The 133,985-nt window shown below is 37.5% G+C and overlaps 1 protein-coding gene across 5 annotated transcripts; it reads right to left on the reverse strand.

Annotated features, from left to right (window-relative positions):
- Nucleotides 1-55,092: 55,092 nt before the first annotated feature.
- RAB28 (RAB28, member RAS oncogene family) lies at nt 55,093-118,034 on the reverse strand. Of its 5 annotated transcripts, none has more exons than XM_018067366.2 (8): nt 117,795-118,034; nt 110,596-110,692; nt 105,300-105,388; nt 96,373-96,502; nt 65,453-65,556; nt 62,540-62,617; nt 56,657-56,757; nt 55,093-55,771 (listed from the first exon to the last, which is right to left on the reverse strand). In XM_018067366.2, the coding sequence occupies exons 1-7, from the start codon at nt 117,870-117,872 to the stop codon at nt 56,662-56,664; spliced, it is 672 nt and encodes a 223-aa protein (XP_017922855.1). In that variant the 5' UTR covers nt 117,873-118,034; the 3' UTR covers nt 55,093-55,771; nt 56,657-56,661. The 5 variants fall into 5 exon arrangements, 4 of the variants coding, with proteins under 4 accessions (XP_017922855.1, XP_017922864.1, XP_017922885.1 ...); XR_001920025.2 differs by lacking the exon at nt 55,093-55,771 and adding an exon at nt 58,713-58,879 and having other exon boundaries at nt 56,695-56,757; XM_018067396.2 differs by lacking the exon at nt 55,093-55,771 and adding an exon at nt 58,713-58,754 and having other exon boundaries at nt 56,704-56,757.
- Nucleotides 118,035-133,985: the final 15,951 nt, after the last annotated feature.

Genomic DNA, 133,985 nt, shown 5'->3' on the forward strand with positions numbered 1-133,985 from the left:
TTCCTGTAATTTTCGGCAATTATACAAATACAAGTAAATAATTCCATCACTCTCTGTGGCCTCTTTATCCTGTGCCACTATAGCAAAGGCAGCATAAATCAGCCTCTAGAAATTCCTAGAGTTCAGGAGTGGCAGACAGTAAGCACAGGCAGAGCCATGGTGACCTGCTGCATGGGCAAGCTGGGAGGTTGCTGGTGAGAGCTGTCATTTCCTCACACTGCTCTAATTTGTGCCCTGAGGGTTTTTTTCTGTCATGCTCTGTCTCACTGGAAGTGAAGATCCTGAACCCTTAACTGCCGTTACCTGCATTTTAGTTGGAACTAGGAAAAACGTCTTGATCTCACACGTTTTCCCAACTTGGATCCACAAAAGAAACTTTTAAGAACCCTTATGAAGACCAGAGACAGGCTGGAAAACTTTAAGAAATGGACCTTAGTCTCAGTGGGTGTTCTCTTGTGTTGTCTACAACCATGATATACAATTACATAAATAGTAAACTACAGCTTTAAAAACCTCTCATCCATAGGTTTCCTTGTGAGCTAATCAGGTAAAATACAGATCCAGGTTCATGTTCATCCTTCAAATTTTGTTCAGTGGTGTTATTGAATAGGTTTGACATTGCTCCCCCACTCCTTGCCTGAAATTCTGGGTACTCTTGGCAGGTAGATTGGGTTGCTGGGGGAATATTTGCAGTGGAAGACAGAATTTTTTCCTATATATTCCTGTTGAGACCTTCAATAAATTAAATTGGTGGTTTTGAAGTTTTTCTGCCTACTTGCTACCATAAGTCTCTAAATAGAGCCTCTATAGTTTTTTCTGTATAACCCATCTTAGTGTTTATAAGGTGGTAGAAGTTGTGGAACTTACCTGCAGGCTTGCCAAGGTCAGTGTATGAGCATAGCTCTGCTTTATTAGACTTTGGAAACATTCCCATTTGGAGGTTCATTTTCAAATGTATAAATCTCAGTTGGTAAAATACCATGACCTTCTAGCAACTTCTAAGCAAAAACCTACACTCACCTCATACATCAGCATAAATCTAACTCATATCACCTTTTATTCCTCCTCCTTCCACAGCTGGTCCAGCACTCAGTGGGAAACTGCTGAGTTTCACATCTCAGGGGAGCACTTTGCTTTGCAGTGGTTGCCACTGTACCAGAGTGGCAAGAGCCATTTTTATCTCTGCGGGTTTTTGCCAGAAAATAAAAAGATCCTAAAATTACCCTGAGCTCCCAAAATAATTGCTATAGTAAATAATTCTGAGCTATAGAAAGTATGGTAAAGAATTGCTCTGCTTCTTCCCCTTACAACTGCAGGCAGCAAGAGATTCATTTTCTTACATGATTTCTGCAGAGCTGCTACATGGACATTAAAAGAAACTTTAAAAAAAAATAAATCTAAGGCCAGTTTTATTCCAGCAGGTGCAGGGAGAAACAGTTTGCACCTTCATGCATGATCAAGGACTACTGTTCTCTGTGATAGCTCTTCTCTCTACCCAAAGAAAATCACACAGCACTTTCACTTCTCCCCACACTTTAAAACTCCCCTGAACTCCAAGTCATCCCCAAAGAAGCTCCAGAACTACTCATAAATCTTTCTAGGGATGTACAGAACAAGCCTTGTCTACTGGTACCAGCCAGCTTGGCTTAGATGATCCTTATCTGAGCCAATTTCACTAACTCCTTGGATTGTGGCAGTCCCCAGAGGAGGAAAGACTGCAGACATCTGCATACTTACTCAAAAATTCACATCATGCAGAGGTCCATGTTGGTGGGTGTTCCTGTCAGGGGCATGCTCAGCCAATTCATATCAACTGTGACTGAAAATGTGGAAATTCTACCACGTTACCTCTTGGGCTTGGACTTGTTCCTCCTAAATCTAGAGGATGAGGTTAGAGCTTACCTCTAATGACTGATTCTTTTATACAATCCAGTAAAAACAGAAAGCTTGTACCTTTTTTACTTCCAGAAACAAGGAAACAAAAATAGAAGAAAAGAAGAAAAGAAAGGCTCATAAAAATGTTAGCTAAGCAATTTAACTCAAATGTCACATTTACAACCTCTTTATTGCCAGCTATAATGTAACATGCACTTCAGTCCTTGTGACTGAATCTGCTCATGACATACTGTAGGCTACATTCACTCACGGCATTGCTCAGTTGAAAATACATGCTTTTATAATCAATACAACTGTGAAAGAGGGGCAATGGACAAATATATTTATTGAATTTTCAATGTGAAAATCATTTTTATTCTATTTTTCCACTGTTTTCAATGTTGATGCCTGCATGTTCTAAAAAGAAAAAAAAAATGTTGGGGAATAAAAGAGGGAGACAGGAGTAAAAGAAACTTAAAAAAAAAAAGGAGGTAAAAGAGGTAAAGTAAGACAAAGTAAACAAAATTGAAAGTGCAGAAACCTACAAAACATAGGAAACCAAGTATAGGAAAGCAAGAGGGAAAGGGGCAAGCATGGCACGGGAATAGGAACTCTAAGAGTCAGCGTAAAGACTGGTTAGCAAAAAGTGTCTGCAAAGATACTTCAAAATCTTTTGTGGGTGCAGGGACAGTAACACTAAAAGTGGTATTGAGCTGGGAGAAGGCGACTCCATCAGGAAGAGCTTTTGCTTCTCACAGTTGCAAAGTTAGGAGCAGGGACTGCTCTGCCCTCTGCACTGCAGCCTGGAGCCAGCCACCAGCTCTCCCAACCCAGTAACTGCTGGGGACCAGAGGAACCCTGTGCACACAGTCACACACACATGAGCAGAGAGGGAAACCTATAGCCAAGGCTGTTCAAAGCATTCTTTTCTGAAAAGCTTTTATTTTTAAAAAGTGCCAGAAATTCAAGTCCCCTGCACTATTATATTCCTTCTTCCTCCCATGAACGCCAACATGTACTCAGTCAGCCTTGTGCTGAGGAGTGCACTCCTACCATCTTGAAGGAAAAGATTAATTTTAAGCCTCCTAAAATCAAAATACTCTGTTACCCTGTCTGAAACATTACAGTCAACTTCTCAAGAGCAGTTATAAATTTAACAATAGCATACGCTGTTAATTAGTTTACAAAAAGCCATGCACATTCTAGATGTCCAAAAAAGATAGTTTCCTACCCAAAGAATCTAGTTCATGGCATAATGACAGCTCACTGGATAGAAATGAAAGTAAATGGAGAAAGCAAACAGCAAGAGAGGCACCATTAAAACACAAGCAAGACATTATAGATTGGCTAGGAATAAAGTGGGAGACAAAATAGCCATTCTAGCATTGAATCTACACAGCTCTTAAAAGAAAGCTTTTAATTTAAAACCAGTTCAATTCACCATAGTTAAATCTCACTGAACTACAGAATCATACAAATCAGATATTTGTGTGTGTGCTGCCACTTGTGTAATTTACACTCCAGCCCTAAGTGATTACTGGATCAGCCAGCTGACATATGGGAAATATTTTCACAGAGCTGTGACACGGGGAAGTTTGTGGTTTAAAAAAAAAAAAAAAAAAAGCGGGGGGGCGGTGGGGAAAGGTGCTGTTAGTATGGAGCCTGTGCCACTCCAGCTGAGTGAAGCCAAAGTTTCACTTGGAAGTTTTCCCACCAGAACTTCCATCCTCTCAACCGTGTTAGCTAGAAAAGTCTTTTGCATTCATAATGCTTTGCTTTCACAGGAAGAGAGACCTATTGCTGCAGAGCAGCAAATGCATCCCTCTCTAAAAATCTACCTATTCAAAGAGGTATTACCAGTTGAAATATTACTAAATGAAAATAAGAGTTGTCAGGGGAACTCAGATGTTTAGCTCTACTTATGTTTGCAAAGTCGATTTAAGAGGAGAAAACTCAGCCGCTCCCGCTAGTAATGCTGGCGACACATTCGAGTTTCTTTTCCTTTTGAGCTAACAACGCTACGCCACCACACTGCAGTGCCAGGGAGCGCCGCAGAACAGCAGTGCCGCCTAAACAGAGCCTCTAAGCCAGGCTCAGGTTCAAGATCATGGCCATCACCGATCACTAACCACTCCGGGTAATTTTTGCCACAAGCCACCTCAAGTTGCATGTCCTGTCTAAATACACGCTGTGCAATTTAAATCCGCTCTCCTGCTGCTCTCTGGGCATTTTCAGCTGAAGATGTTTGCTGTGCTCAGTGCCTGCCATGCTGCAGTTTGTTGCTGCTGCAGGCTGTTGAACTGATGTCATGGTGCAGTTCATAAGTTGCTGGCTCTCAGTGACAGGAGAAGCAATACACATAAACACATTGTATAAAAGAGCTAGGCTGTAAAGTCCTTTTAAATCCACCTGAATGATAATTGCTCATGTATCGAAGGAAAGCGAGTTCACATTTAGTTTGTCTTTGCTGGTGTTATTGCCCCAAGTGCTGGGTTATGTTGCAGAAGATGCACAATTCTGTACCATGAAATACCAGCTCATTTACATGCTTTGGGCCTGGTCCTGTCTCATTTAGTCAGCTTCCCTCAGCAGGACAGCCACAGAGACAGGGGCTACCAGCCCTTCAGGCTACGTCTCTGCCCAATAGGTTTTTGCCATTACTGAATTAGCTATAAGATATGGCTTCTGCTCGAATAACTAGCTTTTAATAGCGAGAAAACTGCTCCAAATTCTTCCAATGTTCTTCATGCTTTCAAAAAAAAAAAAAAAAGATTTGACACTTCATATATGAGATGAACCAAACCAATTCATGGAAACGTACATCCTATAACCAGGGAAAGTATTTTCTTACCATTGGTGTTAGTAGCTTATGAGAACTGACAAGATCACAGCCCACAGTGGTGTGGCTAAATGCCTGCAGAAAGAAAAAGGCTTTTGTAAGTTTGTTGGAAAGAACCTACTTGCAGCCCTGACTTCTGACTGAAATGGAAGAAATATTCCACTTTCAAATGTGAATCAAAAAAATATTGCTAACATATTTCTCACCATCACCCAAATGATTTGTCTGATAAATATGCTTTTTTGCTAATTCCTCAGACGATGAGAGCTGGGTGGTAGATTTATACAGCTAAGAAAAAATTTTGAGAGGAATCCAAGCATTTTGAGGTATCTGAACTTTTCCAAACTTCCAGACCTTTAGAGCCTCATTCCTCACTACTGAACACACAGTAGATCCTCTAACAGTGTCATTACAGCTTACCATGACTAAAACCACCCAAACCCTACATCTTTAAACTGCTGGCAGTGGAAATCGATAATACCTTGCGATTTTATCCGGGGTAAGAGTTTAAAATGTATGATTTCTGAACATTCAATGATCATTATCAAGAATATTCTTTCTGGATTCAAGAAAAATATGGGGAGAGGGGTGAAGAAAGATAATCTTTGACACTCTTGTCCCCTTAATTTTTAAAAAATAAAAAGACAATCAAGTTTTTTAACTTTCTTCCATTGGTTTCCTATAAGTAATGGAGGAGCCAATGATAAACATGATGGTGTGAGGCAACTCAGTACTAGAAATTATAAAGTACTCAAATTTTTATGTAGGATCCAGAACTTAGGAAAAGTTGTAAATTGCTACTGACAAGAGAGTTTTAAAAACCAAACCAGGACATCTTCTTCCTAGAAACTAAATAATTGAGATAGATATGCAAACAATATACACATGAGAAAGAGAAATAAAAATTAAGGAAATTATCACTACATCTCCAGCCTCACTGAAAGAAATATTATAGTTGTGGAAGAACCAAAAGATACCAAGGTCTTAAAGTAAAAAACATCTACATTTATTCTGAACAAATGCAAACAAATACATTTGTATCACAGACATACTGAATAAAACTTATTAAGTGGTAGCTCCAAGGTCCTGGAGAAGGGCTGACAGCTTGCAGTAACATCTGTAAATCAGCTCTCAACCTTAGGAGTGCTGAGTTGAAGAGTGTGCTCACAAGCATGATCAAGTCAGAGCCCAGGTGATTCCCATCAGCCTACCTTAGGTACCAAGAGAAGCTAAGCTCTGAAAGCACAGACTTCAGTGCAGGCTGTTCAAACCCAGCTGGGGATCAGGATCTTTTCTGTGTTATTTGGACTTCCTGCACTTTGTTTTGTTTGCCATTGGTACCCAACTAGATTGATAAAACGAACAGATTTGGCCAATAGTGCTACAATTGCTTCTCCAGGTTTGGTCAGGTCCAACTATTGGTATGGATTACAGTGTAGGTATGCATAATGCAAGAAGTTCAGTATCAAAAATTAAAAAAAAAAAAAAGAGTAGGGCAACCACAGAGGAGCAAGAGAAGTCCCTTGGCTAAGTGACTAAGGATTGACAATATAGCTGTTTTCTGCAAAATTATTTCATAGCTCTGAAGTCAAACAGCAATGACAGACATACCTCAAAAAAGACATAGTCCATATTCAATAACGCTTACATTTTGCATCCTTAGAAATATCCTGTAGTTTTTACCACAAATATTAATTCCTGCCCTAAACACTCTGTAATTTTGCTATGTGCTTTTAAGCAGCAGCCATGTTTTGACACAGGATCGCTGTATTCCAAGGGTGAGAAAAATCAATGCGCTACTGTTTAAATGGTCTGTAGACTGCTTTGAGAACCAACCAGCAAAAGTGCCCTGCATTTATTTCATTATTTATTGTTATTGTGCAGAGGTGGCTATAAAGTCTGCTGGAATTCATTCCCCATGTGGGGATCGCTGGGCTCTGTGCATGGACAGAGGGCACCTCTGTCCAATTAGGAGCTTTCCAAGGAAATATGGCAGAGGTATCCACTCCAGGGATTGAGTTTTATTTGCTTTGCTTCTTAAACAGAAATATCAACCAGTTTTCCAATGCAGGACCAGACCTGACAATCACTTTGGAAGGCAGGTCTTTTTTTTTTTTATATATATACCCAAAAAGAAGTAAAATGCATGAAATTTTCTCTCTGTCAATATCAGTAATATGTATTAAATAACTACATGAACCATGTGCATTTCATAAAAATAACTAATACTTGGTTTCCTTAATAAATACATATCTTTCAGATAAATCTGGTCATGGATACGTGATGCTCAGAACTCTCAGATCTTCTGGATTTATTCATAAATGATATATTCCTAATCCAGACTGAAAGAGAAACTCTACAACATGCAGAGATTGCACATATCCCATGACTAGCCCAAGTTCTTTGCTGGATTTTAAAGAGTTTTATCTTTAGCACAAACATGCATTGCTATTAAACCATGATCACTCATTTAGTACAGATTTTTAAGCCAGTGCAAGCCTAAACAATAACCCCAAACAAAACTGTAAAATGAGCATATGACTCATCCTTCCACAACTATTAATAAATGCTACTTAGTGGCAAGAAATTTTTTTATGGCTCTGGGAGGAAATTAACAATATTAAAATGAACACATTTATTAGAATTTTTTTTTATTTAAAACAATTGATAGAATTCTCAAATAGGCATAAAGAAATCTGACATCATAATTCAGCTTGCTTGAAAGGAAAATTATTGGTTTTACTCAGCAGATAATCACCAAGCTGCATTGATATGTTTTGTTACTCCATAAAAGTTTGTCAATATTTTGAATCCTTTTTCATCCCACCCCAGAATAAAAATTCAGATCAAGAGAATTTTTAAGAAACTATATACATTAAAATTTTATAATAAAAATTTTTCTGAAAAAGGGATTCATTTGCTTCCAGAAAGGTCAGGAACACATTTCAGCAATTCCATAACTCTTCTTTAAGAAAAATCACATTAGGAGACATAGCTAAACTGTATTTGTCTTACAGACAACTTCTCTTTCCACAAGCTGGAATTTTCTATGCAATGTGTTTCACCAGAAAATGCCTGTCTTCACTATTTTAACTTTAGCATATTTCAGATTATCTAACTATTTCTAATGATCATGCTTAGAAAGAATTAATTATTTTAATCTTTTTTTCTTGAGGTTCTGGTGTAGTTGCTGTGCAAAAAGACTGGTATTTTAGGACCCTATTTTAGATTCCCTCATCATGCCTGAGAGTGTAACACTGTGTAGCATAATTCAAAGTTACAGATTTGCAGCCAATCACTGGAATATAGGGACCAAATAGAGAGTGGCTTCACAACTCTCTCCAGGTGAGCTGTTAATGGGGTGTTTCCCCATTCCAGATCCTAGAGTAAAGCCTGGTGCAAGAGAATAATGACAAATTAGTACAGCAGAAACATCTGCTGAGTAGGTTTGTTATTTCAGGCAAGCTATTTTGCCATTGGCTAGAGCTCCTGAAACACTGAGCGGATCCAGGAACTTCCCAGACCCTTGTTCTCCACAATCCATTCATTAACTGAGAAGAGAGGGTGCAAAGGATTAAAGCTGTCACTAAAAATAGAGTCTCTGGAATGTTGAAAAGACTTAGTACAGTTTAAGCTCTTCCAGTGTGAATGGCAGTACCATGACAAAGACACTGGTCAACCTCTACACAAGTCATGGGAAGCTCTTTCCATGCTTTTGGTTATGATTAGGTTTTGGTGGGGTGTTTGGTGTGGGGTTTTGTGGGGGTTTTGGTTTGTTGGGTTTTTGGTTTTGTTTTTAACTAACAGTAAAATAAATTAACAGTCTCATATACATGGTTCTGGGTTTTATACCCAAGTGTCCACCAATCAGTAGGTATAATAGAAATTTGAATCACTCAGGAACACAATAATGATAATATATTATATCCTGCTTGTTCTCAGTACTTAAGCAATGTTTTTGAAGTGATAGGAATGTACAGAACAGAGCAGGGGCATTCTGACCATGCAGTGTAAAAGATTGGTTGCCTTCCACCCTGGGCATCAGTCGTAGGAACATAAAGAAGTTTAAAACTCCAATATTAAAGACAAGTTAGGAATACCAAAGAGTTAGTAACCAGCCCATGATCTATTGTCTTTTTCTCTGACTCTTTTCTTCTACCTTTTTCCTCTTCTGTCTTCACATGGGCCTTTATATCTTTTAGCTATTTCCCTTCATTAGCACACAGCTGTTTATTAGCTTGCTACAAAGATGTTGCTTACATACAGCAGCAGGATATCAGATACTATAGATAAATATTTTCCTTTTACAATTGTCTTTTGTATAATTTCAGGTAATTCTTGAAGACAGACTTTCATTTGTACTACAGGCTGTCCAAATTAAAGACACTACTTAAAAATATACATGCTAAACACAGTTACTACTATATGTAATAAATACCACTATATACTTCACTATCTGTTTTGAGTAACTTGTTCAAAATCTCAACTTATATCTGTACCAGAAAATTAGCTAGGTTGTCCAAATTAAAGCCCAAGGATTTAGCTAAACTGATCAGCTTTCTTTTACAGTAATAAACAGATGGAAACCCCAGAACTGGATTCCATATGAAACTTTTAAGAGATCAGATCTTTAAATCTTCATTTTTCTATTTGCAAAGTGCAGCTGACAGAGAACATTTCATACAGACATGTTTTTCACAGCCTAGTACTCCAGAGAGTAGTGACAACTCTAGTGACAAACTGCTGTCATCTGACTGTCGTCACCATCCTCTAGTATCTAAATATTAGCAAACTTCCTAGGAATTTGCCAAAAGGTGGGCCACACGTCAGAAGTAAAAAGACTTGAATGAAAGATTCTCTGATTGCCTACTTGCTATGTAGAGATCCTTTTAAAATGCAGGAGTTCTGGAAAGAAGTGCTGGACTCTTGCCTTTGGGCTGAAAAAACCTGTAAATCCTCTGAAAGAAAGGGAGAGGTAGCAAGGGATAAACAGGGGTAGGAAATTTCAAGGTATTTTAAATTATTTCCTGTCCTTTTTTTCCTCAAGAAAGAATCTTATATTCATGGATACAGATTTAAAAATAGCTGAGTGACTTCCTGGCTGAGGGAAACAGAAAGATACAATTCAGGTTTATTGGCTGCCTAGCAAACATTACATTCTGGTTTTCTCTGCACATTCACAAAAGTAATTGCCTGTACATATATAGTCATAGAACAATAGAATCATAGAATCACAGAATATGCTGAACTGAAAGGGACTCATTAGGATCATCAAGTCTAGCTCCTGGCCCTACACAGGACCATCTCCAAGAATCACACCATGTGTCTGAGAGTGTTGTCCAAACGTTTCTTGAATTCTGTCAGGCTTGGTGCTGTGACTGCTTCCCTGGGGAGCCTGGGGAGCCTGTCCCACTGCTCTAGCACCCTTGGGGGGAAAAACTTTTTCCCACTATCCAACCTAAAATTCCCCTGACTCAGCTTCATGCCATTTCCTTGAGTCCTGGCACTGGTCACAAGAGTGAAGAGATTAGTACTTGCCTCTTCATTTCAGTTCAAGATGTGAAAATTATCTTCAAATTCATGACAGGCTTGTTCAGTTATTTGGATGCCCAGTGGTTTTAGAAAGCCTCTGCATATCCTACCAAATCATACAAAACAGTACTCCAAATATTCAGATACTTTGCCACTCACAAGAGCAGAGACTGAATCCACTGATTTCTGTTTCGTTAGTATTCATTTATTGCTGTATGATAGACAACATTTGTAAATAAAACGTAACTTCTCTTGTTTTGTTTTGTTTTTTAATTTCAGAATCCCATTACCAGAGAACTTGGGAAAATGCTGAGTTCAATCCCATGCAACATCATGCAAAGAAATTAATGTATCTTCCAAGGGTGTTGGAAGAACACAACTGTAGAAAACCCAGAAGTGCAGATTATTTGAAACAAGCTGGAAATGACAAACCTACGTGACTTCATGTTATGAATAAATGCCACACTGGCACGTGAAGGTTCTACTGCATGTGGCCATTGCTGATAGTTGATGCATGGTGCATAATCCATGCAAAACCCCAGTGGGAGAGGGGACCAAATTGTTGTCTTCTCTTTTCTGTGCTGCTTAGGCATATTCACTTGGCTGGAAATAATCAAGTAAATTAAACAGATTCTTCATCTCTGCTTCTGCCTTAACTCTTCACTCCCAAAGCTATGCCCAAAGCCAATTATACAGAACCTTATAGGGTAAATATCCCCATTGGTACAAAAACAAACTCCCTACATGTTGTTTATTTTTATGAACTCCTGAGAATCACAAGAAAAGCCATCTTCTCCAAACACACTCATATACAAAAAAATGGTTGTATGAACACATCAGCAAAAAGCTGATACAGAAAAGTAGAATCTAAATCAGTCACAACATTCACAAGGAAACAGATTTGACTAAAATATGACCTAGTCAATGCTTAAGTTCTCAAAGTAGCAATGTAATTCTAATGTAATTCTTACAAGGAACTTTCATAAAAAACAGTTTAAACAGAAGTTCCTTTGGTCACTCACAAATAAATATCCTACTTGAATTCCTAATTCCTCAATTTTAACTCAAAAAAAAGGCAAGGACATGGTTCACTCACTGAATCAATTTTGTAGGCTCTTATTCAAGAAATGTTTTCTGCAATGGACATTAAGGGTTTTGATAGACCTTTCAAGATCTCTGTTTCTCTCTTTTACCTCTGGAGGGAGGCACCTCAAGTAATATCCCACAGGCAGTGAATACCAGAAGTTGGACTGCAAAGATTTCATTTTGCTGTAGTAAGGCTGTGATGCTACACACATTTCCTCGAAGCAGGGCTCACAAGGGAAGCATGTGGGGGGTCCTCCACAGCAAAGGAAAAAAATAGAAAATCTCCAGTTGGAAGGCTCTGTATGGACTCTAGGATCTCACATCCCAGTGAACGTGTCCAAGTGATCAAACAAACTCACAGCTAGAAACAGTAACTCAATCCCCTCTTCCAAACACATTTTAGCAACATATGGAAGCCAGTAGATGGGTTGCAACAGATAAGTGACCACACATAACAGAATGAAACTCATCAAAATAGTGTAACAGACTGAGAACAACAATAACAACAACAACAACAACAACAAAAATGGAGCAAATAAAAGAAACTAACAAAACTAACAGACTGAAAAGCAAGCATACTAGAACAGGCCAGGTAGGTTTGAGTGGAACCCCATTTACCTTATTTATATAAAATTTTGTTTGAAAGAGGATGTCTGATATCAGCAGGTCCATCACCTTTCACATGATCATGGAAAGGGTTTATAGGAAACAAGTAGCATCACTGTCTAGAGCAGGTATCGGAGAGCACAATATCAGAGTAGGAGTAATCTACCTACTTAGTACTCATAGCAGTTAGTACAAGAAAGCAGAGAATCAGGTGCATACCTTTCTGAATCCAAATTATTTTCAAAAGAAATACACCACACAAGAATTTATAGAAGTGAAAGGGTGACTCACTGCTTGCATTTAAGTTTGTTTAGGAAATTATTGTCTTACTTGCAGGGTTATACTTTAAGTAGGTGGTCTCCCATTTTTGAATGAACATTTGCTTCCTTTTTTTAAGGCAGCTACACAGCCTATAAAATATTAAGACTTGTTTCAAAGTCTTGCCATTCTGCGCTGTTTAAATAGTACAGCTCTAGAAACCAACACATTTTGAACACATTACCCACCCACATCACCAGTCATTAAAAGAGCAGCTGTGTCCCAAGGTCTCATGCAGACTGGAGGAGTTTGGAGATCTCAACTTCAGTGTGGGATCTACTGACCCACATTGCTCCTCATCTGGTGCACTTACACAGGAGATAAGGCCACTGTTTCAAACACACCTCATCACCTCCCTTTGCTTCATTCTTTGTGCTTTTCACAGGCTGACCTTTCCAGTCACCTGCACATTTTAGTTTAGAGGTCTTTGTTTGTTTTCTGAATAGCTCATATTTGTGGGTCTCCAGCATGTGCCCTTTGACTCCATCTTCCCAAAGGACAGTCATTTTGGTCATACCTACTTGCTTTTCCTAAACCACAAAACAACACTCTGAACCTTATCATAAGGTGGTTACTTCTGCTGCTAATCTCCAGACACACAGCCCTTTACATCTGTTGCTGTTGTGTTAATTCTCTTTGGTGATGTTTTACTTCCCAATGCTCCTTTTCTGTGAGCATAACCGAGACAGACTTCTTCCAGATTTGGTCAAATCAAAAGGACTTTTTTGCTTCATCCTCTCTTTAAGAATGTTTTCCTGATGGTTTTAACTGTAGGAAGCTGCATAATCAATAAATGTCTGCTTCTGTGATTTTGAGGTAAGAGAGTAACAGTGCTGAGTGCCACCAGAGATACCTTCAGGTATCCCCTGCTCCACAATAAGAGAGATACACCTTTCCAGGGGTACATGAGTCCTTCAAAGCTTCTGTGTGATGCCTACCAGTCCCACAGGCTAGGGAATTCTAACAACATGAGTGCCTATGGCTGGGCACAGAACTGAACTCTATCATTTATATCAGGCTCTCAATATGCCGTTGAAAATAAAATAGCCTGAGGATCCTTCATCCCAAAGAGGGTACAACACAAGAATTTAGACGTTCAAGACAAAGGTGTAACATAATGTCTAAGCATATTTGTACCCTGAAGACTACTAAGCATGTAAACTGGCCAGGAAATAGCAGTAAACACAAGCATTCAGGGACTGGAGACAGCAGGGTCTAAACCAGGGACTAAGGCAGTTCTCGACAAGGAGTGTGAATCTAAAGGAAAGCTAAAGGAAATTTGCAGAGGGGCTAGATGGAGAGATTTTTAATAATTTAGAGGAAAGACAACAATAATCTGTGGTTAAAGAGGAGTTTGCAATAACAGCTTTCAGATTTAGAAATCTCCCTGTAACTTGTGGATACTTAAGATTTGAAAGAATTAACAAAGATGAGGGGTTTACAAGGTTCTGTGTGTTCTGTGTTCTGTGTAAAGACACATACATAGAATGCCTTTCCTTCCTTGCCCTTCAGATTCTTTCTTCTTACAATAGAAAGAAAAAGGGATATATATAACAAGTAGATAGTGGTTACAACTTAAAAGGATGGTTACCAAATTTTACATTGAATAAACTCATAGTAGAACATGAAACTGAACCCAAAAGCCTGGATTCCAGGTCAGTAGTATTCCTAAGCTTAAGCTAGAATAACCCATTTCTCTAATACTGTTTTGTGCATAAACACACATACACGACATGTGTCTAAGACATAGGATTGAAAAATCTAGACTCTGTTCTTAGCTATGCCAAAGCTTTTCCACTTGAAGTTAAACATTACTTCCAGATTGCTTAAATCATCGCGACTACATTGAAATCCTTAATCCTTGTTAGTGACTATGTGTACAGTCTTCAGACATCAAAGCTATATTAAAGCATTCTAAACTACAAAAGAAAAAAAATCCTCATGTTCTGTGTCTTTTTTTTTTTGACCAAATAATATGTAACAAATAATATCTTTGTATTAAATAGTATTCTAGAGAATTTTTAAATTATTAGGTTTAAGACTGTCATCTATCACCCTTGATTTTTCAAACAAGCTGACCATCTTTGGCTCACACTGATTTCAACCAGAGCTGCATTCCCTTAGTTTGGGTGAAAACTTCACACCCGTGTAAAACACAGGAGTAACAGAGAAAATAAAGACAACATTAGACACATAAAGGGACAGAAATGAAACATCTATATATTCCAGTAATCTAAATTTGATCTCCTTTGTATTCAAATTGACATTGAGAGGGAAATCTTGTCATGCTTTTGAAAACAACTCTATTGGTAGCTGTAGAAAAGCTGTCAGAGGTACCTGGCCTTCTGCTGCTGGGTCACTCTTGCGGAAGATTTTTAGCCAGTTCAGCCTCCCACTAATAACAAACAGATGTACTTAATGCTACTGAATGTAAATATTATTCTAACGCACTTTTGCCTAGTTTTCCATGAGGCCTTATTTTTAACCACACATGCCTGTGAATCCCCCTGCCCAAGGGTTCTGCAGGTGGCCTATCTCACAGTGCCATTAGAAAGTTAATTACCTACAAGGGAAGTTTAAACAAGTTGTTCCAAAAGCAGTGGAACTAATAAAGCCTGGTTTCCTAGAGATTTGTGGCTTGCATCATTCCCCTCTCTGTAATGCAACAGTCCAAGCCCCTTTTCCATACTCCTTTGATAAATTCATCTCCCTGCGATGCATGCTGCCCCCCTCCATCCCTCCTGTATCCATCAGCTCCAGGTCAAGCAAGAGGCACTGTGCTTGTTTCTGAACACTGTGCATGCCAGTTGCTTGACCAGAATACGTGTGCTGAAACTTTTCCTTCCATAGGTGTACAAATGTCTTTCCCAGCTCTAGTTTTCTCACAACAAATAGGAACTTCACAATTTTCAGAAAACAGTGGCACTTAAAATCAATTAAAAAGGGCCCAAAATTTCAAAAGTTTCTTTGGAATAAAAATTATCTAATCATACTCAGTAAATGATTTTATTAGATATGTTCCTTTAGAAAGTTAGTCTAAACTGTTCCTTCCTCTCATATCATCTATTTTCTCATTGGTTAAAAGGACATTTTCTCTCTCATTCTTCTAACTACTATTAAATCTTTGAGGCCATTCCAATCACTGTCTTCTTCATCTCAAAGGTAATAAGGACTAGAGAAAGATAACTGCACACCTTCCAAAATTTATTGAGTACCATATACCACTAAAATTAAAATGAGAATTTTAATTTTTTTACTGCCACAGGGAATGAGATCACAATCTGAAACACTCCTCTTACTTGAACTCTTCAAGGACCAGAGTGTTTTATTTCCTTTTGATAAGCCTGTCCCACAGCTCTCACAGCATCTTTTCTTCACTAAGCAATGGTCTAAAAGTGTAATTTTCTTGGACTTTCTACTCAGTCCTCCTTATGACTGTTTGTGAATGCCATGGATCTGTAATCTATACAGCACAGGTTTCCTAGCCCCTTACTCACAGAGAGATTAGACTTTTACAAGAGAGACCTTTCTTAACAGCAATAATAATAAATGTACCTCCTAAAATAACATCTGTGAATCTGGCCCAACTCACCCAAAGATATTTTTCTATCACCCAGTAACTGTAATATGCATGCATATTACTATCCCTGAGCTCTCTGGGCCAGTTTTGATTAATCTTTCCCCAGGACACAGAACCTTCCAAGCCATGAATCACTTTGCTTGATTTCGTCTGCACTTTTCCATGTCAGCAGTTTTCCTGCCCCACCGCATGATGACAAGAGCAGCACGCAGAGTTTGTTGACTGCCAAGTGTTACACTGTCACACAAGTAGAAAAGGCAGTGGAAACAGATCTGCTTTGTTCAGGGACATGCAGTGATTTTGTAGGCATCTCCCTGCTCTCTAGCTTCATCCATAGAAATACCAAACCTCTCTTCCCAAAACAATCCCCAAGATTTCCCACAGAGTATGTGAACATTTGAGGTAAAATTGCTTTACCACAGGGTGGTATGACACAGCATACAAAAGCTCAAGGGATGGCAACACACTTGCAAGCCCCTTCTGTAGGCTGATTCCACCTGAAGAACCTGACCTATAACAGCAGAAATTCCCCATGACACACTCGACCTCCCCAGCACACTTACATCACCCTCTTCAATCAGCACAGAGCTCTTCAAGTCCTTTCCAATGTCCATCGGCTCCATATCAGCTTTGGCCTTTGAATCTCTCCCTCAGTTGCCCCTATTTTGATGTGTTGCTGACTCCGCAGCAAAGCTACACCCTTCTTTTGATGGAGAATATGTTAAATACTTTTTCATGACAATAGTCATTAAATATCTATCATGAGTCAAGACTTCGGTCAGGACTTTGTTTATTCTGCATGAGAGTTCCAATGGAACTTGTTCCAACTGTGTGCATTCATCTTACAGCTGATGAGAGACATAGGGAGAATTTTGTTTTGACCTTCCCAAAATAAACACTTTCACGAAAAGAGATACAAAATAAATAGTAAAAAGACTGTAAAATATTAAGAGGAAACTTGGAATGTCTGAGAAGATTACAGTGTCTTCCCATTTAATGAGATTAGTTTCTTTTCAAAATCCTCTTTAAACTATAAATTATCAAATAAACATCTATTTCAGTAATTACTTAGAAATTTAAAAACAGAAGGATGAAATTCCTAAGAGAATTATCAAAGGAAGATGCAGTTCAGGTTCTAATTCATTTTAAAATCAGCTGAAATGTCCAGTAGGGTATTGTATGGAAACACAGCAGCAGCAGCAAAGGAATCAAACCCACTGCTCAAGGTTTGGAAGGAGAGGTCCTGAAGTGAGCTGCAAGACCCAGCCAGGGGAAGGTTTAATCTCCATGTCACAATGTCCTCCTCTTCTCTTGTGCTCAGGCAGTTCATCTGGTTCTGCCTCCTGTGGTTTGTGATCCAGCAAGGAAAAGGAGTGAAGATGTTTTTCCTCACAGTTTTTCCCTTTCCCTTCCCACTTCTCCAAGGAACAGAGAGGCGGAGGAGAGGAGGAGGTGGGAAGAGAAATGAACGCCTAGTTGTTCTCTGCAAAGGCAGGGATGAAGAAATAAACAACTCACATTACTCACAGGAGGGGGTGAAAGGAAAGTGGAGCCGGTCTGCAGGAGCTGGATTTTCCTGGCTCCAGCAAACCCCTACTGGGGTAATATATTGAACCACCTCACACCCTTCACTCCTTTATCTGAAACAAACTGTCCACTTGCAAGCAGAGTTTTGCCTTCCCTCGTAGACCTGTCCCTAGCTGCTTCTTACAGGTAAAGGAACAGAGGAACCAAGAAGTCCAAGGCACAGAGTCAGCAGAGAAGGAAAATAGCCACAGGAGTCACAAAGACCTGGAAACTCCAGTACTGTCCAGGAAAGAGATGGGAATAACCTACACTGTTTGCAGAGAGGTGTACTTTCCTTTTGAACCGTCACAGAGCTACTCATGTGGGTAATACACAGCAGGCTGGTATGCTGTACAGGGACTAAGAAAGTAAAAACAACATTTCTGTTTACTACATCAGATCTGAAACTTGAATGTCAGAGTGGCAAGCTGCAAATGCATAGTGGAGACTCATTTAGCTTCTGCAGACAGAAATTGAATATGTTTAATCCAAAATACCTTGCCAATTCTGAGAGGAAACTAATAGGGGCAAAATACACACCTTCTTGAAGGATTATATTTTAAATATACAATTTCATACACACCGAATATTCAGAACTCTACATTTTTGCTTTGGGTTAGATAGTTCCCATGCTAGAGCTCTGCTCTTTAAAAAAAAAAAAATAAAAAAAAAAGTTAAAACTTCCAATGTATTTTATCTTCTTCTGCACTCAGTACAACTTAAAATTACCTTTTCAACTCTCCCATGTTATCAGAAATACTGTATATCACTATCTATTTCCTTATGCTCTCATTAACCAACAAAATTAGATCACAACCAATCTCAGAATTTTACATAACCCCTGAAAATTATGGAACATACTGTGAGTAGTGGAAACTTCTGGGAAACATTACTCTAATATGCAACCACCAGATGACTGCACAACAGATTTATAACTGTATTAGGAGAGTAAATTAAAATCTGAATATAACCATTGCAATGAATGATGATATTTGAGTTGTCTCAGAAGAGACAGATTCCTCTTCCACTGAAGATACATCACAGAGGAAGGATTTATGGAATTCACTTTTCATTCAACCCCAGTTTGTCTTAAAACAATCCAGAGAAAGTAATACACAAACTCCAGGTCAGACCCAAAAAGACTGCAGCCCAATGGTAAGCAGTGGAAATGCAAACCAAACAGAGGACGTCGGTACTGGCATGAGTGTTGTGAGCAGCCTGCTTAGGCAGAGCACTGCCTGACCCACCTGCCCACAGGTCACCTTGGCCTCATGAGTACCACCAGCCTCCTACACATAACCTCATTAGAGACTGCCAAATTAGGAATCCCACATCCAGCTCTCAGACAGGGACCAAAAGACAGCCTGACAGGCAAATGGAAAAAATCATTTCTCAGTCACCTTCTGCAAACCCATTCTTTGGCACCTTTATTCATTGCATGTGTGGCTTTTGGCACCTACCTTGAATTGGAAAATTTCTCTTCCAAAGAGCAGATCCCAGAAGTCAGGCACAGGAATACAGTGTCACCTTTTCACCTTTGCTTATCAGTAGATAGATGGCTTTGGTGTCCAGCTCCATTTTTCTCAGTCACAAAAAGGCATCAGGAACCTCGGGATTCACTGGTCTGCAATAAAGTTAGATCTAAACACCACTGAGCCTTTGGAAAACCTGTGTTAAGTTCCTTATTTCTGAGTTGACTTTTATAAATTGTTTCCTTCAAACCATTCTGGAGACAGGCACATGTCAGAGAACCAAGCTGAACAAATTTGCATCAGCTGTGTGTCTCTCCCTCTGCAGAGGCATTATAAAGTAAACCCTTATTCTGTTAGAGATACACAGATTTAAAATCTCCTCTCCTGCATGATCCATTACCACTGCTAGTCTTGTTACAGCATTGTCAGATATCCCAATATTGACCAAGGCTCTTTGTTTAACATTAGGGTCTCACGCAGGAGCTTCCCACTTATTGGTCAAAATTTACAAGACAGTGCTTTGACCCAACTCAGTCTAATATAATCCACTGCCTAGCAAATGTTCAGACTTTATTACTGGGCCCCAGTCTTTCATCAAAATATTGGTGTGCTTCAGCTAACCAGAGTCCATGCTAAGATCATCAACATTGTACTTTCCAGAAAGAAAATTTCTTGGGAGTCGTTTTGCAGACTAGGGCCAGGATGAGGCAACTTGCAGTAGTAAAAAAGGAAAGCTTAAATGTAGCTCCACTGGAGCTGGCCAGTGACTGAAAACCTGAACATTCACAGACAAAATCCTGGCCCTGTTAAAGGCAATGAGCAAATTCTCACTGATTTCAGCAAGACCTGGATTTCTCCCAGATGCACTCAGAAAAATGGTCAAAAAAATCACCCTAAAGACAGCCAAGCATTCACATTCCTGCTCCTGTAATGAAACAAAATTCTCACAAGCCCCAGAGAATGAAAACCACCCCCATACCTAATGTAATTGCTTTTATCTTCAAAAGCACAGCAACTAGTCCAGAAAATGGATCAAGAGGCTTGTTAAATGTTAAACAAGTCACACACTTCTGTCTCTCCCCTATGTTTCCTCCTGTTTATTTTAAAAGGGAGTTTTATAATCCAAGAAACTAATTCCCATCCTGCAATGTTTCAAGTGAGTGAGTTATGGGCATTACTAGGCCGATAAAATACTTACAGGATTTCAGAATTAGTTTTACCTTTTCTAAAATCATCAATTCTTAAAATAAAGTAAGAGGAATATCCGGTGGAAATGTGTTTTATCAAAAGGAGAAAGAGTGCACCTATATTTAGTCCCATTCAATACAGTCAGTTTCAAAGGAGTACTGTAAGTAAAACTCTTAGACAACACTATATAAACACATTATTTAAGCTACATTCTGGATCTGATTAATTATAACAGGAGATCAAATGTTAACAACTTAAGAATCTTCACTCACATCTACACATATGGAGTACTTTAAAAAGTACTATAATTTCAGAGTAATAAATAAGAGCTCTCACCTAAATTATACGAACATTACCTTTTGATTGCTTTAAAGGTGAATGCGCAATACAGAGTTTTTATTGCAGACTCATTTGATAGAAGTTGCCCATATATGGCTGCTGAGAGAACCAGAGGAAAATTATGTCCTTTGTAAGAACATTTAATTCACATTCCTGTTCTGTTTTTTGTACAGCAGTTATGCTTATGACAGGTATGCATTCCTGCAGTACTTACAATGTGTTTTTATATGAAAAAGACATTCATATTCATTCTTAGCTCAGAACATGTCTTGCGTTGCTGTGACTGTTACAGTAATCCTCAGTTTCTGAAGAGCACAACCCAGGCCAACTTTCTCAGTATTTAAAGTCCAAATTCAATTTGTATCCTTACCATTTTGCCTCCAGTTATTTTCTCAAACACTGGAAAACTTCCACTGAGCTCTACTTCTTACAAAAATATATTGAATGTTTATTGCCTGATAACAATTACAGCAATTTTCAGTATAATCAGAACTGCCACATCCTGTAGTCACCAATTTAAGAGAAAGGGAAAAACCATCTCCAGTCCAAACCATAACAGAGATAGTCCAAGCTCATTCCAGATGAGAGAGAGCAGAAATACAAGCATGTGATCCCAAGCTACCAATACAGATTTTTTATATGCCACATATCACCTTATAAAATTCAGTAATGGAAGTGAATCCTTCATTTGAGGTTTCAGCTATTTTCCTTTTTCTTTCTCTTTTTCAGAAGAAAGTGTACTGGGCCAGAGTTTCATTTGGAATTAATAGTTAAAGTGATCAACCTTAAGATGGAAGACTTACAAGGAAAGAAAGCCCAGTATTTTGGAAGTATTATAGCTGTAAACCATGGCTGAAATCTACTTCCTTGAATTTTCATGGTGCACAATCAGACTCTTGGGAGAAACACCTTTTGCTTAACACTTATGAGTCTGGCATCAACCAGTAACCTACCCCTTTTTCAAGGGTTCAGCAGAACCTAGACCCTGAATTAGGGTAACTTCAGACTATGAAACATGGAAAGAGCAGATGAACAGACACACGGCATTGCTTTTGCTCTTGCTTCAGTGTCACATTTGAATCAGAAGTAGGCAGGATTTGTACCAAGTGTCACCATGGCATTCGGTTGACTCCAAAGATATGTTATCTTTGTTATGACACAGTATCCACCCTCCATTTACAAATAGACACCAGAAACCAAACTACAGTCGTATGTATTCTGGTGGCTGCAATGTTCCAGAATTCAAAATGTCCACTTACCAATAATACCTGTCACATTTTTATCCCGTTCACCACAGGTAATTTGAAGAAATTTTTTTGTTTACTTTTCTTCTTCAGAAAGCAGCAAATATGTACAAAGTCAGGAGCTCTCATGAAGATAGAATTGTCATTTCCAGAACTGATAAAGGAAGAACCTAGATATTTGATTGGTGTCAGAGTTCAAAAGAGCAGTGACTTGCCTTAACCAACTGCTATATCCTGAAATGAACCTCAAGACATCACCTCTGTGTTACGCTTCCCTCCGTCTCCTCTAACCTCCCCAAAACCATCTCATTGCACAGTGATATCACCAGACAACTACCACATCTGAAACATGACCTGTCATTTCAGCACCTTCATTATCTTTTTCGTTTCCTGAAATTTCCATTTCTCACCAATTCCCCTTGTGCCCATGGTCATGCACCATGTTTTCTTTAGACATTAACCTCATGTTTCCTCATAAACACAGTTCTGAGAAACCTTCAGAAAGGAAGACAGAAGATATGGTAAAACCCAGTGGGGGCTTTGTATGCTTTGTTTTAATGGTAGGGAAAACAACTTGCTGTAGGTCTGATGAGACACTGTATTATTTGTTGGCCTTGACCAGCTATGAGCATAGAAATACTTCTGTATAATACCACTTTCTTTCTTAAATACCTAGCTTATGCTAGGTATTTAAAATGTAAATCACATGGTTAAGACGGTTTGTGTTGAAAACAGATACAAAATGCTGCAATTATGATGGCAGTATTGACTACTTGGAAAACTATCCATAAATTATTCTACATTAATTTTAATATTTTTCAATACTGTGTCATAATGACTTACCACTTCAAAATATCAAGTGAATACTCCTGTGGATAACCACTCTGCATGATCTCCACAAGAAAAAAGCAGGCAGTAAACCTTCTAAAATGTTAGGTAATGTTTCTAAAAACATCTTAGTTTTTAAGGACCTTAAAAATGTATCTTTTGAAATTGAACTTAAGCAATTATTAAAAATGTTATAAGGAAAATATGAAGTAAAGTGTTGGAGTCTTACACTTGAACTAGCTAGTATAAGCCCTGTGTAATATGTTCACTTTTCTAAACTTAGCTCAGGATTAACAAGCAACACTAGTCAGAGCAAGGGTGAAATATGGAAACTGTCTTATTGGGAGATGAATGCATGGTACGAGCTTACAGAAACAGGTCTGGACTTTTTGCTTATGTAAGGGGTCAACCAGACAAAAGCTGTAGCTCTAGGTTAAAGGTACATTTTTACAAAACAGGTGCCACCTTCCTCCTTTTCACCTGGTACCAGAGCATTTCAAACACAGAGGGGTTTCGTCTGCTGTTGGTTTTCACTGCTATGCACTGAAGTGATTTGAAGAAGGATGGGGCCTTAATTCTTTAACCTGATGCAGAAACCTCTGGAAAAGAACCAGCCCTCCAGTTGACTGCATATATGATTCATAGCTAACAACAGTCCCCTGGTTTATTCTCCCTTCCCAATACTGCTCAGAAAGAGAGCATATTCCCTTTCAGCTAAGCCCCAAAAGAATTATGATCTCTTTGGCCTCCTTGAAACTAGGACAGAGCAAGGAGTCTTTTGGCTTTGAGAGTTTGTGAGTCCTGTCACAGAGATGATGAATCAGCTCAGAAGGCATAAGCAGTGGTGCTCCCTCTGCTGTGTTGTGTGTCCAGGACCGTGTGCCTGGCCCTGAGACACTCAAGCACATGACTGGCCCATGGTCCAGGACAGCCTTGGAGTGCTGGGCTCGCAGACTGGAAATTGTTCTGCAAGCTGCTGCACAGCCTCACCCCAGAAGGACATGAGAAGAGTAGGATCCCAGCCATGGTCAGCAGACACAGGCTCAGCCTTGTTCATTTCAGCTGCAGCACATCATTGCAAATCTCATGCACTGTGTGCAGGTGGCCAAGTGCTTCTGAAGGCAGAACCTGCCAGAACCAGAAGGTAGTGCCCTGTCTGTAACTGGAAATGATGTCCCATGTGTCACAACTCAGCAACACTGAGTACAAGGAATTGGATGATGTGCGGTGACGAGTCTCCACCCTGGAGCACTTGCTGCTTCCAGTGTCCATGAAGTGTTTGAACAATGTTCTTAGACACGTGGTTTAAGTTTTAGGTTACTCTGTGTGAAGACAGGATTTGGACCCGATGATCCTAAGGGGTCCCTTCCAACTCAGGATGTTATTAACCCAAGGAGCTGGGACTGGGTGGCTTCGTAGTAATGGAACAGATCTCAATCAGTGCTCTAGTCCAGTAAATGACCTTCATATCCCATAAACAATCCATTCATGACAGAGAGGACTGACACAGACTCTGCAAAGTCTGCAATCTTTAAAGGCTGCTGAAGGGAACAAACTGCTGAGAATTAGAATCTGCCGGGACAATCGCGTCTCAATATAAATATTTTGCTGTTATACATGTACTGTCACTAACTTCTATATGAATGAAAGTTTCACAAATGAAGGCTCTGCCTCCTTCAAAAAATAAAAATAAACAACTATTGGGTGAGCCAGCATAAAACTCACATGGTAAGCAACAGAGTTCAATGTGCTAAAAAACATTAATCATGCTGAGGTCAACCAGTGCTTTTACATATTCCTCCCCAAACTCTGTCTTGTGGGTGATCTGTCTCCTAACAGGTTTTGTATTGCTGAGTTGTAAAGCATTCCTGATGAATTGGTTTTGGCACTCAATCCAAAGCCTTGAAAGCCCAAATCCTTGAAAATAAAAAGCAGAGCCTTCTTTTAACATCAGTGTTGGACACAACACTGGAACACAGTCTGCATTGTGTGCATAACAGGAGAGGAGCCTATGGCCTGTGCATTGGTTTGTCTGTGATAGAGAGTCACAAGGCTGTCAGCAGCGTTACAAAGTAGAGCCATTAGAGAAATGAGAGAACATTTGAAGGGAAGGCTATTAATATTAAATTTATTCCTCCTTCACTCTACCACAGTAACTGAGGGAGTTGTTACTACCATTCTAATATCCACCATCAGACAGTGACCCAGTATATCCTTCCTGCTGCCCTGTTACTCTCCCTACTTTTCCTCAACCTCCCTTTCATTAGTTCCCTCACACTTCTGACAGAAATGTGCCTTACTCTCCTACACTCTTTGAAGAAGAAATGCACAAAACCCACTCTGGCTTGCATCCTTTTATCCTGCCTTTTCAACAGTTGCCATGAACAGTCATACTGAATTCTTCCCCACTGACTTCATTCTTTACTCAGTCCAGTCTGAATTCCTCCTTGAAATTACATCCTTCCAGATACAGTGAGGCACATCTCCTACCTGAATCCAGATGTTCTTGTTCCACCTTCACTGTCCCTTAACTTTCATCACTTTTCATGCTTCTCTTTACATCCAGCCTTCCTCTGCTTTTTTGTGTTTTGATTAGGCATTCAACACATCTCCTTCCTTTTCTCCTTCAGCTTCCATACCTGTTTTTATCTGTCATTTTTATCTCCACACTCTCTCTTGAGTCCACAGCCCCGTAACAGAGTTGCCTTTGGTTGCCCAAAAACATTTGCTGAATGGCCTTTCTCTGTGTGGGGAACCATAAATTTAGTATAATGTTCTCTCTATCAAGTTTCTACATCCTCTACCTGTTTGCATGAGTAACTTTCACTGTGGCCAGGTTATGCATGTAATAATGTATGTGTCTAAAGTATTCCTCTTGCTTTCTTCTTACATCCTCAAAACAGTATTTGGTTTTTGATTCAACAAGAGTTGTCTTCAAATGTCCATCACTTCATGTCTTTGCTGTATCCACTAATTTTCTGTCTCTTGTCAAATAGCCTTTGGTCAACACTTAATTTCTCTCCTAGAGCTGGTGCAGTCTTCACCATGGGAACATGTCAGTTATATTGAAATTCTGCTTTCTGTCAATCAGAACTGCAAGAGTTTTTTGTAGAAAATAAATATATGCAGGAAAATACTCTGTTTTCCAGCTAGAAATAAACATGTTTCAGAGAGATTGGTCAGAAAAAAAAAAACTATTTAGTATAAAATTACATCTCTTTCAGAAGACAGAAGAATGTAACTAATTGTAATCCACACAAATTTCTTGAGTAGAATAATTTTATCAGCTGTGTGTGAAAGAGGCAAATTCATTACATTCAAAACATTATAACATTCTGTCATTCTGTAAAAAAGCAATGCTCCTAGACTGCACAGGACACAGAACCATTCATATTTATTTTCCTCATATCACATAAAATTATTTTCTGAGAAGCATTATGGTATTTTTAGGCAAGAAGTAAAACAGCAGTACCCAATTCACTGTCATATGGCACTGTTTCATGATATGCCATACAGTTATACCTCATCTACACATATTCTGTCATAATTTATTTTGTCTTTCATTAGACCACATAGAATTTCCTAAATTACCCATATTCAATAACATAAAAGGACAACTCTTCTATTCTCAGACAAACGAAACTTCTTTTCAATTAATAACCCCTTTCAGGTGTAAAAATTATAGTACTATTGTGCCTCATGGCTGGGGGTTTATGCAGGTTTAACTATGCAGACTAATTTTTCATAAAGCCTGCAACTGGAATTGAAAGATCATTTCTCTTTTTGTTTTCACTACGGTCAATAGGAATCTATTCCTGGATTTCAGCAGAAGCTGGATCAGACACCTATGTTCTGTGATACTCAGCTTCATTCATCACTGTTATCTTTTATTTATTCTTCACCACTTGACTAGGGTTGTGATTAAAACACAACTAAACTAAACAACTCAAAGAAAGTTAAGAAACATTAAAAATCATGGCTGTTTTAATTGAGATAGTATGTGCAAGTAACTGTGTATAACATAAGAAAAACATAGTCTGCATAAGAATTAACAAATTCTAATGAAGAAATCTAATAAAAATCTAATAAAATTCTGCAAAGTCTTCACTCCAGCAGGATTTTGTTTAAATACAACACACAAACATTTTAAAAAACAGTTATGGATTGTTCACTGTAATTACAATTTCACCTATGATGATGAAAAAGCATATTAAAATAGGGCTGTGAGGATCATCTCCTTCATTCATATAACTACATTCACTTAGTTATTCCACTTTTTATTTGGCTATTTTTCCATGCCATATCTTGTCCGGTTTTGCCATTAAATGCTCAGAAATGGAATTTTCTATTCCATGTTTATAAATAACCTAACACAACAGGACCTCAATCCTAGCTATGCAATTCAGAAATAATTCGACTCCTAATTATAGTGGCTTCATCATTATTTATGGCTGGCCACAAGAACAGCCCCAGTTAACTCCAGTTAAACAGGTCTGTAAACAACATTGCTGTCAGCCCCTTGTTTTAGTGATAGAAACTGGAATAAACGAATGCTTTAAGCATCATAATTTTCTCTCCCATGTACATGAGAACATGTTTTTATATAGCCTCTCCTGTCAATAAACTGAATGTACCATTTAATCCTTCATGGAAACCAGTGATCGATGTTCCACCTCAAAATTGCTAAAAGCACTATGTTAGCCTCTAACCTCAGCTGCCCCAGTATCTGCTGGGGGTAAGTGGATGTAGCAAAAAATTTCTTGGACCTTCGAGCTTGCCAATGGTCTGATTTAGAGCAGCCCACGCCACATCTGGCTAGCTGTGACCCCAAAGGGCTGCCTGCCAGCTGGGATTTGCCAGAACATCGTGTGCTTTGGACATTCCCCTGTTCCCACAGTAACGTTCTTGTCAGGGGCTGCAGGGAATGTGCAAAGCAATGAGAATACCCAGCTGAGGAGACGCAGCAATTTTCCAGACATCTACAGAGCAGAATAAAGAAGCTCAGACTGACACACTCCAAAGCTGTTAGCAAAAGCAAACCCTCTTATTCCTCGACTGAGAGATCACACTACACTACACCAGCCCTGGCTTTGAAGGAGAGAAGGGGAAATGTTGCCTATGAAGGCACTTCTGTTTTAATTTATAAGATATCTAAGATAAGCAGCACTAAGTTGCAACTGTATTCAGACAGAAGGCACTAAAGTAAATCCAGATAACAAGGCTTTGTACTTTCAGGGCACCATTCTGTCTTGAAGCAGTACTATCTGTCTTGTGGACAATTTTACACGTCCATCATGTTTATAAAATCAACATATGTAAATAAATATCTTGTGTTAACGAAACATTTTTGCACTTCACCTATCTTTGGAAGGTAAAATACATACTTGGGACAGGCTGGAACCAATACCCCATCAGCATGTCAAATTATGTGTTTCTCAAAAATAACTTTTTCTGAATGAGACTTAAAAGTGAGGCTCTAACTGCCAAGAGCAGTTGGAAAATCCCAACCCATTTCAAATGAGGACCTAATCAACTACCTCAGATCATCATCATCTACTCGTTCACTTCCTGTCCCAATCCACTACTCATGATCACCCAGCAGCTTCGGGTAGTTATTGAATTCCTCTCCCATCGATCATGGCACTCCAGTGCTGGGCTTCTGAAGCTGTGAATAGTTTTGCAAATCCCTGATGAAATGCATAAAGCACTTTGGGGGAAAGTTGATAAATGAAAGCTCCATAGAACTTTTTTGTTTAGCACAAGAGCTTAATGGAGCACGATCGTGGTGGGTGGTGTGCACCTTCGATGGGGGGCGAGAGGCAAGCCAGAAAACAATCTCACTCAGAAAAAGGAGGAGACAGAGACAGTACACATGAAGCCATGGACTTTGCAAGAGATGATTTCTTAAAGAAGCATATTCCAATATGCAACATGTATTTGCTAATGCTTTGAAATTGCATCTGCTTTTTATAAGAGTATTATGTAGGAAAAGCCTATTTGCCTGAGTATGTGGTTACACATTTTCTACTGACTTCACAAATTGTTCAAATTTCAGTATTTGTTGGCTTTATTATAGACCAGTGTTATTACTGGCAGTTACTATAAGGAATTAAAAAAACATTTTTTATTGTTACTACAGTGTGGCATTAAGGATCAGAAACTCATCTGAAATAAGCGAAAGCTGAAAGGGTAGGAGTCAATTTACATTGTATTACATTTTAAAATCTTACTAAATTAAATTATATTTACCCAACAGGTCAAGGAACCAACAGATCCCCTAGATGTATAACGTCTTCTAAGGTCTCATCAATTAGAGCTCTCTGTTTCAAACCAAATACTGCCTGATTATTCTGTTCAGTTGAAGAGGCTCCCTTGGACTGGTCTTTGTACTTCAGCTTACTTCCTACCCAAGGCACTTTCTGGACTCATACAGAGTTGATTTTTCCCCCATACTTCAATATTTTCTACTGGTTTTGATCTCATACTAACAAAAAACAAATTTTCCACCACAATCACCCATAAACTTAAAGAAGTAAGGAGGGACCCACAGCATGATGGGCCATGCATACTTATGCTGAAGCACTGGCATAGGTCAAATCAACAATAACCAGCCCTATTCGTGACAAGTTGCCCACTGTTGGGTGAGATGTTTCAGTGGCATATTTCTGCCAGTGTGACACACTCTGACAGGCAGAGGAACCAATTGCTTACCTAAGTCTGCATGGTACCAAGCAGCAGGCAGTCCTGTGACAGGAATGCAGGCTTTTTTGTAGCATCAGAGGGGGAACACATGGCTTCAGGTTTTCAAGGGAAAGAGGCTTGGAAAGACCATCCAGGTCATCAGATCCAGCCCTAACTCTCACAAGCATCAATTCAGGCAATTGTTTTTTACATAATTTGCCTCAAATAATCTGTGGGTTTTTTTATTTCCACTGGTTTAGTTTCTCCTATCCATTTCATTAGAAGACTGTTTAAGAAATTCACTGGTCTGAGCAGTGCAGACCTGCTCATTTCCCACCTGATTGCATTTTTATGACCAATCTATACCTGTCTGTTGTTCATGTCACTGCAGCTTTCAGCTTTTGCTTTCTCTTTCAGTGACTAACCCAAATAAAAGCAGATTTTTTTTTCTAAATGAAGCCTCTGCTAAGTCCTTAAACCTCTCACGTACTGTAGCTACTTCAGTGCATCACCATCATGACCAAAGGCAGGCACTGACTTTTAGGAGGGCAATCTTCCAGCCTGACCTTGTGCCGGGAATCCCCACTGAGCCCAAAGGTTGCCTGTTTTAACACATATGAGTGACTGAACTTGAAACAAACTGAAGCTGACGGTACCAACACCCTCACAAAGATCAACTCATCCACAGACAGACTGACACGCAGCATTTTGAGGAAACTAGAAAATCAGAAAATCTCCAATTCCAAGTGAGATGTGTTAAATCTCTGTTCATTGCTTATGGTTTTACTCTGTTTCATCAGTAGACTGAAAAACAAAAATTGGTTTATGAAATCTAAAATTATAGACCCAGTTAAATGTTTTCATTCACAATACTAAACTAGAATTGTACAAGCAAACCTGTGCCTATATTCATCCTGGTAAACTGAGAACACAGAATGCACCTATATGAATTAACAACCAGGAGCATTTCAGGCTGAAAAGAATAAACACATATGTGGATATTAGGTGAGCTGGTGATTTTGAAGACAGTACACAAACATCAATAATTTTCCTGTTGATTTTGAAGACAGTACACAAACATCAATAATTTTTCTGTCTTTTAAACTGAAATTCTCAAAGAGCATGAGAATTGTTCATAATCCAAACGCACTGAGAACATACAGAGGCTCCCTAACTTCTCAGTGAGATTCCACATGCAATAGCTGAAGTATTTCACTTCATAAGGTGGCATTGAGTGCTAATGCCAGCAGGAGCCACCATGCACCCCCAAGGGCAAAACTCATCTTGTCATGTCTGCTCTCAGGTCAAGACATTCAGAACAATCAGGTTTGAGGTCAAACATGGTGGGACAAAAGGACAGAAATCAAAGCAAAGAAGACCATCAAAATGAAGTTTTCATCTCTGTTTATGGCAGCACTACATGCAGCCTATTGGAAAGCTTAAGTCCAGTTTGCTAAGTATTACTGGGGGAGACAAAAAGGCAGTCAGAGAAGTGCATGGCTTTGCACAGCATCACTAACCCGGGTGAACTTCCAGCACCTACTGGTTTCACTGGATTTGACACAGCATCTCTAATACTGTTACCTACAGTATTGCCAAACTCTCAATAAATTGCCACAGCATCAGCTCTGTTCTTGGATAAGGACACAAGATACCATTGAGCCCAGCTCTTCATAAATCCTCCCCAAGAGGGAGAAAAGATGATCGGTCACCCATTGGTAACACACTGCAGTTGTACAAATGACAGGTTATTTTGACACCTACTGGCCAGATCCACATACAGCATTGTTAAATTGTTAAATTCCCAAATTCCCAAGAGTAGGCAGATGTTTAAGACAGACCCAGTAAAGTTTAAACTATTTTTCTCTCCTTTTAGGGTTTGGGGGGTTTTTTTCCTGCTGGAAGTCAAGGTATGATTGGAAACTGGAAAGGCAGGACTGGCTGCCGAAAACCACAGGCTACTCTGTATCATAAGTATACTTTAAAATAATTTGAGGGGATAGGGACAGGGAGAGGAGAGAGAAAGAAGAACATAGGGACTGGGAAGCAGAATGCTGCTTGGAGAATGTAACATTTACATTTGTAAGCACTGGTGTGGTTAATGGCTCTAAAATAGCTCTTAGGCATTGATGCATGAAATCCATTGCCAGGTCCAGGTGTTGAAAAAAGACTTGACTGATAAGAAAAGGCTGGACAGAACTGAGAGCACTACCAATGATATAAACAACTGTCATTTGAGGAAAAAAGGATTAATCACCACTGGAAGCTAATCAGAACACCATTGCCCTAAATACCGTTACAGGATTATAGTATCAGGATCCATACAGAGAGAGGGTGCTGTTATATTACAAGTCAGTTAAAATATATCAAGAAAGTAAAATCTAGGCATTCAGGATGAAAAGATTAATGACCTTTATATGATTTTGACACTGGGAGTCAAAAAGCATGCTTACTGTCAGCTCTCCTGACAGACTGACGCAGGTACAGAATCAGTAGGTGCAGACACAAAGTGATGATTCTGCCCAATTAGTTTGATCTACAAAATGGGGAAATTACTAAGGTCCAGAAATTATAATTTTTTTGGACAGAGGAACTGAGTGCATTTGTTTAAGCATTAATCCCTGGATTTTCCAATCTTCTTTACAAAAGCTTCCACGCTCCACATTTCCCTGGTTGTGCACCTGAACAGAAAAGGTATTCCGTAGTGGAAAGCAAAGCAAAGTTCAGACACATGCTCAGCTTTAAGCAGAACAAATCTTCCAGTTTTCTGTTGTTCTCAGACAGTCCCTTGGATTTGGTTACACTGTATCTTAAGCACAAGTTATAACATTTTTTGCAAGTAAGGAATACCAGCAACATGTTGCAAGAAAACAAGCAGAGCATACTTGCAAACTATTTTTTTTACCAAGGAAATTTAGCCATTAGCACTAGAGTTGCCATATATCACATTATGCAGCAAGGAGAGGTGAGAAATAGGCAAAAGAGATAGACTCTAAAGGAAATGTTGAAAGCCAGTACTATCCCACCTTAGCCAGACTTGGACATGCAGCAGCTGTTCAGTTGGAACACTGAAGAAATAAATTTATGATAAGAGGTGGAAAAGTTTCCCCAAGCTGAAAAGTTTCCCCAAGCTGAAAAGTTTGTGAAAAATCTTCCTCGTGAACACTAGTAGTAAGAGGGATCAAAGTCTCCAAAATTTTTCTTTCTTGCCTCTTTTATTATGTTAGGGGTAATTTATTTTTTTAACTGTGCTGTTAAATGGAAACCTGTCCTTCATGAATAAGGAAACTGTTTTGGATGCAGCACAGTGACTGCCCATATAGCACAGAGAGCACAGATGTTTTCACAGGAATTTCTGCCCTGTAAGAAGTGATATTAAAATTCATTTGCATGTAAAGTTAGTGTCAGTCTCTACTACCCAACAAAACAAGGAGAAAAATTCTTGAGTTCATGCCCTCCAGCAAATTCAGCTAAAGAACTAGAGGGAGCATCCACTGCATCTCATTGTAGCAGTGCAGAATCAAGGTTCTTGAAACTTTATACCATCAAATAACGAAGCTGAAAGTCCCTAGTAGCCATTGAGCCTGAGGTCAGGTATTCCACAGCTGCACTCCAAACACACAAAAAAAACTTTTATCTTAAGCCTCCCATGATACTTCAGATGCCTTAAGCAAAATTCTCCTCTTTCACATGCACACTGGGTTTCATCTCTGCTGCTATTTGCTCTCCTCCTGTGGGCAGAGTTGGTGGGATTCCCACTTGAGCAGAGTAGGCAGAATAGCACAGCCAAGGTCTTCTCTTGATTCCTCAGGGAAAGAAGTTGTAGTTTAACCAGGCTGCCCAGGAAGATCAGAATGGATATTATCACTGAAACATTCAGATCCCTCCAGCATGAAAAATGGATTTATCCCACTCCAGTTGTATACATGGAAGAACAGGAGGATTGTGAACAAATCTCGTGGCTTCATTCCACCACCTCACCAAGATTTTATCAGGTTATTTTATCATTAACCAACAAACACACAAACCACATTCCCCCTGGATAAGGAAAGATACTATGCTGTATTTTAACACATACCTGAGTATAATAACTCGGGTATGTATTAAGAGCAGCACCCAAAAGCACTTAATAATGCATAAGGCTTTAGGAAAGGCCTTTGCTTCCAGTGATGAAGGCTACATGCAGGTACTGAAGAGAATAAGCACAGGAATGGCAAGGCTAGTGTAACACCAGCATTAGTGTTGTGTGCTACTTGCTCTACAGATGTCATTTGTATGAGTAGAAAGAAGCCATGTGCCAAGAGAGGGGAGAGAACAGGGAGGCAGTAGTTGGCCAAACTAAGGCAATTTTGCAGCTGTATGGGTTATGGATATATAGGGGTAAAACAAAGTAAACTCCAAAGCTCATTTTTCCTTCCACTAACTATTTGGCCTCTGAACTCTGATCATCTGCATTCCCTACAGCTATAGTTCTCCTGGCTTATTTGAGGATTTAATTTCAAATTATACATGTGCAAAACCAGACCGAAATCCCATTTTGCCACTGGTTTGATTACTACTGTCTGAACTATAATTCTAAAATACAGTGACTGTAATGTAGTTATGTTTCTTGTTTGCTCTTTGTAGTATAATACGATACAGAAGCCAGGAAACCACTGTATCAAGCACCGTGCAAACACATCCCTGTACAATTCTTCCTTCATGAGTTTACAATTTAAATACACAAGGGGTGAACTATGTTAACACTACTGCTACTTCCTTTTTTTTTCCCTAGGCTCTGAGAGACCTAAACATCAAGTTGATTGTATATATTATAAATATTTTCTAAATATTATTTACCCAAGAGGCAGGATAGCAGCTTTGAAAGTATAAGTACAATGTAGAGTCACTTAAAACACACAAAACTTTCCCATGCCTCTCCCTTGCAATCCATTTAACACAAACACTACTGTTCTCTCCTAACACCTTTATGTTAAGCATTTCCAACAAAAAAATAGAGCTTGCCTTTACCCTCAAGGCACCTCTTAACAATCATCTCATTCCTTTGCCCAGACAGCAGTATCTTCTTGTTGCCCCATTTCTGACTGTGGTTTTTTTCCACACTATCATAAATTTAACATAACTTCCAACTAGACAGGGCAGAATCCCCTTAAATGTATTTCTGTTGCAAGCTAATTTCTCCTTGCTACATATAATTGCTAGCAGGTTTCTGTACTATGCTAAATTGCTTTTTTTGTCTTAGATAATACCCAAAGATGGCAGGTCCTGTAGGGCCTATAACTCTGAAGGGCTGTCCAATGGACAGTTTGACACATGCTGTAAAAGAGAAACAAAGCTGGAGTTTATGATAAATATGATGCCATGTTCACTTCTGAATTAATTCCATCTTCTTCTGCCGAAAAATTAAACTTGAAAATTAATCCTTCCAGTGGGTTTCCCAATGCATATTCTCTTTCCATCTTTAAGTACTAAACTCAATGAGCAAGGGTCTGTTTCCATTTTGTATCTCACAAAGGACTGAGTAGTTCTGTAATTTGTGAAGAATATGTGAAACTGAACAAGGGAATGTACCACCTGAACTTTCCATTGCAGACAACTGAGTAAATTCATACCCAGACATTAAATAATAATTTCCAGAACAGACTAGAATAGTTTCTGCTTTGTGATCCACTAACAGTGATTTAACTTTTTCTTTCAGGAATCATATTTAGACAGAAGATTTAACTAATTGATTGAAGTTGCATAAATTTATGATCTGGATGGAAATTCTAACTTGTTTTAGAAATGTATCTTTTCTTCCCCTATTAGAGAAGCTACTACAGTCACAAATTATTTGGAAGTCATTATAATAAAAGAATACCTCAGAATCATCTTTCTGTCACATGTGCATTGCTCAGGAAAACCTCCCACATTTTAAGCAGTGGCAGGTTTACCCTTATTGCCATCAGTGGTTTCATCTTGATATATTGAATTTTAAATAATTTGTTCCGGTGATTAAAAAGATCAAGAAATTTACTTAATGGACATTTAATTGCCGAGGAGGCTACCTACCATTTTAAAGCTATTCATCATGTGTTAAGTAGTTTATTACACGTAACTAGCCCATTCAAAATTCAAGGAGCTTTGATTTCACTAATATTAATATTTGTCCTAAGTTACTACTAATGATGGATACCAGTTTGAAATGATCTCTTTTCCTTTATGTATGACCTGCAACCACCCAAGCTGTGAGCCCACTACAGATGCACCAAAGAATCCATCTTCTAGTTACAGTCATGTCTAGTTCTTCCTCTTTGCTCTATAACTTATCAAAACAGCTGTAGGAGTTTGGAGGGAAATGAGTAGTTTCATTTTATTGTGTATTCAAATAGTTGACTACTCAGCCAAAATAAACTTTGGCCTTCTATTAGCTTAAAGGCAGTATTTGCACATGTAAAACAAAACATACAACAATACATACCACGATGAGTGCCAGATGTTCATGAGAGAAAACACACAGCTGTTGGGCTTAGATCACCTGAACTCATTTAAAAGCCAAAGACACCAGTCACCTTTGTTGAGCTGTCAGATTAACAGAGGGACTGCAAAGACTGGAAGCAAGGATGGGTCGTCTCAGTTACACTGAAGAATGGCAATTTATGCCTCCTCAACCAGCTGTCATGTAAAATTCCTTATGATAGACAGGACTAGAAATAACTAATTTGTCTTAAATCTACTGTTATGCACATCAAAATAATCTAGTTATAGTTACTATTAGAAATTGAATGTTTCTCAAGTTTACTGCAAAACCCAATTGACAACAATTCTTCTGTTCTTCTATCCAGAAACATCTAGAGAGAAGTTATTCAGCAAGACTAAATATCATCATGCCCTGAGTTATAAACAAATGGATTGCCAACCCCTGAACTCTATAGAATAATAAAATAATAGCTAGGAATTATAGTATCCTGCATACACAATCACAAGACAAATATTGGGTGATGCATAACTCTGATATGGAGCTCCAACAAAGATTAATTTTGCTTAAAAGATGAAAATAGATTACAACAAACAATTAAACTATTAAAGTTGGAATTACCCTATTGCTGAAAGAAACTCTAGCAAAACTAGTCTCCAAAAGAGCACTTCCCTTAAAATGATATAGCTACAGGATTTTAAGTAATTTTCATGAAAACCAGTTGTAAGACTAAAGACATTATTCCATTCCCAGTGCTGAATCACAGAAAAAGTAATAAATATTTTCCTCAGTTTTCTGAGCATTCAAACAGCAGGATCATGTATTCTTCTAGAAGGATTCAGGAGTTACAGTGTTTAGATCAGTTATCTAAAATTCTGCTAGTGTACACAGTCAGAAACATAAACATACTATTTTTAAATCACAATATCCAACTGAATGATCTATTTTTAAGTCCATTTTTGTTGAGCTTTTATGCTATGTATGTATCCTGCAGAAGACACCTAACAGTCTGTTGTGTTTACACACATTGGTTTCAGTTATTTTTCTGAAATTCAGCTGAGGCCAATTCCACAAGCATGTTTACCTGTTCACATCAAAATTCCTATGCTAATTTCCAGTAAAATTTGGAGATTAAATACTTCTAGATTCTTAGAAATCACTAGGTTCTTCCTTGCTTCTCACATCTGCTCAGGACAATAGTTATGTTCTCACTTTCCAGAGACCTCTAACAGAAACATACAGTTTTTGAATTAGCCAACCTGTGTTCATGGTGAATCTAGAATTTTACAGCTAAAAATCTTAAAGGCATTATTTCCAATATAATTTTATGGGGAAAAAAATCAGCTAAGTAGATTGAGAGTATACAATGAACAGCTTTACATTTTCTGTGTCCAATATAAATTTTCTGTGTTTGGTATGGCTGTAAAAACACCACCAACAGTATAAATGAACACGGTCACAATGTGCAGGCAAGTACTTCATTACTGTAAGCAGTCTCATTCCAGCTACTGGAACTATTCACATCCATGTATTAAGAAGTCAGGACAATTATCATTGTTGATTTTATTCTCTCATCTTCTCACTACTCAACACAACTTCCTTTTCCTCTTTTTTTGTTACAATAATATATAAAATAAAACTCCTTTTGGTAAGATATTCTTGCCCATAGTAAGTCAATATAAAAATGTACTTCTGATTAACACAAAGAAACAAAGTCCAAACACAAGCAATCCTTACAATAAGTTCTTTGTTCTCAGACTCCACATGCACATCCATGCTGAATTTCCCAAGGATAACTCTGTAAATGGCAAAATTATACACCTCAATTTTTAGATTTTGTGAATCTTACTTAAAAGGACTTGCTCTGTTCTCACTTGGAACCAATATGCTTTAATATTTGTCTGATAAGCAAATTATGTCATGGCATAAAATTAAGGATGTATTAAACATCTGCTGAGAAGTTTAAATCAGCCTTTATGGAGATACTTTATGCAAAGAGCCTATAAGGCCCATCTGCTTTCCATAGGATATGAGAGCCCGTGAGATTCCTATAGTTTCATATTCTGCTATTAGTTAAGGACTTTATTGCTTCCTAAATAAATACAGCAATTCAATCCATAAACTCACCACTGTGTAACATATTTGGTACGACAGGTCTGACATTACCCATCTGAACATGTGATTACCAAAAACAGGTGAACAATTTTTTCAAAGCACTGTATTTCTACCTGCACTGAAAGAAACACTCAGAAGAGAAATGAAACCATCGTAATGAAACGTAACAAATATCTTAAATATTTTTGTTGCTGTAAAATCTGTGTGGTTTCATGGAAATACCCCCTTTTTATTAAGGCTAATAAATTCAGTGCTTCCTAAAGTTGTTGCCTCAACTGAAGATTTTAATTGCTATAATAGCACAAAACATTTATTCACACATCTGGTTAGAATTCCTTTTTCTTGACAAATTTAATCAGTGTAATTATCTATTTGACAGACACATAGACAAGGAGAAACCTCAACAAGATGTAATTTACATGCTTCTTTCTAGAAATTTATATAATCTAACAGATGGATCAAACTTTATGCAAGTATTTGACCAAAGGCTATAAATCAACAGTGACATGTTTTCTTTCAGGGAGTAGCTTGAGAAATTAATATTGTTTCACGAAGTTAGACAAAGGAATTGTAAATCTTACAATAGTACCCTTCCTCAAAACTATCTACTACATAGAAAATATTAATGATACAGCATTCTTAACCATGGCAAAGAAAGGACAGGTTTATTATATGTTATTCTTGTTAAATAATTTTCTTTTATTAATTTAAAGAACTTCATAGCTTTGCACTGCTGCAAATTAATTCACATTAACACTGATGAGCAAACAGTGAAATTCCCCAAAAGGCAGACCTCACAGTTACCATCTAATCTCACAGCACACTGTTAAAGCAGAGGCACTGCTCTGATTTCATATTTTCCATTACCACTCTAAAAAATGCAAAAAATTGTGATATGAAAACAAAATCTGACCCAGGGATGTGGTGATATTTTAGGAAAGGCTCCAAGAGATGATTTGTGCTGTACAGGAGAGAGGACTATGTCACTGCTGACCCTCCCTCTCACAGATGGCACCACAGTACTGCCTGCCCATGGAGGCAGCACCCCGGCCAGGGCGTCTCTAGCGCTCCACGGTCTCTGGAACATTGGTACCATGGTACTGGGGCTCGGCACACCTGCAGTCGGCTGAGAACAGCTCTGGGTGTACAGGCTGAAAGCCTCTCAGTTTAGATCAGCCTGGACCTCCCAGGCTGCCCTCAGAAGGAAAAGTAAACTCACTGCTTCACCCCCCACTAATCAAAACACACAGCAGCTGAAGTGCAGTGGTCTGCAGCAGGTCATCGTGTTACCACCGTCTTACTCGCAGCATCGACGAACGCCCACGTGGCCAAGACAAAGTGACACTCAGAGCTGCAGCACCCACAGGAGCTCCCTGCCATCCTCCTCCAGAGGTGTGAGACACCAGACAAAGGGCAAGTCTCACCAAGGAAGGGGGTCTCTTTCCAGCTGAGTGCCTCCAAACCTTACAGAAGTTATCAGGGCTGCTGCTGCCTTGTGCACAGTTGTTGCTGATCAGCTGAGTGACAGTATCTTCCTACAGACCATCTTAAGCAACTTCAGGCAAAAAGGTGAATAAAACTTGCACCTCTCCCCTATCATAGAATCAGCCCCGTTATGAGCATGAGCACCACATCTAAGTGGGATGCCTAATCCATTACTATTTAGGTAACCTTTAAAATGAAGCCTTGTTTACTAGCAGAGTATGCTACCACACTGCTGTCACAGTATGCCTTAGGATTAGTAACCTCTGAGTGACAAGTAATACTTTTTATTCTGCTAAGCACAAGTAATAACCCACAGGAAGAAAGTTTGCCTGGTATAAGAACATAGTCTCTCGGTTGCGACCTTCAGCATTCTGCACTCTGAGAAGCAATACGAGCTTTGACAGCAGTTATGGAGCCGGCAACATGCAGTGCAATCCAGGCAGTGCAGTGGAGAATTGGGTGGGAGTAAGAATTTAATTTAAATCTTGCACTTGTTAAATACATCTTTCCATCTGTCTCTGAGTCAGCAGCATCCCCCTCAAGGGTGACACAAAGCTCAAGAGGAAACGAAACTGCTCCAAAACATTTTCAATCTTAACCTATCAAGCCAAAATTTAAAGCCATCTGAAGTTCACTCTGCTCTAAAAGAGAGGGTGGGGGTATTCCTTTCTGAACCATGAGTGTACTTCAAAGGTACGCTCTTTTCACTTCAATGTGAAAAGCAGACCTAGTGCTTTAAAGCTACAAAGCCCTAATGCCCTTGATGTCTCAAAGATTATTTCAAATCAAATAAAAATTAATACCAGATGGGGAGGGGCAAGAAGGCCAGAGAAAGTGAAAAAAATTATTAACTTTCTGTTTTATCTGCAGTTATTTTTGGCATTCCATATTGGTACTTTAATTTCTTTACCCTTCAGTCTGCTATGACTAACTAATTCCGAGTTTAACTGGTAGTGACTATTGGCAATTTTGCTCACTTGTCAGATAATCACAGCAGTTAATTTTTCCAGACTTTTTTTATTTTAATAGTGCTAGACAAATACATAAAAGTTTATTTGCAAATACTATTCCCTTGTTGATTATGTCTTTTGCTTTTTCATTCCACTGGTCTTTGCAACCTATTTGTTTAATTACACCCTGGATCCTGCTGGAGCTTATGTCCAGAACTTACTGATCACATGGAGCCAGCCAGTGGGACTATGCATGGATTGGAAGCTATCTCACGCAAACCATGGATACATTCAGGGAAAAAAAGGCTCTTACTTCACAGTATAGAAATAGCTATTACAAATTCAACTTGGAAACAGAGAATAAGATAGCACATTTTTCAGTCTTATGCTTTCCATAAGGAAACAAAAAGAATAATGTGCAAAACCAACAAATGATCCTGTGGCATGAAAAACTTGCAGCAACCACCATAAGAAAGAAACCCACAGACTAAAATTAATTTACATGGATTACTGATGGAACTTTAAGAACATGAACTCATTCCCAACACAACCTGTTTGTGGTAACTTGGAATAATCTTGAGGGATATATTTTAAGAAGATGAAAAGGTCCCTTTTTACAATGTTGCTAGTTCAATCTAACTGAAAACCCAACAAAAATATAAGATAATTTGCTTTAAAGTCTACTAAACTTCTCTTGGCAGCCTTGGCTCCACCATAGCTTATTTATTTATGTATGTATATTACATTCAACATATATATTATATTCTATTATATTTATTATATAATATTCAGAAAAGCTATACGGAAAAACATTAAGGTTCCAAAGCCAAACACAGAAAAGTTAGCAAAGGAAACAGAGCTGAAGTTGCCTGTTCCACCATAGTGCCCTCTGCTCATGCCTATACATTTTGACACCATCTCCCCTCACACAACCACTTACTCTTTTCCCTAAAGAAACTGTCATCCAGATATTGCATATTTTCCCCCTCCATCACCCAGAAACGCAGTGCATTCTGTTATTTACTGCCTGAAAGCCTTGCTGTAAGGGCAAGATTCATTTCCTCAGTGGTGAATGTGGTGTTGCACATCCCCATAGTAACTGTGCTTCAACCACGCACGTATTTTCACAGCACTCCTGCCTCCCTCCTCCGCCTCTCCGCTTGGTCCCAGTCCCTTTGGCAGGCTGTTGCCTTCCACAGTTTCACTCCCCAGTCACCCAGTTCCTCATGCAATCTCAGTCTCAGCCACACCTAGAGAATGAGGTTTCCATCCAAGTCCTAACTCCAGCAAAAAAAAATTAGAAAAGGTGGCGTTTAACCCCAGCTCCCTTGAATTCCTTCTGATGAAGCTCCTCTCCAACTCCCGCAGACCCATTCAAGAGGAGAAAACCAACCCCAACAGCCAAAATTTAGTAAAATTTTTATAAACAGTGTGCAGGGAACAGGAAGGAATAATATAACGGGAGGGGGTTAAACTTGCACACAATGTTACAACTTTTTGTCTCTACAGTAACTGGAAAAAATGTTCTTGGAAACTTTCTCCCATTAACACACATTTTGGTGGTCAAATCAGCACCACTGATATGGTTCCTCACTCCTGCACATTGAGGAACAACCTGCGTTGATGAGCTGGTCACTCACAAACACAAATCCAGATTCTCATTATTAAGGCTGTGTTCCTCTGCATCCTTGCCTGTAGGTTCTCCTGGACATGACAAACATACCTGCATTACTGATCTGGACAACCCAGACAAACCAGCTGTGGATACACACCTCAGATCAAATATGTCTCTTCTGCAGTATTCCAAGTCTGAACTTTGTGGTTTTGGAGGTCTTTTCCAACCTCAATGATTCTGTGATTCCATGATCTCTGATCACCAGAGAGGTTTCCTAAGAGGAAACCAGAGAGCTGCATGGGGAATACTACACTAGTTTAAACTTTGCTGTCCTAAAACCCAGCGCTCTGTTCTCTGTTGGCCTCTGAACAAATGCCTCTCAAACACTGAGTCAGAGGATGATCCTGGCACTGTCTCTGCATCTCAGAGTTCACGGTCTGAGTGCAGATGCTCAGGGCCAAGACTGGCAGCCTTCTATCCAAGTGTTCCAAGCTGGAGGCATCTGCAATCTATCGGTCACCGCTGTCCCTCTGCAACTCCCCCAAGGACACCAGTGCAGCTGAGCTCCTTGTGAGCGCTCACACAGTCAACAGCAAAATATTTTCATTAATGTAAACTGAAAAATGCCATGGCAGCATACAGGTACTGGCCTTCCACTGTGCAGTATCAGCTCTGACAGCAAACCTGTGTTAGAGGTGTGAACAAAACTCACTTTTTATTTATCAAATAATTTATACAAGAATTGCCACTGCAATGCCATCTTCTAGAGATCTCGCAGCAACCAGGAGCATTCAGACTCCACAGAAAGCCTCCCCACCTCCAAATATCATAGAACAGGGCAGATAAATCTTTCCTCTTTGCAACTTTAAGACCGAGTACAATATCTCAAGAAAAAAAAATTATCAGCATCCTGACCAAAAAAAAACAAAACAAAACAAAACAAAAAAATAGATCAGGATTTATTTCAGCTTTATCAAATCCTAGTAAATTTTTGGAACATTTATTCAGCTGGTCTGGATAAAAAGCAAAATCTTAAATATTTTGAAGTATCATCAGATGTAAGACTCTCTCATAAATTACAAATTGAAAGGTCAGTGACTCTGTGAGTGTAAATGGGAACCAATTAGTAATCAAAGGCAGGACTCCAACTATTATGAAATCCATCTTCTGAATCTATTAAGTAGGAGATTAAGTACCATGTAGCTCCATGGATAAACTCTTATTCCTTTATGCATCTATTATTTATTAAAATTTAACAAATGTTTGAAGGCCACAACAACTTAGTGTAGAAACAACTTTGAATAAAGGAGCCTCTGCTTTTTGGCCATAATTACATGCATTGCTCCTGGTTTTAACATTTCTAAAACAGGCACTCTGCATGTGAGGGACATAAACCCTCCTTAGCATGGTGCCAGCCATCTCCTTGGGTTGTGATGTGTTGATCTGAAGGAATAGAAACCTTGTAATCTCACCAAACAACAAGCACAGATTTCCCGAGGTGTTACTGCATGTCTGTAATAGAACCAGAGAGAGAAGTCCAGACCTCCTGGCCCTGATCCAAGGGCTCCATCCATGGAAGCTGGCTCTCTTTTTAAATGCCTGATGAACAGCATTTAACCAGAATTCCCTTCTGATAGGGATCTGGCTTAACATCACCATTTAGCACTGAAGTGGGAATTTTTCAGTCAATAACACAGAAGTTCCTGTACAGTTAACACATCCACTGATCCTAGTAGTGATGCCTCAGGCAATGTCATCAAACATGAAAGTCACGTGCCCAGCTCTTGCCTCCTACTCAGAAGGTGTTGCAATGTCACCATGCAATTTCTTTGTGCAGCACACATATTGTAGGTATTAGTATTCACATTACACATGAATGTACCATTCTGAATAGTAGGAATTTAAAGACAGACTCCCTCTGGTCTCTCTGGGAATCCATGAGGTCTTGTTTGACCTCCACCTTGAGAGCTGGAAACAGAAAGGCTACTCAGCCTTTACCATCTGGATGAGTACTTTTTAGGAGCAAAATCAGTGTCACCAAGCATCATAGATCACAGAAGAGTGGGCTGTTGCCTTTGTCAAAATCCAACCTACAGAGCATCTCATTTCCACCTCTAAAGGTCCACCTGAACCTCTCTTTACCCTTATCTTTCTGCATACACATTTGGCTCCTGAATCCTACTTACAATGTCAGCTTATTGCAACGAGGCCATCATTTGTTTCTGCATTTGAACAGCATCAGGATTTGGCAATTCCAGAACACAGGGTTTAGCACTTCTTGATAAAGATAACAGATACTCTCCCATTTCCCCTAGCAAACAAACAAAAACCTCCAAACCACAAAAGGGAGAGGAATGCCTAGATTTGATTGATTTGACCAAATGCATATGATTTACATGGCATCATCACTTGTATGGCATAAGCATTTACATACATGACATACTCACACTGCAAATATAAATAACCAGGCTATGCCTAGGGATTCTATTTTCCATACAAGGGGGCGACCTCAGCTTCTGTGCATGTGGGCACAGTGACATTAGCAGCAGCCATATGCTAAACACACAATTTTCCCACACAGTTGTTCTTGATCCAGGAACAAAACTACACAACAAAGCTTCTAACCAGTATGGAGTCATCTATGCCATTAAGTTACACTCCCTTCCTCAAGTCACTTATTCACCTTCAGATGGAAGAAGATAAAAGAAAGGTACGATGAAAACAGCAACTGCTCCTTTTGTGAAAAGAAAGTGCCAGAAAACCCAGGGAGGAATGCAAAGTATTTCTTTGGAACAGATTTCAGATAGTCTGAAAGGGCACTCTGCATTTCCTCTCTCTCTTCTCTGCTGTTTCAAGAAACCACTTTAGAGGTACAGAAAAGGGACAGGTCATTTTATGCTTAAGGTAATCATCTTCCTTCATTGAATGTTATATTAAAAAAAAAAAGCCACAAACGATTTTATATAGAAAGAAGTTAAAAAGATCAAATTTCAAAACTTGGGGTAACCCTAGCCCTGCAATCAGATGTATTTGGTGTCTTATTTCAGGCATCACTGAAATATCCCCTATATGGAACACAGTCAGACCTGTCTTTTGGTGCCAGATGTTCTTTGATGAGGCAGCTGATTTCTCAAAATAAAAAAAAAAAGGAGGGGGGGTCATTATTATCTGCTGTGTTTCTGCCCTTAACAGTAACATGCAAGGAAAAAAAAAAAGTGAACAGAATATCTGTGAGCCCATGAAAAGATGTGTTTGCAGACTGATTTTCTGCAGGGGGAACTGATGCCAAGAGGAGGTCAGACAGTGATGAGCAGGATGAGAAAAAAGTCACTTTTCTTTACAAGTTCTGGATGGCCTGAGGATTGCAGGTCATAAAAAGCTACACATTTTCCTACGTCTGCGATTCCATGAGAAGTTGTCTTCACCTAAACACTGACCAGGAGTTCTTCTGTGCTCCAGCTCACTGTCATCTCAGCCATGCTTAAAGAATGTGTGCAAGGTCACATCAATCCTGCCTTCTAATAAAAATTAATTCTCTTGCGCTCCTTTTCCACATTTTCCCAGTCTAGATCATAACATATAAATAACTGTGCTGCCTTAGTGACAGTAAAGTAGAGGGAGGATTTGAACTACTGTAGGCTGATACTACTGGGAGCATTCAAGTGCTTTGGTGAAATGACAATGAGAGCTGGTTTGCACCACTAATCTCCATCCATCTTCCCATCACCCTGCTTCCCACTGCAGCTCTTGTTGCACCATGTAATTAAAAGCAGAAGGTGAGCTCTTATCAGTCATGTCACTTTTGCACCACAGTACTGCAAGCAACAATGTTCCAGTGCTCTGCAGGGCTCCTTGGACCTGCTTAATTTTTTGTATCAATGTAGTGTGTATCGGCATAGCTTAGGCACAGATATATTTAACATTTACCATAATAATTGCAGGCATTTCCAAGTTTTAGCCATGTAATCTAATAGGTACTTCTAGCAGTACCAAAACCTTTGGCTTAAAACAGTAAATAGAGACAGGTGAGGAAAAAACCCAACATCTATCCAAAACTTTGCTAGCACCAACTACCAAGAGATGCATATATGCACAAGTGTATGGAGGCTTTATATATCTATATAAACACATAGGTGTGTAGTGTGAGCAACATAATGTCCTACTAAAGAAGTAGCAATAGAAGAAACAGTTACACTCAAAATTGTTGCTGTTGAGGATGACTGCAGTTGCCAAGTACTCAACAGAAACCACTGTTCTAATGAGTAGAACAGTTAAATAAAAATAAATAAATAAATTTTTTTAAAGTGGTTTTGGTACCTTTTTGGGTTTTATATAATTAATTAGGGAAAGGAACAGACCAGGAAAAAAAAATAATTTTTTTTCTTTAATTCAAAAGAATCCCCAGGTTGACTAACGTAACTAGTTAACTCAGGCAAAGCATTCATCTATCCCCAGGCTTTGCCAGAATAGCTCAGTGATCACCTGCATTAGCCTTCAGCTGTCAGTTGTGCATCTTCTGAGTAGAAATGAACATCTTTTAATGTTACTGGCTTGTACGATGTAAACAGTCAGCTAACCCTGCTGGGATAACTTTTATAAACCTGAGCCTATTTGTTACCTGAAATATACCTCGTCCAGGCCCATCCCAAGTATTTGGCTATAAGAGGGACACTGTCAGCCTGCACACTTGCACAGTGGAAGCATTGACAAGACTCCTAGATAATACAGCTTGATGCCTCCCATGTCTGAACAAGGTACCAGTCAAAACTACCACTCTGCCACAGTACACAAGCACAGGACATTCCCACAAATATCCACAGCTGTCCCACTGGATGGAGTACTGTGGTCACCCTGCAAAGAGTTCCAAAACACAGGCAGCTTAAGTGGTTTATACAAATGCACACAGCTCCTCCAATTCAGAGTCAATTCTGCCAATTTCCATTGAAAATGCCCATCTGCAATATGCAGTTCCAAAAAAACTTAAAAGACGTGGTAATCTGAATTTCTTAGTGAATAGGTATGAATTAGACTAGTAAGGCCCTATAAACACGCAAAAAACAATTCAGCAATTCACTGTTTCTCATTACTCAGCACTTCTACCATGCTAGGGAATTAAGAATAGAGGAACAATCACATCCTCTTTGAATGGATACTGCAGCATCATAAGGAATACTACTCAAAGAGTCAGCTAATGAAGTCAGTGCCTGCAAGAGGATCTGGATTCAAACTTTCTCAAAGCTGAGTCAGAAACGTAGCCATGATGAAAATACCTTTCCTACTGGAGAATAATTCACTTCTTTATAGCAGGAAATTTGTAAGTCTGACAAACCTGCCGTAGTAATAGATCTCTGGCTCTGTAAAATTCCAAAGAGAAATACAGGAAAGTTGCAAAATGCAGTTTCCACATATAAACTGATCTCTGAAAAACACCTTTACCCTCCTTCTTTCTTTCCAGTTAAGTTCCCTGCTGATGATTCAAACCAGGTACAGCAAAGTGCTTTAATTAACTTCATACTCAGAAACAAATAATGATGCTTCTAAGAACTTAGCTTGCTTGTAGCCTTCTGCAACATGACAGGAAAGTTATTTTTCATATGCTGAATGACAAAGAGGATTTTTACCACTAGCAGATCATTGTTTATGATTGGGGAATCTTCATGGATTACAGTTGCCATAAACTACCATGTATCTGTTGGCAGCATAAATGCTTTGCCATAATAGGCAAATCCATAGTTGCAAATATCTGTACCATGGTTTAGCAAATTTGTGCCTCTTATACTGGATTGCAGTTAGGTGCCAGAAAATTTTGAAAGTTGTGAATTTACTTGCTAGACAAATACCTCAAAGCACACTTGGAGTGGTATTTGTACCACTGTTTCCTCCTCATATGAACAGACATTGGAATTAATATTCTTTTACTCTTTGGGGACGAAGTTTGACCCCATCCTTGCTACTCCAGTCTAGGAAAATAGAAAATGCTAAGAATCTGATTCAGAAAACTCAAACTTTTTTTAACAAAAGCCACCAAATGTGCCTTGACAGAGAAATTTGAATAATGGACGTTCATGTGCACAGAGGGTAGTAATGACTTATGAGTAGCCACTTTGAAGTATTTGGATACAAAAGGAGTTAAAGGACTTTATCATATTACAAAATACAGGGCCAACAGACCACTTCTTGTGCTGAAACCATCTAGCATTTCTCTACCTTTCCACATGGCCACTCTACAGATCAATACAGGACTTGATACCAAACACCCTGCATGGACCCTGACACAGTCTTCTTTCATGTGCATGATTTAGGCTGCTATGCACACAAACCCACCTTTATTTTGAAATTGTTGCATTTTACATGAGTGTGTTTTGTCTCTGGAGGGCATGGATTTCCCACTACCCAGTATCAATTCTTCGGAGGTTTTCTCTCATATTTATTTTAGTGAAGATCTAGTAAGAGGGCTAAATCATATGGACTCATATACATCTTTTTGCAGTACATGCAAAGGTAGCAACAATAGAAGACAGCATTAGGTATAATACAACAGCACAAGTGTCATGTAGATAGTAGCTATATAGCAGCTGCAAGAATCGGGACTTGCTCTGCATGTGGAATGGGAACATTCACCTGATATTTTCAGACTTCCACAGCCTGGATAGTGTCCAACCTGAATCAGCATGGTTAGTGACTCTGCACTGCAACAAGCTTCTCAACCAAAGAGGAAAGGACTGCCCACAGCAGGAGGATGCAGAAACATCCAACCTGTTGTCACAACTACAACAACAGTAAGTTTACACTCGTATGAAAAAAATAATAATAGTAATTTTAAAAGTCAGTTAGTGCTCATCCAAAAGGCAATGGAAGACATTCAACTGCTGCTTGCATGTACAAATCAAACTAATTGTATCTCAGTCAATTAACTTACACTTCCCTGATTGCAAAATATGGCTGAACCTTCTCCAAGCCTGCTCAGCTGCACTTCAGCATCACCACTACCTGTCACCCCAGTCTCTGCTGCTGGGGACCTGGCTGGCACCAGGTGCCCTTGACAGCAGCAATTGGGAAGCCATCTTAGCAGCTCAGCTGCTGACCATATGGAGACAGAGTTAAACTCTTAACTTTCAAAGACTGGCCATTTAGTCAGGAAGATTAGCAGAACCACAGGAAAAAAAATAGGGAGCACACTTTCAAGACTCCTGATTATATTCAAGCTTAATCAGCTCAAACACGAGTTGTGTTTAATTTGAGAATGTGTAACCTGTTGAGCACAGGTTTATTTGCATCCTTGAATTTCTGGGTGATAAAACCAGGAAAAAGGTTAAACTGAAAGACTTCCATTTCCTTTCTTACATCAGTGTATGGTTCCTGGGGGATATGATCTGTTTTCTTGTAGTTTATGCTAGGTTGTGAGCTCATTCCCTGTTATAAATGGGTTGTCTGTATAATTGTTACCAATTAGATGCAAATTGCTCCTAAATGGCAGAGACAGCCCATTTATGCCAAACATTGGTTTACACTTTGCTCTCTTTCCAAGACAGTGGGGAGATAAAAGAGCAATTGGATTGATGAGTGGGATGTCAAAATTTCTCTCCAGTTTCCATTATGCAGTTATACATTGCCTCACCATTCTTTGACAAATACTGGAATATATCCAGAAATCACACTTCATTTTTTCCAAGGTGGTGATCAAATACCTCCCCAAATCTGAGCAAGAAGTACCAGCTCTTGTTTATCCTCCATGTCAGATCTGCAATTCAGACACTACAAATGGGAACTTGATATGTTTTCCTGCACTATCAGTCGGAATTCAGTTTGCAATGAGGCTTGCCAAGCACCTCCAGATTCTTCTCTGTTTCTGATTCATTATGGATCTGAGGAGCATTTGTTCCAAAAACAGCAACTTGCCCAATGTCAAGTACATTCTGATCACAAGACTGAACCATATTTCAACTTTTTCCAATTTTCATATCATTCATGCTAGAGAAAGTATCAGAAAAGCAATTGAACATATGAGAAACACCTTTTTTCATTTTTTTCTTTTTAACTTGGGAGTGGCTTTAGTTTATACTCTTCACAATGGGTAAAAAATTTAAGAAACAACACTGAAATTCCTGAAAGAACTTTAGCCTCAAAGGCATTTATTTCAATGCAGCCAGAATTTCTGTGTCAGCAAAGTATGACAGAACGTATTTAGCTTCAAGTGTGTACTTAAATAGCATAGACTTCAAGGGAACTTAAATACACGCTTAATTTTGAGCATATGCTTAAGTGCTTTTGGTGAACAGTATTGAACCACAGCATTCACTTCTTTTTTTAAAGGAGAGAATGCTTTCCAAAGCAACATTTACTTTTCAGGGCACAGTGTGTGTCTTTTAAATCCTCCTTTGATGTTTCTTGGCCTACTTTGTTTTTAAAAGCTCACCAGAAATCAAAAAGGATTAGTAGGTCATGATCCTCCAAGCTACCTGGTATGGATCAGCCCAGGAAAGGACAGAAGCGGAGCTTAGTTAGCAAGGAAAAAATGTTTGCCTGAAGCAGTTTGCAGGACGTTTTCTGAGGCATGAATTAAGTAAAAACAGTTTGGTATTTTATTTTGCATTTATAATCATTATCATTCTAAACAATATTTTAAATAAGAAAAGTGGAAAGCAGGATATGGGATATGTAGCAGATCGGAACAAGCAAATATTATTATTAATGTGTATTAAATTTCTTCAACTATGCCAGCAATATTTCATACCACATAAGCAGTTTTTTCCACTCAAAAGAAAAATTGTCCTAAACCAAAGTCTACTTACCATGTTTTGATTTTTAAATGGAGACTTGAATTAATATTTTTTTAAAAACATAGATTGCTAATATGGCATTAGAGAGTAGAAGTAGAGAAAGTCTTGAAAGCGGTATTAAAAAAAATTCTGGATTCCTACTTCCATCAGAATTCAGTACCCTAAATGTGGTATCCGAGCAAACACAAGCTCTTGACCTCAAATCTATATTCTTCTCCGAGGTTCGTCCACCAGGATAAGGACTGCTGTGTAGTGGTTAAATACAAAACAAACCTGAAAATTGGTACCTTCTGAGATTTGGTTCTGACCAGCTTTTGAAACAAGATTGCTTTCAGTCAATCAGTTATTTCAGCACTTGACATCACCCCCACATAAAACAAGGCAAATGGCCAATTAGCTAACTGGAAGTTTTCCAGTTCAAAATGGTGCCAAAATGAATGAAGATGAAGTGGACTAGGAAAAAAAAAAAGTTTAAATTGGCTGAACAGTCAGCTCTCTATGGGAAGCTGAAAATAGAAATCAGTTCATGGAACTCAGGAGCTTCACTATCTTCTATTTGGGGAAGATCAAACTTCGGCATTTGCAAGTTAAACAGGGATCCCCAAGGCTTCTAGAGAGTACTTTATAAAAAGAGGTTTTATACAGGACCTGTGTATTTTGCAAGTTAAACTTCAGCACATTAAATCCTAATCACATTCTATTCATAGCATGTGAATTCAGAGTATAAATTTGCTTCTTACGGATAATTATCTGGACTGGAGTTTTAATCTCATACGTATGCCATTACCCCTATGCAAACATGGATAAATTTTGGCTTTTTCTTTTCAGCAGCATTCAGCTATTTTGACATTTTAAGTGGTTAGCAGTTGGTTTTAAAAAAAAAGACAGCCTAAGAAATCAGATTATATGTTAAGCAGTAGTGCTTGAACTGAGAAAGAAAATAATACAGCACTATACAATAACCTCTTTGCTGGGGAACTAATGTGCAAATTCCAGAAAGAAAAGTAGTTAATCATGTAGCTTTGTAAATATAATTTCTATAAAAGTCAGTGCTGCTTTAAATACATCTATCAGGTCCCTCATAGAAACTGTTAAGCTACATCAGAAATGAATGCAAGTATTCTAAATAGGAAAAATTCGCCTGCAGAAAATTTCCCATTATTATAACTTTTTCAATTATGTTAAAAAATAGCACTTTAGTCTTCTGTCAATGACAAAATGTAAACAGCACAGTAAAGTTCTAGTTAGATATACCAACATTTACCTTCTAAACAGTGCTCTCTACTACAACTTTGTAAAAGTGTCACGGACATCATGAAACAAAGATTACAAACCTTTTGTGAAAAAACAACCATATTCCTAACATAAACGTAAAAAGAAAAAATACAATTGTAATTTATCTAAAATTTCCATCATCACCAAAAAGCAAAATAACCAACTTCAAATATTACTATGATATTTTTCATATTTTCCAGGTTATCAGGTTCATTATCAGGTGCACCTGCTGACAAGCAAATTAGCTCTGCATTTTAAAAAAACTGCCTGATGCAAAAGCCCTTTAATTCCAGTGAAACCCAAGCAATGATTTAAAGAAGAGGGTTTTTTTGGATGCCTAATTATACAGATAGTACCAACAATTTTCAAATTCCTCAAAAGAGCACCCTTCACATAATGATTCTAGTGACCTCACATGTGTCTAAATCTTAAAAAAAAAAAAAAGTTATTCTGGTTAAAAAGCAGCCTCGTGGGTTTATAATCTGTGTCAACTGTTAAAAGAACACTGTATTCAGAGAGATCATGAGCTCATCACAGGTTCTGGCATTAACAGCAGCTGGTGGTAAGGGAAAATACCTTCACACTGTTGTCTGTGAAAGATATTCAATCAGACTCCACCAAACTTTTGAACCACAAAAGGCAGTAAGTTGCATAAGCCTAATAACACTTCATATCTGTGTTTGAAAAGCACTGGTATTCTAACATACAGCCAGACACAACGTACCTACTGGTATCCACTGCGTCACACCAGACTGACCCAAGCAGCTGAACTTAGCAACAATCTTGAACCGTGGAGCTGTTACTGAGATGATTAGTTACAACAGCTCTGAGCAGGCAGATCATTTCACCAGTGTGGATCTGTGCAAGATCAGAGCCTGAACACGTTTCTTCCCTTCATCTGGCCTCAGCTTCAGGAAAAAACATGCTTCCCTCACCCCATCCCACTCCCCATGTCACTGGATGTTAAGCATATGTCACCTCACTTTTTGGAATGCATTATTTAACTTCATTACTGTTTGCTGAATTGCTTTCAACCAGTTCTCACCTGGGAAAAACTTTTAAGCGCATTAATATGGTACATCATTCAACTCCAACACATGTGAATCCTGTGAATCAGTAGCAGGACGTTACTTATGGAAGGCGACCGGACGCAGAGCAGTGGCTCGCTTGTCTTCCCCTACACACTTCTCTAACTAAATTTGCTTCTATCCCTCCAGTCACCAGAGAGCCCTTGCCTTCCCTGCAGAACAGTGTCTACTACCTCTCTCCATATTGCTTAATCCCCCAGAATTATCTCTGACCTTTCTGCTCAGCCTGGAGGAACTTGGGCCATAGTGCCGGCAAAGGCACTGCTGAATCTTCAACCACAGCTGCTGCAGCACTTCAAAGGCAGCTACCACAGCTAAGGATTTAGGCTGCAGCTGGAATCCGGAGGCTTGACGTGGGGTCCCCAGGGCTGAAGGAAAAGAGCAAAGCTCATTTGTAAGGATTAAAATGTGGACAGGTAATGGATCTCAATGGGGCAGGAAGGGTAGGGAAAAGCAGAGAGAGTGGAAGTCAGTATACAATACAAAAAATCTGAGGAGGTTAAGAGGGGCAGCAAAAGGAGGGACTGGGGGCATGGAAGACCCAAGATTCCTGGTTAGCGTAAATAATATACATGTACGTTAGGGAGGAAGAATGAATGCAGTGTGGAAATGTAAACAAAAATATCTTCAGAGAAGGTAGGCCTTTTACATAGCAGTTGGTGAAAAGATCAATGGGAATAAAACACAAAAGGATGTACAAGTCAAAGGCAGCCAGAAAAACAGGCACTGAGAATAAAAAATCACGATGAGATCGAGACATAAAATCCATCTATAAATGAGCTTGAAGTGGGACATGTGTAACGTCTTTCATACTGCAGGATTACCCCAAATGCAAAGTTTTTTATTATTCAGGGTAATAATGGGCTCAGCATATTAACTCATGAAAAAGCACTGTCTTTTGAAAAGTAAAATTACAGAAGTTCTTAAGGGAAAAGCACTGTTGGGTCTTTAAGACCATGCTACATATTACTTGAGAAGCAGGACTATGAAGCTGACAGACATGGACTAGAGAAAGACAGCTCCAGCCGTCTGCCTGCGCCACGTTGTGCTCAGCTCCTCAGAGAGGGGGCTGTTCTTTTCAAGAGGTGAAGATATGGGTAGCTTTCAGGGCACAAACACAACAGAAAATCTGAAGGTTAAAAAAAACTTTCCACCTGCTTTGGACGCCATAAATTTGTGAAATTTACCAACTACTTTAGAAAAAACTCTTTGAAGAGAAGTTCTCATCTGGTGGTAGTGGAAGAGAATTCACCTTACAGTTGCAGTTAACTATACGGTAAAGCCAGGCAGTGGGACATGAACTCCATGGGACAGGAGCAACAACAGACTGTAAGCCCAGAATAAATAATTTACTGCAAATTCATACCTACCTTAGTGTAGGATAATTTCTCAATATCTTAGCTGCTTTCTCAGAATTCCCACATACGAGTGATAAAATATTACACACTAAGTCATACCATGGAGTTATAAAAACATGTGGCAAGCTAACAGATCACACTTTTTTGCCATCTGCATCTTTTTTTAACATGGTTAAAATAGTTCAACTATTTTATTAAGCCACTAATTGTTTAATTGTTCCAGTTATTAAGCTTGAACAGTTTAATAGGAACATGCACTTGAAGAACCTCGTAATTTTCACTTGTGATATATAAGCTTCCTTCACAGCCTCATTAATTTTCTGAATCTCCAAATGTTTTCTTGTAGTAATAAGAAAGCACGCTCTAGAGTTTAAATAGGAAAAGAATTCTAGTTTGGAATTGAGATAGCTTAATTTTTTTTCAGTCCTTAGCTTTCTGTTCAGATGTGCCAGCAGAGAACTGCATGCCTAAGAGACTGCTAGAAAAGGAACGGAGGAGAAGTGTACAGAGCAGACAGCTTTTTATTTGTCATTTACTCTGAATTAGAAAGAAAAGACTACCAGGAGAAAAGTCATTCTGTTAATTATTTAAAGTGACCAATCCTAATTGATCTATCAACAGTTTCTAATGCATGTTGAATACATCACTCAACATTTACAGACCAAACTGTTGACTGAGATTCATCCATATTCATAAAGACATATGAGCTCATCTATTACTGTAAGAAGTGATGCTGCTGTAGTAATAAAAACACACAAAAACACTAGCATTTTTTAGAGCATCCATAGAGACAACTTCAGACTTCAAAGAACTACTTTTATAATAACAACTTTATTTCAAGCACTGTTTCTCACTGGATACAATTTATACATTTTATGCTAGGTATATATATTAATGGAACACTTTAGAAATTATCCCTAGATAAAATATATTACATGATTAAAATTATTCCAGCAATAGTTTTTCCAAGTTACATTTTGCTGAGTCTTAGTTCAGATCACAGGAGAAAAAAATATTAAAAATGCTTTGGCAAAATACCCTTCCATAGTAATGTCTGTAAAAGCATTTTGAATGCAGGGCTGCTTCATCCATTTTTATTCTGGTATCAGTCAAATAGACAGGAGGAAACATATAAACAGTTATACCGTTATACAGTTTTATTTAAATATAATTTAAAAGAATATAGATCTTAATTTTTCAAAATATGTGTTCTCACATTTTAATTTCAGTCAGTCAAAAAACTGGCTGATGCTTCCTAATGGACAATGGCGCAACCCCTTTCTGAAACCTCTAATTGCGTTGTTGCGCTGGTCACTGTTAAAACAAAATTCTGGGTAATCCCAGAGCCTGTGTCAAGGCAGGAGGACTGCAAAGGTATCAAACCAGAGAAGAACAGCATGGTCATTGAACTGCACACATGGAGCTTCTAGGAGGATTAATGGATCTCGTCACAGGCTCCTGACTGTAGTTGACAATATCTGCCTTCACCACCCTCTGTCACAAAAGAAAACACAGTAACAATCAGAAAATACTATCTTCATGCTGGCAAAGCATTCAACAGATATTTTAATATGAAACATGAAGGGAAAATAACAGATAAAACAGGAGGTTTGTCCTTACCTACAGAAAGTCTTATCATTCTATCAGTTTATCCATACTAAGCAAAAGCAATTGCCTTGGTAGGTTTTCACAACACTACAAATGGAACATGACTTTTTTGCCAAACAGTAAAGACAGTTCTACTTTCATGAAAATTCTTTTGTATGAAAATAATAAAACTATTTGTTTGCAAAGATGGTGCCATTTGTTCTTTAAGAATAACTGCTCAAATTGTAATTGGAAATTGTACCTAAGTTTTTGTTTTCGTCTTTACTCAAAGCACTTCACCAGAAAATATGGATAGAATTCAAAGAATATTTCAAATACAGACCTGTTTCACTAAAACCTTTGACAAGCATACTGGCTAAAGACTAAATTAACATAAAAAGAAGCTCTCCATACCATAAATATGTATTTTCCAATAAAGATACAACAGATACTACCCATACTATTTACAAAGCAATTGATAAGACTAATGGTCTCTCCTACACGAGGAGAAGGAAATGAGAATATTTTCTGTCCATCTCCATCTGAGACAGCTATGCAATACTTTGAATGCACAGCACTGAATACAGTAACACAAAGTATTTCAAGGTTTCTATGAACTATCTGGTTATTAGAAACACTGTGTAATTAATTGTACACAGAGTTCCAAATTAATATACAAGTGCTTACATATATAAAACATAATTTTCCAATAGAACTTACTGTAACACTTGTTCCTTCACATAACAGCAATGCACTTTATAAAAAGAAACCACCCAAGTTTTCCATCAATACCTGAACTACTGCATTGAGCAGATTTTGCTCTGGCAGTTGGAAGTGTTCTGAGGTTGGTTATCTTCTTCAGGATATTTCACTAGTTCTGCCCTGACAACATGCTGTTAACCATGTATCAACATGATGGATAGAGGGCAAGGAGAAGAATGTAAAAAGAAAAGAGAAGGAAAACAATGGAGAGATTAATCAGAAGTTGAAAAGTATGAATTAATAACACAAGAAGACTACGCAAAAGCAAAATGAATGCATTTTCTGGCCTTAGGCTGATATAAGAGCAACATGTCTGGCTGAAAGCGGCTCCAGGGCTGCTCCTCAAGCTTCTCCAAGGAGATGCCCTTTCAAAGCACCGAAGCGAAAGGTCCATGCAATCAACAAAAGCGTATTAAATAGCAAGAGAAGGGACAGAATTAAAAGGCAGGCGATTCAGTGGGAGAAAGATGACAATGGCCTATTCCTCCTTTAAGTCTAAGATAAATACTACATTGTCAGCTTGTAACAAGTGCAGTAGCCTTACACAAGCAACTTTTTAAGTAACGTAACAATAACATTATACCTAAATTTATAATCCAAACCAGGGACATAAATTAAGAACCTCACATCAAAATGCTCCACACTTTGATTTTGTCTTTACTTCATATAAAAGGTTCTCATTTTTCCCCTTAAAGACAAACAAAACTGTTAAAAGCTTTTCATTATTAATGCAGTGTTCATGCAAAGGGAAGTAAAATTCATGTAACAATTTCAGCAAAGGAGAAGCAGAGGAGGTAGGACTGCTGTGAAAGATACAGTAAACCAGTTTAATATTTTTTCCTAAATTCTTCAACTTTCATGCAACATATCTTCAAGGTTAAAATGAACAAATGAATAAATACTATTATTTTAAAGGAAACAATGTATAAACTGGGTTATATGAATATATAAACAGTATATATTAAAGATTACCTCTGTAAATAAAACCTTTATGTCAAGCAAACAACAATAACTGAATTGCCTGGTAAGGGACCTGGATTTATTAGCTGCTGAAGTACTCTTCTTGAGTTTAATTGATCACATTCATATTATCTTATCTAGTGGACAACACTCATGATTTACTGGACTCCTGGCCCGATGTTATCAAGGGAAAGGTTTCCAAATCCCATGTAAGGCAGTAAGTAGTAGTTTTAGCATTAAACAGTGTTATCTGACCTCACAGGACCTAGTTTCTTCATACCAACCTTTTGACTAGAGCTGAGGGGAAAAAAAAAAAAAGAAAAAATAGTCTTGCAATCAGTAGGCAATTAATTGTTCCTCAAAACACTGGTCTAAATCCCATCCTGTAAACACAGGCAGGTTAGTGACCCATGCTTAGGCACACTGTAGCAAGAAACTGACTATCATAAATGACTCGGATTTTCTAAAGGAATTTCATCCAAATAAGACTAAAAAAATACCACTGCAACATTTCTTTTATTAACTCCATGGTAATTAAAAAAGTGGGCCTCTTTGCATCAGTTTCTATGTGAGGCGTATCATTGCCATGGTTCAAATCACTGTCAATAATGAGAAATAACCTTTCTTGGTGCAGGTGCTCTGTATTCCAGGTCTGACTTATCTGCCAAACATTTTATTGTACAAAGCTGGCGCACATACACTAATTTGCTGAATTGGCATTTAGTTAGAGAGAAAACTACACATCACTTACAAAAATGCTAGCTCTTGCCAATGCCAAGGAACAAAGCTGTACCCCATGCAGTTTTTACACTACGGTTGAAAGTAAAAAATATAGAAAGAAAAACATTTGATTAGTAAAGGAGCTATTTCCTCAAATTTCATCAGACCCTTGCAATTTAAAAGGGAGAGTATTTTGAGGACTGAAAATAAGTCAGAAACTGCAATTTTCTTACTTTGGAACCGTTCCATTTCAAAAAACATGCTCTGCTTTCCAGTCACGCATAAAGAGTAATCTAGTTCTTTGTTTCACCACAGTTTTGTCCAAATAAAGGTTTGATTAACAGTCATCTCAGCATGTTAACAGACAAGGGTTAGTAGCTCTAGCTGAGATAGTTTCAAAACTTACCACCCTCAAATGTCTGTCCTATTCCTCTGCTGGAGATCATTGCTGCCAAAGGAGAGTTGGTGGAATATAACGTGTACTTGCACCTCATCCACTTCAGCACAAAATCTGGCAGCTTCACTTTGAAACAACTTTCAGCAGCAGTTTAAGCTAAACTGCTCAACTTCACCCTGATGTGGCCAAAGCACATGATCACCTTCCATTTTCTGATTCTGCTGTGGGAGCGATACATTCCAGCAAAAGGGCAGTAGCAAATAGCTTGGGTTGCATTAATATCTTAAACTGCTGCAGCTGCTTTCTAAAACAATGCAGGGTAAATATAACTCAATTTCTAAGGCTTCTTCTTGCAGTTAATTAACAAGTTGTGCTGCTAATTTGAAAGGGACCAAGAACCCCACCCATTTTTCACAAGAGCTTCTGCAGTTCTGCCAGTCGTCAAAGCTCAGAAGTCGTGAGCCAAACTCCACTAATTCATTCAAGTTAAAATAATGGGATTCCTATTACTTATTTCTAGCCACCTATGAGTCACATCTAAGATCTTCCTAGTGACTGTGACATTTATAATTGATTCTAAACATGACAAATATGATCTTCAGGCATAAAATCAAGAGTGCTAGAAATAATTTATAAAGCATATTCTCAATACGAGACAATAAAACATGATTCACACAAAGTATTCGACTGTTGGCATTTTACATAAACTCAGTACTTCATCTTATTCTTTGTTACCACCTAGACTGAATGAACATATCCCCACATACTCTGACAAACACATTCAGGCAGCAACCTTCTCAGTTTTCAAAATGAGGAAATCTCACATTACAAAAAATACAGAAAATTCAAATATATAATCCAGCATGTAAATTGTGCACATTTATAAAAACTACAATGTTTTTTACTCTTTATTTAAAGATTAAATCCAAATCAACACTTGCATACTTTAAGGATGAGTCACACTGGGTATTGTGTTGTTTCTATTTGATTCTTTATAGCACTTATCTAGCATCCATCCATTTACCTATCGACTTTTACAGTCCAGTAGTCAGAGTATTCAATGCCTAAAAATTTTAAGGAACACATTTAAGGAAGTCCTGTGCCCATTTTATCAATGGAATAGGGGAAAAAAAACCCATCACCACACTAAGGTACCTGTACCTGTCATAGAGTATATGGCAAACCAGAAATCTATAATGGCAACATCATCTAACACCACATCCTTCCAGCCATGAGACCAGCTCCATGCCTTTGAGAAACAGCATCTGCATATTACTTTAATTAGGCTTTTGTACTGCAGACTAATGAATTTCTCTCAAGACATGCCCTTCTAGTCATCTCCTCAAGGATATGAACGTTAAAGTTTTCTTTCTCCAGTTTTATCTAGAGATTTTTACCTTTTTTTAATCACTAGAGCCTGGATTCACATTAACAGTAATGTGTGCCACGGTGAGTATTTAATTTATGCATATTAACTATTTATAGGTTATTGCTAATGCTACTTGCGTAATGTTTACTTTGATCCACATATTGCAAATTCCATTGATCTGCTCAACAAAGTTAAAAATTAATTACAATACTAAGGTAGAAGGAAGCCTACTTAAAGCTGATATAATTTGACATAGAAAGTTATGTACTCTTGAGTCGAAGCTATGTAGAGGTTCTTTAAAAAAAAACTAAACACAGGCACATTCTTTAGAAAGCTACAACTTTCTGTATAACCCTTTTTATCATAGTTTCCTTTAAATTTAAGGTATTTGCATACCTTTCTACAACCTTATACCTGCGTTAGAGAACACAACACCACACAGCACAGAGAGGTCTAAGGCCGATCTTCCAGTGCTAGCTAAATGACCAAGGAATAATTAGAGAACTCTGTATGCTCAACCATTTATATGCAAATAATCAGAGAGTTCAGAACAACAGATGGATGGTACCTTAGTAGTCCTAGATCATTGAGAAGACACACTCAATATTTCTCTACCTATAAATTACAGCTTTTTGAAGATACTTTGCTTGATGGGTATGCTTTGTAAGTATATTTTACAATTTTACTGTTTGCAATACAGCTTTCTAGTTAACCACTTCAACACAGATTGTAAACACTGCTGTGGCAAAACACTTTGAGAAATTACATATTTATTGTATATTTCAAAAAGCAGGAGACACCAAGTTGCATAAAAGAAATGTTTGGCCTTTTTATTTTAAATAAACTTGTTGACTTAATTTTGTGGTACTTGTTTAATACTGGTAGTAACTAGCAGTTTCAGGATATTACACCATTAAAACAGCAACCTTTTGGTTCAACAAGTAAATTTAAATAATTGCAATCTCAAACGTCATTATGCAGGATTGCCTCAGTAGCATAATCTTTGCTTTTGAGGTTTCTGAAACTGGGTTTGTAGAAAAACTTTTTGGTTTAAACCTATGCACACAGTCTTACTGGCAGAAAAGTTATTTTTAGAAGCAGAAACTAGAAAGAAGAAAGTGGCAAAGGAAAAGGGGTTATATTAGAAAACCTCTTGCTTGCTTGCTTATTTGAACAATTAACACTTTTTTGATCTCCTAAATTTCACTGACAAAAACCAGTTGACTTCCAACTCTGGTACATACAGTTAAGCAAGTGTTCATATTTTAAATCATATAGTTACAGTTCCAATTTTTAAAAATAGTGAAAACACCTTTTTCCAATTAATTTATATGGTGCTAAACCAATGCTCTCATTAGAGCCATTTTGCATACAGCAATTACTGAACAGCATGAAGTGCAACAAAGCTCTGCTACGGTTTGGAGCAGGACGTGCAGCAGGTTTGCCACATGTTTACAGTAGAATCCCTATATTTACATCCTTGCCTAACACAAACCAATGTAAAAGATGGGGGACAACCTTCCTGACAACTTTCCTACCCATCGCTGGGAAACATTCTCCCATCTCTCAGAGCCCTTTCATACAGAGGAAATGGCAGAACCCCCCTAAAATAACACTCATAATACAAAGAACAAAACACAAAACGCAAGGGCAGAAATTATACAGCTCCTTTAGGGGGAGATTATTTGGGACTGGTACAGTGAGAAATATCATTGCAGATGCCAGGGAGCCATAACAGCTACTCAAAAAGCATGATTCCACAAGTCTATCTGCTCTTGAGAATGGGTATACTGAACCAGAATAGGATTCTGTTTTCGGAATTTGTACTTCCAAATAAAAAGGGAAATAGTGACCTTACAAAGCCAACTGTCCTTCCCCAAGGCAGATGGTCACTGTATTACACAGGCACACAGTGAAGACTAAGACCTAAGATTAACCAAACAAAGGATTTGACGTAGTTAACACCTGACTGACAAATAATAAATTTTGCTCTATGACTGCAATGAATATTGATTTACAACGTTTCCACTCCCAGAAACTCATGCCTTCTGTGACTTAAATTTGTAGTGTTCTAAAATGAGATTTGTTTTTAAATGCATATAGAATTAAAAAGGAATGATTGTCATTAAAACTGCATGAATGTACAGTATTTAATGTATATATAAGAATACCTTCCTTGCTACCTGTATATGCGTATACATACAGAAACTCGAGTGCTCTTTCTAAAAAAAATCCCTAAAATTCAAGTTTTTCCTTAATTTTTTGAACACGTTTGTTGTTGTTTCAGCAAGTTTATCCTGATGGATAAATAAAGAATTATTTTATTTTTAAAAAGTTGGGAAATTAAATAATTATCTTCAGAACAACATATGAAGATTGATTTAAAGGACAGCAATTAATACGCAATTAGATTATTTTTAATAGTAAATAAAATACTAAGAAAAATTAAGTATTTGTGGAAAATCACCTGTGATTGTTCCAACTCTGCTTTGTTTAATTTGATGCCGAGTATGTCAGCAGCAATTCTCTGAAAACACAGGAAGACCTATGGAAAAAAAATAAATTGCATTTAAATGATTAAAACCAGACATCCTTGAGGTTCTTTCAAATATATCAAACCATACTTGAACTGTAAACAATGAGATATACAAAATTATGACCTGTGCAAGCAGATCTGAAAATAACCTCATCTGGTACTTTCAATTTTGTTTAAAAATTTGAGAAAATAACTCAACAATGGTACAAGGAATGAACAGTATGCTGGATTGTTAAGCAACACTTCTACTCTGCCTCCAGAGACCTAAGTTTAAACAAGCTTTTACACAACCCACCTCTCAAATACTACTCTCAGTGCTATAAAATATGAATAAGGGTATTCACTAATGTTTAGCACAAAAATATATTACTAGTGTGTTGTGCAATAGAGAAGTTGATTTCTGAAATTTAGAACAACAGAACTGTGCATCAACATCACCAAAATCTCTACTACACACATTTTAAAAAACAGAATTATGAAAGACTTCTGAAGAGTCTTACAAAACATTATTTACCCTGAACAGAGGTATTTAGAACAAACAAGATGTAGTACGGCCTGCAGCAGCAATGTCACAGAGTTAGACTCTGGACATTTAATACATAATACTGGGTGGCAATGCTATCTTAAATAACTCCTTTAATTCATCTCAAGGCACTCCACCTATCTACCTGTTTAGGCAACTGCATTTTAAATGAGATTAAAGAAAACAACAGATGTTCAAGAGGAGCAGCTTAAGCTTGCACTGCTGCTGAACACTTATTGCCAAGCTACACGTTATATTTTATCTATTGGGCTGTTCGTCTGAGCTCACGATCTAAACTACTAACAAACATTGGTTTTCATCATGCAGCTGCCACCCCCAAAAGGTAAAGCCTGTGTATGTGTTCTCAGTCATTTTCCAATTTTGAGAGAAAATTCTGTAAATAACATTTTCACAATCTCTTATACCCGAGATGGAAACCAGTAACAAATTAGTGGCACAATTAACAAACTCTGGTAGCTTCCAAAACAATTGCTCTTCCTCTGAACTACATGGTCTAGTACTGGTCTGTTCTACTAACATCCACACAACATAAGAGGAAATACTGAGCAGAAATTCTGTGGTCCAGAGACCTCCTTTACCCCACACCAAGATCTCAGGTGTTCTGAGATACATCACCTGCCCTGAAGACACTTAGTGCACAAAACATCAGGCTCAAGTTCAGTGCTTTGGTTACACGATTTGATGGACAGTAAGACAGTTAGCTATATACTAAACCTTTCAGGAAAATTTTTCTCCCCCGAGGAGACTTTTGGGCTTTTATATATATATAAAATCATTTTTTGCAAACAAATCTGTTGGAAAGATCTGAGGTAAACAAAACAAACCATTTATCTTAACTGAGTAAAACTCCTCCAGTCTATATTCACCTTAGCAATGGTTGGCCTCTTCTTAAATCAGCGTCTAGGATAAAACCCCCATCCTTTCTACACAACTACCAAAACATATGAAGATTTTGAAAAGTCAGTGTGCAGTAACAGTGAAAGGGCTAATTCAAATTTACACTGAAACTAAGTTTACATTGAAACTAAAAATGAGCTACTGTAAACTACTTCTTTTCTTAGTAGATATTTAGGCAGAGATTTCTGGTTAATGCTTTCTAGGTATGTTCAGATTTACTTTTGTTTTTAAACAGTAAGTTATGAAAAGTACAATAAGTATATATAGTGTAATGCTGCTGTAATTCATGAATCAATTAAAAAGATGTAATGAAGATTCCTTTATAATTTGTAATGATAAATATGCCAATGTTATAAAATGAACTGATTTTTCTCCTTATCACCAAATCCCACAGAAAGGTTGTCTCCTTGAGAAAAGAATACATTTTATCAGATGCACATTTCATTGAGTGAAGTATTATAAAATTTTTCTGTGTTTCTAGTATAAAAAGCCTGTATTTTCCCACTTTAAACAAAAAATTATGCCAAAGATTTAACACAAACTATACAGAGAATCACAACTCACTGCATTTATAACAGCAGTAGTTCTACTTTACAGAAAAACTATTATCTTATAAAATTAGGCAGTCCACTGCAGAAGTTTCATCAAAGACCTTAAAACAACAAGTGATTCCATTTGTGTTACAGAACTATACTTCCATGTAATTGAACATGGTCTAACTCTTCAATAACATAAAAATAAAGTAAATTTTGTTGTCAACAGTAATATTAAGGAGACAGATACAAGACTCTTTTATGGAAATGACAAACATATTAGGCAAGTGACAGAAATCAAGTAAAACAATACAATATGATTTTATTTGACTGATGGTGTCAACCGAAAAGGAATGTTTTCTTTCGTATGCGTCCAACTAAAACAAATAACCCAGTTAGCTCAGAGTCAAAAGACTGTTCAAAAATGCACTCTGCAAAGCATCTGCTACGAATGTCAGAATGTTCAAATTTCAATGGGCCTGCAGAGGGAGTGTTTCTCATGGCTCAGGACTCATATTAAAAACTTTGACTGCAATAGGGTCTTGTCACATTATTTAGCAATTGTTGGAAGTTTCTATAGATAGGATTCCACCTGGAATGAATATATTTAATTACAGGCTGACAGCAAACAGAGATTTAGCTGGACCACTTCCATTAAAATCTGTATCTCAAACTGAAAATCAGACGAGAAGCCACTGTAATTTAATAACGATAATATACACTCATAGAAAGATCTATTTTTCGTGCAACTAGGGAAGTAACAAAGGACCTGTAGCAGCCCAAATTCTCAAAGGTTTGTTATGTGAAGTACAATAAAACTGCTGTATCTTGAAAAAAAAAGACATCTAGAAGTTTCTTTTTTTTACTTACAGAATCTCCTGTCTTGGCTGACACAAAATGGCTACTGAAATTGTTTTCCTGACAAAATCGCTGGTGCTTGTCAGATTTCACTGTGCGCATATGCTCCAAGTCAACTAAAAATAAGTTGAAGAAAGGAAAAATTATTACACTGGAGCCCATTAAGTTACCTGTCTTAGAAATTATTCATTAGAAACAACATCAGATGTAGTATTTTCCTTTACAGGTGTATGCAAATGCAAGAGTCTTTTTATAATCATTTGCCAAAATAAAGGTAATGAATTACATCAGATTAATTTTATTTGCAAAACTAAAATAAAAACACAATTAAAACTGTATGGACAAAAGCAAAAAATTTGTATCTCAAAAAAAGGACAAATTTGTTTCTGGATACACTAAAACAATTTGCAATAACTTTACTGCTAATGACATATGAAAATGAGACAGAACTAAATATTGCATATTCTGTTTGCAAGCATGATACATATTGGGGATTCCAGTGTAACCTAAAGACTTTTACAAAATAAAGTTCACTGAGCACATCTGAATCGACACATTTTTCCTAAGTAAAAAATGTAAATGAGTTACAAAGAATTTTATTGAAGAACATGGCAAAGCAAAAGTATTCACTATAATAAAAAAATTAACTGAGTAAAAACAGTGATGCTTAGTTACCTATATATCTAACTTTAAATTCTATAAAGGTATAGTTCAGAAAATTTAAAAAAGTAAAATGCACATTTTGAGATGCACACATATTTCCATCTTTATCATTTTACAACCACTGAAAGCAGAGAAAAGCCTTCAAATGGTATTTTATGTTGAAAAGCACTGGTTGCTTCCAAAACCTCATGGAACTCAAGTCTTGCACAGTTTTATTGTGTACATTCCAGTTTCTCCAAATCTGATCCTAAGGTAATTGGAAACTATATTGAACAGTTTCTCTTTTTTTATTGCATTACGGTTTCTATAAGGCTGTTGACTCAATGCAGTCAAATTATAAGGCAAATATATTCAGAAGGATTTAAGGACAACCAGGCTCTTTGAGTCAATACAGGAAAAAAAAACTTAAACTGATTTCCTGAGGAAGGGACCCAACTGACTTGTAAAAACTTGTAAATTTGCAAATCTAGTAAGCCTGTATAATAGTGTCATTTTATTATCAGCTGAAAAAATGCTCTCCTACTACATAAAAGGTTTTATTTTTAAATGATATTGGAGGTCTTTAATTTGTAGGCTCTGGAGATTTTCTCTTGGAGATTTTTAGTCTAACAGCGGATTCCTACACTCTATTTATACTGCTTACCTTGGTTAATGTGGAGTTTTTGCCACATAGTACTGTTCCTTGCACATCAGTAAGGCCTTGTTCATAAGAACAGGCCTAAAATCATCCAGTTACCACAGACATTAATTTGTAAAGGACTAAAATACTAAGCTATTAACACTAATATTTGTAGTATGGTTTTTCCATAATACTAAATGTTGGGCATATAATATAGTTTCATTTAAAAAAAAAGGAAGAAAAATACATTTACTAAAATAAAACCCAAAGTCAGCAACAATTTTGTTAAAAACTCGTGCAATCACTTAACTTTTTCCTCTGAAAAATAACTACCATGAGAGAGACTCTTTTGAAATGCTTTTAAGAATAAAATACAGCATCCTGCCCAAAACATTTCATTGTTAACTATTATTTTTATGCTTCACATATTAGATTCAAGTGCAGCTTGGAAAACACAACAGTGAGATTACTCTTTTGGGAAAAATAAATATATATTTTCTTTGGTTTTATTTCATGAGCTTTTAAAGGAACTTTGACCCCACCTCCAGATTTCACTCATTGTATTTCTTTGACTATACTTGAATTCCAAACACCTACACACAGTTATGATAAAAATAGATAGATAGATAGATAGATAGATAGATAGATAGATAGATAGATAGATAGATAGGTAGATAGGTAGATAGACAGTATTTACACTATATTCCTCTAACATACCATGACATGCTTACATAACTCCACAAAGACAAGTTCACAATTTACAATCTCTCAAACTCTCCTTCCCAGGAAGGGAAGAATAGAGAGTGGACGAACAAAACAGCAGGTTAAAAGGCTGATGAATTTTAAGGAAGAAAACGCCACTGACATATCGGAAATCATATCCTCAAATGCCTCATCTTCTATGAAGAAACATCAAGAATACTATATGGTCAGGGGAGCACACACTTTACTACAGCAGAGAAATTAAAGCACACAAGACTGTAGAAAATAACAGACTGAAAGTGAAAAATCAAGGTGAAATTATGTTTCTAAATTTTGTGTAGTTCTCAGCCCTTCTCCCACCTACAAATATTGCACCTTATGCCTCCTGAATTTCAGGCAGTCTGCTGTGAACTGTACAGTCACTGTTATGCCAGGAGACTGCCAGGTGAGTGTCCATTGCACATTCTCAGCCCACAGTAATTCCAGGTAATTCATGTTACATCAGCTCTTGGTGAAAAAGGGCAGTTTTAGTACAAGAAAGAGTTTCAACTGTTAATAAAAATTTAACTATACAAAATTGCAGTGTGCAGTCAATGAAGGGCAATGATCCTAATTCCAATTCCTTTGCATTGCCCATAGGCCAAAGGCACAATCTGTTACTGAAGATCAGCTAAAAGACATGAATAGTTACCCTCCAGTCCTTTTTTCTGAGTATCTGACACTGGTCAGCTCGACAGGCAGAATTCTTAGCACACCAGGAGATAAGTCTTGTCCAGCTTTTATTTAGACATCACAGCAAAAAGACTTTAAAGAGAGCTTTGGAGGAGAAAAATTATTTTCTAAAAAAGATGTTTATAAGGAATGTAGGGATTTTATAGAAAGAAAACTAACAGCTGGCCAAGAAGGACTCATATGATGAGCCAATTAACAGCAAGAATAGATATTTTGGGATGAAGGATGATATGAGGATACACTTAAACCATGAAAAGTTTAAAGGCAAGGACAATTAAATTTTGGACAGAAAGAAAGCGAGTAAGATACATAAATACAGTTTGATTTTACAAACCAGGAAAATGATCTTGCAGAATATTCTAAATTACTAGAAAACATGTCATTGGCCAAGAAAAAAGGAATTACTGAAATTAAGATACAAAATGAGAACATTTTAACTGTGGTAATAGGCCATATCTAACAAAGGTCTCAAAGAAAGCATCTGCAAGATTTGGCCACACATCAAACACAAACATTTAGAGAAAGGCCCAAAGTGAAGTTTACGTGCCAGATGGTACAGTCATCCTCTTCATCTGAAGGGAATGAGAAAGAAGACAACAGCATGGCAAAATTAATAGCTTCATTTTTACCAAGTAGAATATAAACTGAATAGCTAGAGATTCACAGTGGGACGTATAAAGGACACAAGGTCACAAGTTTGAAAAGTGAAAAGAGATTTAACTATTTGCAAACAGTGAATCTCTACAGCACACAAATGTTGCAAATCAGTAGTTTGGGTCAAGTACTTGAATACAAGCTCTGCTAACTACATTAATAAATTATGTTTCCTGATCATGAAAAGCTAAAGCAAGCCCAGGGTGTGTAAACTTTGGAGAATGCAGTGAGGGTATTTCTTTGACCTATCACTTCAAAAATTCTAAACTTCTTAAAAATAGGACCAACAGGCAGAAAGGGTAGTTAAAAGTATAAATTAGCAAAGCAATAGTTAAAATGTCAAAGGATTACATTCCTAATTCTTTGGCTAGAAGGAACATTACATTATTATACTTATTATATACTTATATTTGCATTAAATGGAATACTTCAACTCAAATCAGGAGAAGCAGAAGGACATCATAAGCAATGGAGGAAAGAGGGGGTCACAGTACTGTTTCCCTGACTGGCCTGATGAGGACAGGAAAAAGGGGCTCATCAGCCCCCAAAGTACCTTTGAAATCCCTTTCTAAGCAAAGGCATCCACAATATGGGCCATTGTAGTTTTGCTCATCTTTATGCCTGAAATGCACACTAAAAATCTCGAGCAACAACTACAAAAAAACCCCCAGGGTTGCCAGATATTCTCCAAACATTATCTCCATTGCCTTACTTAACCTCTCCTGCAATCCGTCAAGAGCCCATCCTGTTGATTCTCTAAAATAAGACTAAACATTCACCTTTAAGCTTGTCTAGTACAAAGAGTCATTTCAATTAAAGCTAGCAAGATAAATTGCTGTTCCATACCTAACAGATCTATACACATCTGTGTGTACAGGTCTTCCATAAAGACACCGGCACAACAAAAATAGGTTAGAAAATTCAGGAATCCAGACAGAACTTTGACCAAGCCAAACAGATCCAAGTCAAACTCTCCCCTCCAAGAATAAACCAGCAGAGATCAGCAAAAGTAGGTAAGGCTTACTAAAATACTTGCTCCTCACGAATTCCGGAGAGTTCAATTTTGATTTATAGGTGAGATTAAACAGAGATCTAGTGAGGTAAAAAAAGAAAACAGAATGAGAAGTATGGAACTCCCACAGAAATCCCAAGGATACTCCCTTTAAGGCATTCCTGAAGATGTCCTGAAAATTCCTGCAAAGAAAACCAACTCCATCCCAGCCAAAACCAGCGCAGCAGAAAAAAAAAAACAGATAAGAACAACACTGCAGAATTTAGGTAAGCAAAGAGATGCAAACACCATCACGGCCACCTTTGTGGAAAGCAAGTGGCATTTCAAAGAAGACAAGGACAAAATAGTAATTTTAAGTTAGAACCAGACAGACTTGATTATGTTACATCTTCAGATGACTGTTTACGCATTTTCACTACCCTTGAAATTGCTACTATACATCACTTATTTGCAGTGAAAAGCTGATAAGACAATGTTAAATCAAAATGGGAAAGGAAACTATTTTAAATGACTGCAAGGCTATCTATCTATCCAATGATTAATAAATTCTGAGCAAACATCTGAGACAGCAAAAACTGTTCTTCAAAGTCAAAACTCCATATGAATTTACTTGAGAAATTAAGAGTAAGTCCCTGAAATTTCAGTTTATTGGGCAGTAGCAAGGGAACAAAAAAATCTTAGAAAGTGCTAGATAAAACACAAATGGGTGCTTTACAATCTACCCACACTCAGCCATTCAACAGCAATTCAGTCTTGATTGAATAGTTCTGCTGCTTTTGACTTCAGACTCTGAAACCACTAATGGTAAATAAATTGATGTCAAATTTGTTTCTCTTACACTATTTAGATATATGTGTAATCCCATAAGATAAAAAATGGCCTGCAATGAGCCACATAGCACCACTGTGCAGGAACAACCATTTCCATTCCAATACACCCTATCTATGTGGAAAACCAATGGTCAGGCAGTTTAAATATTACTTTAACTCACCTGCTTTGCTAAATTACCTAGAACAAATATAATTAGCTCACCAGAGTTTGATTTGAGGAATAAAGTGTGATATCAAACCCCAGAACTGCACTGTCTTAAAATTAAGGCAATAATAAAAGACATGTAACAATTTACCAGAGTAATACAACTGGTACAAACACAAAGCCAGTAAGAATTTTAAAATATGTATCTTCAGTTAGAAGAATGATCAGTGTTCTGGTTTTATAATCTTTCAAAATTATACAAGTAAATAACTGCACATACTCTAAAAAGACAACAGAACATCATTTATGCAGAATGTAAAGGCTGCCACTCATTCTATTTATCTCCCTTTCCCACAGGACTGCCAGTCTCTTCTTTCATAACATCACTGGAGAAGAACTCCATGTAAAACTACAGGGGTTTTTTAAGTAAGAAAACATCCATTTTGCATGAATCTTCCTTTCATGTAATTCTGGAAGAAACACAAATAGATAACTTGTACAGGTACTTCCAAACACCTGAGAAAATAGTGACATTACTTGCTGAGAATGGCATTAACAGCTGAGTGCCACACATAACGCATGGGAAGTAAGTCTGACTGTTTAAATTTGTTGGCATTCCTCCTGGATAGTGAGATTACACTTGCAAACTGTAAGCCCTTTCAAATGATTATACCAGTGATAACTAACCTAACCACTTTCTAAACCTTATGTATGAAAAGAAACATGACAGTTCAGAGTGTTTCAGTAAAGAGACGTCTCTCCACCCAAATCTGACCATCTTTCACTTCCAGACCTTGAACTATAATAACTGCAAGGGATTCTGTTGCAAAGGGGCAGTTCTGTTTAAGATGAACTTTTTTTTATTGATAACAGTATTTTCCATTAAAACTGGTATTAGTACATAAACGAAGTTACAGCTCTCTAGTTTGTTAGTTATCTTACATATTATAACTGTTTCATATTTCAATATAATTAAGGGTAGTTTTAAAGTTATGAGTAAATATCTTTATTAATCTATGGTACCACACAAAAATATATTCTTTTATAGTATGCTGTGAAAAATGAAATATAAATCTTTCTGCAAAGCACTTGCAGCTGTGCACACAAGGTATACAATTACATAATGTTTAAATAATGAGCTATCACGATTAGCCCACACAGACATGACAAGTAAAATGCTCTAATAATTTATTAATTTGATTTACATGTGCTTAAAATTATGTACACATTTTCTCTTCTGAAAATACTCCAGGGTCATAAAAAAGGTGGCTGTATATGTATATGACAATGCCTTTTTCATCCTATTTTTTTGTATAATTTCAGACTGATTTCCGTAAGAACACACATAGCTTGAGCAACTGAAGACCTAACAGACTGAAGACAACAATAGCGTTATACAGCATTAATACATGCTGCTCAACAAGTGCAGTCAGTTTAACTTCAGAGTGTGAAGGTTCTGCTTCTCCCATGCATAATCAAATGTGCATGAAAAAGGGAATAAAAAGGGATTTCTCCAAGAGGTGACAAATATCCACTATTCTAAAGAATAAACCAGAAATCAAGCTGAACACTGAGAGCAGCATTCTAGGCAACAGGATTTACTTTCCAGATCATCAGACCTCTATGCTGTAGCATGTCAGCAGAGAATAGCTTAGCAGGTCCCACTGCTCTGGCCAGAAGGAACCCTCTCAGGCCTCTTCTGCCATAAGCAGTATTATCCAGTCTTAACCAAATTCTACCATCAATCCAAAGAAAAAAGTAAAAAAAAAAGAGCAAGAAAAAAAAACACCTCTCTAGCTTTTTATTGCATAGCTTACCAGTAACCTACTGCTTTCCAACTAAAAGATGGAGCTATTTCATTAAGTTTTAGTATTTAAAGAATATTTCAATGGGTTACTTAGAACTTAAAGCCAGTGCACTTTCATTTCCTATTTAGACACAGAGGTTCTTTCTGTGTAAATAAAAAAAAAAAGTCTAATTTCTGGTGGTATTAATAATTATTATTATCCAATATAATAACATAAGAATAACCAGATTAATACAGAAATAACAATTAATAAATCTGCCAATAAATTGTACCGAGTCTACAGCACTATCAGACTTCATGTATTAACTAGCTTTTTGAAAATCTATTTTGATCTGGTACTTTAAATTACTACAGCACACGTTCTCAAATATTCAATCCCAAAAGTCAGAGGGCAAACTGCAGCTTTTCGTAGTTAATTTTTTGTTAACACTTTCAATCTTTTTCTCACACTAAAACTGTATAACTGCCAAGAAAAGAAAACTCTTCCATGGAAGTCCTGAAAATTATGCCACTACTCTGATTTAAGGAAGCTCAAAACGAAATATAAATATAGTTTCCGTACAGATTTTCTCAGTAATTTTTTTAGGTTATCAAGAAAACATCTAGAGTGTTGATCTGGTTATACTCATGTCAGACAAACTACATGTCACATTAACTACCTCCAGGAAGTTATTCCAAACACAAAATAAACTGTTTATGCCGCTTCTCAGATAGATAGCATGACAGAGTGTTATTAATTGAAGACAGATGAAATACATTAATTTGATTGCAAGCATGTGTTTACTTTATTACTGTCATGTACCCTCTACTGCTGATGCTTCCCTATGAGGACACAGTAACAAATCAAACGTTGTATTAGAAGACTTGCTAAGGCAGAATAATAGCTGGTGCTGCACTTTAATACTTAAAAAACTATACTTAACATTTCCAGCTACAACAGGAAATTACTGGTTTCAGAAAGCAAAAAAAAAAAAAAAGGTAGCTTAAAAACTCATGTAATTTACGCAGAACACTGTAACACTTCCTTCTCTAAAAAAAAAAAAAATTGGAATTATCAGCCAATATGCTTCTCAATAACTAAAGAAAAATACAGCTTTCTAAATGTCAAATCTATGATCTGAGCTCCTTCCAAAAGGCAAATTCCTACAGACACAAGACATGAAAATGCATGCCTAATATGGGAAAGGAAAGGTGAACAATTCCTAGGTCCAGTTAAAAACAAAAAGACATCTTGCCTGTGAATGAGGTTTGCCTGGTTTTATGCACATCTCTCTTATAGGTCTCCACTAGTTTGTACAAAGATATGTGGGATTCTCTGTCTTCTCAAGAAATGACATACAAAGACACAAAATCTGCCATAAGCTTCTTGGAATAAGGATATTTCACATAAAATCACATTGCTATCGCCGACAGTTTGTTCCAGCACAGGAAACAAAGAATGACAATTTCTACAATTCGCATGATCTCTGATTTATGAAAGTAGCTGTTATATTAAGTTTTTTACTTTATACTTTTATTTATAAAAATACCCCATATTAAATGAGACTTTCAAGTACTATTAAACAATAAACAATTACAGTACTTTTGCTGAAGCTATAAAACACAGTGGTTCTTGTGTATCTTAGGTTAATGAAGTTAACACTTCCAAGATCCAAAATAGGTTTCAACAGAAACCAAGAAAAGCAGCCAGAAGCAAATGCCTCCATCTCAGCACACCAAGTGCAGCTAAGTAAAGAGGACACAATGTGACAGGATTCTTGCCTAATAACAAGCATGTTTAATGTCTGGTAGATGGCAGGTCATTTTTAAGATGATGTTAACCTTTATGAATGCAAACAGCAGGTATCTTTTCACACGAGAGTAAATTTTCTTATGAAGAATAAAACAATACACCCAAGTTTCTTTTCAAAACTAGTATGACAGATGACTTGCTTACACAGCTTGAAAAGACAGTTAAAGAGAAAATAAGAATAATTTTTTCTAAGCTAGACATTTCTCATTTTTATTTCTTAATAAATTCTTGACAGAAATTCTTGACAGTCAAATTCTTTGACTGAACATACTATGACTACATTGACAATTGGAATCTGATCCTTTCTGCTAGGTACCTATACCCCTTATCCCTAACTCTAATGCTGACATTTTTGGAAACAAGTATTCAGAAAAGATTATATTATTAAACTAATACAAAATTGAGCCACCTTGAATATTATAATTGGAGAACTCTACTTTTTTTTTTCTTTTTAAAAGGATATCATAAGGCCACAGTAAGCAACAGAGGTGGATTAAAGGCATGTGTTGACTGTCTCCTCCCCACATTGCAACTCAAGTAACTAAGCAGGCTGAAGAGCTATCCACGTAGAGACAGTGGCATAGCAAACACATGACCAAGTTAACTCAGAGTGCATTAATCTGGGCACAAGGAGTTCAGACGTAGCACACACACCTCTGTGCAGATGATTTTACCACATATCTCTGTTTACCGTCTGCAGTGTACAGACCTAAACAAATACGCCCTCAGGGTAAGTTTAACAAATTAAGTGGGGTTGTGAATGAAAGAACATGAAACACTTTTGTGCATTCTGGTACAGAGAATGAATAGCCTGGCTTCAAAAAATTAATGTCACTCTCAAAAGCATCATCTCACAGGACTTTAATGTTCTCTAATTTCACACCTTTGGTTAACTAGTTTTTACTTTCCACAGAGAAACACATCCTAAGATTACAAGCTCCTCCTGGAAAAGAAGACAGTTTGTTCACCGCAGCTTTTTATCCAGTCAGTCAGATTCTTACATGGCCCCAGTGCCAGTTTATAAGCCCTTTGCAATTAGTAATAGATCATCTGCTGACTAATTTACTTCCCAATAAATTAGGCAAATATCATTCTTATTTTTACAAACAGAAAATGAAACGTATGAAAAGATAAATTTAATGCCTTGCTAAGATCACAAGAACTTTCACTGAACCATCAACTTACTGTTTTGTAATTTACTGTGATGACTGCAATACATTTTGTAAAATGTTCAAATGAACTACTATGGAAAAGTTAATTTCTATGAACCTAACTTCAAAAAACACATTTCTCTTTAGATTAGACATTGCTGGTTTTGACAGTAGCTCCCAAATTTCCCTATAATGAACTTCAATGACTGCCCTAGCACTCTGAAAAAAGACAAAAAACCGAGAGACTCTTCTTTGATTCAACATTAAATGAATTTTATCAGGATCACTGAAACTTAAAAAAAAAATGTTTAAATTGATTTAGCTGAGCTACTAGTTACAAATTGCTGGATACAACAGCTTTTTTCACAAAATAAATTCCCTCCTTATAATAATGTATATAGTAATAATGTATAATAATTAACATTTTATGTTTTAGGACAGAGGTTAAAAAACAAGAATCTTAATTTCCCACTAATCTAACTATAGATATCCTTTGTTTTGGTTGAATTTAACAATTTCCTAAGATCAATAGAGTGTAAAAAAAATTATAACAGCAATGCAATTACTGAAATTCAAAGTTAAGTGAATGTTTTTTAAGAGGTTCTTTAGTACATTAGTGAAGACATAAAGCTGCAATGTACTAAATATTCAGAAGATGGTGCTAGTCCAATATATCCACAAGCCATGGGTGGATCAGCTTTTCTTCATCTCTTTCAAATGTTTTCTCCAATTTTGATGTACCTACTATATCATCACTGAATTTATCAATACCAGGAAAAGGTACAGTCATCTTCATTTAATATTAAAGAACATTACTAAATGATATATAATTCTAAAATGCACAAAGATTTAGTGGATTGACAGGCATAAAATATAAAGTTCACTGTAATTTCATAAACTCAAGGTCTTGGGATCTCAATAAAACTCATACAACATATCTTACATTCTGCTTTCAATCACTCACATCTGTCTCCTTTTGCAGTCAAAAGCCAAAGCTTCTGGTCACCCTTTCAAGACCTACCAATGCCAGCACCAAAGCTTGGAAAATCTCACCTGTCCCACTCCTGGCTCTTCATTCCTGCCTTCATGTCACAGAGCACTGTTCTCCCATCACCTCCTTAGGAGGCCATGCAACTCCTACAAGCTTATGAGGCTCAATGAGCTGATCCATGTTAAAAATAACCATTTCTTTTTGCATCGTCCTGTTTAACCCAGATGAAGTCACAGATCCGATTTCCCATGGAGCAGTGGTGCCAACTTCAAGCTGCAAACTGGCTTCAGCACAAAACCTACCAATTGTAGAACTGCAGCCTCCATGAGCTTGGAAGGGCTGAATTCCTTGTCAGCATTGAAAAGGGCTGGCAAGTTAACAAAGTCAGTCTCATTACTGCATATGACAAACTATTTTTTTCATATTATTAAAGGCAGATATCTACTTATTAAGATACTAGATGCAGTCTGTAGCTATAGACAGAAATCAAAACAAACTCCACCTACCTTCCCCCCACCAATTCCCTACAAAATCTTGAACACATTTGCAGTTCTGCCTATAATTCAACCATTCTACAGTGCTTTCCAGACTAGGTACAAGTTGTACAAGTAATTTCTTCCAAAAATAGTAAATCCAGACATACTTAAACATCAAGCAAAAAGCCTTATCCTTACCTAGCAGTTCCTAAAACAGTGTTTTCCAAATAATGCATAGGAACATATCTCAGAGTAATATATTTCATGAAGCCATGGAAAGAAACTATTAATACCAAACTTGCTCCTATAAAAAGCATTTACCTAATAAATAACAATTCCTCAGAGGACCCATGCCAGCATTCTTGATGGCCACTGCTGCATCCATCTCTACAGACTGTTTCCACAGGTATGCTTCTGTTGACTTCATGCCAAGCAGCCACGTTAAAAACTGGCTGTCCTCTCAAGTGTGATGCTTTTATCCAATACTCTGAATTACTTGCTTCTAACAAAGCCAACCCAGGTCAGCTCCAGGGCCCTTCCATGCCTGATTCCATTGTGCTTCCAGCAAATGTAATAAGGAGTTGGAGACACTTAGTGCTTCTCCTACATATCCCTCTGGGAACTCTACCACAACAAAAATTATAAATAAACATTAAATCATTCACTGGGATATAAAGCAAGCCTTAAACGTTCAAAGAGCAGGCCAAGTCCGCATTACTATTATTACAATAAACCTCCAGCATTAAGCAATTTCAAACATCAGTTCTTCATCCAAACCTTTTTCAATGTAGAGGCAAGATTGGCACATATCTGAGTGAAATTACTCAGTTACTAGGCAATTTATTATTGCTTAACTGTTCCATGTGTATCAAATCCTGTTTAACAGAAGCCCAGTTTTCTTCCATTTGGAAGCTCTTGTAACTAATTATTACCAAGCCAAACTGATTTCAACTGGCAGTTAAAAAATTAATTGTACAACTCAACTTTATATTAAATTATTTTTTATATGAAAACAACTGCTTAGCAAAGAAACATAACATACTCCAATTAACTATAAAAGGAGAAATCAAACCCAATAATATTCAGATCAAGGATAGTACATTTATCAGCTAATTCTTAAATTGAGCCACAAGTGCTGTCAGCTAAGCACTTCTAAACCTTCTCATGTGACAGTACCACTACAGAACAAAAGGAACCCACAGGTCCATTTTAACAAGAACTCCTCCTCGTTCTGTTCACCTGAGGCTGGAATCAACTCTCTGTGCAGGGCTACCATGACTGCAGATGCTAAAAGCAAAATTGGGTTAAGTCAATCATGAAATCACCTCCTCAGTTTGGGCTGTGTTGTGGGGAATACATCACTGAGAACAGCTAAATTTGGACACATATATGCATCCTAATACATTTTTGGTCAGGATTCACTCTAATTTGAAAATATTAAGCACATAAGTTATAGTTCAGCTGGGACTTCTTTTTGTAAACTTTTTAACACTTTTTTTCTAAAACTTTCTAAAACCAAAGGTGATTTTAAGAGTTTCTGCTTCATCCCATTTTTGCTGAAGTTAGAGAAATCATCTGTATCTGACTTAAAGTAGAACTTAGTTGTTGAAAGTGTATTTTCCCAGATCATTTGGTCAGTCATGACTTCAAGAAGTTAAACAAACCCATTCTACGTTTTATAGTTCAGAGTCCTCAGGGATCAGCAGCACTTTCTCTGCTAGGTTTGAAAAAGAAAGGTAGAATATGTGTCAAGAAGTTAACAAGTCCCTTATAAACAGCCTCAAGATATTATCTACTAAAAATTGAGCATGGCTACCATGATGACCTACTTTCTTTGTGACTTAGTACACTCTTCCTCTTCCAATATACATTAAGAGGGCATGGAGGCACAGGCACAATTTCCATGGGTAAAATTTTATGAATTAGGATAGTAAAGAGACTTTAGTTTATGGTCAAACATTTGTTTAGGCCATCATTGAGCACTCTTTTTACGTCATAACTCCATTTAAAACATATTTCTAAAATTATATTAACATGTTCGATTTTTAGAACTTTTCATCAACACAAGTTTATTTAAAACAGACTAGGCAAGAAGTGGGATTTTCAGGAGTCTGTGAGATTCACACAGCTGAATTTGTTAAGAGTAGATACTGTAAAGAAAGACCTTGAGGGCCTAAAATTAATCACCGGGATTACTCAAATACTCAGTACTTCACTATGTCCCACAGACTTCTTAATTATTTTATCCAAAGACTGTTGTATTGAAAAATAAATGAGACTGTGAAGCAACCACCAGAATTCAGCTCACATTCTCTCACCTGCACTGTTCCAACCAATCAGCTACAAAGTAATACACATAAAGACAGCTACACGACCTAAGGCTCTGAGGTCAAAATTGCAAGGGGTGGGTGTGTGCGTGTGAGGGGCGTTTGTTCAGTGTTCTAGAGGGTTTTTTGGAGGCTGGAGTGGGGGAGAAGAAATTGTAACAGCTCGAGATCAGGAATTTGTTTTGGTTTGGGTTTTTTTTAAATCTGGTACTCGAAGGTATAACTTATATACTTGCTGGTATAACCCACGCCAGCAACCTGCCTCAAGGAGCATTCACTCAACAGCAGGTATTGAGGTGGGAAAATAAGAAACAGTGAAACTACAGTGATCATTCCTTGATACACACCCCACTTTCAGGCAGCCTGCGTTCCTCAGCCTGACACTACATCTCCAGGTTCTCAGGAATACATCTGAAATGTTTCATTGCACTGGTGGACCAGCCCTTCACAAGTCTCTGTGGTTCCCTTCCCATGTGTACTTTTGGCTTCTACAATGAATAGAACTTCCACACATTCACAATGTGAAACAGTAATTTCATCTGTTTATTTTAAGCTACTTAATAAAAAAGCATGAGATTTTCTCGGGTTTGTACTGAAAAGATGCTGTATAATGGTTCTCTACTCTCTTCTCATGGTTTTATACACCTGTTTGTCTTTTTCCTACTGCTAAGGAACTCCATCTATTTTGTCCCTCATATAAATGCTTTTTCATTCTTCTGTCATTATTGCTCTCCTATTTACACTGTCTATATACATACATATCACCTAAACTTTTCCCAATTCTTCAGGATAATTCTGTGATTCCTACCCAAAATTCTAATCCCAACCTTATGAGAGCTTTACAGTTTGGCACCAGGTATACACACTCTGTCAGAACGAAACTACTCACTTGGCATTTTGTTTGTCCTACCTGTTCCTTCTTTTCATTTCAGAAATGATAGTGGGAAATTTTTAGGGAATTCTAACTGAACAACACAAAAACAAGATGTGCAAGAAACTGGAAGAGATAAACTTTTTGGGTTCTTGTTTGCTAAACACGTTTGTTATGAAGTCATGACGTACTTACACGTATAAGCAGAAAAAAATGACAAAATAACTTTAAAAGAATTTACATTGCAACCCAGCTCATCTTCACCAGTTGCCCATGCAAAGAAAACAAGGACACATTGTAAAGACAGATGTGTCAAATGGAAATCATACCAAACCTTCAAATCCAAAACATCTGGCTGCACACCACAGGCTATACTGTTGGGGGCAAAAATGATACTGAAGGTATCCACAAGTGTGGAAACCCCAACACAGGAGCTGGAAGTGTAACAAAGCAACAAATACCAAGACCAAGATAGTGACAGCACCAATTATGATATGCTGTAATCTGCTAAGATTAAAAGCCAACAGACACCTCAACAAACTCAATTAAAAAAAAAAACTGCAGCTTTGAAGAAACTTCAAAAGCGTCTTTGATTATTAATTAACATTCTGCTGCCACACAAAACAGTCAAAGATTACAACCATGTATCTGCCAGGCTTCCAAACTGTATGAAGACAACTCCACATCCAAATGTATGCTCTGAAGGAGTATCAGTGCACACTTACATAGTAAGCTTGAGCTAAGTGAACTCAGTGTCCACCTACCACAGGGTAACCTGATGGGACAGGTCACACCTGCTCACACTGACACCATACATGCCACATCTGGGAAGGCCTTGCAGTGACAATGTCTCACTTATGGAATAGACCAGCTAGGACAGGTTAAAAGGAAATTGCCCAAACTCCAGAGATACATATACATGGTCCTTAGGTCACAGAGCATTTTATATTCCAGCCCCACCACCCCCAGCATCCGTAAAGACAAAATGTTCTTGAAGGAACTACTTTTTTTTCTCTGAAAGCTCCTTATAAAAGGTGGATTGAACAAGGAACAGCCTAAATCTTTCCTCTTTCTTTTAAATACTCAACATCTGATAAATTCTCTGCCTGTTTCTGTCCAACAGATTAGTCAGATTTGGTCACCTGGACTGAAAAAAAAGAAATCCTATGATTACCTCAAAATGCTTAAAACATGAGCAGGACTATAATGCCTGCAAAATATGGCACAAGGGAAGTATTATCCTTCTATGCTTAGTCTTGGAACTTGGGAATTTCAATGAACAAGATCCCTCATTAGAATCACATGGGGACAGATGTACTTACATGGTGGGTGGGCATGGGTGGACATCAGCCCCTCCAACCCCTATAATGAGCAATTTCCTCAGATTCAAAGAAAAATTTCATAAAAAGTTAAAGAGAAATGGCAAGTTGCCTCCTATTACCACTGGTCTAACTGCTTGGGCTGCTGGTTCTATAAAACAGGTTTTTTTCAAAGAAAATTATTGTTAAAACCATTTGGCTGAAAGTGAAGAGCTATTGAAAAGTAGAGTCAAACTGGCAGCTTGCTCTTAAAATTCCCCCCACCACTTTTATAAGTATCGTTTTGCTTGTGGCTTTTAACAGCTGTTCACACACGCCTAAGCTAGATGTGAACTTTTATTTTCCCAAAACTAAATGGGAAGCTTTAAACAGCATCTGATTTAATTTTTTTTTAATTAAAAGCAGAGGTTAAAAGGACCATGGAAATGGATGATGCAGCTGTGCTGATGCTAGGGAAAAGAATTCCAGAACAAGAAGTGAGGTAGAGTAAACATGAAGTAAGTTTCACAACACTAAGTGCACACCACATTAAGTGATTCTTTTTTAGCTAATAGCAATTTAACTCTGTGTGTCTTCAGAAATGTTTTTCAAAATTAAACTAAATTGTATTTTGCAAATATAATACAATTTGGATATCTAGTATGCTTTTGAGCAATTCTAAAATTAGTTCCAGAATGAAGTGGCTTCACAGGTTCCAATTATTCCCATATTCCTTTAGAAACTCAGAAAACTCAGACACACAACTCAGAACTAACTCGCTAATATTGCCATATATATTTACCGTTTGGTTCTCAAAAGAATTCAACCTCCCCTGCATTTAAACATCTTAGAATAATTAAATGTTTAGAGTCAGATTTGCAATGGTACTGAGAGACTGAAAGATGCAAGCAGGTATTCATAGGAGCACTTTTAAAAGTACCAACTAGGCAATGGCTTAACCACCTCTGAAAGTCTCACCAGACAGCAGTCTACATTTTTAAGCACCAGTATGCTCAAAAAATTCTTTCCTCTTGGCCTAATTACTTAATACATAGCACCAGATAATAAATTCAAACAAACAACCCACAGAAATAATAAAGGTTCCATGGTTTATTTCTACTTGTACACATAAAGTACAAAAGCACACAATGACAATACAATAATTCTAGATAGATATTTAAAGGGTCTTTTCTACTAAAATTCTTATGAAAAACATAAAAGCATTTCTAAAGCAGAAAATTCATAGGATTATGAAGGAAATGCCACATTAATTCGTGTGGATTATGTACCCTGCAGACTGTAACAACTCCAAAAGAAATCTTTTCCAGTGCACTAGTAGAGCTGCTATTGAAATCAAAAGACTTCGGTAGTTCATCCATCAAGCTTATTCAAAGAAGCTGCTAGAACTTCCATGACTAATATAGTACAACCCAAAAGAAAAACCAAACAAAACAAACAAACAAACAAAAACAAACAAAAGAAAAAAAAAAAAAAGAAAACAAAACCTTGGTGTCCATACTGGGCTGATGAAGTGACACTCCCAGATCATCTATGGATGAAAAAGAAACCAAACAACATCAAGAGCATTCCCTCTGCACTAAGCACAAGGAACTAAGTGTAAAGAGAATGGAGAAGATGAAAAAGTGGAAGAAGAGAGACATCTAATCCAGCCTGGACAGCAGAGTCTAACAGAGAGAGGTAGGTGGAAAAGAAAATTATAGTGATCCAATCATTTGTTTGCCTCCCTTGTCCACCCACATACAAGAGACTCAAGAATGAGAAATAAACTACTCAGAATAAATCTGAAAATCTGAGCTAATCAAAACCACGAATCCAGAATATTCTAATCACTTCCAATAAAACACTACAACCTGGATCCCTGCCTAGGGTTCCCCTGGGACATTCCTCGTCTTTGATGATGTGAAGCCTTGATTTCTGTTGGGTTAGTTCCTTGCTGAATCCAAGGTACAGTCAGACAAAAGAAATATAATTCACAAGTAAAACGGTTTATGCAGGTGCATATAAATTACATTTGTGCACTTTAACACATCAAAGGTAACAAATAAAAGTTCACTACAGGTAAACACACTGACACAGCAAATACAGTATTAACATTTCTGAATCTTTACCAAAAAACCCACCATGACTTAAGAACCAAGATTAGTATACTGTACAACACTTGCAGACAAAATGATTCATAGTGGACCAATTTACACGTTTCATTGTAGAAAGAGCAGAAGGAAACTCAATTTCCATAACTGCAAAGTGGTTATAAGTCGCTTTTTGTTTAGATTCTAAAAACACTATCCTCAGCACTACAAACATATATATAAATCAATTATAAAAGTATCGTTCAATGAAAAGACAAAAGGAACTATCAATGATCAATATACATTTTGATACAGTTCCTTAATATTCCACTAATGAGTTGGAAAAAAACTGGTCAAGCAAACTCAGAAATGGATACATTCTACAAATAGGACAGAGGTGAACCCATACTATAAAATGCTCAAAAAAGGATAGCACAGAAAGACAAAATGCCTTGCTACTATATTTCTTTGTCAAGAGGATATCAAAAGTCCTTTCTTTTCCCTGCTGTCAGTGAGCCTGAGCTTAAATGTATGAGAAGTTAGTTCCCAAAAGGAGCACAGATATTTTCCTGTCCTGAGAATTCTTAGCTGGAAGTGTTCGCCTCAGGTTAAACAATTATAAAAGCACGTGGTTCTGCAACCTAACAAATAAAGCATAACACAGTAAAAGTAATCAAATTCAAATGGAAAGAAAGCGTAACCATTTTCATCAATAAAGCAACATAATCTGCTCAAGACAAGGGAAGTGGTTTTATTGCATGTTTGCTCAGTGTTCCCTTTGATCCTTGGTTTCCTAATCACTGACTGGGTTTAGAACATCACTTCATTTAGAACCTGATTTTGTTTCCTTATGGCAGCAGGACTTAAAATGTTAGTAGAGTCTAACATGAGAGAAAAACTGACAGCATTTCAAAATGATCTGTTCTAGTTCAGTCTGAATACTCAACATGAAGCAAGAGCTGGAGAACAAAATATTATGCCCTGTGCCATGCAGTTCATTATAAAACAAGGCTAAAAATCTCTAAAAGAAATCTTGGTCACACTGATGTCAAAGGCAAAACAGTACTGCTGACAACAGAACTAGAAACTCAGTTTTAAATTTATGATTTTTCAGTTCCCTCTCAAAGTAGATCAAATCCTAAAGCTTATCCTCACCTACTTATTTCAAAATTAAGATATGAGAAGAGTTAACAGTTGCTTTGGTGACTGCTCAAGACCAAAACAGTGGATTTATAAGTTTGCTTCAAGATGGTTTTCTGTCCATTTTGCACTCTAGTTCCTGCTTCCATTGCCACGCTCTAAGCTTAAAAATATGAAGGAAACTTCAGTGTTGCTTCACTGCTTTTGAAGGCAGTGAGACCTCTTGGAACAAGTGAGGACAAATGTATACGGTGGGACTGCGACGTTGCTATAGTGCCCTTTCATGAATAGTAATTACTCTGCAAGTGTGTAAAGCAGACAGGTCCAGTTGCATAAGGCTCAATGCAGGTTTTATGAACTGCAGAAAAGCATGATTAGTAGGGGGGGGGAACATGTTTCACACTTTTATTGTAAAGAACATGAGAATCTCACAGAAAGTGCCAGAACAGATGTTCATAAATTGGGCCCTTAATCTGCAGCACTTTCCAGGTTTTAAGCTATATCCACTGGTCTGTAGAACATATTCCTCTCTTTTTAATATAATTCTTCTGTTTAGTTTTTTTAATAAATAAGTTTATGACTTTAGTAGTGTTGCCAGCTGTTCAATTTTGATTTACTGTCAGAGTCTGCTTTAATATATAGTGGCTTTTGTGGCTTACCCATATAGATTACATTTTAAGCTTCATGATATCACTATAAAGCAGCTGGAAAAAGTACTGGCTGTGCTCAGAAACCAGCATTATTGCCCTAGTGATCAACCACTGAAACATGCAACTACACCAGCAACCATTCTCTAATAAACTTTTGTATACACCATTCCCAAAATAAAACTGCAAAACTTACGGTGTAAGAAGAGGTCATCTTAACACATGTAATTTAAAAAGCTAGACCAAGAAAATTGCTAAATTATTAATTAGGCTGTGTATTAGCTGGCAATAGAGATCTCTATAATGACTGTTCTTCATTCTTTCATTACATTGCTTCCCTTACTTCTACTGTTTAGCCTGAGACAACTTAAGAAATAAAAGATTTTAGAACTGTTTTATAGAGTGCTTTCTAGAAATTTTCTTTCAAGTGTTGTTTACTGAATATTACTATGAAAGAACTGTCAGCACTCTATGTTCATAGAGAACCATTTTTAATCTCACAGAATTACAATACAACCAGACTAGGCTTTTTACCTTCATTATCTGCAAGTAGTGGGTAATGTTATTAAAATAAACTACCACAAGAGTATTCTTAGAATTGAACAACAAATCAAACTCAAAAACTCTGGATACTCTCTACAGCTGAACTAGTCCAGAATCATCAGTCAGAACTAGGGGTTTCTTATTACACTGAAAATTACTTTTTCTGACAAAATAGATTCCTTTTTCCATGTAAAACTAACTCCCTAAAAAAAATTCCAACCAAGAGAACCAAACAGTTTGATTCAGAAAGATCAGTATGGTGCCTCATGAGAGGGTTTTTTTGTTTGTCTTACACTGCTATTTTCTCCCAAGTTTCAATTTGCCAGCTGGACAGTATCCATGATGCATTATTCTCATGAAGTCCTATCACACCTAGGGGGAAGGCAGACCTACATCATGGAAGACATGAATGGAAAAATAAAATAAAAACAAAACCAGCCTTGCTACCCACAGCATCAGGAGCACAGCCTGTGGGAGAATGAATAATGAAGAGAAGCATCAGCACTGCACATCCTATGAGACATAGCAGTGGCATCTCCAAACCAAAATACCTTCAAGCTTTTCCATAATGCTTTTGAAGGGGGACTGGGAAGTAGACTCTAAAATGCCACCATTTTCTATGACGTGAACAGAATATTTTTGAAACAGTTCAGCTTAGCAGCTTGACCAGCAACTCCTATACACTGCTTTCTTGCTTCTGCATGCCTACAGCAAATTACATTTCAAAGTCTCCTGCTAATGTATAAAGTAAGTTTTTAGCAACTGAGGGTCTCTCTTCCTGTCCACAGTATCAAAGGTGTACTATCTGTACGAATCTTGTTTTTTCCAGTCTTCATTTTAAATTATCTACCACAAAAAAATGCTTGATTGCAAAATCCAACAATTTAAAGTTGCTCTCAATATACACAATGATTATATCCCTGTATTTTTCCAAAGCAAGCCTTTCTCAAGACATTTTATTATTCTGTGTGTTCCATTCAACTATTTAGTCTGTAGCTTTTTTTGAATTGGTGTTTCTTTAGCATAAGAAACAAAAGTGCAATGGTCCTGATAGCAGTTTTCAAATGCTATTACATAGGAATGATTGAGTTCTCCAGTCAAAAGTCAGAAAAAGGTAATGTTATTCTTCTTTTTGTATACATATTTCAAAACTTTAGTGAATTATACCATCACATACTAGTATTATACTAGTATGGTATATTTCTGTTATTACACATAATTAAGCAAAGATTGAACAATACTCACAAGTAAAAGAAAAACCACAAAGTATACAGATTAAAAAGTGTAATCCAAAAGAATACTATAATCTAGAGGTTAGTCTTGAAAACATCAATCTCAGAGGAGCTCACTAAACGTGCTCTAAATTCACATCCATGTAAACAAAATTTTTTATCTTAAGCACTACTTCTGCAAAAAAAATTAGTTACAAAATCAAAAATGTATCATGAAAATTTCATAGGGAGCTCAGTATTTTTTAAATAGAAACTATGTGCAATATACAAAAAGCTCTCCTCTCTTAAGACCTTTTCTTAAATAAATAATTTAGGTTACTAATTTATCATTCATCATCACTGCGCTCCCCCTCCTTAATCGACACATTTCAGTAAATCTTAATTGATTTTTAACTGATTTTAACTGAATTTAATGCTATAGAATCTTAGATCTCTCCTTTGAAAACAAGCATATTTTGAGGTTATCCTCCAAATCATGAGGGCTGGAAGCACAGAGTGTAAATAACAACAATAACAATAATGCTGTCTGCATTTAAACTACCTGGCTTACCTCAGTGATCTGTTAAGATCAAAGTTTGATACTGGCTTAGTAGTTACTCCCATGGTAACACCTTCACAGGCTCAACTACACACATAAGTAATGAAATATCTTTTTATTTTTCTAAATACCATTTTTCCCCTCAAAAAAACATGACCTATAAAATACACCAAAGTAGACAGTGGAAAGAAATGGCAGCACAATTAGTACCTCATCAAGACATACCATCTCAAATACTGGAACAGTGAAGAATTCATAACCATAAGTGCTTAATGTCTTGAAGGCTTTAATATGCTTAAAGCTCAGAATGTCTCATGTATGGAGCTGTAACTGTAGACTAAACTTTACACAGCACTATTCCACTTCTCTTGCAAATCCCCAATAAACACAGTGATGTCCTGACAGTTACACTATTTTAAAATACATATAAATGCATTTCCCATAACTTTTCTTCTTTGTTCTTAAATCTGCATGCACATAGCTCGTATTATAGCACTAAGAGAGTGAAGGTTATCCATTATGATTATTCCCCATATTAGCACAGACTATCCTTCATCCTCTAAATTGAGCTGGTTACCTCCAATAAAAGTCTTAAATTTTTGTGGTTCACTGAAATAAACAGAAAAAGCTTAAGTTTACCCTGCTGATTAGGAAGAAACTTCTCTTCCACACTTTCTGCACATATAGAGTAGTAAATATATTCAATTACTATATACATTTCAGTTGAAGTTGCAGAGTACATATAAATTCTGTACAACTGTTACTATATTTATCAGTCTGACTCTGAAACTGTGAAGCTTTACAAAAAGATTAGCTTACTGACTTCTCTAGTTTTTAAAAATAGTGCTACAATAGCACTTGTCTTTTTCCTAACTTTGTCTGAAATCCTAATACTAATGCCCTATTCACACCCAAAATTTGGTTATCCTCTCTCATCAACTTTCTTCAATAATAATATATGAGAATATATTTCCACAGTAGCTAATGGAGACATTCCTACAAATCAATGTGCTGCAGTGATACAGAAATAAAAGCTTATTTCACTGTAATGATGCTTCCAGACTTCCCTCAAGTCAGGTGGTTACTTGCAGTTAATGATCTGTGACATACCACACAAGTAGTCCTAAAAAGACTTATTATCCACTGCATGTGCAACAATATTTGCTTTATGGATGGCTAAATGAATGAAGACATTCAATGTAACTGTAAAAGTAAAATCAAAAGAAAACTTACAAGTAACATGTTTTCTTTGAGTAAAAGAGCTGTGAACATTTTCCATTAATACTTAACCTTTTGCTGGAGCAGTGCAACCACATATAATGCTTGAATCCATAAAGCCCAAGAGCTGCTCAGGGTTAACACTGATTAACTGCCCCCAATCAAATGTTATAACTTTTAAAAATTTCAGAGAGCTTCCCTCCACTAATGAAATCAAATTGCATTTATGTCATATGGCAAAGATGGGAGCAGGACAACTTGCAAAGAAAAGAAATTCTGTCCTGTCTTAAAAACAGGAATTTTTTTCAATCCAATAAAAAACACATGAATTTGATTGGGTTTTAAAACTACATACTTTATGCTGCACTGACTTCCATTAATATACTGATAGAAAAGAACAGTGAATTGAATTAAAATAAACTACAATCCAAAAGCACAATATCTCCCATGACTCAGACTGTGCAGACATTCACACATTTTCTGTTTATAATTTTTTTCATTTACTAGACTCAGCTTTTGTCCACCATATGTCCACCGTAGATTAACTATTCCCTTAGGTACAATTAAGGGCTTTCCATTTGTTGTAAGAAGACTTAAGTATGAAGGACGCAGCCAGAAAAAACATTTCTACCTAAACCAAAAACAGAAGCACATTCAGCCTGGACTATAGTTTATGCAGCATCTTTTTTATTGGACGTATGTCTACATTGCTAAATAAACTACAGACAAAATCCATGGAAACAGTAAGAGAGATCTCAGCATTTCATTTGTGTATTATAAAAATACGACACATATACTGTTCTAACCTTTGTATTTAAACAGTTTACTTCTATTTCCATTTTTCAATGACATTTTTAAAGATTTTTCTGAATTTAAGCACAACTGTTAGGGAACGAGAATATATTATTTACTGGCACTTCTGTCACACTGGTGTTTGAGTTCCAACTACACTAACAGCAATCTACCAGGTCCCTGACCTTGGTCATAGTTCTTAGTTGGTCTCAGCAGGCAAAACTTACATGCACAAAACAAAAACCTGGAGTGCAGCTCCAAGATTTTAAGTGTAGGAAGAAGAAACCAGTTTATTCATAGTCACTAAAATAAAAAAGCAGAACAAAAGAATTTTCCAGTAGTTGGACAGTGTATGACTATCCTCACCTTCTTGTTAAAGCACCATGTGATCCAAATGAGAAAACAATTTCCACAGTTTGCATATATCTAAACTGTCCTGGTTCAAATGAATGTAAATTCATTGATTTTCATAGAATTACACCTGTTTATATCAGGGCTCTGTCTAGCTGTACAACTCTCAAACTCAGACAAGCCGTATAACAGTAACACATCTTCTGTGTGCAAGCTGTGTATATTGTTCAGCTTCAACCCTGTACTGAACCCCACAGTTCAGCAGACCACAAATCGAAAAGTAAGCTCACTACTAACTAATGCTATCTGGGCTTAATACAGGCAGGGCAGAAAACTATAATAAGGATTATTAATTATTTTTTGAGCAGTACAAGAGAAAAGATTTCCCCTTTCAACTCTTTTTTTTTTGGTGTGGGTACTCTGGCAGAGGTCACTTGGCTTTTGAGAGCCACCATCAAAACCTATCCCGTATACATGCTTCAGTAACAGCTGCAGCACTGGAAGAAAGTACAGAAGTCTAAAAATTTGCCTTTAACGGGGTTACTTAGCAGCTTCTGTATCCACTGTGCCTTCCCATCCAAGAGATCATTTTATGAAGGATTCTGAAAGAAGGGTCCAAGTAAAACATGAGCTGATTTGTAATCAGATGCAACAAATACCTTTATCACAGTAGATCACATGAAGACTAGAGCCAGAATGGAACACATGCACAGATCCTTGTGATCTTTCCTGCCATCTATTTTTCCTTCTCAGACAATGGAATATGGCAAGGTAAATACCACACAACAGCAATAAACCTTCCTTCTTTTGTTCTGTATAATTTTCTGTGAGCTCAGATCCTTTCTAAAAAAAAAGAGCACTTGAGGCTCGGGCTCTGTCTACGAATCACAGTTTAGGAGGTTTGTCCACATTGGAATTTAACAAACATAATTACATAGATGTCTTCAGTATGGATGGTACTCAGCAGCATTAATATTAAGCCAAGCATGATTAAGGATCCAAATCTTGCAAGACAGATGCTTTCTCAGACAAGCAAGGTGATTTTCTCATTGAAAAAATGCATATGTTTCTAAAGTTACAGAGCACATTCAGACACTGGGTTGGAAATATAATATTATGGTGAATAAAAGATCATTTTCACATGATTTTCCCTTTCATTAATTTAAGTTTCTTATTAAAAATAATTTTTAATAAAGTTACCTGGCTACTGAAACAAAAAATCCATAAGACTGCAATTTTCTATTAATCTTACAAGTTTGCTGAGACAAACATGCTATACATATTTTAAAACAGGGTATCATTCTACATTTATTCAAATCAGTTGGTAAACTGAGTGTAGCACAGGACAAGGTCCTCTTTCTGAAGGAGTCTCTACATGTAAGTAGTTTACCCTCCAATCCCAGGAGCATGTGTGAGGCTCAGGTGACCAGACCCGCTGTCAGGCATACAGGAACTTCAGTTTAATCAGGCATAAGACTCAAAAGAACAGGGGTCTTTGCATTACCTGCTCAACACTTGTCTTAACTACAGGTGAAATACCTAAAAAGTACAAGCCCACAGGAAGCAAGAACAGAAAATAGCTGGGGGAGGCTGGGAGGGACAAGAGTGTGAATGCACGGCTCTGAATTTTAATAAGCCAGAATCTCAAAATGAGTATTAATGAAGAAATTTTCTGAGTACAGAAAATGTACTCAGAGACTAAGTATATAAGGCAGCAATAGAGTCCAAAAGCAGACTGGGCATGTCCCATTACCAGCCAGATTCACATTAGTACACAGTACACCAAATATTAACTCGTATCTGGGGTGGAAAATGTTTCTTTCTGCACTCAGATAAGATAGGTAAAAACATTTTACGTTGCCTGTAAAGGCAAGTTAAAGGGTACACTAAAATGTAACCTTTAAACTTCACAATGTAACAGCACACCACTTCCTGTTCAGAGATAGCACTCCCAGATCAATTAATCATGGCTAAGACGAACAAATGGTCAACATTCTTAATTAGTGCTGATGCATTCTCCTCTGTGCCCCCATCTGTCATGAAGACTGTTTAAAAATCTGAGTTATTAGTCTTTATTGAGGAGTGGATCTGGTTAATATCTGTAAGAATGCAAATCATTCATCTAGCCACTATACACTGGTACCTGATAATTCCTACCCCCTACATAAGCTACAGATAACCACTGTCCTCAGACCATCTTGGTAGCTATAAATCAAAACGAGTGTGGCTCCCAAGCAACCTGGGTTAATTTTTGTTTACAATACATCCACTGAAAATGTTGGTAGGACACTTGAGGAGACTGCTTATAGATTAGTGCAGAAGAAAATATATAAAGTAGTCAAGGCAGAAAGGAAGGAAACACATCAGTCACACAAAACACAGTAAACCCTCTCTCATTCACACTTAATGACTAGAAGATCCATTGTGATCACTGAACTTTATCAATACCAAATTTAAGCAAAGATCCTAAGTGCACAAAACACAATTCATTCACTTGATAATTATAGTTTCATTTATACGAGTCAAAGTATTTGACAGCAACATATCTACAGAAGTTTTAAGCTATTGCATTGAAACTCAAAAGCATTTGTTTAAACTAAGGTTTACTCCCCAACTTCCAGTGCAAAGGAATTGGTATTAGCAACACTGAAAAAAGCACACTTCAAATATACTTTGTATTAAATAAGAATGTAATAACACAAAGTAAATTACGAGGAAAACCAAATATAAGATTCAATATCAGCTGTAAATTTCAGGATTATTAAGATCTTTTGACTTATAATTAGTAGGGAAAAAGAAGTTTTACATTAAATTTTACAATTTTTTCTGTTGTTCACCAAACACACAGACAAAAATCTATGGAAAGACAGAGACTTAATTGATAACTCAACACACGTGCAGAAAGCAGGTGTGGCCAAGATCTTGATTCAAATCAGTTTTCTACTCTCTGACCATGCATGTAGATCAAGCTACGGAAAAAAAGGAAAAATGTACAGGAAGGAAGAAAGAATGAAAACTGAAACCAAGTATCCAGGAGTAAAGCCAGCAACCTTAAATAAAGTACTACTTTTACAACTAAGGTCTGCATCTCTGAAGTTCTTGTTTTACCAATTATTTTTAATAAATTAGCGGACAATGACAGTCCTTCATTTTAGCTACTACTGAATAAAAAAAAAACAAAACAAAAAAAAACAAACAAACAAAAACCAAAAACAAAACAAACACCAAAAAAAGGGGGGAAGTTCCAGAATTTAGATGTCAATTCATACTGCTCTACTATTTTCAAATAAATTTCTGACGAATGAGAGACTTGTGACTGATTGGAGCTTTTAAAGTAGAAATTACCTTTCCACTGTTTCATGACTAAATCTCTTGCAATCACAATAAGACATTTTAATAGATTGACACCACTCCGAAGTTAATTATCATGCTTTAAACAGACACAGCAGTTTATTGTGTTCATGCTTCTAATCTATTTCAATGTACAATGAAACAGAATAACACAAACAAAACTAGCACTGAACAATTTCTTCAAGTTTTGTGGAATGTTAGAGAAATCCTTGCAAACTTAACATTTAACAGAATGACTATAAATTGATACTAGAAACCAATAATAAATTACCTCTAAAACTGCATGATTTAACAGTTAGTACCCAGTTATGCACCATATACTGTTATATCTCAAGTAATTTACTTTCAATGACAAAATTACTCAAGGAAATTATTTTCCTCTAATAGCATTCAAGTATACAGTTTTCTACATTACATTGTGAAGAAAAATATTTTTGTTTTCTTCAAAGCTTTTTTTTTTAACTATAGTTTTACTCCTATTTCTGAAGCACTAGAGCTTCAGAAATAGATCCCAGGGGTATCTACCCCAAAATGGAAAAGTACACATATATTTCATAAAGTATTACCATGTGAAAAAAGACAAAGGATAGCCTAAGCCCAAATTAAGTAACTAACTTTAGGACAAGGTTTCAAAATGGAAGGTTTCAGCTGAGTTCCCAAATTCTTATCTAGGTATCTAAATATTGTCCCAAAGGTTTCCAGTTGCTGTGAATGAAAATAACTCCATTCTTCACAATTTTTAAACACTTCTATCAGAAAGCAAGTTAAGTGTTAGAATAACTTGTCTGTGTATATTGACATTTCCAATCTTTAGGTCAGCATACCTGGATATTTTCCTAAAAGGCATGTATAGCTCAAAAACCAAGTACAATCCTGTGACAGAAACTACTGCCTGAAAGTATTTCTCCTGTATGATGCAGGAGGTCAAGTGAGTTCATCAATTCATCAAATGGCTTTTCCTGGCTTTAAACCTGTTACTGCTCTTGCACTGTATGTCAGTGTTTCACCACTTACTAAGTAAAGAAGTTGAACAAGTGATTCCTTCTCAATAGCTTGTTAGTACTGGTACTTTTATCTTTTCATAATACACAAGAGTCAACACCATCCTTCTGTGTAAGCACTTTGTTTTCTCTTTATGTAACAACAGGAGCCTGGCTACAGTTTCCTCTCACAGGCCATTAATTTTTTAGTATTGGGGTGGAAGTCCTCCTAGATATTCTTCTCCTCCTACAGATCTCAGAAAAGCAATACACTTCTAAAATCTAATTTTTATCATACTGAAACAAAAATAAAGCAAAAAAATACCTCTGTAAACAGTAACCCCTGCATAATCAACATGTACAACAGCAACAAACATCCTCAGCATTATGCAAAAGCACTATTTTGCTTCTTTTCTTTATATACAGCTTCTGAAAGAAAACAAGGTTGCAAGCACACTGTTCCTTCAGTTGCTTTTTTCATAAAATGAAAGCCCTTTCACTAGCCAGTGTCAGCCACTACCTGAAAACTCATCTAGGAAACCAGATTCTACTTCCAGATGCTTCCAAGGAAACACTTGGATATTAAAGATATGCAGGCATGCATATGTGAAAAATAACAGAAATAAAATTCCTCCAAATGGAAACTGGTGTCTGATTTTCTACCTTTATGGTGTCACTTCAGAAAAAAAAACATTTTTTATCCTATGTTACAGTGTATCTTACTGTAAATACTTCATAAGATTTGCAGAACTCCAGAGAAGAAATCATATTTTGGGGCAAAATATAAATCAGTGAAAAATATTTTTCATTTGAACTTCAACAGAATCTGTATTATTGACTCCAGTCTGCTAGAGTACAACACTGTCTATGTTATGCTTTCAGAAGTGCTATTTATATATTGTAACTCTAAGAGCTTCTTTGTTTTCTTCACAGGAAATTAGTCTTTCATAATTAATATCATAAAATGTTACAGCATCACTGTAGTACAGTTAATGGTTCTGACTTAAAATGTTTTGTCTCTGTATTGTTTTCAAATGCTTTTAAACAATTTTAACTTGCTGGGTAAGGTCTTTTTTCAGGTTTGCTCACGACATGGTCACTGTAACATGACAACAAATTACTTGGAAAGTGAAAAAAATCAAATCTTTTTTTGCTGTTCAAGTAAATATATTTATGATGCTTAAAAATTATGTATATGCTTCTACCATTTTGTTTCAAAAATTGCTAGATGTTTCAATAATATAATTTCAATAGAAAAATGGTAGGAGAGCCAGGACGGTAATAAGGATGTTTCTGTAAGATTTCTTAGTTGGAAACGGGGGAATTTGGAATCCATCTAATTAGGAAAATAACTACATGATGATTATTTAAAGTTGCGTATTTTGATGGTTAGAATAAACCATTGTATGATACTTACATGATCAAAAAGAGGACAGGTTAAAAAAAATCCCAAAACAACATGAAGTTAGTCACTTCATGTAAAACTGCAGATAGCATAAAAAAAAGTCAAATAAACAACTCATAAGTATTACACCTAGGGAATAGTGCAGTTATTTTAAATATATACCAATACTTAACCTAGCAGTCCTTTGACATACAGAATCATGAAATATACCTGTTACTACAAAGAGAAATGCTTTCCAGATCTCCATTCCAGACACGTGCCATGGCTATATCCTGGGGCCGTGTCAAATCCAAGCATGGGCGAGTGATCTCTCCACTCCTGTGTGCTGCTCTCCAAGCAAAGAGAACACCGGGAGAGAGGCTGAAGGCTGGGCAAAGAATGGTACAGCAAGTCCTGTAACCTGTCTGCCTAGAGCCAGAATCCTGAGGTGTACCCAAGTTTGACTTCTGTACACAGCAACAACACACAAGATAGTATTTAGTTTCATTTCACCAAATACATATACCCTATGTAATTTCTTTAATAGCAAACCACATCGAGAGTATATAAAATAATATGTAATATGAGTAACTTACTTTTATTTCCAACCAAGGCCACAAGTGGCTGTGTTTCTGATTCTTCATTCACTTTTTTTACCACATTATACCAGTCTTCTAAATTTTCAAAACTCTGGACATTGGTAATATCATAAACCAAGAGAACACCCTAAATAAAAAGATATATTTTAAACGTTACAGATTGTAAAAACACTTTAATACGGTAAAATTTGCATCAGTCTAAATTATTATTATCATCATCATCGTCATCGTCATCATAAAATAGAGCATTAACAAACAATGGCATCATATCTTATGAGGATCAATTAAAGGGATTCTAAACTTTTGAGGTATACACGTCATTACAGTATTACTCCCATATTCCATGTGTTTCAAATTCTACAATGGCAGAAAAAATATGGCAACACAGTAAAGAGCACAATTAGTTATATCAGAAATATTAAAAACTCCATTTGCTTTATGGGAAACTCAAAAAAGTATTTCACACTAATAGGAAGATAAAAATTGCACTGGAGAAGGACTTTTACCTAATACTAGTTGTAGTTTCACTTTTCCTATTTTTGAAAAAAAAAATAATAAAAAAACGATATTCAATTTTACATTTCTGTGCATTGTCTGACTGTCATGTTTCTGCTGTCTGTCGGGGAGAAAGACCAGACTCCCCTTCTTCAGTGCTGTAGAAGACAAGCAAGAAGTACTGGTGAGCTTTAAACTTTCAAAAGAAAACTAAAGATACGGTCAGAACTCAAAAAGAAGGATGTCCCATATATTTCAGAGGTTTTGGGCCAAGCTGCAGGTATAAAATACTCAAAGCAGACATTACTGAGGATTACTCAGCACTAATAGCCAATATTATAAAGCACAGCCTATTAACAGCCCAAATGTCATCCCTGTCCCCTCCACAATTCTAAGATCAGCTCTCAGATCTCAATTATTGACTCTTCTGCCCCTTCCTTCCACTACACCCTAATAAAGTCAGTATCTTGTAAATGAGGAATAAAATCAGAATTTCAGTTGCAGTTATTCTCATGGAGTTCACACCTAGGACAAAAAAACCCTGCAATTGCACACTGTTTCTCACATGAAATTTTCACAAATACTCTGAAGAAATAATGTAATGCACACAAAAGTAGCTGGTTCAATGACCCCCTATCAATAGAAAAGATTTTTCAAGTCAAATTTTTTCAGGCATTTGTCTGGGCCCAGTTTTAATTGATAGTTTCACAAGAAGTGTCTTAGATCACAACATAGAGTGTACACTTAATTAATTTCACATATGACAAAAAAAATGGTACAGACTGTAAGATTACTTGAGAATAGTTTAGATTATATGATGAGAAACAATCTAAAAATAATAGGATGCAATTCAATAAATACCATGACAAGTTCAAAGGAAGTAATAATCAAGTGCACACTAGGAAGCATCTGGCTCTGTAACAGGTTCCATACAATAGGATCAAGGTGTTACAGATCGCAGTTGAACATGTCAGGCTTATTTTGCAAATATCACATTGGCATGAAACATTCCAGATGAAACAATGCATCCAGCTTTGGACACTGAGTATCAAAAAAAAGGTAGAGTAGAATTCTAGAGACCAGTAACAATATCAGAGGTTTAGAAACCATGACTGACATGAGAAAATTGGTCAAAAAAAATGGACAGTTCAACAAACACAAGACTGATGGTAGGCATGATGATGCTGGTACAAGTTTCAAGAGAAGATAACAGTTCTCTTTGCATCTGATCTTACACATAGTTTGCAGATGACACTAAACTGGGAGGACCAGCCAATATGCCTGACAGCAGGGCTATGCAGACATGCTCAGGGAATGGGTGAACGGAAATCTTTCAACATTCAAAAAGGATAAATGCAAAGCCCAGTAGCTGCAGAGGAATAAATAATAAAGGCTGGTGGGACTGACTGGCTGGGCAGCAACTGAAAATGATCTGCAGGTCCTGTTAGACAGAAAGCCAAATCTGAGCCAGCAATGTTCCCTGGCAGCAAGGATGGCCAACTGGGCTCAATTAGCAGAAGCACAGCCACTAAACCAAGCAACTGTTCTACTCAGCACTTGTAGGGTCATATCTAAAAGAATGCATCCAGTCAGAATACATCCTAAGGCCCCTCGAGACATCAGTGAAGTGGAGTAAGTTCAACAGAGGGTCACCAAGACAATCAGAGGTTGGAGCATTTGTCCTACGAGGAAAAGATGAGTGAACCTGAATTCTTCAGCATGGAAAGGAGGTAGCCCTGGGAGGACCCAAAAACAGCCTTCTATACCCATGAGGAAGCTATGAAGGAGATGGAGCCAAGCTTTTCACAATAGTGCATGGCAGGGGGATGAAACACAATGGGCATAAGCTGAAACAAGAGAAATTCAAGCTATATATCATGAAAAGCTTTTTTACCATTACAAAAATCAAGTGGGTTGATCCAAAGGTTGCCCAGTCTCCATTCTTAGAGGTTTTCAGGAAAGAACTGGATAAATCCTTGAGCAGCCTAGTTGCCTCCCACAGTTGACACTACTTAGGGCAGGAGGTTTGACTTCAGACCTCCTGAGATCCCTCCCACCCTGAACGTTCTTACAAATCTGTGATCAATACGACATGTAGCAATAGGTTTACAGCAATAAGATTATAGCAGGTGTAAAAACAAATGAACAACAAAAAACACCCCATGGACACAGCATGAATGTCAAAGCTCTGAAATACACCACCTATAACAAAGTCACCAACACTGGAAAATTTTTAGGGTTACCAAAAATTAAACAGACATTATACATGCAGCTCTGAAGGAGGGCAACAGATCCTACTGAGATCCCTTCAACTCCTACTTTCTTATGACAGCAGTACCAACCTCTCTCTTTTCCTCCAATGTCAATAACACCTTGGCAAAATAAGTTCTTGTTCCTTAAATTTATATAGCTGCTATTTTCTATGGAACAGCTTTTACCAATTCCTTTAAGGAAATTAAAAATTATGATACACAACTTTATCTTTATTATCTTTCCTTCTTTACCAATCAAATCTAATATTAAGCATCCACTTCCCTCTTCCAACTTTGGTACAGTTTATTCCTTAATATCTTGCATCTCAGTTAACTTCTCCTGTCTTTACCCAAACGCCTGTGCACGTACATAATTGTCTTTCACTATCTAAGTCTTGCTCTAGGAAGGACATACTTGTGTTATTAAATGCTCAATGAAAAAGAAGAAACTCAAGCTAAAGGACAGGTATGGTAAAGGCTAATAAAAAATACCAGCCATAAGGCTGAAGGTTGTAAATGAGGAAGAGCACACGGCAATGCTTCTTTCACGAGCAGTCAAGTTCTCTCACCGGCTTGCAGAAGAGCAGACTAACTAAACCATCTTCAGCACTAATCAGAGTTACATGAAAGAAAAAGTTAAGAGTCTGAACATTTAAGGTTAGCCAACTCTAACTAATTCTTCAACAAAATTCTACTCTGCTATATGTCCTCTAGACAACTGCAGCTCACCCACCCCTTTGGAAGAAAAGGTATTCACAGTGGATTCACTTTGAAAGAGATCATTGAACAAAGTTTGCAACTACAGATTATCTAACTTCCCTTTAGTCCCTTTCTCTGTGATCTGAAACACTGCCTCTAAAGTACATTCTTTTCTTATTTTTTTTTTAATCTTGTCGATATCTGCCATACTTAAGAAACAAAGATGGCAGGCATGACATCTTAGAGATTCAAAAAAAGGCAGCATGGCATCCAGGTCATAAAGAATACTTTCTGTTTAGATTTTTATCACAACAGCACTTTACAAGCAACTTACTATGATATAGATAATTAACAAAGGACTAGTCACGACTCCATGGCTAAAATTTATTTCGCCTTTTTTTATTTAATAGAGAAATCCCATCATTGCTTTCAAAAAAATGTCATATTTTCCACAAACTTACAGTATATGAAGTATAGAACAAGTAGACAGTGTAAAAGTTGTTGTTTCCCTATTATGTATGAGGAACTAAGGTGAAAAATTAACACTGGCCTTTTTACACAAAAATAGTGTATTTCCCTGCAGTGAAAAAGGTTTGAAACACATGGTGGTTGACATGCCAAGAACAGCACGTTAATTCTCTAGTCTCCAGCAACACGTCAAATAGTCCCTGCTTGCATAATTGCACTCTAGTAAGAGAGACATTTTGCCTACATTAGTGCATATGTGAGTGCTTTTTGTTTGGGAATTATAGAGCATTTTCAGAAACAGGTCACTGAAAACTGAGAATATTGCAGAAATTATTTGCTGATCCCTGGAGAAAGTAGAGTCTGCAGTACTCTTATTCTACTAGCAAGCCAATTTATGAGGTAGCATATACTAGATCTTAAAGATAATTTAAACTAGATATGTGGGTAGGGGCAGCAATTACAGGTAAGAGATGGGAGCGGTTCTGAAAGATTTACCACACAAACAGCAGCAGTTATTTTACAGCAGAACTGCTATTATGGAAGTGTTTGTAACCAGCAATATATTCGCATTAGACAATCAACATTTAAAAGGTGTCAAGTTTACATCAAGATTTGTCACAATAAAAGGAAGCTACAGAAAACAGTAATTAAAACCATATGTTTTCTTCTTCAGATTTATCCTCAGCTACCCTCATCCTATGACTGACTTTAGTATGAAGGAACTAAATTAACTTTCAAATTTTCATTAACATTCATTAAATAAGTCAGACCAAAATTCTAAATTATTTTTTCTAGTCACAGAATATTCATTTAGTAAAAGCAACTGCATTATGACACCTTACACATTTCCAGAAATGCTACTTTTGCAAGTGAAAACAGTTTACAGTCCACATTTATTTAACCACTGTTGTCTTTGTTGACACTGAGGACATGGTCACTCAAATATACGTGATTGAGTTGCCATAACTGAATGAGCTACTGTCTATCAGTACAGCTGTGGCACCCGACTACACGATTACTCTTAGCCTCTCTCAATTCTGAGATAAACATGCCAGTTTTAAACAGCTTTCTCTCACTGTTGATTATTAACACCTTTTATTTATAAAGAACAAAGAGCTCTTTTTTCCCCACAGCTTGCAGAGTTCTTCTGACTCACCACTGAAATTCAGCTACCAAGACGGAATGCATCAATTATAATGTTCGAAAAGAGCAACATCAGAGAAGAAAAATGGGCTTAGGGAAAACAACTGCTTCAAGCCAGCAGGTGAACTGCACTTTCTCCAACTGCAACTGCAAGCATGCAAGCAAATTACATAGGTTCACATTCTCAAATCTGCCATTCTTATTTTAAAACATGGCACAAGAAGTTAGGGATCTCAATCAAAATATGGCATCTTAACAGTAACTTAACCAAAAGATCTATCCTAGAGAATTGATTCAGGTCTCATTTTTCAAAGAGAAGGAAACCCCCAGTGGGCAAGGTTTGCAGCAAAGTATAGATGAACGCTCCACTTACTCCCCCCGATATCCTGATCAAATTCCAACCAAGATCCAGTTGAACTCTAGATCATAGATAATCTTTTCAGTTGCTTCTTAGATTCTCAAAACTTCCATCTCCAGCTGGTTATAGTATTTTATAAGTAGGTCTACCATACACTTAAGATTTCTGAGCATAAAACCAAGAATTCTGCCACTTATGATTTCCAAATCTCACAATGATCAACCAGATGGAAGTCTACATGAAGCTATGGGCATCTGCAAATACTGGATAAAAGCACGACGCATACTGTAGGTATGCTGCAAACAATTCCACACATGTTCATCTGAATTATGTAGATTTGGAGAATACACAGATGAACACAATTTTTGCAACAGATCCAAATCATCTACTCTATATGTATCTGTGCAGCTCATGTATTTTACAAACAAGATGTTTAAAATCCCAGTTGCACCAGGCATGCTGACAAAGTGCAACACATCATAGGCACACATACTTCTTTTGCAGCAACGTTCACTGGAGTTACTTCATTATTTTAAAGGCTTTCTTGTACTGGGGAACCCCAAACTGAATACAATACTCCAAATGCAGCCTCAAAAATGTCAGACAGTATGATAATCACTTTCCTTGATCTGACTACTTCATTATTCTACTTCATTCTACTACTTCATACTAACAACAGGACACCCATCCAAGAGCTTTTTACTACAAAGCCATTTCACAGAATGACTGAGGTTGGGAGGGACCTCTAGAAGTCATCTGGTTCAGTGTTCCTGTTGAAGCACCTCAGCCAGCTGCCAAGGACCACGTCCAATTGGCTTCTGAATATCTCTGAGGATGGAGACTCTACAACCCCTCTCATCAACCTGTGCCAGCGTTCAGTCATTCTCATGGTGGAAAAAGTATTTCTTGACGTTCAGAAGGAATCCTCTGTGTTTCAGTTTGTACCCATTGCCTCTGGTCCTGTCAACAGACACTACAGAAAAGAGCCTGGTTCTGTCATCTTTGCATCCTTCCTTCATATATGTATATATATAGATAAGCCTTCTATTCTCTACCCTGAAGAGTTACTACTGCTCCTTCAGCCTCTCCTCATAGGAGAAATGCCCCAGTCCGTTAACCAGACTCTTGGCCCTTCACTACACACTCTCCAGCTGATTCCTAGACAGTTGATTGCCAGCCTGAATAAGATTATTCTGTACCAGGCGCAGGACTTGACATTTGTCATCCGTTGAACCTCACAAGGTTTCTGTTAGTCCACTCCTTCAGTCGGTCATGGTCTCTCTCAATAGCAGCCCTACCCTTCAGCACAATGACCACTGTTCCCCAATTTGGTGCTACTCACAGTGTTTTGTTTCATTGTTCAAAGAATTAATAAAAGACACAACTCTGGTACCAACCCCTAAGGAATACAACTCATAATCAGGCACCAGTAAGACACTGAGCTATGGACCATCTCCCTTAAAGTTCAGCTGTCCATTCAGATTTTCAGTCCACCCATCCCGCCTGTATCTCTACATATGGTAATAATATTATGGGAGCTTGTTGAAGTCAAGATAAATTATATCCACTGCTCTCTTCTCCACAGAGCTAACCATTTAACCACAGAAGGTAATCAAGTTGGCTGGGCACAGTTTACTCTTGCTAATTCCATGTTACCTCTTCCTCATTACTTTCCTGCTGTTTTGTTGTCTATTCACAAGAATTTTTATCCATATTTAAAAGGATTTTCCTTTATAAATACTCCTACTTGTTCTACTTTACCTTTCCCCTTTTTCTTATAAAAAGCTACAGATGTTCAACATGCATTAAGCTTCTGTCTAGAAATAAGCTGGAAGCAGTGTTTTTCCAAACTCTTCATGGCGTTTCATGAATAGATGAAAATGAAGATGGTTTTATGCGTCTTTAACAGGCACTGTTACAAAGCTAATACAAAAGTGTGTTAGAAGTCAGTTTTGATGATAAGAAGCCTATTACACACATTGGCAATACATGCCGACATTGGGAGTAACTAGTCCATTAAAAAAATTAGGGTTACAATGAGGGTTGAGGGAGGATTAAAGTCGAAGGGATTGGACATAGGGGTTTTTTTGTTAATGTGTTCCGAATGACTAGAAAAATCAAACTTTAGTCTTACTGATATCAACTTTTTCACTACTTTTGGGGACTGGTATTAACATTTTGACCTGTTATTTCTGATAAGAAACACCTAAGTTTATCACCAAATTCAATACCAACAAAGTTAATAGCCTTTTATTTCCTCCACTGAGTTTACTTTGGGCATATGGCAACAATTTGTGATTAATCAAATTTCCTCTGTCATGGAAGCCACTTTCTCCTATTGCTTGGTAACAGGCAGCAAATCGGTTTTTATTAAAAAAAAAGAAAATGCTATAAAAGAGCTGCAACAGCTAAAAACATTCAGACATTTTTTTGAAAGTGACAGAATGTTACACTGACAAGTTTGACTTTATCCCACTAACTAACAGATCCTAATCTCTGTGTTATACTTGTTAATATAAAGTTTCTGTCCAATAAGAGTTTTAGGATTCCATATTCCTATTGCTTAAAGTACTGGGACAAAAGAAATAGGTGTGTTTGTTTTCTTTTCACATAAGTATAATATTATCTAATAAAATATGTTATGCCTATTGTTCTCATTACAAACTCCAAATTAAGGAACAGAATACATTTTAGGATTATTCATGCTAAGAAGTTTGGTATATAATACATCTTTCTAAATCATCTCATGACTCAATATTATATATATATATTAACATTATAATGTTATATTATTTAGCTCTTTCTTAATCCTACCATTCACTTCAAGTTTCTCAGTTAACCTCAAGATAAAATTAATTTTCACTGGATAGGAGTTCTGCAAAAATATTTAGCTACCTAGTTGCCTCCTTTTGTTTGCCTTCTTATAACCCCAGTTGCATGTATGAGTTTAACGGTGTAGGATTGCTCTTAATTTCCTCCTTCTACTTTTTCCCCCAGGAGGCAGCTGTTCTAAAAGCAGCCACTCTATCTACCATGTGGATATCCAAATAGCCTTTACCATTTACTATGATTGCTTTTCTTAATTCAAGACACAAAGCCTGGAAACAAACATCTGCTCTGGAGAGTTATTCAGATCTACAGACGCGTACTCTTGCTTTGCTTTTCATGTCAGCTCTAAGAAATTAGCCATATATGAAAATTAAATTAGCATGTTAATATCAATTAAGTTTAGATAGAAGAAAGATTCAACATTTTTGAGATTTACAAAACAAACTAAAAGCTATGTATAATGTATCTATGCATGTATAATTTTAAGAACAAAGTTTCAATTAATTTAATATCATTACCATAGATACAATTATCAGCATTTATAGTTACCTGAGCTCCATAAAATTTTTGAGATTAATAACACAACAAACTAAAAGTTCTGCATAATGCATGTATAATTTTAAGAACAAAGTTTCAATTAATCATTACTATAAATACAATTATCAGCATTTATACTGTACCTGAGCTCCATAAATATATTTATCCAGCATTTTGCCTCCTATCGTTTGTCCCCCTACATCCCACACTTGAAGAGTAACATTCAAATTTCCTGGGGAAAAAAAAATTATAGATATTGTGTAACCTGGAAAATTTAGATAATAAAGATATATTATCAGAGCAGGTAATACAGCTCTAGCATATCAACAGCAATAGCTTTTTACAAGTATACAATAAATGGGAAGTAAATTTCAACAGAAAGATGATTGTATCATTTGGAAAAAAGTCATTTGTGTCCAGCTAAGTCATTAAGATACAGTAAAACTATAGTTAGATATTCACATATTTAATAGTGACAGAAAATAATTGGAATTGCATAAAGTATAACACTCCTGACTAGAAATTATATAACATACTCCACTGAAGAAACACATAAAACTTTACAGAGAACATTCTATAGCACAGTACTGGGAACTGAAAGGTAACACAATTAATGCCAACTCAACCACATTTTTTCATACCGTGTGTCCCTTCCCCACCACAAATCATCTTTACAAATCCAGAAGAGAGGAAAACCTACCAGGTAACTTCATTTTGGTAGTGATGCTGATAGTAGCATACAGTTAAAGAATTATATAGTTGACAGATTAAAAAAACAGAAATATCGACACACATCTAAGTTGAGGATGCAAACTGTGATTACTTCCTCCACCCACCACCCCAAAGCAGGAAGCTAAATTGGGCATGATTTACATAATTTCATCTTCAAAGAATCTGTACCAAGAGCAGACCTTCCTTCCTACTCTAAACAGTTTTTAAGCTATGTTGAAAGTGCTAACAGGTTTTTAAAAACAAATTAATAAAAAAATCAGGTTAAATACAAAATATTTAACATCCTACAAGTCTTACATATTCTGTAAGCTAAGAACTCAGAAACTCATAGATCAAAAATACACACAGAAAGGTATGTAACCATATATGTACAAATATATTAAAGTATAATTTGTCTCATTTTACAAAGTGAGAACTGTTTTCAAAACTGTACTGATTACCTTGGAATATCACTCTAATAGGGTAAGGACTGATAAAGCCTTTTCTGATCTACATACAACTCACATGAATTACATGTTAATACCAATTCTACTTATGCACAAATAATCACAACTGCCTATTAACTTTATTCCCAGTTTTTAAAAAAATGCAATGAATTCCACAACACAACAATTGAGAGTTGAGTGAAAATGAACTAATTACTTTGGGTTGCTAAGAAAGATATATTCTTAATTCAAATATTTTATATAGTTAACGACCTTATTTTACACAATGTTATCTATTCAGCTGTCAATTTATAACTAGCATGCTCACATTGGTTACACAAAGGAGTGTGCTCCATGGAAACACATCACAGCACTGCGTGAAAATAACCAGCAAATTAGAACTATAGAGCTGGATATATGCTATTTGTGGTATTAAGTATATCATATTATATTTTTACAATGCACTTGGCTTTAATCTGGTTAAAAGTGAAGATTTCCAAAACTACTACGTTGGTCTCAAAAATATAGAGATGAGTATGAGACAGCACTTTCAAGCTACACTGAGTTTTATCTAATAGTAAGAGAATTTCTAAATGGAGCTTAGAAAATACCTCATAAACACTCCAGTTCAATAAAGAAAAACTTATAATGAGTAAAAAGATTATTTCTTTTGATAGTGCATATACTATGAATTAATCAATTTTTTTAAAAGCTCAGAACATAAATGACTGCAAACAATGCAGGAAAGTCTTCCATAAAGCATCTGGCATGGATAAAGTGGTGAACTTGCAGTCTAAAAGACTACACATCCTCAGTGGGTAAACAAACTATGCATGCTCAAAGGCTCACCATGCTGTAGTATTCTACCCCTATGTACTCTACTGGAATGTCACCATGTCATTCATGCCAGCTGTTTTAAAAACAAAGCTTTATAAATATTATCACTTTAAAGCTCAACAATTTTCAGATGTCTAATTTTGTGTTCGAGTGCTTTATGAAGTTTCTAACTTCATCTTTCCTCCTACAACTAAAAATTATGAACAGCATACTGGGCTTAGTATCTGGATAACTGCATGGAATGACCTGAAAAATTTTAATGCAGTTAAGTTATATTAAATGGTCTAACAGTGACTGTTCAACTAAAAAAAAATCTACTATTAGAAATTATTTACTTTCCTTCACTAACAACAGAAAAAAGAAACAGGGTAGAAAAAAAAAAGATCAGTATTTTCATTTAAGGTGACCTGGTTGTGAATTAGGGCCTCATTAACTACTGAAATTCATGTTGATCGTCTCCTGGGCAAAATGCTTCATTTTCCCTTTTTTTCAGTTAGATTCCGTAATATTTGGTTTGTGCTCTAATTGATTCTGGGGAAGAAAGAAGGATGTTAAGATTATTCGGACAAAATTAAAAACTCCAGGCATTTGCCTACCCAATATTTAATTAACAACTACGACAGTAGAACACAAAGTTTTCTACAAAAAGTTTGAAATCTGGTTTTTCATAGATTTAAGAGGAACATACAAACTGCAGACTTACTAAAAAAAACAAAAAGAAACAACGCATCATAAGACAGTTCTTAAAAACAGTCTTAACATACCAATAAAAATAACTGAAGAATCCCCTCAAAATAACATTTTATACACTCATAAGGAACAAGAAAACCTCAGCACCTTACTCTGTAGAAAATACACACAAGTGCAAGTTAAAATAACTGAAGCAACACAGTGCAGGTATCTAGATTGTTTCTGGTGTGAACTGAAGCCACTGGGCTGATGTAGCAGTGATCCTGCAGGAGCACATGTGGTGCACTGGTTAACCTGACTTACAGCACTGCACGGTCAGGATGGAACTAAAAACACAAGACTGCCCACTTTTTGCACCAATGACTTTTAAAAAATCCTTTAAACAGAAGGATCCTGTCTACTGAACTGTGCTCACAACCTTCCAAAATGTATATGACTATGGCTCTTAGGAGTCTCTATCAGCAGACCCTCTGACTAACAGATACACTATTTAAGCACTAAAACCTATACCACGGTTGCATCCAGACTATACAAGATTCTGCATCAATAAATATAATGAAACTGATTTGCATTTGGAAAAAAAAATATTTCACCAAATTGCATAAAGCGAATCTGTCAAGCTGAATACTAGAAGTCATTGTTCAAAATCAAAGGATTTATTATTCGTATTAAACTATATTGTTATGTAAAATATTTACTATCTTCACTGAAAAACTGCATTAGTTGCTAAAACAACTGGAGACAAATGCCACTTTTATCTTACAAAAACCAAGAAACTCCCAGAAAAACAGTACTTTATTTTACAAGCTAAAATGTATTTCTACTGTGGCTTAATGTAAACTTCTGTGCAATTCTAGAAATAGGGAGTTTTAACTTCTGAAATCTTTGCTTACACTGAAGAAGGAAAAAATCAACTACTGAACCACAGTTATTCATTATTTCTCCTACTAGATAAGAGAAATCGAGGCTTTTTTTCCTATTGATACACACATAATTTCTGTGCAGTGGTATCAACTAACCTTTCAAGCAAACACAGCAGCTCTGCAAACCCAGAACTAACTGAGAAATTAGAAAAATCCGCTTACTAAAGTAATGCTTCCCATTCCAGTATTTAGAAATTTTACCACCTTCCCTCCCTCCCTTCTCACTCCCCATGAGCAGTCCAGCTTACCTATAAAACACAGAGAGCCATATATACCTAAACACATATATAAGCATAAGCAAAACCAGAATGACAACCTACAGAAAAATGTTATCTTCCTAAATACGAATACAAACATTACTGTTTTGTTAATGGTGAGGAAAATAGATGTACAGACTTTTTGGTGCTATTTTCATCTACATTCTGATTTTATTACAAAATAAACTATGAATGAACGAAATTCACACACAAAATAAACTATGAACAAAAATGAATGAAGCAATAGTTGATAATTTTCCAAATTTTCTACTCAACAAGATTATTTAAAATCCCAGTAACGTACTAATAGCTTCTGTATGCTTAACAGCAGGAAAAAAACTTGCAAAATAAAAGTTCTCAGCATGCACACTGCATGATTTGTGGACACATTCCACTTGCAAGTACTGCTGCTAAGTAATATGTACACTGGTATTTTTAGAGGCATGAGCAGGACAATAAAAAAATTATTCTGTTGATTTTATGAAGAAATAAGCACTGGAATTTGGTACTTTATCACTCACCAGATAGTAAAAAAGTACAGCAAAATGACCAAACCAAAATAGTGAATGCAGGAATAGTCTGAAAAGATTATTCTGTTTCACTTAAGAAAATATACAAACATAACCAAGAAATTATTGGCAATATAATTTTTAAAAAATAAGTTCAAGAACTGCATATATTTTCTTATAACTACAGGTTATAGATAAAATGTTTAATTTCTGGGTTTGCTTTCCTCCCCACTCTTCACAAGGAAAAAAGACAGAACTACAGAACTTTTAATAATCACACATACTTTTTCTAACTTCTTCTGATTTCTGAATCCAGAAGAAAATGCATTTAATTCAATACTTGCATACTTAGAATATGAGCAAACACAAATCAATAAAAAGACTTATTTCAAATCCCCAATTGTTCAAAGACAAACTGGTACCAGCAACTATTCTTTTTTAATTATTTCTTTGCATTTTCCATGCAGTGTGCTGCAACTGGCATCTAAATAGTTTCTTTGCCATCATGAAGTGAAACATCTTGAATGCTCAAACTGTATTTTTATGAGTGCCGAGGGACCCTAAATTTTAGTGGTCTATTAAATGCCAGCAATTTCATGCTGCCTTGCATAAAACAGCATTCACATATTAGAGCACTGTGAGTCCATAGCTGCATTATTCTTCTCTCACACAACTCAAATAGAAGTCGTGTATTTCATTAAATATATATATATTTCTTTCAAAACACATATACTTTTTCAATTAATATACTTAAAGTTCCATTTCATTGTTGTGTGTTACACTACCCACATGGACAGCGAGTGCACTCAAGCAGGGATAATAAAATTCATCAATATAGACAGCATTCCTTTTATTTGAATTCAGTGTTTTACTTAGAGATGCAAGTTGCAGACGTAACTCTGTCACCTGGCAAGAACGTACTAACAAAATTTTCACTGAACAACCTAATTTACTTTGCCATAAAAATCACTGTACTAAGCTTATTAAGTACACATTATTTTGAAGAATCTGTTTCTGCAAGTCTTGCTGTCACCCAACCTTTCAGTATTAGTTTTTATTCTCTTACCTGGCAATAATATCCTTTTCAAGAAGAAGTCCAGTCCTATGGTTTGTTTGTACTGCTTTCCAAATGTTTCTTGGGCAAAACGTGTCGCTAAGGATGTCTAAAACAGAACAGCATCAAATTAAGTTGTCATTTTAAACAGCAAAAAACTTTATGCTAAACCAGAAGTATGAAATACAGTTAACCACTTTTTAAATCAATGAATGCTAACAGTGTTCATGGATTTGGATTGACAAGCAGTCCAGTCAGCTTCAACATAATAACAGGAGGCAGAGGCTACTAATTTATGCAAAAAGAAGCAAGGTGCGTATTTCCTGATTTCAAAAATACTGTAATAGCAATATTACAAAATAATACACAGATTTAAATGAGGAATCATTAATATGCTCAAACTGACACAAATCTAAGTAACACTCTCTGTACCTGAAGATTTTAATATTTTTAAAAGCGTTCATTTCCAAAACAAGGGTCATCCCCTGGTACAGAACACCATGATCCCAAACCAACCTTCTGGGAGAGAACAGAGATCTGCACAGTGCAGAGTCCCACAGGAACCAAGTGTGGCGAGATTCCTGCCACTGTACATCAGTTTCAGGATCAGGGACTACAGGAAGTCTAATATGGGGAGAATACTTTCTTGCACACGGAAAAAGAAAACTAAATTCATGTTAAGAAGGCGATTTGCAGACTCATTCCTTGCAGCAGAACTTTGGAAACTTATTTCTTCAACTGATATTTTGTGCATTTATGAAAGCAGACCAATACATTATTCACCTAATAATTAGCTTTTACTACATACTGATAAAAGGATACACAACTAACCTAGATAAACTAATGAAGCAAGACATTTATATTGTGTCAGTAGCAATTTAATAGCAATTTAAGGTCTCCATGCAAGGCAAGAAAAAAAAAAAAACAAACAAAAAGGAGGGGGAAGAGAAAGGGAAAGAAAGAAAAAAAGAAAGCCCAACAAAGAAAAGTGTGGTACAATCTTAAAGAATACAAAAGTCTGTACTGCCAAAAAAATTAAATACTTTATTAAAAATCATAAAATACAACCTACATCAAATTAGTGCTGTACACTTATAAATCTCTTGTTGACATGATATTTGTAAATATAAATACAAATCACCTACATAAAAAAATCTAAATATTTACACACATAGGGAGGGAAAAAGACTAAGAGCCTCACAAAACCCTTACACCATCTGAGAAAACTCAAAACAAGCAAGAAGGTTCTTCTTTTTTGCCAGTTTTCTGTTCATCAAGACCCAAAGAGATGAGTCACACCAACTGTTATTAGAAATTGCGGTTAGAGAACATTTAGTCAAAAATTCAACAGCAAAATAATGCCAATAGTTCTGAAAAATAAGAATAGGTGAGGTCTAAGAATAGGATGGTTACAACAAAGATCTAAATTAGGCTAATGATGTCAAATGTACACAGGAAGAAAAGGTAACTTACTTTTTTTGCATTAAAACATGATCACCAGAGCTCCAGCATTAAAGCTCTAGAATGAACAGGCAAACATTTATTCAACTATTAAATTTCCTGTGAAGTAAATAAAACTATATACTGTTTTCATGTTTCGATATCATATCTATATTCCTATCACTGCTGTATATATAATGCATGATATTTTGATATCAGAAGATATGTTTAGAGAGTAACCCAAATTCTCAATTATAGACTATGGCAACATTTTCATTTCCTTCACAGCACTCAAGCCCTGCGAGGATTAAAACTAAATAAATAAATGGGGGAAAACGCAAGTAAACTACAAATAGCAAGAGTATGTATATATATTTACATCAGCATGGAAAGGGGGAACACCACAGAGGATGAACCGTGAGAATATTGTTCTGCCTTCAGCTATGTGACAGTAACACTGACAACACACGAAATAAAATTCAACACAGATTCAGTCTGTAGGATAGAAAAAGACGGTAGAGCTGATTCTTTTAATCACAGTAGTTAACATGCCAAAATTACAAAGACATTATGTTTAATCTGTCATGACCTTAAAGATGTAGATGAGAACAAGAAGATTGCAGAAATACACCGTTCAGCCTTTTCCTTGAAATTTTCCTTTTTTGGAAAAGTAACCAGTGCCTGCAGTAGAGATTAAAGTATCATCTGACTATATCATGGTATTCTACATTCTCCAACACACTAATTTAGATCCTCATTAAATAAGTAACCACTCCCTTCTTGTTTTAAAGGCTCAGTAAATATTAGCTTATCACTCTGTGACACTCAATATTCCCTGAGAGCTTCTTGGGGTGTTAGCAAAAATAAACAACATACATTCAACTAACAGCCAACCAGTAAGAGCAGCAAGTAATCAACAGCATGGCAAAGTTCTCTTAAACTGTTTTTCTCTACTGTGCTCTTGAATGTAAAGGAATTTATAGCAGAAAATCATTGACTAACTCCTTTCAAAATTTTTTCTAATAAATGTTAGAGCTCAAGAATGTGCTGGATTACCAGACTAGAGTCCTATTTATTCACAGAACAAGCATTTATCCACAAAATACTAAGAGCAATAGTTGAAACTTCTCTACAACAACAAACAAGTTCTGGCAATGCATATTCAAGTGCCTCTACAATGCAAATACTCCCTTCAAATCCCAAAAGTGTTCTCTGCTGTGCTTGCCATAAAAGATTTTGCACAACAATTTCGCCTGAGAGGATATGTTGAGTATAATCCATGTAAAAACTAACAAAAGTTTAAAAAAGGGTCAGTAGAACTGTGGTTGTAAAAGTAAATAAGTGATCAGTGACCATGTTCTAAAAAGATTCTACTCCATACAGTTTCATCCCTTAATGTAGAGATCAGAGAACAGCATGATAGTATAAAAGCCTTGTTTCTTCACATCTCTACTAAGACAATCAGGCCACCAACTTGCACAGCAGAATTTCCATCAGAAATTCCATCAGTTTGGCAGGTTCACACACTTGTCTTAAATACCTCAAAGTGAATGACGACAAGCTATTCTAAATATCACTATGCTATTGAAGGTTGGCTTTACAAATTCCCTCCTTTCAGAAAAGAAAAGGTCTTTGAGCTCTAATATACAGCAACCAAGACACCAGTAAAATATCGTACATAAAATTTACAGTATTCTAGGTACAAAATACAACGGGATATTTGGGACAGCTTTTTTTGAAAGAAGTTAGAATGGAATTTAACCTCATATGCAAGGCATGACAGCTTCTTGCTTCCATTTTCCAATGTCAACAACTCAGTATAAACTGATGACATGCTGTTCCTAAACACCTACATTAATGAATAAATGGGAAAAAAAGCAAAAAATATCTAAGAAATAAATTGAAAAGTCAACAAGTTTAAGTAAATTTTAAGTCAAATACAAGCAATGATAGCCAGCTCTGATACTGACTACACACCAGGGAAACACAGAAACTTTTAGAGAAAATTCCACCACTGACAATTCTTTGAGTAAAATCCTATAAAAGAAACCTTTGAGAAAGCAATGCCAAAGTGTAGTATCACAGCTGGAAGAAAGAAAATTCAACCCAAAATTCAAATGGATGCAAGCACAAAGTTCCAACATCATGATTTTCCGTGCACACACCAACTTCACCGGCTAATTGAAATGCACTTTCCAAAAAGTAACATGTATCTATCTAGCCCTTCCCTCACTCCCTTCCAGAACGTCAATGCCATTATCCAAGTACAGAAACACTCACCCCTGAGTCATGTCCTATCCTACTGGAAAAATGTTAGGACAGACTAAATGAAAAGAAACATGAGGCTAAATAATGAAATGTTTTAACTACCATAAAAACAAAGAACTGTCCAAGCTGATGTCTTTCCACCCCACTCCTAACTACTGATGCAACTTTGTTCACTGAAAATAAGAAAATTATCATGATTTTTTGATATTTGATGCTGATCTATTTGACATAGCTGGGCCAATCTGCACAGGACAGGTGATTCATTTTGCAAGACTCAACAGTGACAACAGTATTTTTTACAACATTGATGAAGTTTTTGAGCCTAAATGTAACAAGACAATTCAGAATTGGCTCAATGCTTAAAAATCTGATATTCTAAAAAATCCTAAAGCAAGCACCACTCTTTATGCCAGCCTATGTTTTAGCTCTGCAAATTCCCCTACCATCTCAAGCATTCATTCTTCCATTTTCATCATCCATTGTTAACAGGAAAAGGTAGGATGTTTCTGCTACTATACTTTAGTCCCAGCTACAACAGACAGCAAATATAGAGAAACTCAGGACACCTATTCTTCAGCACCTCCCTTTCCACGAATAGCTCCAAGATTTGCTTCCAGAGGCCCAAAATCTTTTTCAACAGTAGCAGATCAAAGCAATCTACCTTAAATCAGTATCACTACATACTTCAATATTAAGACAATCTGTGCACAAAAAGAGTAAAAATATCTCAATCATAATATTTTTTTCAATCCATACTAGTAATGTGGGTTTATTTTAATGGAAAATCATTTTGGCTCAGGAAGAATGAGTTGATTTAAAAGCTAGATACATAAGGCTGCTGTGCATATACACGATCCGTCCTGTAATCAAAATCAAAGAGCCAACTGATATTAATAATTGCTGTTTATCTTCATTTCACATTCTCCCTGCCTCTGATTGCCTTTTAGATTGCTTTCCTAGTTTGTCTAGTTTGTTAAAGTCATTCTCTATTATCTTTTTCCTAACTAGTCATGCCTCCCTCAATTTTTCTTTTCAACAATTCACCATTTCCTTACTGTCTCTGTTTTACCCAAATACTTTTACAGATTCTACTCTTACTCCTCTTATTCCTTCTTCCATTTTTACTCTTCTCTACTTAGAGTTTGCTCCAGGAGTGCTTATTCCGATCCTTAAAATTCTAAGTATCCAGTTATTCATTTAAGTACCTTAAAATGAATGAATAGAAGCACAACACCCCTCCCTTGCCTCATGGATAGAGCAATTCCCAGCTAGTGGAAGTACATTACCCTTAGCTTGAACTGACACCGATTTGTTTTTAAGGTACTACCAATCCTTGCACAGAACCCGAGTCACACTGCTTCTAAACAATGAGTGAGGAAAACAGAAAGCAAGTTTACACCTGACTCACAATAACATTTCTTTTTCCTGGAGAAGCAAAGACTAGGCAATCCCAGATGGCCAAGCAGGAGGAAATAAAATCTCCCCCTCCATTTTTTTTGGCAGGAGAGGGAGTAAAGGACAGAAGTCAAACATGAACATCTCACACTGAACACAAGATACAATATTTTGGATATATGCCATTATTGTCTACACTCCTCGTGTCTAATGATCCTAGCAACAGAGGAAGAGAAAAACCAACACCTTGCACAGTAAAAGAGAAGCTAAATATGTATGTGTGTAAAGACCAGCTGTAAACCAGATGTGAGAGGCAGGATATTTAGAGTTGAAAACACATAGATATACACCTTTCAACAAGTAAGCAGAACGAGTAGCCAATGAAGGAGAGGAACCTCAACAATTTAGTCTTCTGAGGTGCTTGAAATAGCACTAGGTACATTTTATCCTTCCATTCCATGACCCAATTACTTCTTTATTTTTTCAAGGCAAGGTCTTACAATAAACGTATTATTTCATGTGTGTGCTCCAGGCCATTAGGATGGCAGGAAGGAGCTTCTATTACAGCATCATCTAGGGGGGACGAGAGGAAAAGCAGCACACCAGAGCATTGCTGCTGCTCACGCCCAATAACCTGCACTGGAAGCACGAGATTCCTAGAGCCAGAGGGAGTTCCAGTGAGTGGCAGCTCTTATGAGGGAGGAAGGGACCAGTAGGAATATACATCAAAATTCAGGAACACTTGAAAATCCATGTTTGGTGAGAGGTCTTGCCACAAGTTGCTGAACAGCAGTAGGGAAAGGATTCCTCAGTTTGAATGGAAAACTCCTGGGGAATGCTACCAGTGAAGCAGCACTTCAGCTGTCAGTCCTCTGTATTTATTACACTCTCATCACACAGTTGCTTGGAATTGCCCGTCTACTGACTCAGATGAACACAATACCACTTCAGACTGCGTTTAGAATCACTGGAGACAAAAAAATGTTTTGTTTCTTCATAGGGCTCTGAATAAGTAAGTGAGCAAAACCACACATGTACTTTCACTAATAAATGTCACGCAGTTCATTTAAACAGCTCTAAGGACATTTCTCACTTTTCATATGAACTGTGAGGCAGGCAAACTTTCTACTCCCCATGGTTTCAGTTAATGACAGAGGAAAAAAACTGTATAATTCAAGCATATAATAAATTTACTATTTTCAGGTATATCTCACAAAATTACTCAGGCTACATGTTGCAATAGATACATTCAAGAATATGGTAAAGATCAGTGACTATTTTAATGGTAAGAAATCAGCCTTTCTTTTGCCTTCTTTGGTCTCTGCTTGTCAAAATTTCTCTTTTAAAAAGGCAGGTACTACTTGTTGATAAATAAACTTTTAGAAACTGTATTTCATTATGTTGATTATTAGATGGGGGAGGGGAAATAAAACTAAAACATGAAAGTCACAAACAAAAACCAAATGGACCCAGCAGTGCCTTTCCAAACTCTGAAACAGTAACTCCAGTAGTCGCAAAGGGTTCTATCCACCCCAGGAGGTTGGTGGCTCTGCAGCCGAAACGAGGGGCGCCTGGAGACCCAGCTAAGGAGCCTTCCCAGCTCGTCCTTTCGAGGGGAACCGCGCATCCTGTGCTCGGCCCCGACCCCGACCCCGGCCCGGGTCACTGCGGCCACCGAGAGCAACTCTGGGCTATTCCAGTGACTCCAGCCCAGCAATTCCTGCCTCCGGCGTGCGACCAGCAGCGCAGGGGGATCAGCGGGAAACTCCGTCAGCACCACAGGAATTACGTGATTCGCCGCTCTTTTCCTTACGGCTCAAGAAAATTGGATTAAAGTCGTGCACGTCTACTTGTTGATGATGCCTTCTCGGGTGCGGAAGCCCCTCAGAGAGTTTTGCATGCCGGCACGCGCGGACATCGCGGGAGGCCCGCGCTCCCGGAAGGGCCAGGAGCTGAGAGGGAGCAGCCAGCCGGTATCGCGACAGCGCGACAGACTGAAGCCGCGCGGGCTGCTTCCCTCATCGCAAGGGAGAGCGCTGAGGGAAGCCGGAAGGGACACGGGCAACCGCGCGAAGAGTGAGGAAGCTGCCGGCGGGGCCGGCACTGACCTTGCCAGTGGTGCCGTCCCCCAGCACCACCAGCTTGAGCTGGCGGTCCGGACTCTCCTCCTCCTCCGAGTCCGACATGGTCCCTACGGCCCCGGCGGGGAAGGAGAAGAGGCGGAGGGCAGCCGGGAGGAGCCGGGCACAGGAGCGAGAAGGGGACGGGGCACAGAGCGAGCGCGGCGCTCACGGAGCCCGCAGCAGCGCAGGGGCCCCAACCGCCATCTTCCCTCGGCGCGCCCGCCGTCCCTATGGCCCGCGCGGGGCGAGACCAACAGGAGCGCCGAGGAAAGGGGGGAAGGCGGTAGATCGCGGGCGGTAGCTACAGCAACAAGTCCAGCAGCTGCTGCGGGACGCCCCCACTGCAGCCCCCTCAAAGACCAGGCGAATGGTTCAGCCCGTCTCCCAGTCGCACGCCGCGGTGGCTCGGCCCCACAGTGACGCCCCGCGCGGTAACCAAGCAACGGGGGGCGGGGCGGGGGCGAGGCTGAGGGCCGCTGAGGGGTCGCGTCCGGTTCGCGTGGGGCTGCGCGGTGCGACGGGTGACTTGTTGTGGCAATTAAATAAATAGATGTGAAAACTGAATCATAGAGTCATTGAATGGTTTGGGTTGGACGGGAACTGAAAGATCATCTAGTTCCAACCCGTCCTGCCATGGCCAGGGACACCCCACCAACCCGGCCTTGAACACCTAAGGGGATAGGGCATCCACAACTTCTGTGGAAAACCTGTTCCAGTGCCTCACCACCCGCAAAGGAAAGAATTTCTTCCTAATATCTAATCCAAAACTATTCTCCTTCATCTTAAGGCCATTCCCCCTTATTCTGTCACTACATGCTCTTGTATAAAGTCCCTCTCCAGCCTTCTCGTAACCCCCTTTAGGTGCTGAAAGGCCCAATAACGTCACTCCAGAGCCTTCTTTTCTGCAGACCGAACAATCCCAATTCTAGGGATGCCACTGCTTTCTTACACAATCTCAGAACTTTTCTATCCATATAGGCAATCATTAAGAAAACTTGACATAGCCCAAGCTGAATTTTAGACCGTTTACTTTATCTTGCACCACGTCCACAGAGAACAGGTTATAATCTCCTCTCTCGCCTTCCCCATATTTGAAAACTTCACTGTGCCTTCAGCCTGTCATCTTTCCCATAGACTAAACAACTACTCTTCTGTCAGTCTTTCCCTGGGTTGTCTTTCCTAAACTTCTGATTATTCTTTTTGCTTTCCTTTGGCCTCTCTCCACTTTCTTGCCGTGGTGTGCCAAAAACTGGATACAGTACTTCTGTTGAGGCCTTGGGAATACTGAGTAGAGTGGAAGTATTACTTCATGCGTCTTACATGCGTCTTACAGACTCCTGTTTATATATCCCAGCACGATGTTTGTTTTCTGACAGTATGACATTGCTGATTCATACTGATCCTGATTTACTAAAATACTTCTGAATCCTCTCCTGTCATTGAAATTTCACCCACGTCGAAGCTTTATTCCTGTTTAACTGTAGTGCTTTCTGCTTTTCCCCATTGAATTTCATCCTATGTTTCAGGCACCATTTGTCAATATAACTTTATTTACAATCTTTTCCTCCAAAGTGTATGCCATCCCTTCCAACTTTTTATATCCACAACTTTAAGAGCCATATTACCTATTCAAAAGTCATTAATACTGATATTCAATAGTACCAAATCTCTCCAAGCCCTATTTGACATATTTTTCCAGTATGATGAGTAACAACAATTCTTTGGACACTATTTACATGACATAGAGACAGCTAGAACTCTTTAAAGTATAAATGTACTTCAATGGATTTAAAGAATTTTTAGAACAACTTTGTGTAATACCTGAATAGAAACCATACTTGTTTCAGTCTCTATGCTTTCTTCTTGAAATGTGTGTCTGAAATTTCCAATATTACAAGTACACTGTTTTACTCAACTTTCAGCAGCATCAAGAAGGTTCCTTATTACTCATGTATTCAAATGTTTGTGGCCAAATGCTTTCCCAATGACATTCTGGGGAAAAAAAAAAAAAAGAAAAAAAAGGGTGAGGGGAGCATAGAAGACTTAAATTTCTGATGGCAGACCAGAGATACTCATCTTTGTCACTCCATACTTAAAATCAAATTAAACATCTTACTCATCAACTATTTTCCACTTCAAATCATCTTTTTGCCTAATTACACTGCAAGTTCTCTCAACTAGGAACTTCAGCAAGATCAGCATCAGGACTCAGCTGAACAGCATTTTTTCAAAGGAAGAACACCAGGGATAAGCATAAAATTTTCCTTTATGATTTGTGACATAATGAACAAATGTACAATTGTCATTAAACATTTAAAAGCTCCACATCTCACACCAGGGCAGACATGTGTTTGATATACATTGTTGGTGGAACTGTTCATATCCCTGAGATTCTACCTCAGTCAGAAAAAAACATAAAAGATTAATTCAAAGCTTCATGATGCTTTTGGAGAGAAATAGGGTTTTATTCAAGCCCCAAGATGAAAGGCTAAGGGTGCAAAATCAGGATGATCAGAAAGCAAGGTGCTCCAGGTGTCCAGGCTACATATATTGTCATTTGAAATACAACAAAGAAATGTGTGTTATAATACACATCCCCAAACTTAATTTTCTTCTTAAATTATTTTAATTTTTCCTCCTCAAATCACCCAAGCTCATTAAAAATTAACATCATCACCTAAATCAGTGAAAAATATAGAAATAACTGTTTTATCTTTAATATGGCATTTATGGCCTTAAAGTTGTCTTGAGCCTGTGTGTCTGATAAATTTAACTAAACAGTTATATATTAAGGTATAACTTTTGAAATACAAAGAATACTTGATATGGATACACACGCATGTTTGCTGTTGACTGCCAAGACAGATGAACAGAAACTACTCCAGGAGACAGCATAGTAATGAAATCAGACAGCTTAGCCCACAGAAGACTCATTTCCCAAGTCTACGAATGACAGGGATGTACCAAAATCTTTTTAAAAAGTCAGTGCACAAGGTTAAAGCTGCCCGGTGGAGTTAATGCTTTAATTAACAACAAAACTACCAGAGACTGTTGTTTACCATTATTTCACTTTACTGGTATAACAGGACAAACAGTCTGGCTACAAATCTTTATACATCTTGTTTGCAATGTTCAGCAAGCACATTAATAGGGTGGTGTGGTAATTTTATGTGGAGTGGTACAGATTGTTGCTACCAGCACATTCTGTCTAGGGAGGGTTTCAAATGGAAATGTTTTTGTCATTGCAATCTTTGTTGTTTGCTAAATATGAGTAGCATTTTATCGATGAAAAGAAGCTAGTCTTGAACTTCTTGATACTTCACAGGTAAAGTAAAGTATTCTTTTTTCCCTGAAGCATGTTGAAAAGCACTGAAATTAGCAAACAGAACACTGCAGTAAAAGAAAAAAAATAATGGATGGCAGCACACAAATAATTTGAAAATATTCTGCATTTTTACAATACTAAGAAAAAAATCCTTGAGCAGTGCCTTTGAATAGAGCTTTCACTGAAAAATACATGGGTCACCCAATGACACAGAAAATAAATATATATTGTTAAATAAATTTATATTGGTTTTTTTACATTCAGTCTGTATTTTATTATTTGCTCTTTTTTTATTTTACTTTCTATATACTCTATATTATTTCTTTATAATGAAAATTCACTGCTAATCCACTGGTAACTCAGAATATTGTTAATGACAACTGCGATGACAACAGTTTAAAAATTCCCATATTTCATTTAGACTACAAACAATAAAGTAATTGCATACTCATTGTTTGTCAGGTTTTGGCCTATTACTTTACTTGATCATTTTTTACTGAATTAAATCTGCTTCTAAATATGTGAAACCAAATGGTGTAAACAGTTTTCTATGTTTATACTTGAGAAAAAGGGAGGGAAGAGCTATATGACATTTTTTGAGCTGGCAGTCAGAGAGAGTCTCTTTTTTTGCTGTCGTTTTGTTGCAGTTTAACTAGAAAACCATTTTTGGTAATAAGTTTCAGTTTAAAGAAGAAATAGCACAGTTCCAGTTTCGGTTCCTTTGCCCTGTTCTTAAGTCACCCTGACTAAGTAGTTGTTGCATATACAGTCAACTGTGTTTGCAAATGCAAACTTTACAAGTGCAAACTAGACCTTTATGAATGTGGAAGGGTTTTTTTAGAATATAGTATAAGGTTGCATTCCCTACATGCAAGTATCTTCAAAAGCACCAAAAATCATTACCTACATATGATGACATAGGAAATAGACATTTGCTTCCCGCAGGCTGAGAAAAGGTGGAAATCAGGCTGACTGAGGTGGAATTCTGGACTAACAGAAAAAGGAATAGCCTGCAACCTTTTTGCCATCAGGCATCAGGAATGCAGGGTCATTAGATACCGAGTCATCTGTGCTATCACCTTCAGTGCTTGATGGAAACAACACATTTCTCAGAGCAATTGACAGGAGCTGTGTCCTCTGTTACCAATACAAGCCATTCTTTTAACTGTTATTCTGCTTTTTCTTCCTGTGCTTATACACATTCCATTTTGTGTTTCATGTCAGTTTTTCTATTTCAAGTCTCTGTTGCTGGTATCCATACATGCTTCTCTTCTTCAAGGTGGAAATTGCTATATTACATCTGTTTGAATGAGGAAGGTGTCCTTTTTGAAAAGAAAAGCAAAATTGTTGCCAGAAAAGTGGAAAGTGCGTTTTAAAAAAAAAAACAAAACAAAACAAAACATATTTGTATTATTATGTTGATTTTGCCACTCATCTCTGAAGCATAGTAGAAAGCAACTGTTATTTTTAATTGCACTACAGACTTGCAAATAAGATCTAAACTGTTTCTTCTTCAGCAATATCATCTCTAATGTCTTTACCAGATAGTGTTTTCTTCTGCACTGCTTGATGACTGTGCCTTGAGTGAAACTCAGTGATTAATGAGGCTGACTAGACGGACAAGTGAGTGGAAATGGTAAATAATCACTTGTTTTTATACATGTAAAAACTGGTTCCTACTCAAGTTGGAAATCCTTGCTTTTGGAAGGGCATTCTTCCATCTTGCTTCCTGCTAACCTAAGGTCACTTAAGGAGCAACAGTTTTAAATGCTTGTTGATTGCAGCGATGCAAATGTCTCTGGCCCAGACACTGCAGTGAACAACACTTTCCACACAGGAATATGGTTAAGCTGAAGGCCACAACTTTTATAAACTACATTGCCTAATAAAACAGGGAAGAACCGCTAGCCAGCTGTTCCCCACAAACTACCCAGTAAAACCGGACCAGTGAGGCTCACCAAGCACAAGACTATGGAGGCCAAGCTAAATGTTTAAGAGAAAGCTAACCACATCCTCCCTCCAGCAAAAGTGACCAAGGTATGTGGTCCCAAAGAAACTGTCTCCTCCTACACTGTCTGTGGTGGGGAGGGGAGAGAAGAGTAATATGAGTAGCAGTTCTTTAATTTGTGTAAGGTGCTACCTTTTTCCCTGTATTGTGGAAAGGGAAATAGCTAACTGACACCTGGCTGGTATTTAAGACATGAGCACTAATTCTGCCCACAGCTAACATGAAAAAAAATACATTGGAAACCTTCTCTTCAGTTGTGTGAATGGACAAACAAGTTCTCTGGTCTTTCCACTAGCTGAATCTACTAATAAAGCCACACCACATTTCCAGTGTGGTAAAACTCTTTTTCTCACTAAAGCACACTATGAAGCTCAGCAACAACCAGGCTAACAACAACAACAGTTGGAGAAAGAGAAGGGTCAAGAATATCTTCAGAACAAGAATAAATTTATAAAAGAAGTACATCTAACTTCTAATGATAGGGTCATGCAAATTTGAAATTTCCCTCCTGAACACAGAGGATCATTGGGAACTCCTGTTTCTTGTCTCCAAACCACAATGCTTGTTGTAATAATGGAGAAAGCTGTCCTTCTCAGTCTTGACCTGTTGTCAGTTCAATAAAAAGCCATTTTTTTTCTTTTTATAACAGCATGGAAAATAATTCTAAATTTTTTTTTTAGCGTGTAGTACTGCAGGTTTGGAAAAACTCACATGAATCAGTGGTATCTTATTGAATACCTGAATGAAAACACCAAGTTCCATCACACAAGCAGGAAAGTTATTTACCCTCACCACTCTTCCTGGAAGCTTTTTCTAGAGCCTGGTGGTTTAACTCCATATGGTGGGTTGACCCCATTTGCTGGTTTGGCTGCGGTAGAATTAATTTTCTTCACAGTGGCTAGTATGGGGCTGTGTTTTGGGTTTGTGCTGAACACAGTGATGATGAAAGAGATGCTTTTGTTATTGTTTAGCAGGGCTTACACTGTGCCAAGACCTTTTCTGGTTTTTGTTCTGCCATGCTGGCAAGGAAGTTGGGAGAAGATACAGCCAGGACAGGTAACCCAAACTGACTGAAGGGATATTCCATACCATACAACATCATGCTCAGTATATAAAATGGGGAGAAGAAGGGGGGAAGAGGAGACATTTGGAGTGATGATGTTTGCCTTCCCAAGTAACTGTTACATATGACAGGGCTCTGCTTTCCCAGAGATGGCTGAACACCTGCCTGCCCATGGGAAGCAGTGAATTAATTCCTTTTTCTGCGTTGCTTGTGTGCGTGGCTTTTACTTTCCCTACTAAGCTGTCTTTATGTCAGTCCACAAGTTTTCCAGCTTTTACCCTTCTGATTCTCTTCCCAGTCCTGCTGGTGGGGTAGTAAGCAAGCGGCTGCAAGGGGCTTGGTTGCTGGCTGGGATGAAATCACAACACTCCACCTGACGGATTGGTTCCCACTCAGGCACTTGCTTACTCTCCCTCAGCAGCATCAAGGAGAGAATCAGAAGGACAAAACCAAGAAACGAAGATTGGAATAATGACAGTTTAATAAGTGAAACAAAGCTACACACAAAAGCAAAGCAAAAAAAAAAAAAAAAAAAAGGGAATTAATTCACTACTTTCCATCAGCAGGTAGATGTTTAGACACTTCCTGGAAGACAGAGCACCAGCATGCCTGCTGAGGAAGGCAAATGCAATAACCTCAAATTTTCCTCTTCTTCTTTCCCATCTTTTATTACTGAGCAAACAGTTGCATCTGCTTTTTTTACAAATAAATCATGTTTCCAATAGATCTAGTAGCCGTCTCATTCTCCTTTTAAGCTGTTAGATATAATGTTTTATCTTCTTTTAAACATCTGGTTATTAGTTTCCAAGCCTATGACTTTGCGCTTCTTATGGCTGAATCTTACCTCACATCAAGGGTTTCAGGCCACAGTTATACAGTTCTTTTGGCCCAGTATCTTGAACCTCTGCTATAGCTTCCAAAAATCCTCTTACCAGTTAATCAGACTCATCCTGGCTTTTTTGGGCTGCTCATTAAGAAATGCATTGCACAATATTGCACCTGAAGCTTATTGTTTAGTTAGCCAATCCCCTGCAACCTGATACTTCTATCAATAACATCCATCATGGTTTTTTCTTTAGCTAGTTCTCCCATCTTCACCTTATCTACTGATTTCCACCTTTCTGACTTAATCTGTAGCTCCTGTCTGTGAACAGGATGATATCCACCTGAGGTGGGTTGACCCTCACTGGGCACCAGATACCCACCAAAGCCACTCTATCACTCTCTTCCTTAGCTGGACAGCAGCCAGAAAATACAATGAAAGGCTCATGGGTCGAGATAAGGGCAGGAAGAGATCAGTCACCAGTTATTGTCATGGGTAAAACTGACTCGACCTGCGAAAATTAGTTTTAATTATTGCCAACCAAATTAGAGTAGGAAAATGAGAAATAAACCCAAAACTTAAAACACCATCCCCCCACCCTCCCTTCTTCCCAGGCTCATCTTCACTCCTGAATACTCCACCTTCTTCTTCTTCTCCGCAGCGGTGCAGGAGGACGGGGAATGGGAGCTGCAGTCAGTTGATCACGTATTGTCTCTGCCACTCCTTCCTCTGATGGGGGAGACTCCTCACACTCTTCCCCTCCTTCAGCGTGGGGTTCCCACAGGGTCACAGTCTCCTTCAGGGATCCACCTGGTTCAGTGTGGGGTCCTCCAGGGGCTCCAGATGGGTCTCTGCTCCACTGTGGACCTCCACAGACTGCTGGAGGACAGCCTGACTCACCATGGTCTGCACCACGGGCTGCAGGGGAATAACTCTCTGCTCCAGCACCTGGAGCACCTCCTCCCCTTCCTTCTGCACTGACCTCAGTGTCTGCAAGGCTGTTCCTCTCACATATTCTCATTGCTGTCTTCAGATGCAGTTGTGCAGTTTTTTCCCCCCTCTTCTTAATTGTTATCCCAGAGGCACAAGCACTGCCGCTCCTGAGCTTGGCCTTGGAAAGGGGCAGGTCCATCTTGGAGCTGGTTGCTGTTGGCTTTGTCGGACATGGGGAAGTTCTAGCACCTTCTCACAGAAGCCACCCCTGTAGGTCCCCCCACTACCAAAAACTGGCCACACAAAAGCAGTACACTACCATACCACTCTTGTCTGAAAAATCTTCCAGGAAATCAATTGGCACATTTATCTGACACATGAAGTAAACCTGTGTCATAATGTATCCAATTTTTCACTTGCATAGAGGTCATTATGAACATTTTTTTCACACTGAACTGTATGCCAACAGAAATCCCTTGGAACTACATCAGTTAAAGCCTTTATATAATCTATCAGTCTGAAGTTATGATCTACTTATGAACAATTCACAAGAAGATAAACTCAATTTTCTAAAGAAATTGTTAATTGCAAATAATTTCTTAAGACTCCCATGACAGGGAATATATTCCTTTCAGCATTTTTATGATCAGCCTCCACAGCAATAATTATTCATTATCGATCTTCATCCAAGGAACTGCACACTTATGAGTTGAATGCATCTTGACGTGGGAAATCCACTGCAATTCCCTTTCTGACAAGTCTAACTGACCTGTTCAAAGTCATATGTGATGTCAGCCTCAAAGGCAAGAATAGAGCTCAGGGTTTCCTACACCGACCTCCCCAAATATACATTTCTCTCCAACACTTATCTGCACATATTATAGTCATGACCTGCAGTTCTGTGTTCACTGCAGCACGTACCAACCATGCTTTCAGTGTGCTCAAACCTAATTAGTTCTCCAGACTCCCAGCCTTTATTTTACTAATCTCTGTATAGCACATAAGTGGTTTGTGATTTGAATCCCTGTTCCAGGAGCTTTTTTCCCAGAATGTGATCTCTCTAGACTTGGATATGCATCTGCATAGGTCTTCAAGAAGCTCCCATACTGTATGGGGAAAAACATTACCAGTCTGATTACACAAGGACTCACATGTGAAGAGGTGAGGGCCTCCTCCTCTGCTCCTTCACTGCTCAGCCTCATTTATGAGTACCTTGGAATGTATTGATGATCCAGTGCAATTGTCTGCCATATTGTATAAAATTATCTCATTGTTCTTTGGTTGTCCCCCATGACTGTGGCAAATTTCTGTTTCTTTGTTTTTCCCTAGATTGCAGTTTGTAATTTTTAAGGATCAAATATTATCTATTGGCTATACCTGTGTACATCATTTGGTGAACTGAGATCCTCATGTCTGACTACAAATTTTAGCTGCTATGAATATTCCAGCAATACAGTTAGGTGTACAGCTCAGTTTGGAATCATTAGATGCACGCTTTCCTGTAAAACTTTCATGGTAGAGGTAGGCTTGCACTGACTGCAGAGACACAAGCATGATTTTCTTGAGAAGACAACTACTCCAGTCCAAAATTAATTTGAAATACATGTAAAGTGTCATTTAGTAGCCTCTAACTCAGCTATGTACTACTGTGAGTCTATATAAGATACAGTACTAGAGAGGATGAAGCATAAGCCTAGTGTTACCTCCACAAGCCATCCAGCCATTCATCAGCTGTGCCATTTCAGTGCCACATGTCAGCAAATTAAGGCAAACACTAACTACCCCAGTGTGCTTTTACAGAAAATGATTAAAATACATTTTAATAGCTAAATGTAACATCTTAATGAGCTTTGAAATACCTGTTGTGCCCAACAGGCATTCATATCACTACCTGGTGTGGCAGAGGGCTTCAACTCGTATTCAGGGAGCAAACAGCTGCAGCAATTCAGGATGTCACCATCCACACCCCCTCCATGATTTGCTGCCACCACAGCAAGAGATTTGGCAGCAGTGAACATGCGCCCACACCGCACCCACACCACGGCTTTGCCTGAGCTCATCTTGGTCAGTGACTTAAGCCATGGCATGAGCAGGGAGCTGGGCACGAGTCCCTTCAGGCTCTTCAGCTGCTGTGACATCCAGCAAACTGGAGAGCCAACGTCCTGGCTGGCAGCTGGGCACCTCAGTCCGTTTCATTAGCTGACCTCTCGTAGCTCTAATAAACATGCTCTCTTAGATATTACATTATTTAACCCAGTAAAGTTCACAGCTCACTGTCAAGGTGTCTCAGCTGGAATGACAAAGAGGTAATATTTCAGATAGCTTTTCTGTCCATCTTTCTTATTGCACATGACAAACTAAAATCAGAACTATCTCCTAATAATCCATAAGTGAATATGACCAGCAGAATCACATGTCTGGGATAACTGATTTCAAAACCCTACTTTGTATTGGTTTTATTCCGATGTAGTATCAAAATTTGTGACTCACTCAAAATGCTTTTGCTCAATACTAGCCTACGTGCTTGCAAACTACTGTCTTCCCAGGAAACTTTACATCTTTGAGGGCAGTTCTTTTACTGATGCCAAAACTGTAAGTGTTCTTTATGGAGATGGAGTAGCTTTATGGCATTATTATCTCAGATCTATGTTGAGCCAAACTATAGAGATGTGTTATCAACATGATAAAAATAGAAAATACTAAGGAAGAGAGACTTTGGAGAAGCACAGCAGAAAATACTGAAAGCAACAACAGTGACAGAATTTGCATATCTAATTTTGTACTCAAGTAGACCAAGATGAAAATTTGAATTAAGGTTTTCAGAACAAACAGTTATTACTAGTGAGAAATTAAGGTATTATTTTCAGTTTCCTAAGAATTCCACCACATATCCTTTTAGCATCTAATAGTGGATCATTTTCTGTTGTTTTTACCTTACTTTACTCAGGTAAAATTCTTACTGGTTAATAACACACTAAAATTTGTATTCACTTTGACAATATATTTAATAAATAGACCTGATGAAATAATTTAAAACAAAATAGACTATTATGAGAAATGAGATTTGGACTTACAATTAGATGTGCTGTCTCTTTAAAATTTTTCTCCATTCAGCACAATTCGAAATGTTTTGAGTCATTTCTATGGTTCCTTGTGATTAGAGTACAGGTTTTTAGAAGAAAATGTGATATTTGAGTTGTTAGTGTTCCTTCTAAATGGACAAATATACATCCACAGACACAGATAGCAGGGAACACATCAAGTAAAGGGGCTGAATTTTAGATCTCCACTGGCAAATACAAACCTGTTGGATGCTGTGCAATTCTGTCACTTCATTTTAGTTCTTCAGTGGCAGCTGTAATCTTCTGAAAAAAAATTGGGCTCTTAAAAGTCTGAGTTGTTTGGCCAAGATCCTGCAATCCTTTGCCTACGCAAAACTGCCTCTTACTCAAGCTCTGTTATTCGGTAAAATGTTACCAGAGATCTCTACTGATCTCACTTTGCCGTGCAAGAACTTTTCCAAGATATTCCCTGCTAGATTACAGCTTTAATTGATAGGCATTAGTATGTTTTGACTTGTCCTGAATCAGCCAATGTCTGCCCAAGAATGAAACAAAGATCCTTGAGCCAGACACTTGCCCTGCACATACAAAGAAATTTTTTTGAGATCAAAGGAGAAAATCTGGCTGGTCTGAAGGGTGATATCACTGCTAATCCTGTTTTATTTTCTGCCTGGTGAGAATGAAGAGCAGAAATCTTTATACAATATACAGTGTAAACATAACAGAGGGCATGAGTCTGTCAACCTATCATTGACATGAGACATGCATACCTGGATCCTGACAAGGATATTTTGTGAGCAAAGACAATAATGAGGTTTTCAAAAGCACACAAATTTAAGAGTGATGGATGATTTAGAGCTGTGCTCCCACAAGCTGTGATTTAAAAGGCTGGAGGCTTCAATCTGAGTCACTAAAATTCAAAATGACAGAAACTTACAAAATTTTATTGCTCTGCATTTAGTAAAATTAACATTTACAAGCTGTCATTTTGAAATGCTGAATAACTCATAGTTTAAAACACTGAACACCAGTTTGAATTATGCTTACAGTTCATTGCTTCCTACTCACAATCTTCCTGAGATATTCAGAATAATCCTTCCATCACACACTTTTGCTATCTCTCTTAATTCAGGTTTGGCCCCAAAAATGTACCGACTTTGCAGGAAGGTCAGGGAAAGAAATGTATCTTGTTGCCATAAAAAGGCCTAGGCATAATTAAAAACTCCCTTTCTGCTTGTTTAATGTGCTAATATGAGAACATTAAGGTCAATGTACCATCCACACCTTGGTTGCTCTGGCTGTCTGGGTTTTTTTGTTAATTTATGGACTCGATTATGTAGACTCTTAAATTCACAGCATTGGTGGGTGGTAAGGTAGATGGTCAATGAAGAAACATAGAGTAGGAAACTTCTTTAATGCCTGTTTTATATGTATCTTGGGTAACATTTTTTGGAGGACAAGGATCAAAGGTTGTAACTTAAAGAAGCTCTCAAGACAGGAATAAATATACATGGTTTTAAGGCACCCCTAAAAATTATGGAATGGCTAATATCCCCATGATTCTGTGGTCTGTTCTGAAACAAAAATATTAAGCCAAATGTTTGGCTCTGTATAATAAAAACAGATTATCTAATGGTTTCCAGTGGGAAATATGAGAAAAAGCATTCATAAAGACTCTGTAAGAGTTATGAATTATAAAGACTTCCTCATTTTCAATATAAACTGACCCAAATAGAAACTGCTAGATATTTATTCACATCCCCTCAGAGGGACTGCATGTGGACATTTTTAATTAACATTATTTGCAACACCTTACTCAAGTTATTCATTATTAATTTCACATGTTTTGAAGTCCTGACCAGAAAGTTTTCATCACTTACTCTAATTACACCATTCTTACATTACTTTAATACTTCTAAAGGGATACAGTGGTTTGCAATCTATACTTATTTTAATTAAGAAAGAAAACAATGTTTAAGTAATCAAGGTCATAACATTAAAAAAAAAGTCAGGAAACATAAAATAAACTATGGGTCATTAACATGCCATTAGGCCTTCTCTGTAAGGAAAAAAAAAATAAAGGCACAATTTGACATTTCTGCATTTCCAGAGATGCCTCTGTTGTCACCACTTCACTCTCCTCTTTCTATATCCCCAAAAAGTTTTTGTGTTTATTATTGAGTATAAAACAGGCATATCACCCTCGGTTCACTTCCATCTGTCCTCACTGGCCAGATGTCTGTGCCTGTTGGTTCAAATTATTAAGACAGGGTAAAATTTCTTCATCTTGCCTCATTTGAATGATTTTCCTTAGCTTTTCTCTTTCGGGAAGTTTTAGCTACTGAAGCCAAAACTGGATGGCAAGTCTGCAGAGATTTGTTTGAGGTTACAGTGGTGGTAGCAAAGGTAGAAAAAACTCAGAAAACTTCTGACATGACCTTCATGTTTGTGTCTACACAGGGTAAATAAACTCAGCTAGTTTCTTCCTGGAGAATGGTGAACATGACTAGCAGAAAAGTGCCACTGGGGAGACCTGAGAGATCAACAAAGCCTGAGTTATACCATGATAGACACAGAAAACCTGCTCATCCTTAAGAAGATCCGACAGGCTCAAATATGCTTCAACTTTGCTCTTTAGCTAGAAGCTAAAATGTTGAAATTTGGCGTTTTAAATAAAACGGTTACTTGGCACCTCCCGTTGAGAGCATATGTTAAACTCATGCCTCAGATACACCTTTTTGTTTGCAGATTACACCCTTTCGCTGCAAATGGTTTCGTAAATAATAACTGAAACTGTAGAACACAAGATGGCAGTGTCAGACACCGCGTACCAGCAGGGGACTGTGGGCTGGTCCAGCGGGATCTCTTGGCGGAGGGGACAAAAGCAAGTAGTACTGAGGTTTTCGTGCTTTCCTTGATACCCCTGTGGAGCACTTGCTAGGAAGCTTAGAGACCTTTCTGTTCCAACAATACCTAGAAAATACTCTGCAGAAGGGATAAAAAGACAGTACTCTCTGTAGAACAGATCTTGCTCCACACAATTTCCTGAGATATCTAAGTTTAAGGTGGTGTTTTAAGACATAGAATAATATGTATCTTACAAACTTATCAAGGAAATCAAGCAACCTTCTGTCGCTGGAACATTGCTTTTCTTTTCCTATCCTAGCAGAGAATGAACATATACATCCTTTTTTTTTCTCTCCCTTTTTTTCCCCTCCAAATTCATGTATCACCAGTCTCTGTAGCTGGCTAGATCGATACATGCAGGAAGAGCCTAATTCTTGTCAAAGACATACAGAAAAATTTATTAGTTCTTGAATCCCATGCGGTTTTTTTTCTGGCTTAGGAAGCTCACTATAATCAATGAGGACGAGCATGTGAAAGTCGGAGTGGAGAAGGTGCAAACGTGACCTAAAACGTGGCAAAACCCCCAGACTGAACCTGTCTGAAGCAAAGCTATCTGAGTCCAGACACCTGGCAGAAGATCTGTGGGAAAATAAACTTTGAAGACCCTTTAATAACACCTATATGTCCACACTCAGTGAAGCTCATTGGCAATTATTGTTCTGCAGAATCTGGGGGATTCTTACCCGGGTGTCCTTTTTGGCTTTCCTAGTACTACCAAGTGCCTGAGCCCCAGTCCTGCTCCCGCTGAAGAACGCGGGTCTATCTATTCCTTTGCATGATGCAGTTCGGACCCCCCAGACTTGGAACTATCACCGGCCCCTGCGGTGTGTTTGGCCTGCTACCCAGGACGGGCCGTTCCAGACTAAATCGCCTTGCCCTGCTCCCGGCAGTCAGTCAGTACCTGCTGACGGGCAGTGCTCTGATTTTTAGTATGTACTGGGCTGGTGTTTTTTTCCATCGTCTTCACCTCGAAATCGAGGGCTGAGAAAGTATTTTGTTTAATTCTTGGGGAAGCTGCAATAACACCTCAGACATGCCTTGGAAGTTTAACTAGAAATAAACCTCCTCATCAAAATACCTCGCCGGGAGCCGAGAAACCTCAGACAGGCAATCCCTCTAGTCCTTATTTTAAAGTATATTGATGGCTTAATCTTTCCACTTGCTCCATTAAAAAGGCTGTGAGAACCCATTTCCTGCACCCCAGCTGTCCAAAGCAGAGGTCGGTGTGTTTGCCCTTGGCGGGGCCGTTTGGCTGCGGCAGAAGGCGCGCAGGGGCCGGGCCGGGGCGGGGGTCAGGATGGATTCAGCACTTTCCCGCTGATGACAGTTCCCTCTCGCCGCTCCGAGCCGGGATTCGACGGCAGTGTCCCGGTGGTGCCCCCCGCCCACATCCCTGTCCCCCTGACACGGAGGTCCTCTCGCCCCACCTCCGCCGGCAGCCGCTATCCGAGTGCCCAGCGGAGAAACGAGTTCACGAGTGGGTTTTGTAGAGGCACTCAGGGTTAGCAAACTGGGGACGTATTTCACCAAGGGCACTGAGAAGGCCTGGGTAACGCCTCGACATGCTCGGACGTGTGACCCTCCCGCTGATAATCATCAGCTCTCGGACAAATCTGTCTGTCCCACTGGAAACATGCGTGTCTGTGTGACCCTCTCTGGGCTTCTGTGTCGCTGACTACTCATTGGGCTGCGTCGGTGATCATTGCAATGCGAGGGAGAGCAGCACAACCTCAGAATCTGACTTTTTTTGCTCCCTCTCTGCCTTTCTTTGCAACTCTGACTGGAGTATCTACAATCAGTTATTCCTGCCGAAGGAAATGTTTCATGTGACTCTTTAAACGTTAGTGCGGCAGAAGTACCTAGGGCTTGAAAAGCAGGCGATGCCTGCGCTGTATAGAAACGCGGAGTTTCTGCCTCGCAGCACTTGCAGGGATGTTGTGCCGTGGACGTTGCGGCGGCACTTCCGTCGTGCCGGAATTAAAGTCAAACGATGCGGTTTCGTTCGTTCATTCATTTATTAAATAAATAAATAAATAAATAAATAAATAAGCCCCA

This window comes from Manacus vitellinus, unplaced genomic scaffold (assembly GCF_001715985.3).
Source record: "Manacus vitellinus isolate BGI_N305 unplaced genomic scaffold, ASM171598v3 scaffold_0_pilon, whole genome shotgun sequence".
NCBI classification, from domain to species: Eukaryota; Metazoa; Chordata; class Aves; order Passeriformes; family Pipridae; genus Manacus; species Manacus vitellinus.

What these genes read in the sequence shown, in the direction of transcription:
- RAB28 (XM_018067366.2), bottom strand. Translation starts at nt 117,872, where the DNA reads ATGTCGGACTCGGAGGAGGAGGAGAGTCCGGACCGCCAGCTCAAGCTG. An exon ending in GAAAAGGATATTATTGCCAG is followed by an intron (nt 105,389 to 110,595) that starts GTAAGAGAATAA and finishes TTTTTTCCCCAG; the next exon opens with GAAATTTGAATGTTACTCTT. An exon ending in AATATATTTATGGAGCTCAG is followed by an intron (nt 96,503 to 105,299) that starts GTACAGTATAAA and finishes CTTTTTATTTAG; the next exon opens with GGTGTTCTCTTGGTTTATGA.